This window comes from Catharus ustulatus, chromosome 5, assembly GCF_009819885.2.
Source record: "Catharus ustulatus isolate bCatUst1 chromosome 5, bCatUst1.pri.v2, whole genome shotgun sequence".
NCBI lineage: Eukaryota > Metazoa > Chordata > Aves > Passeriformes > Turdidae > Catharus > Catharus ustulatus.
The window spans coordinates 24,546,983-24,655,889 of NC_046225.1; the positions used below are offsets into that span (position 1 = coordinate 24,546,983).

Genomic DNA, 108,907 nt, shown 5'->3' on the forward strand with positions numbered 1-108,907 from the left:
GTGTGACACAACTTTTCTTCTTTGCTACACTTATAAGAAAGGTTTTTGGTTTATTATGGAAAACTTGAGTAGAATCCACTGAAGTCGTATAGCTTGGCTGTTAAGGATTTGAGGAAAGCTAAAAGAAAACATTTGGCTTAAACACTGGATTGCAGTGGTGTGTTCTTGGAACAAGAACAAAAATATTTTGCTATTAAATGAAAATATTTTTAATTACAGAAGAAACCACACTGAGTTTGTGATGCCTGTTTGAAGCCTTGTGTCTACAGAAATGCACTAACAGTAAATTTGAAATGTTTCCATCAGAATGTTACTATGGGTTGAAAGGAAATCTTAGTGCAAATAATTCTACGGTATTATATTAATTCTTCCTAATTTTAGTAGAAGATATGTTGCTGCATTTCAAGCAGTTCTCACAATTACTCTCTTGTCTCTGCAGGTAAAATTGGTACTATGAATTGAAAAATTACTAAAATCTTAGTGCAATATGCATAGGTATGTGGCAGCATTGATAGACATGTCTTGCAGACATATCATGGAATTTTTTGAAAAGGAGGTATTTATAGGCAAGCTAACCAGAAATTTAGTGTTTCTGCAATGGAAAGTTGCAGCTAGCAAAGAGCACAAATTGTCTCTTCTGCAATTTTAGAAAAGAAGGGAGTAATACTAAACCAGTTTAAACCACTAAACCAACTGCAATTACTCAAATAATTTACTGAGATTATTCAGGAGCATAAGTATAGATGCTTGTGAATGTGCCCTAGGATGTATCATACCCATCAGGAGTTCTCAGCTCTCAGTTGCCAAGGAAGAGAGTAGAATTTTCCAATAGTATAGCTCTCCCTATACCATGTGTATATTAAACTCAACGCTGAATTAATGGAATTATGGCATGCTACTAGTACTGCATATCAGATCATCATCTAAAATCATTGAGAATATTTGAACTTTAATAAATGTACCTATGAAGATGAAACAAAGATGACCTTCCATGGAGCTCAGAGAATGATTTCAGGAACAATACTGTCTTTATGTCTTTCAATGTTCCTTATTAGATGCCTAAAGAAGGTGTTTTTTGGAAAGTGATACTCCTCCAAATACTGATCTCGCCTAAAAATTTCTCAACTTGGTAATTGGTGCAGCCAAAACATTATTTATTTGCACACTGAACCACTTTAAAAACAGTCAAGAGAAATGTTTTAAACAACACCATTGTCAGCAATCCAGATTGTAAGAGTCCCCTCTCAATACCAAAAATCAAGTGCATGCTACAGGCTGTGAGGAAAAAGTAAGACTGAATTCAAAGTGAGAGACTGTTTGCTACTGTTAACAAATTTCAGTGCCAGATTATTTTAATTTGAAGCTGGTCCTCATTGCCTCTTTCAGGACAAGGAAAATAAGCTACTTTTGACATGTTCTTCAGAAAATCTACATCTGTCTGATAGGGTAAGTGTAATTTCATTTGATTTTGATTGGGAATATATCAGAACTAAACTAGTTGCCTGGTCTTCTGCTACAGTTATAAGAATGAGAAAGCAAATTATTTATCTGAGCTGCCTTTGAATGGCATTTGTTAATTTCAGTCTTTTTACATTGGGTAGAGAAAGCCTTACAGTAAATACCAAAGTTTTCGAAAGCCAGACCAGACTAGATGAATTTCATAGTCTGCAACTTGGCTGTATCCTTTTCATATGGAGAGCAATAATTTTGGAACACATCCTTCAAGAGTTAACTACATGAATGTCTGTCTATATATATGTAAATATTTAACAATAAATAACAAATATTTAATATATAGATATTTAGGAATTTATAGTGAAGAGTATGTAGAACCAGGCAATCCAAGGGAAGTTTGCAATAGGGCATTTAAGTCAAATAATAAACCATAACAATTTGAACAAAGTTGATCTATTTTTATCTTTATAAATGTGATCTGTCTAAAGGCAAATTACATAGGAGTTTGTGAAGTAACTGAAAAATAGAGGGCTTTGTATTATATATAGTAATTAACATAAATTTTATTGGTCTCTTCCCTCCTTGCGGGTCTTTCCAGACATGCTTCACTAAAATGGAGGGTAAGTAAAAGCAGCTGGGTTTGGTACATAGTAGTGAACGGAAATCAAGCACTCTACATCCAGCATAAAATCCATTCACCAGTTCAACAGTGCAGCTTTAATTATAGTAAATGAATTGTATTATGTTAAAGCAGTAGAGAGGGTTATGTTAGATGTGGAGTAATACATGACAGGAAAGTGAAAAAAACAAAAACCAAACCACCAACAAAATGGAACAGTACAGAGTATGCTCGCAAATTCCAAACACTAAAAGACTCTCCGTAGCACAAATTGAAATCCTGAGAAGTTAATGGTGCTAAGACATCTTGAGAAACACCTTTAAATTCAGCTGGTTTTACAGCTTTATCATGTAATTCCTTTTCCAATGTCACAGAGTAAGACTGTTTTATATGTAAGATTTTGTGATATATTTAACTTAATCCTAATCTAATGTTTTACATTCTGTAGAAAGTGAACATAAAAAAATTGCATATAGGTAACTACAGTCACTAAACCTTGTGGAGAGAGATCTGGAGAGATACCTGCAGAGTTTTAAAGAGAAACTCAAACTAGATTCAAATGAACTAGCTCAGCTACTGGAAACAGTGTAGCCATGGCAGCAAGCAGTTCATGTCAGCTGTAAAAGCTGCCTGTAAAGGTAGGTAAATATTTGGACGACTTACTGGCACAGAGTTCTTGTGCTACAACAGCTGCACTACTTCAGCTATTTTATGTGCCACTCAGGATGACCTCAGCCTAAGGAGATGGCATAGTTAGACCTGCTGGCAGATCAATGCCTTGCACAATAGTCTTGGAAGCATTCATTAAAAGAAAAACAAATTTTAAACTCTACCAATTCTTTATGAGTATCTGTGTAGCAATCTCTTGGTCAAGAGAGACTAACAGATGCTTATTAGTCTTGAGCTGTCAGTACCTTTTCCCTCCCAAGTACTCAAGTATACGCCATTATAGAGTAAGTGATAACAATTATCAGTGTATTCAAATAATATTACCAGTTCTTGTATGTACAGTAATTTCACAATTACAAGCCGCACCTGATTATAAGCCGCATGTCCGGGTGTCGGCAATGTTTAGGTCTTTGTCCATGTATAAGCCGCACCGGAATATAACCGCATTTTCATTCGCAGGGAGGACCCGCGTGCAACAAAGTAACAAATTAGTAATGGAATCAAGGGATCGCTCGCCCTGGCCCGGCGCTGCCCCGTGGTGCCGGCAGGAGGGAGGCACGGAGCCCGCTTGCACCCACGGCGGCAGTGGGAGGGGGAGGCACGGAGCCCCTGCCTCCCCCCTGGGCCGCGGGGCCGGCAGGAGGGAGCCCCCCCGCCTCCTCCCCCCCCATGCTGCCAGCACAGAGCCCACCTCCACCCACCGCGCAACAGAGTAACCCATTTGTAACAATCATGCAATCCCGGGTTTTACTGGCAGGTGCTCAGCTCGGCACCTCGGCTTCCACTTCTGGGTTTGGAAATTTCCAAACTTTTTTCATATATTAGCTGCTCTTGAGTGTAAGCCGCATTTCCGGGTTGGGAGCAAAATTTTAGTCAAAATGGTGCAGTTTATAATCGTGTAATTACTGTATATGTTTCCTAGAAACAATTCATTTTACATATTCATTTCATCATTCAGATGAGCACTTCATAAACTTGTATTTGTTCCTGCACTGTTAAACTGAGGAGCTCGAGAAGCCTGTTGACTTTGGCCAGTACTGTTTCAGAGTGCCCATTGAAAACCTGATTCCATTTCTTCAAAAAATTGCAAACCTGAATAATTTCATTAAGTTGCTTTATAATGCAGCCCCTATTCAGGGGAATAGACATATGTTAAGACACCCTTCAATGTGTTAAAGTGTGTTAATCTCAAGGCTCTAGGACTGATCTTTTATTATCCACAGGGTTTTGTTTCCTGCCCTGAAAGAACATAACAGGCTAGTACTTCTGAGACAAAGGGATAGACCATTAGGGTGCCTTCTGAAGCCTGTCACCTAAACTTAATTTGCACCATTGTTTTTTCCTTCAGTGTCTGAGGGTGGTTTTTACATGGTGACAACCAAATGGTTGTCAGAAGTCACTATAGCTAAGCCAGCCGACATCACAATTCTACTGTCCTTAAAATAGATTTCACTAAAGGCATTTTTTTAGAATCTAATTTGATTTAGACATTAATAATTTAAAGAGCTTTTTTGCAAGACAGCACAAAAGATCAATATAGATATAAACATTCCCACTGCTGTATATGCCAGCTACTGCAAAATGCCATCGTGTTCCTTTTGCAGAACAAATTCCAAACATATGCACCAATTCAATATAGATTATTTTCTTTAAATCATACAAGCTATCCATTAATTAAATAGTTAATAGTAATTTTTTTTTCTTTTATTTTTCTTCTAATTCCAAATTAGATACAAGAAGAAAAGAAAAACTTGCTTTTTCTCTGCTTAGGGAACAATAATGGCTATTCATTTTTATCGGTTTAATTCTATTTTAACTCTCTGTAAATATGCTAATAGTTAAAGCTTGTATTTTCATAATGAGGATAGCAAGATGTTTGATACATACTTTGTCATATTTATGCTTTTATGTACTTACACAGAAAAGAAAATGGGACATAAGAAAACGCGGTTATTTAGATTGCCTACATTTATTTAGCTCAAATTGCTTATTTGGTTACAAACAGGCAGCAAAATGCATAGAAAGGCCTTTGTCTGTGGATATTCAAGTTCTACAAAGTACATAGATTAGTCTTTGTACTGTTAGGATTAGACTTCAAAAATTAATATTGATATGAAAGATGATAGATGGCTCTGTCTAGAATTGTTTGGATCTGAATTTCTACATATGAGATTTAAGTTTTGTAACTGAAGCAATTCCCCCAACCAGAATCCAGGAGAATCTAGAATACAGTGATGCCCTAGTATTTAATGTGAAAATTTAATAGATATTAATATCTAACTGGACTCTAACTGATTGATCTTAAAAAGTGGGCAGAGACCAGTGGTTAGTTGCTGGTAACAGCAACATCTTAAGATAGATTACATTTACCACCCACATTCATGTTTTTTAACCTCACAACCTTTTTCTAGAACTTGTATATGCAGTTTACCACCCATCACTACAAAATAATTTCATAGTAAATATTTGCCTTGTTCAAAAAATAGCATGAAATATATATATATATTTTAAATGCCTTAAAGTTCAGAGAAAATAAATATTTGACTAGGCCAGCTTTGACAATGGGTTGGATTGCAACCAGAGATGCCTTCTAACCTCTGCTACAATTTAAAGAGAACTCTGTGGCCTAAATTACCTTATGTTTCAATCACAGGAAAGATAGAAACAACTTAGACCGGAAAATTTATAAGAGAAAATGGATACTCCATACAAAATTATGAGGTTTTTTTCCATGTGTACTATTTAAAAACCTGGTTTCCAGACTGACTTGTTTAAAATATATTCTCTGATGTGTCTATAGCTCAGCTTCTCTGTATTAATTCTAAAAAAAGCATTTCTCATGGAAAGTTTGACCCAGGGTTAATTTTAGAGGTGCTAGCAAATGCTGCTGCTATAAAGCCTCTTTTCCTGTTTATGGTTAGAATCATCTCCTTTTTCTGTTACTTACTATCTTGCCAAAACCAGAGGTCATTAGCAAGGTGAATCTCTGTTTTTTCAGTGCTGCTGTCAATGTAATTTTAGGAAATATCCACAACTGCTTTTCAACACCAGTTTTCAGATGGAAAGAAGCATTATTTTAATCCATGTTTTTCCCATTGCTGTTATTGATGTTTGTACTTCATATAAAGGATGTCAAGGTGCTTTTTAAATTCTTATTTATTTATTTATAAACCATCCAGGAGATACTGTTGAAACATACAGGTCCCTGTAGTTTCCCTTATATAGTTATAGTATTTCTGTAAACTGAGAAGGGGTTTTCTAAAAGCAGTAATGATTGTGACTAATACAAGTGTCTATCCATTAGGTCTTTGGATGCTATGGCCCATGTCTTAGCTGAGCTAATATTAGCAGTACTTACAATACAAGCAATATGCTTGTATATTAAAAAAACAACCAACCTCTTTAGTATATACTTACGAAATAGTCTTGGAAGTAAAAAAAAAATGTATATAAACTTTATCCTCATAGTCAGAAATACAAGTACAGACATACAGTCAGTTTTCCAGATCTTCACTTTTAGGTGACCATCTCAAAAGTGTTTCAAAAAATGGACAGATTAATGGGAATCAAAATTGAGGGGCAGGTCCCCCCGAGAAAAATATATATACTTATTTGAGAGTTTCAAAATACAGTCACGACCCATCAAAATCTTTGATAGAGGAGGCTGGTCACAGGTCCCTGGTAACTGGGCTGTCAAAAACCAGTGAAAATATATATTAACTATAATTAGAAGCAATTTGCCAGGTATTGCAAAGCAGACCTAGAAAGAGAATTCCAGTCTTATATTTAAAAATCCTAAGACAAATACTAGATTTGCAGTGTTCCCTATCTTCTGTGAAGTTTGGGATTTTATTTTTTTGGCAGGCTAAAAAAGTTTAGTGTAACACTGTGGACTTATGTGGCCTTCTTACGCTCTGTAATATTCTTGGAATAATATTATAATATAGTCATGTTAAAAGGATTACTCCAACACTTTGTGATTCTGAAGTTTCTTCTCTTACTCCAAATACCAGAGGCATGATCTGTCTCACATCTGTGCAAGCACACACACAGACTCTCCCCCTACCCCAATATGTTTTCTTTCTGAGCTTATTTCAAATTTCCAATATTTATTTGTTTTAGATGGACTAGATTTCCCACTGATAAAAAATAGTGTGGTGTTTGCTTGTGGTATATAGATGAATGAGCTGAAGTCAGAAAACTTTGTCCTCTTTCCAATATGCAGCTGTATGCTGGAGAATTCAATACTGTACAATCCCATTTTTATATATAGTAACTGGGGAAATCGTATATACTTTCTACAAAAGCCTGGATGCCTAAAGATAAAAAACCTGAATATTATATTGCTAATAAAAATAATTAGAAAAATCAACTGAATATCCATATCAATACTTGAAGAAAGATTGAAAACATTGAAATTATGTGAAACTTAGGTTAACACTTAAAGAAGATACCCTTATGATGTGGAAAAAGTAACCATATCTTCATTTTCTTACTGACTCAAATGTAAGCTATTCGATAATATCTTAACTTTTTGTCACTTCGAGAGTTGTATAAAGAAAAGAAGGCAGGTCATAAAAACCTTGAATGAAAGGAAGAATATACACAGAGCACCTCAGCCATTCAAAGATCTGCAGAGCACAGGGAAGCAGTAGCAGAGGAGGATGATGAAATAATAATGAACAGGGAAAGTTATAGTAAATTTAGGCAGAGGAGAAGCAGTCACAATGTATATCCCTCAAGACTTTGAGCTTGCACATTAATGACTGCCTTGGATTCTTCCATCAGTAAGAATTAAATTTTTTTATAACTGAATAGTCAGTGTGAAAATGAAGCTTTTGTAACTATTATTCTCATACTACACCTTCTGTTCTTGATGAATTTAAGTAGTATTTGAAATCCTGCAGAAGAGAGATATGGGGCTTTCTCCATTTTATTTTGGAAACTCCTCCTAGATCAACAAAGAGCTGGAAATCATGACCACCTACTTGGTTGCTAAGGACTCAAATAAAATATGATTCTGTATTTCTCTTTAAAATGTTGGATTTCTCCTAAAATTTTAAGTCCGCAAACATATTTCTGAATATAATACAGAGATTTTGTAGGATTTCGAGTGTATTACCAGTGACCTGAAGAACTTTATGGATTTGCATGGATTTTTAAATCCAGTACCTCTTTAGACACTTTAAAGATTTAGCAGACATTCAGTTAAAGTAGACAGTAAGTTTGTCAGAAGAGAAGCCCTAGTGAAGGCCTAGGGCAGCCTTCCAGTGTCACCTCAGGGGAGTTTTTCTCTTAGCGACAACCTCACCATCTTGACCAGGTCAGAGCATGGCTGTATAATAATGATAAATGGGACGGGTATGATGGTGTGCCTGAGAAATCTTTTATCCATCCATGACCACTGCAGTCTGAGAGGCAGCATCCAAAGACCAGGGGGAGGTGTCAGGTTAACAATGCATCGGGATACCTGAGGGCAAAGGTCCAGTCACAAATGAGATCTAGGAACGTCTCTGGGAATGCCCTTACATGTCCCCACAAGTCCCACGGTTTTAGGCTAATACCTCTGCATCTGCAGGGCAGGGGCCTGACCTCATGTCTAAGGCCTTGCCTTTTAATAGCCTGCCTACCAGGGTCTTAGATTTATGCCCTTCGTATAGGAAACCTGGGCTAAGTCCTGGTCCATCTTAACCAATTCCACCACCACATTCCAGCGCTCAGGAGAAAGTTATCAACCAAAAGTCTGATGCCAGGCTCTACAGAGGGACAAGAAAAGAGAATGAGGAACATCAATCAGAAATTGAGGAAGGGAGCTCCAACTAGATAGAAAGAAAATATCTTGGAGCAGGTTTCCCAGAGAGTCTGCGAGGTCTCAGAGGTTTTCAAGACCCAGCTGGTAAAGCTCTGAGCAGTCTGGTCTGAACTGAGTGTTGATTTGACTTTGAGGAGGAGGTCAAAAGGACACAAAGTGAGATGTAACTCTGATAGTCTCGAGGAAAATTTAGCTAAGTAGAAAAAATGTATTTCCTTTAAGCTTCATTGGGCAGTCACAGTCAGCAGTATTTGCATTCATCGCATTTGTGCCCTAGCCAGCCTTGCATTTTTTAAAGGATAGACGGTAGCATAATACCTTCATTGTCTGAGAAAGTTATTGCCACAAATCCATTTTAAGACATAAAATGTAATTGTACAGATGACCAGTAAATAATGCAACTGCTGTAAGGCAGATATACAGGAAACAAAAATTATCCCAGGAACTGATGTCTGCATGAAGGACTGCATGGACATAAACCTGTTAGCATCAACATGTGGACTGTTGTGATGTATAGGAGAAGAGTGGAGTGGAAGTGATTGACAATGGCCACTGGTGGACTCTAGTTCCCAGGATGCCCAGTGTAAGTTAGATAATGACCTCTTAGCCAAGAGCTCTCTGGTTCAAAGGCTGTTATTCCCCAGATGATTACAGAGATAAAAGGAATATAAGACACTTCTATTTCACTTTACATCCCGGATTTAATATTTTTTGCTGCTGGAGGTGTCCTGTACCTGATCTAAAAATCTGATTTCCTTCTCTTTCTGTCTGCAACAGGAGTCAGAGTCACAAACATACACATATATATAAGGGACTGTTTCTAGTTTGTCCTTCTACTTGTCTCTCTATGACAGCAAAATAACTTTGTATCCTTAAGATACAAAGTAAGGCATTTCAAATTAAGTAGCACTAGGTTTTAAAAAGAGAATGAAAGAAAGATCTCAGTACCTCTAAGTACAGTGTATGATCAACTTGTATAATCACTTCAGCATGAAATCTTCAGGAATCATTACATAGACTCCACTTACAACTCTTGGGTGATGTGAAAATGCTTTTACAGCACTGTGGATTGTGCCATTCCCAGCTGACGTGTCCCAGGCTCCAGCAGAGAGGTAAAGAAAGAGATTCTAAAACTAACTGTGATCCCAGAGACCACACTACTATGTTTAGCCATGACTTCCTACTGTGGCACTGTTCTCTGTTGCAATATTTTTCTGGTATTCTCATTAGCCATTCCCTCAATGTTTTTGTTAAGAGATTCACAAAGTTATAAAGTAATATTTAGAAAATACAAGTGTTATGCAGAGTAGAAATAAGATATTTGAGTGAGGGTGCATACTGGATATTTGCAGAGGGATTTTTTTCTTGGTTTTGGTTTGTTGGGGTTTTTTTGCCTTAGAAGAGACCACAGGTACTGCAGGTTTTCCAGATGGGTTAGAAAAATGCTTGCCTGGAGTTATTTCTATGAGGTGATCGACAAAGGCTGCTTTTGGTTCAGGCAAACATGTTAAAAAGCTTATTCTTTTCATTGATTATGTTTGGTCAATAACTTACTAGGGATGTTATTGTCAGGGCAGTGGCTACCACCATTTTCTCACTGTTACTTGATCGGAAGGAAGTACTGCTCTCCAGTCAGAGTATAATTCATGCTTTGCTTTTCTTCATACTCCGAAAGGAAGCTAAGGATTCTCATATTTCTTCTTCAAAGCCTATTACACTGTGGGTTTTTCATGCTTTCATACTTTTTATGCCTATCCCTGAGCTGGCACAATGATAAATCATCTTGATGCATAATTAATCAGTATCAATTTTATTCATACTAGATAGATTACTGTCAACATCAGATTGCTGAATATACTTCTATTTCCATCTTGTTTTCTATTACCTTTCCTAGCATGTGCAGACTTGGAGATATCTATATTTACAAGTCCTTGTGATTTATTTGTAAGAGCAGAACAAGAATCTAGCAATGAAAACATCTCAGAGGTCTGCCTATGTATAAACTTGTAGCACCCAAAATCGAGACTGCCATTGTGTCTTCGTTGAGATATTTAATGGAAAACTATCAGCTTCATCTGTTCTGAGATCTGCCCCTCTTCTCAAGCTAGACACTTGAGAAGATGCTTCATCCTTTTTCTTATCAAATAGGAAGAACCCTTCTCCTTTTATTATAACTCACTCTTTTTATCCATCCTCCTTCAAATCAATTTAAAAACATGGATCAAAGGAAAAGACACTTTAGAACATGTTTTTATGACAGTAAATTTACATTGGGCAGGACATAGCAATACCTGGATCCCTTGGCTTCATGCCATCAAAAGCCATCTAATCATATCTATGTGATGATACATAGAAACTGGCAGAAAGAGTTACGCTTTTCAATCTAAAAAATCATCCATTAAACAATATTTTCTTGACTGTGGCCTTTGCACTAAATCTTGGCCATGACTTTAAAAAGTGACACCAGGCCATTTTGCTTCCAAGTAAGAATAAATACTAAATTACTTCTGAATACATTTCAAATACAGTGGAACAAAATTCTACATGTGTCTTTTTACCAAAGTCATTTATCTTTTGGGTCTTGTGAGAAAGAAGACCTGTTAAAGCCCTGCTAATACACAGCATATCAAAGAAGCATGTCATATTTGAAATTCAGAATTGATTTATGAGTCAGTTCTGTCTTTTGCTTCTTTATCTTTGAGGTTCATGTCTCATTCACTTACTTGAAGGATATCTGTCAGAATGTCTTTAGCCATTATTTCACAGTCAGACTTTATTCTACAGTATTGCACAAAATAATAGCAAAATTTCTTTTGAGACTATTTTGTACACCTTCTGGTATTTTTCCTCAAACTTTTTTAAACCCTTAGAGAAATAGTAATGGGATTGTATTAAGGTCTTACATAATTGAGGATAATCACAACTTATGCACAAGAAAAATGCACCAAAAGCAGGAATCTTTTTGTGTTAAGTGCATAATTTCATTAAGATTTACTTGTTGGTTCCTGGCCTTTTTATTTAAAAGGAAAAAAATGAATCTCCTGTTATGCTAGGCAGAAAGGAAACTAAAAGAAATTACCTCAAGTTGCACCAGAGGAGGTTTAGCTTAGATATTAGAAAAATAAATTCATGGAAAGGGTTGCAAACTATTGGAATAGACTTCCCAGGAAAGTGGTGGAGGCACCATCCCTGGAAATGTTCCAAAAATGTATGGATGTTGTGCTTGAGGACACGGTTTAACGGTGAACATTGTGGTGGTGCTAGGTGGAAGGTTGGACTTGATGATCTTAGAGGTATTTTCCAACTTTTATGATTCTATTCTTCTTCTTTGGAGGGGTAAGTAGATAAGCAGCTAGGATAGGAGGATGCTTTACCCCTTATTGTCCTTTTGCCAGCTTTTACTGATGTTGCTCCTATGCCTCTCTTGAAGCTTCTTGCATTGCATGCTATCAGAGCCAGGACAGAAGATTAGACAGGAGGTTATCCTAGTACATTAGAGCTTTCCATGTGTTTCACACTAAATTTACATTCAGATGATAACAGCAGCCACTTTTTTTTAAGTAGGCCACCTGTCCCTCATGCAATTATGTCAGCTGCTTAGGTTTAAAAATAATTTTTGCTAAAAACCAAAGTCCTTATACTAATAGAATCCTCAAATGTAAGATAATGATACAAAAATTATATTGCTCCTAAGATTCAGTGGGGAGGGGTAAGTCTTAGTTTTGTATTGTTCATTCGTTTTCCAGTCTTACTTCCTTTTCTCTCTATTTTTTTTCTCCTTTTCCTGCTGAATCAGATAAAATTCTCCCTCATAGAAAAAGCACGCACAGAGAGACAAATAGAGATCATCTATTGATCTGTTCAGCTACTGTTCAGTTTATATTAAAATTTATGGATTTCTGTTTTACATTACTGGGGAAAAGCCCTATGAACTTTTTGTTGAAGAGGATGTTGTCTAGTAGTCAGAGGTTTAGCCCAACTATTCTGTTTCAGAATATGAACCTGCTGCAAAAAAAATCCCAAGGACGAGAAATTAAAAGAAAGTTACATGGGAAAGATGGGATCAGAGGAGTTAGAGAGGAAGGCTATTCAGGAGCGTGAAAAGAAGATACAGTAGAAAAGGCTGAATAGCAAAGAAAATGGGCTAATTCACCTGTCAGTTGACTTTGTGGCAATTGTTACAGCGCAGCAGTCTTGTCTTATTTTTCATGCATTTAATATCATATCCAGAAATCCTTATGATGTTACAGAAAAGCTTTAATAAGCCTTTTTAGCTGCCTAGCATCATTCTGATCTTCTAGTTGTTTCCAAAAGTGTTACCACTTTTCCAAAGGAGACAGAATATTTCCCATACTTCTGCTTGATGCAGCTGCATAGAATCATAGAATGGTTTGGCTTGGAAGGGGATCTTGAAGATATCTGTGTGCAGGGACACTTTCAATTCGACCAGGTTGCTCAAAGCCCCATCCAACCTGCCCTTGAACACCTCCATGGATGGGGCATCCACAGCTTCCCTGGGCAGCCTGTTCTAGTGCCTCACCATGCTTACAATAAAGATTTTTTTTCCTAATATCTAAACGGAATGTATCCTGTTTCAGTTTAAACCCATTCACCCTCGTCCTTTCACTACATGCACTTGTGAGTAATCTCGCCTCATCTTTTCTGTAAGTTTCCTTCAGGTACCGAAAGGCAACAATTAGGTCACCCCAAAGCCTTGTCTTTTCCAGGCTCAAGAATACCAGCTCTCTCAGCCCTTCCTTACTGGAGATGTGCTCCATTTTTCTGATGACTTGGTGGACTTCTCTGGACTTGCTTCACCAGGTCTGTGACCTTCCTATGCTGGGAACTCCAGAACTGGATGCAGCCCTGCAGGTGGAGTCTCACCAGAGCAGAGCAGAGCAGAGCAGAGCAGAGCAGAGCAGAGCAGAGGAACAGAATCTCCTCCCTCACCCTGCTGCCCACACTGCTTTGGATGCAGCCTGGGACACAGTTGGCTCCCTGGGCTGTGAGTGCCCATGGCTGGGTCATGTCCAACCTCTTGCCCACCAGCACCCCCAAGTCCTTCTCTTGGTCTGTTCATCTCCAGCCTGTGTTGGTACCGGGGTTGTCCTTACCCAGGTGCAGCATCTTGCTCTTGGCCTTGTTAAACCTCATGAGGTTCCCATGGGCTCACTTCTAGAGCCTGTCTAGGTCCCTATGATTGGTATCCTGTCCTTCAGGTGTGTCAGCATTATCACTTAACTTGATGTCATCTGCATCTAGTTTCCTAGAATCATTTTGCGTGCATATAGAGATGATAAATTAGAATTTTTTTTCATTGTTCCCTAATCTCCCATTTCCTCCCTACAGCCTCTGTCAAGTAAGTACCTGCACTCTTCTTATTTCTGGCAAAGCCTTGCTTCATACAAGAAAAACATTTCTTGAAATGCCACTGTTGTGTATAGAAAGCTCTCTGAAGCTGGAGACAGTGATTTTGGATGCACGTATTTTTAGATAGAAAATCAATTTTTGGCTTCAGTTTTCAAGGAAACTGGTTGAAAGAAACAATCAGGAGCTCTTATTTACTGCTTCTAAAGCATGTCTGATTTCATATAGTTTGGATACTTGAAGAATTACCAAAATCAAACAAGAAAAACAGACATTCCCCCTTCCTCTACCACCCCCTTTCCCTGCTCTTTTCCATTGCTAATTATAATTGGAAAAAATTTCTTCCCTGTGAGAGTGGTAAAGCACTGGAACAGGTTGCCCAGGGAAGTTGTGGATGCCTCATCCCTGGATGGGGCTTTGAGCAACCTGCTCTAGTGGAAGGTGTCCCTGCCCCAGCAGGGATGTTGGACCTTGATTTTTAAGGTCCCCTTCCAACCCAAAAACATTCTAGGATTACATAATTCTATAATCCCACAATAAATCTAAAGGAAAAAAATAGGATGACTTTAAGGTATAGCCTTTTCTGCTTATGAAAGTGAAATAGTGAGGGAAAAGTTAAAAGTTTGGTTTAACTTACTGCTTTGTTTAAAAAAAAAAAAAAAAAAAAGGAAATCTATTGTCTAAATCTGGGGTTTTTTCCTCATGAGCTTTAGCAGGGAGTCTAATTCCACAAGGCTTCATTTTCCCCTCCCGAAACTACCCAGGGACATTCTCAATAACACATAAGCCCTTGAAAAAAATAGTTTAAAAGACTTAATATCTCTGCCCAGCTTTTGGTTATGAAAACAGCTAATATAGCAATTTTTGAGGAACGTAAAATGTGTAAAGCACCAAGGTTACGAAAAGGGGAGTCAATAATCACGGATTTGTAAGTCTCGGGGAGTCGAAAGAGAGTGGCTGGAGGAAGCATCTACTGTCTCCGGAGATGCCTCCAAGCTGGACCCCGCTGTGAGCGGAGCTGGACACGGCGGCGGCCGCTCCGTCCCGAGCCCGGCCGGGCACCTGCGGGGCGGGCAGGCTCCGCTGCCATTGGCCTGGCGCCGCTTCCCGCCTCCTTTGAAAGCTCGGGAAGGGCGGGCGGCAGCTGTGCCTCGGCAGTCGGGCCGGGTTGCCGCGGGAGAGCTGGGCCAGTGCAGGAGGCCGCAGGTAACCTCGGGCAGCCGGCGGAGAGCGCTTTCCCTGGCTTTTACCTCATGGGGAATGGGGCGGGCTCCACTGAGCTGAGTGAGCGCCGCTGGGGTTTCTTGGCTCGCGGGTTCTTCCTGCAAGGTGGTACTGCTAAAGCGATGCTTTATGTGCTCAGTATGGCAGTGCTTGGCTTGGCAGCTTAGTTCTCTGTAATAAATAGTAACCTACCTGTTAAGCAGCTGAACTTGTGCTTGATCCTGCTGTGAATGATCTATAAACGTGTTTCTTAAGGCCCCAGCCCCTCCAATAGTAGGGTGGGACTGTGTATGTTGGAACTGGTACTTATGAAGGAGTGATGGAAAAGCTTGTCTTATGATTTCTATTGTGGCTTATCTTTTCATCCACTTGTTCAGTTGCCAAAAATAGTGACATTAATAGTGAACTTACAAGGTAAGCTTTCTCCTTGTTCTAAAAAAAGCCCTTGATGATGAAAAAGAACTAGTGAATGGATCAAAAATAATAATCTGGAGACCTGGAATTCATGTCATTGCTCAAATTCATCTAATTCAAAAACTGTGGAACTTATTTCTCTTAGGGGGTGTTTAGGAATTTAGCAAGTGTGTACTCATGAAGAATCTCCTCATGGTATCATCTACTTACTTTAGGCTTTAGTGTGTTTTACTCTTTCGTAATTGCATAGGCATAATAAGTCATTCTAGAGTTGCTCCATCTGTTTTAAGGTAGAAGTATCAACTAGCACCTTCAGATAAAATAGGGCTGCCATGAGAACCAGGTACAGATGAAATGTTAGACCTGAATAGAAGCAGTTTGCAGGATTACCCTGATGTATATGCTACTTGAAAAAAAGGCAAGGAAGAATTATAAGTGACTATAGTTGTGGGAGTGTATGGCACACTTCAATATAAAATATCTAATTTTTCATCTGCCCTTAACACAGCTGCAATAAAGGCTGCAAATATATGTGAGCTCCTTAAAATATGTATACTTATACAGTTGAGTAGTTCTGAAACTACTTGGACTGAGTACAAGTATATAGTTTTTTTTTTTAGTTTTTGTCTATCAAGTTTCTGCACAGAATTCTCCTATGGCTTGCTCCATAAAAAAAGCTTTTTTTTTGCGGGGGGAAGGGGGTTTGTTTGGCTGGGTTTTTGGGTTTTTTTCTTTTTTTTTTTTTTTTTCTGGTAGTAGTAGTACTGTTTATTCTGCCTGTAAACTGTAGAGTTAGCTTGACCTAGAAATTTCTCTATGGTTCTTGGTTTCCCCTACTACAAACACAGTCTTGCAGTTTCAGTTTTCCCATGGTAGAACTAAGCAGGATTCTGGTGGTGCTGCTTCTGAAAACTGCCAGAGTGTCTCTTTGGAAATAGTCAGAATTTTAATGCACAAGCTGGCTGTGTTCATTTATAGAATTACTGTTTCCAATAATATCCCTGCTGATCTCATGAAAGGGGGAAAAAGTAAACAGTAATGAAAAAGATGCTGGGTTTGTTCCAAGTGAAAGAAACAGTAATTTTTGTTTCCCTCTCAAAACTCTGTTTCTGTACTCTCTCCCTCTCATCTGCCTCCCTGGGAGGTGAAGGGGAATGTGACTTGTGAGTCTCCCCGTAGAATTCTGTCTGTGTGTGCAAGGTTTCTTTTTCCTTAATATACGTTATCATTTTGTAAGTCATGTTATCTCTCACGCAATTCCTCTCTGAAAACAATCTTCTGAAGTTAATTTAGTTTAAAGTAAAGATCAAGAGATGTACTATTTCCTCTGGCAAGTTTTGTGACTTCACAAATTTTCTGCTTGCTTTTGAAGGTTTGCTGCTATGCAGGACTTGCAAACAGTTCTTACCAGATTAAAGACCTTCTCCTGCAACCTGCTCCTCACAGCTCCATTTCTGAGCTCTACACTTCAACCTCTCATCTGTGTGGATGGGCTTGTAGGGTTGGGTGTGAAGTGTAGCCTTGAATAGACTAAGAAAATGTACTACTATTTTTTACTTAAACGCAGTGCTTCAGAGAATATTATCTAAGAGTAATGCTAGTGTTTCATCTTACTGATCTATAAATAATTTGGAAAAATGACAGTAAAGTTTCCAGTCTTTGCTTTTAACCTTTCTTCAGTGGCTCGTTTTTGTTAAGGAAAACTTGGGGAGACCTCTGTTTAGCCTTTGCTGTACCTATATGTGTGTTTGCCTGTAGATACTTCTTTTTTCACTTGCATTGCTATTTCTACTCCTGATCTGTTACTCTGTCAGCTATTATCCTCTCTGTAACAGCTTGAAGTAAGATACAATTCTGCAAAGACATGCATGTGATTGTGTACGCAATAAAGCATATGTAGATATCTTTGTAATCAGTTAAAAACAAATGCCCAGCACGTGGTGCTTTTTTTTTTTTTTCTTCAGATTTTATTTTAAAGGAGGCATTACTCACTTAGGAGAACTGGAGGGGGTGGGGGAGGAGATCACGATGGCAGTAGAGAGGGCTGTGAGGTTCCAGCAGACATCTTTGGTTCAGCATTACAGGTGTGTATGTGCATTCACCTGGTAACAGGAACAGCAGTAGCCTTGCTGAATTGTTTATGTGGTTATAAGAGACTGTTTGCATTAAGCCTGCAGGAGATAAAACTTGGAAATCCTGGCATTCTGTCTGTAGCAGTGCCCTGGCTGTCACTGTTGAACCAGTGTAGTTTCCCTGTCCCACAGAAATCTGAGAGTGTGGAAAATTTTTCCACTCAGTGCTGGAATAAAGCAGATTCTCTCTTCCCTTCCCCCAAGCTTTTGTGGAAAAAAACAAAAGTGTAAGCAACCCAAGCAGAATAGCCAATAGCTGGGTGAAGGGGGCTTTCCAGCGGTGTGACGAACAGAGGGTCAGGTGCCTTCCTCGAAGCCAGGGTTGTGTGCCGGGCCGCCGCTGTCATGTGCCCGGTTGGCGCTGCAGCCGGGTGACTAAGGCAGGACAGGTGTGTATCGGCCGGAGCGAGTTTCGGTGAGGATGAGCTGACACCTTCCCCCTCCCTTCCTCCCCCGCCATTCACGTGTTACTTACTCTGGAAAACTCCCAACAAAATCTGGCTGCTACGTCATGATGGGGGAACGCTTTTGAAAATAAAAGGGGGGAGTGGGGGAAAATACCCCTCCACCCGCCGCAAAAACAAAAAGTCCAAAAAACCAAAACCCCAAGGAAAGGCAAGTCCAGAGGCGGGGTGAAACACTTGAGAAGCAGGGGGTTTCAGTGACAGTCATCCGTCATGTGAGTGGAGTTGGGGAAATCAAATCCCCCGGCAAAACCGGGAAGCCCGTGGCTGCGGAGGGCGGCTCGGTTGTGATCTGACTGCGGGAGCGGCCCCGGCACCTGCCCCCGGGCTGGCTGCGGGGACGGGCGGTGCCCTTGCCGTAGCAGGCGTTTCAGGGGCAGAGCAGATATCTGTGCCCCCTTCCGCGGGCTGACGTGGCCCTTGCCCGGCGGCAGCGGCGTTGAGCCGTCCCGCGGGAGGGGGCTCTGGCTCGGGAAGGAGCGGGCACGGTTCGGGGGGGCACGCGCCCGCCCGGGGATGCCGCGGCCCCGGCAGAGGCGCGCGCCGGGGCGGTGCGGGCGCGCGGCCCCACCAGAGGGGGCGGTGCGCGCGCGCAGAGGCGCGTGTCGGGGGTGGTCCGGGGGCCGCGCGGGCGGGGCCGGCACCTTTCGCGGCGGGCGGGGGGCTGCGAGAGGTCCGGCCGGTCCGGCAGGCCCTGCCCCGGACAGCGGCGGCGCCGGGGTGAGTCACTGCTTGGAAATGGAGTGGGCGGGCGTGCGCGTAGCAGAATGAATGATGTCAGGGAGCAGCGCGGCGAGCATGAGGCTCGCGGCAAACACGGCGGCGGCCGCAGCCCCGAACGAGCGCTGCCCCCGGCGTCCCCCGGCCCGGAGCCGCCTCCAGCGGGAGAGCCCTTCCAGCTGCGGCACTGCTGAGGCAGGAAACCTCTGCGAGAAGTGTCGCCTCTGCCGACGCCCTTAAAGCCGGTCCCTTTCGCCAGGAAGGAGAAGAGGCTGAGGCTGGGAGAGGAGCGAATTGCAGGGGAAGGTAGAGATTGTGGCAAACTTTCTAGCTGCTTCTGCGTGCTGCTACCTCACTGGTGGGAGTGTCTGCCCATAAGGAACTGCAAGAGCCCAAACCTAAGAGCCCTGGGGCTCCAAAAAAGACTTCCAGCCACCTTTGGAGGAGGAACTGCCAGCAGTGCAAGCTTTTGCATATACGGCTGAGTAGGTAAGTTGGGAACAGCATAGGTGAATTAAAAGCGTGGCGTACCTCAGGTAGCCACTTGGAGAACCTCTTTCACAGAAGACCTGCACGTGTCAACTGGATAGAGACTGGGAAGAGCAATCCCACGCTTGTGGTCTCTTGCATTTCTAGAGTTTGAAGCCCCTCTAGCTAGAGAGGGCACCTGCTGTTTTGTTTTCTCTTGCCAATATGTAAATTGCGGAACATACCTAGTTTGCAAGTAAAATTCTATGGTTTTGGTATGGGCAATGTATACGTGCCCCTTAGAGCAGTACCACATGCCTAGCTGCTCAGGAGAGGACTTCAAAATGTGGGATTTCAACTCGGGAAGATAACGTATTTGTTATAAGGCTCTTAAGGGTGTTGTAAAGGTATTTTGTTGTGGTTTTTTTCCATGTTGCATGTCTGTCCTGTTGAAGCCACTCTTAAACTTCCTGAAGTGCTGCTGAACTAAACTTCTTGACTTAGAAGCAGATTGCATTTCTTTTAATGTCCTGTGGTTTCTGGTGTAAATTTAGCTTGAAATCCTTGTGAAGAGCAATTAATGCATCATCTTCTGACAAGGTAATAAAACCAGGATATAATGTAGAATAGCTGTTGTTCAGTTTAGTCCATTTCTAAACATTTTATTTTGTTTCATTTGAACATCATAGAAAATCCAACATCCATCCTCAAACCACTTGACAACTATTAATTTATGCATAGTTAATTATACAAGTGAATGGTTCCATACAAGTATTAGCTAGCATAAGCTGAGCAGGTGCATGGTACTTCATCTGAGACAGCAGACCTTACAGGAATTTTGGCAGGCTTCACTTTAAACCACATTTATTAAATGGTTTGTCCAAAATCAATTTGCTTTTTTATTATATTTAATGTAGTTGCTTAGGTGTATTATTTGACAAGGCAGGTTTTTTGAGGCTCTCTACCCTTAAATACTTTCTTACTATGAAACCAGTAACTTTTATTCCTTATTTTGCCCTAACTAAAGTAATCTAGGGCTTAATTAAATAGAAAGGTCAATGTGCTTGCTTCCATATTTCTTTCCTTTTGGGTTTAGTTAAAAAATCAGACATGGATTATCACATTCTATTGAAAAGCATGCGCTTGCCTCTGTCCTTCAGAAAAATATTCCAGTGTACTTTGTAGTATGTTGGTCTTAGAGGGTGTTGGACAAATCAAGTGGTGATTGGGAGAAACTTTAGGTGAAAATCTAAGGGGACAACAATAGTAAGCTGATATAGGGCCCTAACGAGGTAGATTTCTGTGCTGTCCTTGAAGTGAACATACAATGGAGAAATGACAACTTCAAGAAAGCAAAGACATCTTTTTCTTCAGTTATGGGTTGGTAATCTCAATATAGAATGCCTCTACCCCCGAATTTTAAATATTGAGCCATGGATGGTATGTTGATAAGCGTCTATTTTTCTGCATTGTAAAAGTGTATTGTAGTCGTAAGATTGTAATTGACAGAAACCAATTCAGAACTTAATGTTTTAAATAGGCATGAGAAGTGTTGTATCAGGGATACAGTATAGTGAAAAACAGAACATTTCCTTATCAACACAAAAGATTCAGCTTACACGCATACTTCTCTGTCTCTGGAAGAGCTGAATAAGAGACTTAATCTGTAGGTATTTTTAATTCTAAAAAACTGGAGTTCTTTATTTACAGTGTATGAGTATAGCATATTAAAGGAATGAAGACTGAAAAGTAGTATATTGATTAAGGATTAACAAAATAATTATTGAAACAAGTGATTAATTTAAAAAATGAGTAGCCTTTTTTAACAAGCAGAAAATGTAGAAGGTTTTTGAAGAAGTGGCTCATTACACTTAAGTCTCTTGGAACAGAAGTGGACTTTGAAGATACAGATATTTGTAATTAAATTGCATGGATCTTCTGTTTGGATATTTTTTCCTAATTTTGGTGGGCTGTTGGCCTATGATGTTATTTGATACAGATTGTGGGGAGTGGAAAATACAGATGCTGTGACATATTATTTGGTGTGGCTGTGGTATTGCACTAGTCCGGACAGATGCTGTGAAGATTAATGTAACACTAGGTCCACTGTCTTCAGAGATGTCTCGCTGCTGGGAGAATTGTTTGTACCATGGGCACCACTGTCCCCAAAGATGCTGCGCACACAAAGAATGTCAGGCATCCAGGCACCACTGTCCCAACAGATGCTGAAGACCTTAAGAGCTGCTAATGGGAAAGTTTTATGTAATACCGATAGCTCTGTCTTATCTTTCAAACAGAAAGTCTGTTTGGGACACTTCTTAACTATCCTAAAACCCAGCTATTCTAGTGAGGCTTCAGAATGTTAATAACCACAAGCGTCTCCTGTATGAGGATGCTTGCTTAAATTAACACTAGCAGTTACCATATCACTGTTTCTCTTCCTCAGAACCAATCTTTTGGGGATACAGGTGATTCAGAGAATGAAGTACTTCTCAAAAATGTAATTGGTTTTGGAAGTTTGTGTGGCTATTGATAGCAATTTTAATAGCACCAAAATATATGGTAAAAGTGAATCAGCTTTAGGGAAACATAGTACTTACCGTCTAGCTAACATATATGCAGTATCTGTAAAATAAGGGGACTGCTGTGCCTTGAGGTCATGCTTGTAGTTGCTGAATAAAACTTGCTGCTTTGCTGTGTGTCAATGGGTCCTTCTTGCAATCTGATGGCATTTAAAAATGCTGGAGTACAGTCTGTTGTACAGATGAAGAAAGTTTTTCAGAGTATCTGAGGCTGTTGAGGTGATCATTGCAAATAGAATGGTTCTTACTGAAACAGTATTTGGGACTAGATCCTCAGAGAAAATAATGAGCATCGTTAATCAGGAGAGCTTCACTGCATTCATTCTGACAAGAGAATTTTATAGCAAAAAAGAAGGTGTTCAATATTTAGTTACTTATTTTTTTCAGAAAAATAGTTTCTCCAATATGTTACTCTAGAGTGGGAGAATGTCCCATTCAATTGAAGGTACCAGAACAAAAAATCAGGTGTCACTTACCCTTGTTGTCACTTACCCTTCCCAGTTGATAGAGGTTAACTTTCAACTGTTGTGTGTAAGTTTCGAGGACATCTTATTCTTGATAAAGTTTGTATACAAAAATGAAGTTGCTGATATTAGTAGATCTCTCAGGGTTTCAAAGTCTGAGCTTTGCAGTCACATATTGCAATGTCTTCCTGTTCCTGGCTTTCCTCCTGGCCTTTAGTGTTTGTCTCTTTCTGCTCTGTTCTATAGTCTTTTTTCTTTTTCTTTATATATAGAGATTTCCTCAGGCTAAATCTTACTTCCATTCTGTGCCATGCAATAAGCTTTGCACTAAACTTTGCACTGTTGTGGTTACTGCTGCAATTTAGGATCAGGGTTGTATGCCTGTTCTTCCTTGGGGAAATGCTGAGCCTCTTAGGCACAGCACTGAATATTTTCAAAAGTTGCATCAGCTTCATTTGGTTGATTTAAGCTGAACTGGTACGGAGTACTTAGGAATATGTTTGCTTAAGAATGGCTAAATTTAAAAAAAAAATCCCTCTGGATTACTTTTGATTTAGCAGTAATCCAAAATCTTAAATGGAACATAGAGAGTTGGATTCAGTTTTTCAGATAAGATGTAAGCATATCATGGCTGAAATCAGGAAATAAATTTGAAGTACAAATAATGATTAACTGTATTTTCAATTACAGCAAAGTTACTTTGATGGCAGAAGAGATGGATATCACAAAAGAAATCAACGGAAGTGAGCAAAAAACACCAGGAAGCTATTTATATTTGTGTTTTTTCTAATGCCCCATCTGAGAATTTACAAACTGCTTGCAGCAGTTTATGATCAGTGTTATTAAAGGGTCTCCAGGCAATTGATCATGTTCTTAGTGAAATGTTTGAGGCAGGTTTACCTGTTAGTTGTCATAAACCAGTATGGCCCATGTAAAGTTCTATAACCTCTTCACATTTGGGAAAGAGGGTCTTTTGCCTAGACTGCCTCTTGATATCTTAGGCCTGTGTCAGTCTTGCTGCTTCTGTAAGCTTAAATATTCATATAGTGAAGTTTTAAGTGCTAATATGGACTAAATCCATATAAATAAAAAAGCCTGGTATTAGTACAGTTTTTATTTAATTGTATATTATATCTGTCCTTATGCAAGTTCTGATAGCAAAGTGTCACTATGAGCTATCAAAACTTACTGTAGTTTGCATTTGTAGTGTCTAACTTAGAGAAGGATGGGGTTTTTTTGTTTGGCTTGATCATACATCTAGCTTGATCATACATCTATGGTCATAGTTCATGTCTCTAATATTAGGACTTAAATATGATTGGGGTTTTTTTGATTGGTTGGTTTTGGTCGTGGCTTTGGGGTTTTTTGGGGTTTTTTGGGTTTTTTTTTTTGTCTGAGTTAACGATAAAATAAATGGAGTCTTTAGACTCAGTGTAACTGAATGTAACTGTAGACTTCAGAGTGCAGAAATCTGTTCCAGTCTCAAAGAACTGTGAGACCTAGCTTAAAGCCTTAAGCAAAAGGTAATGTTTTTTATTTCTTGAGATATTATTGCAAGTATTTTGGCATATGTTATCTCCCCAGAAAATCTTTAGTAGACCACTTATGACTGTAAAAGTCCTTTATTAAGAAGTCACCTGCTCTTACTACTTTTTTTTTTATGTTGAAATGTTTGTATTTTCTAATTTTTCTGGTTTTAGAGTGTGTATTCTGCTTAGCCTCCTAAGATCTTAAGCTGTTGTGTGATGAATGCTGAATGACTTCTCATGGTTCCTTTCAGCCATGTGAAATGTACATAACAGTGACAAAATGTTTACTTATGCACACACCCAAGTTCCTGCTTATGTTCACTTTAGTGCTGGACGGTTGGTTAGTGGAGCAGAGCTAAATAAGGAGACACAGTCTCGGGACTTTTTTTCCCCAGTTTCAGCTCTGTTATGCTTATGTTCTATCCAAGGAACTGAATTCAACTCTATATGCTCCATTTAATATTCCAGACTACTGCTAAATCAGAAATAATAAGATAGTCTCCTTTAGGTGACATAATTTTCTGAAGAGAAGCAGCAGTAGAGAAGGTCATGCCTCATAGTCATTACAGTAATTTCACGACTGTAAGGCGCACCCATTTGACTAAAATTTTCCCTGGAACCCGGAAGTGCGCCTTATAGTCCGGTGCTCCTTATCTGATGGACAAAGTTCAAAAAAATTGCCTACCCGGAAGTGCGAGCTGCGAGCCACAGGGGGAGCCGGCAGGGCCGTGGCTGCCAGGTGGAGGCGGGGTGGAGCAGCGGCGGGCACGCCCCGGCCCTGTGGAGGCGGAGCCGCCCCTCCAGAGGCACGCCCGGGCCCCGTGCAGGCAGCACGGCCCCTACACAGGCACCCCCATGGCCCCATGCATGTGGCACGGAGGGGCGGCGGCCATAGCCCCGCCCCAGAGAGGCAGCACGGAGGGGTGGTGGCCATGCCCCGGCCCCGCTGGATGCAGGCGGGCCTGGGGCCCTGTGGCACCGCCCCTGCCGGGTACAGGCGGGCCCCGGGGCCAATGGCTGCCGGGTTGAGGCAGGGCCTCGGCCAGCAACCGCGTGGAGGGAGCTGGGGGCGGAGCCTCACTGCAAAAAAAAAGTGCGCCCTGTAGTCCGGTGCGCCTTATCTGATCTACAGAGTTGTGAATTTTGCCGACTCCTGGTGGGTGCGCCTTATAGTCCGGTGCGCCTTATGGTCGTGAAATTACTGTAATTCTGTCTTTCATCTGGAGGGCATGATATAATCCTGTTGCTTGTTAATAGTTCTAGCGTGCTTCTACAGTAATTATAGTTTATTATTTTTTAAGTTTCTTTATTTACTTCCTCACGTCAGCCTTCTAAATGGGAAACTACATTTGCTGTCTGTAGATGCTTTGTGCCAAATGCCCCTTCCCATGTCTTGTTTGAGATTGAACACAAACTGTATTGGAGCAAAGTGTTCCCATCACTGCAGCTCCTTAAAAAGGACATCTTAAAAACTGTTGATGCTGTGTTGCTGTCTTGACAGTGCTGAAACAACACTTAACGTAGAATTCTGTTTCATCTTCTGACAGTTATTCTAGTTCAAATTTATGTACTACGATTTCAGTAAAAAAACAAAAGCATTTTTAAACTGAAGTTCTGAATGCCTTGTTTTGTTTTGGTGAGATTTTTTGGTGTAATTATGAGAGATATTAATTCTTATGACTCTAATTTGGATTAGTTCATAGGTGGTGGTTTTTTTCTGGTAACTTTTTCAGGAGTGTGCAGAAACTATTGATACGTTGTAGCTTAAAAAGTTAGCTCGTATTACTTTTAGGTCTATGTGTTAGGAACCTGACAAAAGTCCTACCAAAGCTTGTGGTTTTTCCTGTTTTCATAATACTGAGCTAATCTGTAAGGATGCAAGGTAAGAGTTCCTTACAATGCCAGTCTCAGAACCACAAACTTGTCTTCATTTGATTTTACACAGATTTTGTGTGTTAGAGTGTCACTGGACAAGAGTTCCTTCTTGCCTTCTGGCATACCATCTTGGTCTTTTAGAGGCCAGAACTTGGCTCTAATTTATAAGGAAAAATTAATACACTTGTTTAAGCTTCTACTGAAATGCATATGCAGTTTTTCACAGAATTGTTTGCAAATTGCTTTGAAAGCATGTTTATACTTTGCATGCAGTTATGGGGAATGATGTTGAAATTTTTTTGGGGAAAAAAATCAACTCTGCTTGATGTGGAAAAGGTGCCAGAAAGCTAAAAGTAGTCCTCCAAAGTGAAACACTATTTATTTCCATTCTGAGAGACAGCACATTGACTGAAATGGTTTGAATCCTATTATTGACTATTGAAAGTGCTTGTCCACTGACATAGAAAAACAACACTACAGTGTTTTTGTTTTCCTAGAAACTTTTTAACTTTCATGGTGGATTTCAGTCTTGACGGAAAGGGCTGTGGCATCCTGTTTGGCAGTGAAGCAAGAAGTGTTAAAGACATTGTTCCTTCCAAGGTGCCATAGTGAACTTAGATGTTAATTTAGAAGTTAATATTAAGACAACTTATTGAAGATTTTGTAGTTATGGGTTTAAACTTCTGTCCACTGCAGTGATAGTGTCCTGAATTTTCAGATTATTCAAATTCATATTTTTGGTGATAACTGTGACTTGGAAACTGACTACTACACATGCTGCACAGCTGAATGGCAAGTGCTTTCCAAAGAGAATAATTTTCTTGTTGGCTTTTGTTTTGTGTTCTGCTGTAACCATGGTCATTAACTTCCTCCATGCAGGTTCTTAAAAAAATGACTCAGCTATTTCCATATGTACAAACAGGTGTAAGTGTTAAGATAAGTGACATTTCTTCATTCTTCTGTTTGAAACGAACTATGTAAAGTAGGGTGGAAAAATGTGTATCTCTTTGGTAAGTCAGTAACTTGTATTGACTTTAAAAAGTTAAGACTGATGAAATATATCTCAGCTGACCAACAATATCACAAGGCACAATACCTCAAATAGCAAAACTCAAGTAGTTGGGCTTAATAATTGTACTTCTTGCTCTAAAAGTATTTTTCTTTTATATGAAGTGTTTGGGGTTTTTAAAAGCATAATTCTACAGATTGCAGGCAGTCTATGCGTTCTTGTGTACGTTATTTCCTAGTTGCTAGACAATATGAACAAGCTAAGGTGCATGGCTTTGTTTTACTATGCAGAATGAATGTTCCTGTAAAAAGTTTCTTATTTGGAGTTTTTTTCCTTAATTTGTAGTATGGTAAACTTTTTATTAAAGTCTTTAACATAGAGTTTGACTAAACTCTTTACCCCTCTTAAATTTGAGGAGCTCAGAACTGAGTGACTGAATTTAAAATGGGGTATTATTCCTCTTCAAAGGCCTGCAGGGCAGAGAAGAGTGGCAGGAAAGCAGTCTTTGTTCTGTTATGCTGCTGTAAGGGCAAACACTAGAACCATGTTCTTTTACCTTACCTGTAACTCTTTTTGAGTATGCATGCCTATGTGCTTTCTTCCTATTCTCCCCCTGCATCCCATGATAATAGAACCAGGAACAAAGCTTTTAGCGCTGCAAGCTTTACTAGAACATGTGACAGAGGCAACACAGTTCAGTCAGAATTTTACTGTGATGTGCGTAACATGCAGATCAAGGTGGTTGTCAAAGTCTCTATTGCAGTTACAAGGATGGCTACAGGAGGAATATTGTACTTAGGCTTCCATAATTTGCTTGAAGAACTTTTATCTTGATTAATCTTCCATGCCATTATAATGAAGATACTTCTGATTTTAATGGTGTGTATTGCTCTCAAGGTTTTTAGAATGATATTACATAGCTTATGATTTGGTCATGCATTGATGAGAATGTAGCATGAAAAATGTCCTGACACATGCTTTTATATTGCTATTCTATGGTGTTTCCAATTAGAATCAGAGAAAAAGACTTTCTGCTTTTATCAAAAAAGGCTTATAAACTGTAGGACAGTATTTTTAGTGTTGTGTGTTTGTCATAGTGTGATGGAGTAAAAGACAATCTTATTGGACAGAAAATGTATTGTTATTTAGCATTATGTTGACTGGTTTACAACACTGTTTCCACACCTCTCATCTCTTTTTGCGAGTAGGATGGTTCAGAGGCCTGAGAGGACCTTTGTGTCAGTTTACCTCCTAGCCAGGCAGCACCTACAGAGTGATAGCCTGTGAGATATGTTGGCAGATAACAAAGCTGTATGTCAAACAGATTTTCATGCTGGTACATATCAAAGAATATGTAGCTTTTTATCTAACAGTTACAGCTCTAAGAGTCTGAGTGTGTGTGAGCCTCTCTGTCTTGTGTTTTTCTGTTCCTTACATATGTTAAGAAAATGGTTTGTGTAGTTAGACTGAATAGTACCTGTTCCAGTGAGGTTTTTAATTTGGTGTTTATTGGAAATTGTTTGTTTGTTGTTTTGTGTTTGTTTTTTCAATTACCTGCTGTGAAACCTGCACATTAGCTCAAGTGTTGAAGGTTAGTGGCAATTCAAGTTCCTCCTGGAAAGTGTCTCAGTATGTGTCTATGAATATTCAGTGTTCTGGTGTCTGAATATGCTTAAGGAATTCTACTGTTTTTATCCTGGACACTTCAGGTGATTGCCCTGTCTCCTTGCAGAATAAGATGACAGTTTGTTCCCTTGCTGCATAGAAGCAGAATTAAACAAGTGTCAGTTCTGTCTAAATCTGTTTTTATAAATCTTACAGTCAGACAAGAGAACTTTGGGAAGTCAAGAACTTTCTCTGAACAACCCTTTTTAGGTTAGGGAAGTTACTCATGCTGTTGGAATTAAACTATTGAACTTCAATGCTTAACTTGTTTGAGTGTATTTGGTAAAGCTGTCCCAGGAATATAGGAAAATGTAGGCTTTGGCAGATTGCTTCATTCTAAAGATGTAGCACTTTTTCTGCATAAGGCCCACAGATATGCGTATTCAATATTTAAGGCAACTCACAATGTGCATTATCTGAAAAGGCAATCAGATTTGTTCAGAGATTGTGCTTATTTTTTGGGCTGATTCACAGTCTCTGCTGGACTGTAACTGTGTAAAATTTGTTCCTTCTTTGTTCCTTGTCTTGCATGAGATAGGGAGCTCATCTGGAAAGTTTCAGGGAGGAATAACATACCTGCTGTAGGGCATAGATTCTCTTCTGAAGGTCTCAAACTGTGAAATTCTAAATCAATTTGTGTCTTATGCTAGAACAGCGTTTTGTGTTCCTCGAGTTTCATTTGCAAACAGTTTTTACTTTTTTGAAGTTAAAATATTAGGAAGGAGGGAAAACAGATCTACTTTGGGATTTCATAAAAATTCCTTCTATTCTTTACCAACAAAACTTAGCAATGCATGGGTAACTTGTGATCCGCTATCTCTGTTTATACAGATGTACAATATAGGTAACTGCACTTCATGTGGTGCAATAAAATGAACACTGACCTGTCATATAAGTTAAACATGCATGGCCTAAACTGTTTGCATGAACTTAACTACAGTAATTTCATGTGTGTGAGGCGCACATTTTTGAGTGAAATTTTGATCCAAACCTGGAAGTGTGCCTTATACGCCGGTGCGCCTTACGTATGGACAAAGTTTGGAAATTTGCCAACCCAGAAGTGTGAGCTGCAAGAGCCGCAGGGGAAGCCGGCGGCGGATCCTCGCTGCAAAAAAATGAAGTGTGCCTCATACCCCGGTTTGCCTTATATATGGAAAAGTACGGAAAATTGCTGACACCCGGAAGTGAACTTTATACTCCGGTGTGCCTTATACTCGTGAAATTACTGTAATCAATGCTTCTGCACTGGGAGTGGAACAGCTTAACATGGTCTGGAATATGCTTGTATCCCAGCCTGGCTTCTGCTTCCAGATAAAATATGCCTTTCTGGGAGGCAGCTTTTATGATCAGTCCTGAACCACCCCCATGTTTGTATGTTGTCTTGATAAAGCAGTGTTAAGAGATTCCATGAGCTGGGATTGGTATGGAATGTTTCAGGCCATTCTGGTCTGCCCCAGATGTCATTAACATCTTAGCACACTTCATACGTTATGGTTGTAGCCTACTGTAATGTGGATTTTTTGATTTCTTCCTAATTGGCTTGCATCATTCTAGAAGGCTGCTGCCTCTCTCCTCTGCAGATCTGTAATTGCTCCTGTGGGGGTGTTTCTTGTTATACAGTATCTGTCATGGAAGGTGTGGCATTCACATGTTTAATATTGTCCTTGTGGTGTGTTTTGTGCTTCAGTTGTGCGCCTTTGAAATGGTGAAATTATCTTTTAAAGTAGTGCTCAAGTTCAACTGATGTGAGGACCTTCTCGGATAAATTGCTGTGAGACTTCTCACTTCTCTTCATTCCCTTTGCTGTATCTCTAGAATAGATTTGAATTTAGGGTATTCTTGGTGCCACTGATACTTGGATGTGCCATCCTACTCCTGGCAAGATGATATTCACCCAGAGAAGAGAAGTTGAGAGCAAAGAGACCTGCAGTGGCTCTTTGCTACAGCTGCAAAATGGCCATGCAGGAGCAGTTCCTGCAACAGAGGCTGTGTTGTGCAAGCCCTTGTCCTGGCCTGCGTTTAGCTAGGTAAGTACCTTAAAGAGGCCTGGGTTACTGTAGTGCTATGTTAATGAAAGCTTTTGAAATTGAAGCTACTATTGTAGCTCGATTTCAAACTATGTTCTGGACAATTTTTTCAGATTATGTCCATTTGTCCTAAATTTAGAAGGTTACTTATAAAGCCAGACTGTGATCTGTGCTTGCTGATAGACACAGATCTCTTGACATATTTGGTATTTTGGAGGAAAACTTATGCAGGAACACAGCAGAAATAGCAGTGTGTAATAAGATAGTGCCCTCCTTCATGGAAAAAGACAGTTGGTAGACTAGAATAATTGTTTTTAGTTTGCCCTAGTTTTGCCAAGTTCTTCATTCTCTTCTTTTAAAATTGATTGACACTATTTCCAGTTGAACACTTAGTTCTGTCATCAGACTTTTGTAGCCAATCACATGAAATTAGTTGATTCACCACTTTTTACTATACACCATGACTACTTAGCACACATTCACAACATTACTGGTCTCAGGGAGTCTAAAGATGAGACTGACTTTGTCCTGAACAGCTTTGTCAGCTGCAGTTCTGACTGGGGAACAGTTAATAGAATCTGTTTTGCCTTCCATGTTCCGGCTAGTCTCTGGCCTCCCTTCTTCCCAAATCAATGTGGATATAGATGTCTGCTGGACATTGGAATAAGAATGCCATAAAATGCTTTTTGGATAATTTTTATGAAATACTTTCTATTTTAAAGTAAGCTTTGGAACTCTAGGACATCACATGAAAATGTGACCAAGAATTACAATGTATGTTTGTAAATCACTTTTTCCGAATGTCCTTCTGGAAACCTCTCTTTTGATCACATGTTCTTTACTACTTCTCCCCCAAATTTTTTCATGGATGGTAAGACAAAGGTCAGAAGTAGTCCTGGTTTCCAGCCTGTGGGATTTTTCTCTGTGGAAATAGTCTCTTGATTCAAAATTTAAAGTGACAGTAATGTTACTTAAATAAAGAAATGGAAAATAAATGATGTTCAGTGCAACACACTGTGGCACTGGTATGAATGCCATTTAGCTGGCAGTTTTGATTTGCCAGCTTGTATTTCCACTTGACATTCAGGCTTGATTGGTTTGAGTGATCACTTGCTTGCCATATCATCATATGCTTCTAAAGATAACAGATTCAGTGATGACCAGAAACCTTCCTTGAGTACAACACACAGCTTAAGGTGTGGAAGTTACTGCTTGGGGTATGTGATGGTACAGTGTAATATAAATCATTCGGTGTAGATTGAGAGTCACCTCAGTACTTTCACACCAGTTTCACCAACTGATAGGATAAGATCAATTTAATTTGAGTCATTAATTTCATATGTACCTTTTTAGTTATGCTGTATGTGCATGGGCAAGAAGATGTAGGTGTTACAAAACAGTTGTGTGATGTTAAAATGAGAGACTCTAGTGATGACTTTTTAGGAGCAATGCTGAAGATGCTATTCAGCTGTTTTCTTGCAGAAATAGTTTTATCTTACTTTTAGTAAGTGGGAATTTGAACATCACCAACTTCTTTGTTTAAATTCTGACTAAGTTGGTCTTTAAATCCTTTTAAAAACTTTTTAAAAAGCAATAGAATTCTCAAACTGTTAGTCGAGAAGGGGAAGAGAAATAAATGAAAGTACTGATGTGAGGGGTGAAACCCTCTATGCTGTGTCTTATGAGCAGCTTGGCATAAAGGAATTTTGTTACTGCCCTGGTGTTCAATGCAGGGTTGTTCTTACCAAAGGCTACAGTTCAGCAGGGAGTAATGATGAGAGGTTTGAATTGTTTTGGAGGTGTTTAGTTATGTTCTTAAATAGTAGCTCTATGAGAGGCAGTAAAAAATGCATTAATAGGATTCTTGGGCTCTTTTTCTGACCTCTAGGGTGAGGCTGAAATGGAAATAGCAAAATATCTGGGAAAGGTATAACAGAAATATTTTAGATTATAATTATTTTCCACTGCTACCCCACTGTTAACAACCTCTCAGAAAATTTATTCGACAATGATACCCTGTGTTGTGTGGAGATAGCTTGACAGGCAGGAGAAGTGATTATCCTAAGGAAACGTGTGTTCTGTTCGTCAGTCTGTGGCAGAAACAAAAATGAAGAAGGAAGTGTTGAAGTACATTGTACTTAAGTGTTTAGTATTTGAAGTTAAACAGTGTCTATTCTGAATTAAATAATATTAAAAAGAAATGTTTTTTCTTGCCAACATAATGTGGAAAGTATTTTCTTCTATTAATAGAAAGCTTTGAGCTAATGGAATACTTGAACAAGTTTAAAGAAAACTATGGGACTGCACTGGAAGCTTAGGTTGTCGTTCCTTTTTTTAACTGTATAGTTTTTCAAGTTGGTGCATAGAACTTCAGTGAGAAACCAGTTAGAGAAAACTTGATATCATTTTGGTTATTGCAAACTGGAAGCTTGAAGAGGTTCTGAAAAGGTTCTCTGCTACCTTTCTAATCTCCTAAGTAAACATATCTTGATTGTGGTAATTGCTGAAATTGCTTGGTACTCTTCTTGGTGTTAGAATTAGATTTACCAAGTTTTAGTTCTGAAAACGTGTCACCAAAAGCTGGGGAGAGAAGTGGGAAGGAAACATCTAGCATATGAGCTGGATGTAGATTTGGGTGTCTGAGCCTGTAAACAAATGGGTTGAATGAGGGATCTATGTATTCCCATTTCTGTTTGACTGGAGGTGCTGAATGTGATAGTGCAAGCCTTAGGCTCTTGCTGTTTGGTGGTAGATGTGGCAAGAAGGCGGAGGGGAAGACCAAACTAGGACTGCACCAGGTTTCTTGGTGAGTTTTAGTCTCTCTCTTTACTGTGAGAGATAGATAGTGTATTATGTCAGCATTATCCTTCTTAACTAATATTCATAAAGCTTTCCAGGCAACTGTGGAGTTGAGCAAGCTGAAAACTGTTCTTAGGAAGAAGAGAGAAGTGAGTCATTGATTCTCTCCTGACCAGCTTTAATAATGTGTAGTGTGCTAGACTTCTATTGTTGGCATAGAGGGTAAAACATTGGTCTGAATACCATCAGACAAGGGTGTGTGTGGGTTTGTAGATATTGGTGTTTCTGAAAGGGGATGTTTTCACTGCTTAAGCTCTGAACACAGCAAGTGGTGCTGCTATGTACAGAGTCACAATTTGTATTGTGCCACATGAACTGAGGGATATATGAAACCAGCTTATAGTATGATACTAATTAGTTTTAAATATGCCTTGGCCTAAGAACTCATGTGGGGTGAGGATTACAGTCCTATGCTTTGCAAGGACTATTGTCTGTTTCAGGCCTTTTAAAAATGTGGATTATGAGGTAGGACCCCTGCATACACCTCAGTGCTAAGATAGCTTTTCTCTGGGTTGTGCAACTTTTATGTGTATTACTGCTGATATTGTAAAATGCTCTGCAGATTTAAGCAGTTACTGTCCTCTCACTTTAAGCTTTTAGGAGGAGAGTTCTTGTTGCAGAAAATGCGCTAGAATGTTCTCATAAATGTGACCTCTTATTTGGATGTGGGAAAGGCTATGGATGTTGTATTGTTTGGACTTCAGCAAGGCCTTTGACACTGGCTCCCACAGCATACTCCTGGCAGACCACTGTTTGGACAGTTAAGAACTGTCTGGATGGCTGGGCCCAGAGAGTGGTGGTGAATGGTGCTGCATCCAGCTGGGTATCAGTCACCAGTGGTGCCTCTCAGGGGTCTGTGCTAGGGCCAGTTCTGTTCAATATTTTTACTGATTATATGATTGAGGGTATTGAGTCTTTTCAGTAGTAATTTTGCAGATGACCCTTAGCTGGGAGTGTGTGCTGATCTGTTGGAAGGCAGGAGGGCTCTGCAGAGAGACCTGGAACAGGATGGGCAGAGTCCGGTGGGATGAAGTTTAGTAAGTCCAAGTGCTGATCCTGCATTTTGGCCTCAATAACCCTCTGCAGTGTTATAGGCTGGGGATGGTGTGGCTGGACAGTGCCCAGGCAGAAAGGGACCTGAGGGTGCTGGTCAGCAGCTGGCTACATGAGCCAGCAGTGTGCCCAGGTGACCAAGAAGGCCAATGGCTCCTGGCCTGGATCAGGAATAGTGTGGCCAGCAGGAGCAGGGAGGTCATTCTTCCCCTGTACTTCACCCTGTACTGATGGGGCTGCACCTTGAGTGCTGTGTCCAGTTCTGGGCCCCCCAAATTAGAACAAACCCTGTGAGGAGTAGCTGAGGGAGCTGGGGTTGTTTAGCCTGGAGAAAGGGAGACTCAGAGGTGACCTTATCACTCTCTACAACTTCCTGAGAGGTGTTTATAGTCAGGTGGGGTCAAGTCTCTTTCTCCAGGCAGCAGCTGACAGAACAAGGGGACACAATCTCGAGCTATGTCAAGGGAAATATAGGTTGGATATTAGGAAAAAGATTTTTATGGAAAGAGTGATAAAGTACTGGAATGGTCTGCCTGGTGAGGTAGTGGAGTCACCATCCCTGACTGTGTTTAAAAAAAGACTGGATGTAGCACTTGGTGCCATGGTTTAGTTGAGGTGTTAGGGCATGGGCTGGACTCAATGATCTTGAAGGTCTCTCCCAACCTTGTGATTCTGTGATTTTTGAGTTGACACAGCTACATTTTGGAAGTAAAAGGGGAAAAATTTGACAGGCATTATCATCTTAATAATTACTCAAATATTTTTAGGGTATATCACTGATAAATTTACTGAGTATGTAACTTCCTCTTCTAGCTGCCTGATGGCTGATAAGCTGTAGCACAGTCACTTTAAAGCACACATTAGTCACTGTGACTCCTCACTGCTCTGTACTGAAAGTGGTGACTAATCTCTGAGTCTGACTTCCATTACAAACCTTTACCCTCAGTAACTAGGTGGAGGAGTTTACAAAATAGTCCAAAACATTCCTGCCTCCTGTGCTGGGTCCCCCTTACCTCCCAGCCAGTGTCTGCAATGCAACGTCTGTGTGTCAGCTAGGAAAGATTTGAGGTATCAGATGTGCTGCTAGGCTCTTAACAAATCTTTAGACTTTGCTGTCTCTTTGAGAAGAATCTTGCTTTGGATAGTAGCTCTTCAGCAGTGTCTGTGAAGCTCTAGCCGAATGAAAAGAGTTAGCAATGAGAAGCCAGCCTGCACATAAAAGCCTGATCCAGAGGCTTATTTTGGCACTCATTTTTGTCAGTGTCCGATGCGACTGAGTACGGTGACTTCCACACTTTGTACCGTGTTTATAATAGTCTTTTCTAATGAATAGAAGGTTATGAATGAAACTTTTTTTGCAGTGTTACAAAATATGCAGTGATAGAGAACTTTTTTTGCCTTTCTTTAAAAGCAGCTGATTCAGAGCTTAAATACCACTTCAGGTTAGCAGACCTTTCTGTGCAGATCTGAAATACTGAAACAGTCTCTTTTTGGAGAGGATGGGTTAAGCAGGAAGAGAACTTAATTTTTTTTTTTCTGGTATAAAGAAATTGTGAGGGAGGCTTTAGACTTTAACATTGGAGTAGCATTAATACTACATTCTGGCTCTGTTGAAAAGGAATTTAGCAGTGTGCATTGACAGTGAAGGCAGCCAACGCTGTCCTGAGCTGTATTTAATAGAAGCATAGTCATTATTTGTAGGGAAGTGATTATTCCTCTCTGCTCAATACTACTTAACTGTGTCTAGAATACTATATCTGGTTTTTGGTCCTTGATCCAGGCAAAACATGAACTGGCAACAAGCCCATCGGGGCGGTCAGGAGCCTGGAGCATAGGCCTGGGAGATGAGGCTGGGGGAACCAGGGTTGCTTTGGCCTGAAGAAGAGTAGTGTCAGAGGTACCCGACTGCAGCCCCTTCATATCTGCAAGGATGCCATAAGGAACATCAGGACCCCAGGCTCTTCATAGCAGTGGGAAGATGAGATACAGAAAGGCTGTAACTTCTAATAAGAAGTAATGCAAAACCAGTAGATTTAACAATAAACGACAAACAAAACACTGTAACAAAAATAGCAGTCCAGTTTTCGCTATGAGAGCAACCATGCAGTGAAACAGGCTGCATGGGGCAGTTGTGCATCTTTGTAGGCTTTAAAAGTATGGCTGGATTGAAACCCTGAGTCATTGCTGATCCTGGCCAGAGGCCCAGATACCTCCTGAGATTTCTTTTAACCTGAATGATTCTGTTTGTTCTGCTGGTTCTACAGAGACTGACCATTCTCAAAACACTTCTTTTGGGAAAGATTGTTAACCTGCAAATAAAATCAACTTTGTCATATAGGTGTGGGTTTTTTTCTGGAATGAGTTACAGTGGCACTAAAAGATAAATACTTGACAGCTGTTGTGATCTTGTTCCTTGAAAGATAAGGGTAATAATTATAAGGAAAATCTAGCCGTGTCATGGTGTCACCTTTAAAGGACATCAGACTCTTAGTTACCAAATATAGTTCTTTGGCATCTGGGAACCAAACAGTTCAAGAGTTTGAAGATTTCTTCATGCAGTTAAGGCAAACCTACTCAGCAATGTTTAAAATTATAAAAGAGCTTAAAGAGACCTTTTTTCCCTGCTTGCTTAGTTACTGGGGACAGGTTGGATGGGACTTTGAGGGCGTGGTCCAGTGGAAGGCATCCCTGATCATGGCAGGAGGATTGGAACTAGATGATCTTTAAGGTCATTTTTAACCCAAGCCATTCTGTGATGCTATGAATGGGGTTTTTTGTTCATTTTTGGGACATACTGTTTCGGAAACCCAGCACTGCTGTAGGCACACTGGATAATGAATTACTAGGAAAATGAAGCCTCTCATACTTGTTACTATTAAGAGATATGAAGAAGAAGAATTCCACAGGACTGGGAAATGGTTTGTACAAATGGATAATCTGTAACTTTGAAGCTTTACTCCTGTATTTAGTGTAGGGATTTAGTCCTTAAAGATGTCTTCTGTTGGTACATTAGTAATCCTAAATGAGGGACTTGCAAAATCCCTCTGTCAAGGTAGAGGAAGTAACTGCTCTATTTCTACTGCTGAAAAGAATTTTGAGACATAAGTAGTTAATGCTTTTTATAAAAAAGTTAACATTTATTGCAAGTGATAATGTGATGACAATGAATGGTACTTCTGAAATCCAGCTTTGTTTTACTTGCAGTTCTTTAGCATCACAGCAGTTGTCTTTTGGAGGTTTTGGATGGTGATGGGTTTCTTTTTGCTTCCTTCCAGCAGTCTGCATGCTGTGAGATGTCCATATATCCTGGAAGAAGGGATACTATAAAAATTAGCTGAGACCTGGAATGCTTTCAAAAATAAAAATTAAGGAGAAACCCCTGAAAGCAAGTTTTTATTCTTTGCTGTCTAGAAAACAGTGGTAACCTGGCTTCTTTTTTAGTTCTGGTTCCATTGGTAGTCTTAAAAATTTAACTGACTAAAATACAAGCTAGCTAACAATTGTTTCCCAGTAACTGTGATAAAGATAAAATATACTGAAGTATTCTCTCATGTTACTTTAAGCTGTACTTTGTTTACAGACCCTTTTTCTGCAGCTACCAAATACAAGAATGCGACTGTATCAAAAGTTTGAGCTAGCCTTACCAGAAGTGAATGATGCTTCAAAATGGTACTGTCAGAAATCTTTTCCATCTTGGATATGAAAGTATAGCTTCTCTTAATGGCAGAATAGATTGGTCTCCCTGTTCTGGATGCTCTTGTTCAAATAGTATTGAAAGAGCAGGTTAAGAACCGCTTATTTGAAAACTGTGCAAATTGTGACTATTCAACCCTTCATGAATTATAGAAATTAAAATATTTTGAGAAATGTTGAAGCTCCAATACTGGATGAGAAATACCACTTGGGAGCTAACTTTATGTGAAAATGACCTTTCTGTGAAAATGGGATGACTAACACGCTAAATAAAACTCCATGTTATTCTTAAGTTCTAGCAGAAAGAGCCAAATGCAGACATGCTTTCTGATGTTTGTCTCAAAGCTGTGCCCCTATCAGCTGTTTTCTTTCAAATGACAGTCAAGTAGGGATGCAGAAAACTAAGGAAACTGTTTGCATGGGAGCAGGTAGGAGCTCAGGATAAAATATTATGACCCTTCCTCTTTTAATTCTTAAGATTTTCTTTGAAATATGTTGTTCCTTGAGGCAGTTATGATTTCTGCTGTCAAGCTGCTGGTTAAGAAGCTCTACTTCTTGATGAGGTAACATTTATTTTTATAAGGTATAGAAGTGGTTCCAAAAAGAAAACTTGTTCCTAAAACTTGGAGGTATCCCTTATGGGAATTTTATTTATCCTTTTGGGTTACTTGGCTGTTTTTTTGTGAGTTTGAGACTTCCCAGTAGTTGCTCTCTGTGTTGGAGCAATTTGGTATGGTTTTCAGACCTAGGTATTGGCAAGATGGCCAGATCTAAGCGTTGCTGCCTGGTTGCTGAAGAATTCCAAGGCCTTCTACTAGGCAGTTTGTGGGCATCTTCTGGTTTTGATATGGAGTTGTTTTGGATTTGGCAAAAAAAAAATCAAATGTATGTTTTATCTAAAGGATCATGAGGACAACATGAAGTTAAAAGGGACCATACTCCTTATAGGTATGTGAATGGATATTTGAATTGGAGACAGGAACTTGGAAGAAGAACCTGTGTACTTCTAGGTAGTTCCTTTTACAGCCAGTAGCAGAGGATGGTTAGGCTGTTGGTGCTCTGTATCTGTCACTTCTCTGGCCAGTCAGAGTGGCAGCAAGGGATTGAGAGCTTCAAGAGCAACTTTTATCTTTTTCATCAATAGAATTGCTAATTTCTTTTAGAATATGGGAGAATGAGGTTGAAAACGTTCCTATAAAGGGAAGCACTTACCTTCTTACAGATCACTCATCAGATGATATGTAGCACCTTTAATTATCAATGTAAACAAACTTTTGGCCTCAGTATGCACTCTGCTTGAAATAATCTTGATGCACCATCAGAAGTGGTAGATCAATATGCCTTACAAGCCATTTGAAAGTACCAGGAAGGAACACAAGTGTCTCCTGCAAGCTATAGCTATAATTGTTTTGCTTTAATAAGTTAATATGAGAAGATGAACACCACTCTACTTTATAGGTTCTTAGATTATTATTCATCTGTACTTCAGACACTTTGATCTGTAAGGCTTACTTGAATGTCATTAAGGCACACTAGGTTAGGTATTTGTGGAGAAGAGAAGGAAATAACTAAGGTAGTTAACTCTCAGTAAATGCATAATTCTAATAATGTTTCAACTACATAGAATGTAAAATTTACCAGGTTGTGCTGATTGCTACCTCAGTGGCTGCTATATGTGACATAATGCTGAGAAGTGGGGTCTTGACTTAGTAGATGAATGTTAGGTACATGCATTCCAAAACATAAGCAATTAGATTCAGATTTTTTTCTCTACTGTCACTAAAGTGTTCTGTCATATGCTTAGCTTTAGTAGACAGAAGGAATAGAAGACTGTGTTAAGAAAGACTTGTGAAAGCTAAAGTGTTATTCTGTGTTACAGTTTTTGAGTAAGGCTGTTGCTTTTGCAGATGCTCTAAAAGGCTATTTTTAGTTGTAGGCAGCATCAGAGAAGTTGTTGCCTAGTTGATGGGTTAAACATCCCCTTTTCTTAAAGATGCAGAGATCACAGTATCATTGGTAAGAGGGAGAAAAAGCATAAAAAATCACCACGTTTTCTTGGATGTTTGTGTTGTATGTGGATAGTTATCATACACTTGTTGATCAGGAATGTAGAGAAGGTCAACCAATGACAGTGGATTTCAGAAACACTGCTGGGGGATAAATTTAGAAATGCTTCTCAGCTATTTCAGTATTAATTGTGTGAATCTCATATTTGGGATCTGAACTTTTACTTCTTCTCTTTTTCACTGGTTGGAGTAGTACCCATAAAATCAGTGGGATTTATGTGCTGATCACATTAGTCTTCTGTTTGGATGGGATCAGGCTGGAGGGACCAAAACACAATCCCTTGCCTTTCCAGGCTCTTTTTGGTTTAGATTGTCCTCTCAGCGGGTTGCATGTTCTTAAGTCCTGTGTATGGTTAGGGAGACTGGTAGCTCTAGCTGCTATCATGATAGCTTAATTGTATGCAAAGCATGGCAAACTGGCAGCCTGTGTTGGCATACAGAGACTTAAGGGGGTGTAGCAGTGCTGAACTTTTCTTGCAGGAAACACTAAAATGAGAGAGAATCACAATTTACTGGTAGATGGGGAGCAATTTGTATATGGTAATACTATTTTTGTCGTAGGAGCTGAACAGAGTAAGAAAAATAGGTAGATCGCAACTATGGTAAGTAGTTTCACAGAATTTTAAAGATGGGGAAATGGCCTTTATTTTTACTAGAGAGATGTCTGTTTGCTGGAGATGAACTTCATTCTGTTCTCCTTGTAGAAAATCTTGTTATGAAACGTACACACTTACCTGTTTTTTAGCTTACAAAACTTTTATGAATTAGCAAATGCAGCCTGAAATACTGAGTAATAATGACTCTTTCTACTTGTTCTTGTTTGAAAACGATCTAAATAGATTTTTTTAAGTAGCTGAAGGACAAACACAGATTCATTTATCATCTGTCCTGTGTATAGGGTACCGTAACTAAGAATTGAATCCAGGGGCATATTTCTCAGTTATGAGATTTCAGACATTTAGTGGGTATTACAGTGGCTATATAAATGCTTTTTTGTCTTGATGGAATACTAATTTAGATCTAATGAAATTTAATGGAGCTATCTATTGAGTAGATTTTCTAGATGAATCTAAATTAATTTTTGCCCTACAAAATCAAATTTTGTAGTACCCTTCTGTTTTTTGTCCTACCACCTGAACTAACAAGATTTGTCTGATCTATATGGACTACCCATATTAATATCTGTATCAACCCTATGGTCAAAACCAGGATATTTTGCATGGAATATCTCTAAGCAGTAAAATTCAATCCTGCTATAAATATGGATTAGCTTTAAGTCTGATAACTGATAAAGCAAATGATGTCATGATGTGGATCTTGTCCAAAAATACCCAAGCCTAAGTTGGTACTTGTTCTTAAACTGATATGAGATTTCTCAAGTAGGAGTTGGCTTGAATTATTTCACACTAAGTTGACTTTTGACTGTGTTTGAAAGTAGGCTTGGATGGAATTTAAATACTTTAAAATGCCTGTTCAGAGAATATCTTGTTCACTGTTGCATTACTAGTTAAGAAGGTCCTCAGTATCTGTTTTGGGGTTTTTTTCCAGATAATTCAGCTCTAGAAGAAAGATTTGTCTTCACAAATTCCTTTGAAAGCACAATGGATGCATGTTAGAGTTCTACAGAAGTCATCTAGGAACAAGAACATTGGACTTTGAGGAATAACAGAGTTCAGAGAGCCCAGAAATTAGTCACTAATAAAGCCTCTTTGATCATACAGCTTGGAAATGAATACCATTGAGACAGCAAAGCTTGAAGAGCATATGGAGGGTCAGCCAAATGAGACTTCTAATGGCTACTCACGACCTACACTCTCAGTCAGTGAAGAGAACAAAAATGGCACTAGCAAACCAAAGGGCTTGTCTAATGGCTTGCGAAAAACAACAAAGAAATATCCCGATTACATCCAGATTGCTATGCCTGCTGAATCTAGGAACAAATTTCCTCTGGAATGGTGGAAAACAGGCATTGCCTTTGTCTATGCTCTCTTCAACTTGATTTTAACAACTGTCATGATCACTGTGGTCCATGAGAGAGTACCTCCAAAGGAGCTAAGCCCTCCCTTGCCTGACAAATTTTTTGATTACATTGATCGTGTAAAATGGGCTTTTTCTGTATCAGAAATAAATGGAATGATACTACTTGGATTATGGATATTCCAGTGGTTGTTTCTTAGATACAAGTAAGTTAGCAATATGGGTTTTTTCTCTGCTTTATGTTTATATTGCTCATTTTAGGTAGAAGAAATTGTACAGTAAAATCTGTAACAATCTTGTAGAATAGGGCTGGCAGGAAAATACAAAGGGATGGCTTGTTTACAAAATGTCCTAGAGTCCATGCCAGATATGGAAATACAGGTTTTCTGATTATTGGACAATATTTTTAAACTCTGAATTTCTAACACTTATACACTAGTCAAATTTATTCTAAGATTGGGCTTTTCAAAGTGTGTTTACTGACCTGGGAAAATCTTGATGATATAAGAAAATCTTATCAAAATTTGAGGAAGAGCCCACTGTCCTCTACAGCAAAATAGAACCTTTTCTCTTGTGTCTTTGTTTGCTTAAACTATATATATTTAAGTCGAGAATGTGGTTATGGTATGGGACTAAAAAGAAAAGCTCACCGAGTTGAGGAAAAAATGCCTGTAAGTTACACTGTAAGGAGCTAACGAGACTAAAAGATGAAGAGGGATGTTTTAGTATTTCATTCAGAGAGGTGTATGGTGAACAGAGCTGGGGTGAGGCTGCTCTTTTGTTCTGAGGAGTTAGCTATCTCATGAAGCTGGAGCTCCATAACTGTTGAATATCCTGCATGTAAACATTGTACTCAATCTGTTTCTCCCTCCTTTCCTTGCTTTCAGATCAATAGTGGGACGCAGGTTCTTTTTTATAATAGGAACTTTGTATCTGTATCGCTGTATTACCATGTATGTTACCACCTTACCTGTGCCTGGAATGCATTTTCAGTGTGCGCCAAAGGTAAGAGTCTTTGTCTCTTGCTTCTTGCCTTAGTCTCTGCATTAGTCCTGATGGCTCCTTAGAATAAATAGAAGATAATGTTTCAGATATTACTAAATAACACAAGTTACTTTCAGTTGATGTCTTCAGAAACATAGGTAGTGATAAACCAAAACTTGTGTGATAACAGATCCTCAAGTTGTTGATGCAGTTGAGTGTTCCTTTTCAGAACATCTTTGGTTGAAATAAATGCTGCTAAGTCAACTTGTTTCTGAGGCTAAAGCTAATCACTCTTAATACTGTAGCAATGTTTCTTCTTATATGGTAGGATACCCAAGGTGAATACTGTAATTCATGCGCTGGTGTGCGATCTTGTGTTGCAGTATCCCTTTGAAAACCCCCACTGTTATGTGCTTTGCCTAGTTTCTCACACTATTTGGTCAAGAGCTATTACAATACCTGGAGTCAACTTCCTGTCTCCACTTCCAACCTACAAAATATATAGGAATGTGACTTAAGTTCAACTGCGTAAATATAGAAACATGGATGTGCTAATAGTTTTACAAAATATATTTTTTAAATTTAATAACATTGGAGTTAAGTGGTGGCATAAGGGAGTTGCTACTCCCACTTTAGGTTACTAATAAAAAGTTGTAGACTTAAAATTCCTTGGTACAAACTATTGTGTTGGCTGTACTGAAAAAAACTATTACCAGTTTAGTGGGGGGATAAATTTGTCACCTCTTGGATAATAGGATTTCCAGTCTTGAGTTACAACATCATGGTCATTGTCTTCTACATTGAGATAACTTAGGGATATAGTGGATTAAATTACTTTCTTATGAATCAGTGTCTGAAAATGCTTGGGGAATGACTGTGTAGTATACTGTGTATTGAGGAGTGCGAAGAGGTAATCAAAGGAAGATGCAAATGTCTGCTGAAAGTGCATTCTGCTAGCATGAAACCAGGATTAGTTACTTGAACTCTGGAAAAATGCTTGATAATTCTTTTGGACTTTTTTGTCATATATGAATATTTTTCTGATTATGAAAAAGTTATCCATTTTTCTTGGTTTTTTTTTTCCTAGAGTTAATTTAACACAGCTTGATAAAACTGCCTAGTATCTATGAGAAGTCAAAAGCAGGTCCTAATACATACTTTGAAATGTACATCCTCCCAAAAGGAGTTAAGTCCTGACTGAATTTGTAACTAAATCTAAAATGAAATGAGTTTGGACTTTTTACTCAGTAGAAACACTGGTCAGCTCTGAACGGAATAAGAATTGGTATGCAAGGTTGTACCAGTTTTTAATGGATTTCATTCATTCTGTCAATTGCTGTCATGAGATATCTGACCTTACAAATTTTTAAGGTTTACCTTTTCAGTATATTCTGCATCTCATTCTCATCCAATGCATATTTTAAAACAGCCTAGGAAAGCATAGATAGAATGCTAGTGTTACCAAACTGATCTTTATCACCTGTCAACTTTGAAATGCATGCTTATTTGTTTAAGAATATGTGAAAGAAACTGAAGAAAATGAAAATAATTTGTCCTTTTATCTGTCTCCCTGACTCTATGTGTGTTTGGGCAAGAAATGTCACAGTGTATCTTAATTTATTTTATACTTCTGGTGTTTTAGTTGAACGGAGATGCTCAGGCAAAGATTCAGAGAATCCTGCGACTGATTTCTGGTGGTGGTCTATCCATAACTGGATCACACATCCTGTGTGGAGACTTCCTGTTTAGTGGACACACTGTAGTATTAACGCTGGTCTATCTGTTCATCAAAGAGTGTAAGTGATTGTATTTCAATGCACTTTCTTGTTCATATTTGTTGCACTGGGAAAACAAATGACAAAAGTATGTGTAAAACTACTGCCCTAGTACTGTCAGTTGTATGCAGACTGTATTTATATGGGCTTGAAACACAAATTGAGTGGAAATGGAACTGTGGCTGTAGTAAAGTCAAAATGGTTGAGGCTGGAAGGGACCATTGTAGATTATCTAGCCCAACCTTTCTGCTCAGGCAGAGTTCTGTAGAGTACATTGCATAGGGTTATGTCCAGACAGTTCTTGAACCTTTCCAGTGAGGGAGACTTAACAGCCTCTCTGGACAGTCTGTTCCAGTGCATGACCACCTGAACAAGTTCTTACCACATTTAGGTAGAACTTCCTGTGCATCATTTCCTGCATGATGCCTCTAGTCCTATTGCTTGGCACCAGTAAGAAGGGTCTGGTTCTGTCCTCTTGACTTCTTCCATTCAATGTTTAGACACATTGAAGTTTCCTCTCACACTTCTCTAGTCTAAGCAGGCATATTTTCCTCTGTCATTCCTCATAAGGGAGATGTTCCAGTTTCCTAATTGTTCTCCTAGCCCTCCAGTGGACCTGCTTCACCAGGCTGAGTAGAGGGTCAGGACTATCTCTGTCCACCTGCTGACAGTGGTCTTGCCAATACACCCCAGGCTACTCTGCCCTTCTTGGCCGTGAGGGCACTGCTCATGGACAGCTTGGCCACCAGAACCCCCAGGTACTCTTTAGCAGAACTGCTTTCCAGCAGGTTGGGCCCCACCCTGTATTGGTGCACCAGGTTCTTCCTTCCCAAGTATAGGACCCTGAACTTGCCCTTGCTGAGTTTCAAAAGGTTCTGCTCTGCCCATTCCTTCAATGTGTGAGATCTGAAGGGCAGAAGCACCGCTCCTCTAAACTTTGTATTTGCAGCAGACTTGCTGACGATGAACTCTATCCCTTCATCTAAGTTGTTGATGAGTAATTTAAACAATACTGGGCCCAGTATGAACCTTTGGGTTGAACCTAGACTGTGCCAATGATTCAAAACCCTCTAAGCCCTGCCGTTCAGACAGTTCTCAGTCTGGCCTCACTAATTGTCCAGCCTTGCCTGTGAGGATATCATGGGAGACAGTGTCAGAAGTCTTGCTTGAAGTTCCCATTGACAGTTATCTCCCATTACCTATCCAGCCAGTTGTCCACATTTTCAAGGTAATCAAACTGGTTAAGCATGACTTCCCTATGGTGAATCCATGCTAACTACTGTTGATCACCTTCTTGTCTTCCACATGCTTAATGATGGCCTCAAGGATGAGCTGTTCCATCACCGTCCTAGGGATTGTGGTAAGGCTGACTAAAAGTGTTGTGGGCTTTAATGAAGAGCTAAATGTGGCTAAACATGTCAGCTCTATCTTTATGTAAGTGTTTATTGCTTGATTAAAACAAGATAGTTTTTCATCATTTGCTGACAGGTTATTTAAAATTTGTATAAAACGTGCTGTAGTAATTATGCACACTAGCTCTGTGCAGGTTAGCTGCAGGGGGTTGTAGGGAATTTTGTAGCTTGACCACAGCATCATTGCACACTTTACTGCATCCAGAAGCAAAGTTAGGTTTCTCAGGTGTGCTATATATTAGTTACTGCAAGCAATGAAAAGTTAATTCATGCTTTTTGGATGTCTTGTGCTCGTCTCCTACTTAATGCTTCTTGTAGTTGATAAGAGTTTGGCAAGCATGCAGAACATGCAGTTATGGTTTCCCACTTTGCTTTATATTGCTCTGGGGCATGGGAGGAAAAATCTTATATGCTGTACCCAGCGCATCTTATTGAAGTGTTAGAATTAGCATTGACTTCTAAATCTAATATGTGGTAAGAAGAGCTCTCTCCTGGGAACTTGGCCACTCATGAATGTGTAGTGGGGAGTTCCCTTCTTGGTTCATGTGTTTGGTGTTGGAATCTTCCCTCCTGTTGTTGTATCCCAAACTATGCAAATGCTAGCTTGGCTCATAGGAATATGTAGTTCTCACTGAAGTAAAAAAAAGACTAACCAGCATTAATTTGATGCCTTCCTTTTATTAAAATGTTGAGGGAACAAGGTGCTGCAGTGCTGCATTCTGCCTTAAACAAAAAACATAATAAAAAAGGGCCTCTTGAATGTGATAGACTCCAAATTGCAGATTTGAGATGTTCTTCTTTGAATAGTGATTTAGGATGCTGATTAGTCTGATGATTCTTAGACCTAGGTCTTTCCTGTGATGTGAATATTGGTGTGGGAATGGCATTTATAACTCACCACAAATATCAGAGCAATATTAGGAAAATAGTCTAATAAGAGTTATTGTTTGCCTTGTTTTGCCTGTTATGTTGTATTTTAATGCTATTCGTGTATTCAGTTGTACCAGGAAAGATGAAGACAACCCAATATTTTCTGGGCTAGTTTCTCTTTATGCTATATGGGATTGGAGCAATATTATGACACAAATTTTTGTAATAAGGTCTTTGCTGCCTAATTTTAGGCATATCTTTCCCTTAGATCAAGCTCTGTAAGTTAGAAATGCATAGTTTTCCTTTTTTTACCTTCCATATAATGATCAAAATGTTGTCTGAACCAGGGTATAAGCCCTATAATTGCTCTGAATTAGAGGCTGCTTATGGTGGTCTTCTTTGCTCTTTTGGTAACATGTATAAGATACATTCTGAGGTTTTTGTTTGGCTTAGTTCAGTGTTTGCTCTGCTCTTCTCTTCCTTTCATACTCTGCCATTTTTTCACTTATTCTCTGTACCACATTCTTCACCAGAATAGTTATTTGTACTTCTAGTATTTTCAACCTTTGTCTTGCTCAATGCTGTTTTTATCAACTTCTTGAGATTGCTTGGCTTCTTATCTCCACCTACTGATTTTTTTTTTTTTAAGATCTGTCTGTAGTGTTATGGGGGGAGTTAAAAGAATTTATTGTCTTGATATTTACACAAAAAAGTGGCCCTATAGTTATTATTTTGCACAGGCCTCTGAGAACCTGTTGGGTCGGCTTGTTGAGATCAGTAACTTTTATGCTGATATTGTGTGAAAGTAAAGGCTGACCATTGCCCCACAATGCAAGAGGTGCCAAAACCTCCTGCTGTGAGTGAAATGAAACCAGTTAGCCTGTCAGAAGTTATGAATGGTCATTGTGACACTGAGGGCATTTTTTCAATGGGGAAAGAAGTTCAGGAGAACTTTTCCACTGAAGTGGCTGAAATGCATTTTAAATAGTTTTGCTCCCATTTGTAAATCCTGCAAATTCATATACTGTCCTTTGTTTCACAGAACTGAGGCTTCATGCAAATTAATTAAAACTTTAGAATTAAAATGAGTGTCCTTTTCTGTTTATTTTGTGATTTCTGCTCAAGTTGTATCAATTCTAGAGATTTGAGTTTACTTGAATATCAACAGTGAAAAGAAAAGATTAAATACACCCAAGTTAAATAACCCAAGTGTATGTTTTACCTCAATTTTGTCTCTTCCTCTGCACCCCAAATCCTAGAAGTGATTTAACGGGAAAACTTAATTTGACTTGAAAATGAGTGGGTGTTGTGTAACTAACCTGTCTTGTGCTCACTTTAAGAAGTAAGAGCACCTCAGTAAGTTTACGTAATTCACCATGTAGATTCATACCAATCAAAGCAGGGAGTCTGTACCAGTGTGATATATGTTTTCAAATTCAGTCGCCTTTAATTAATTTTATCTTTTCCCCTTCCTTTTGTGGATTGTTAGAATAACAGATGGCTTTTTGCTGTGTTTTTTCCCTGTCACCTCCCTGTCTCACAGATTCACCACGTCATTTCTGGTGGTATCACTTAATCTGCTGGCTGATGAGTGCTGCTGGCATCATTTGTATCCTGGTTGCTCATGAACACTATACTGTAGATGTCATCATTGCCTACTATATCACCACACGGCTCTTCTGGTGGTACCACTCAATGGCTAATGAAAAGGTGAGTGGCAAATACCTTCACAATCAATGTATAGCCTGTATTTCTTAAAATGGCCTAAACGTTAAAGTTAGTTCTTAATTTCAGAATAAAAATAGATGTTCCATATTTTAAACACAAGTTTAAACAGAATGGCCAAGGAATTTCATTGTTATTTAGGTAAATAATTAGTCTTAAAAAAATTTTCTGAGTTTTTGAGGTTTTAATGCTGTAGTTGATGTATAGAATAGCCCTTCTTTGTCTCAGCTTATTTATAAGTAGTTGAGTAGTAAAACTTCTGGCCAACTGAAATTACCCAGACAATCCTATAATTCTAGTGACAATTCTTTTATAAATGTCATTAAAGGTACACTGTACAGAAAGTTGCTGCTGTTGTTGTTTCAATAACACTTTCAAGTAAAAACATAGCTCTGAAGCCCATTTAATGTAATTCTCAACTACTGCTCATCAATGGAAACAAGACATGCCTGAAAGCACTTGAAAAGGGCTTGAGTGCTTTGTTGCCCCACATTTTGCGCAGCAGCAAAGCATCCCTTTGTAGTAAAGATGCTCAGTTTGTAGTATGCATTTGGTTGACAGTGTCTATCTCAGTTCTGTGTTTTCTAGGCTAAATACTCAGTCTTTGCAGAAATGCATGCAAATACATTGCATTTTTACTGTTGTCTTGACTCAATGTAACTGATTATAAGCCTTTAAACTGACAGTTGCCTTTTCCTCTTTACATGCTTGTGCCAATACAGACTTTAAAGGTGTCTTCACAGACGAATTTTCTCTCTCGAGCATGGTGGTATCCAATATTTTATTTCTTTGAGAAGAATGTGCAAGGCTCTGTTCCTTGCAGTTTTTCTTGGCCAATATCTTGGCCCCCCAGCTGCTTCAAATCTTCATGCAAAAAGTATTCACGTGTTCAGAAGACTGGAGAGGACAATGAAAAATCTACCTGAAGAAAAGAAGGAAAGCATCTACTCTGGCTTTTTGATTTTTGATTTTTTTTTTACCAAAATATTAATGCTGTAACCAAAGTTTTTGAGAAGACTGTAACTGAAGAAGTGGACCAAACTTCTGTGCAATTGATGGAAAGACAATTGTAAACATGTATTGCATTTCAGATGTTTTCCTCTCATCAGGCTGTATAGACCTGTTCTACTCTTCAGTGCTAACCAAATGCACCACTGATGGGATTTTTTTATTAAAGAAAAATTGGAGCAGGACTTTGCTTTATTAATGAGATAGAGGTGCCAAAGACCACAGTAACACTTCCATTACTATCACTCATCCACAGAAGCACCCAAAAGTCTCATCCTCAGAGTTCTGGAGTGCGTAAGGGCAAAAACATTCTAAAATGTAAAGGCACGATATTTGCATATTGAGGTGTATAAAAAAAAACACGATTGTGGGAAGTGGTTTGTTGCATTATTCTTGCTAATGAAGGTAAGGCCTTCGTGTGACTGATACAGCTGGAAGCAAGTCTGACTTTTATATGCTGTGGGTATGAATATCTTATGACCATAAAATACTACTTACCACCATTAACTTCCATGTATTGTACTATATACCAATTTTTACATTTTTATTAGTAATTTTATATTTAAACAGTTGTGCTACCTGATGAATTTGCAAATTAGAAATAGCTACTAACATCAGAGCTCAAGGAGCCTAAAGTTTTACTTTTAATAAGGGACACAGTTTCAACATTTAAACCTTGAATTGCAGCTGGCCTTGTGTATTATAGCTATACAGTGCCTGTGAGTGTATATAGATGCATATATACACAAAAGCACACACCTTAAAACAAAATTTAGTGAGAAGAGTGAGCATAGAGTTCTTGATGCAGGCAAAAATTGTAAAGCTCTCCCTGTGTGAGGAATGCAAGGCTAGGTCCAAAATGGGACTGCATTTAAAATGTTTTAATTTTAGTAGCAATCTCTTGCTGAAACTATGTAGCAGGTTTGCTTGGGAGCCATAGTTCTCCATGGAATTTCTTTTTGTCTTTTACCTCTTGACACATGTTTGTGACTTATTTAAAAAAAAAAAAACAGACAAAAAAGTGCTGAGGTGAAATATCTACAACAGCAGCATTTCTTCAATTACAACCTAAAATAATTTAGTACTAAATGACACTGTCATAGAACTCAAATGTTTACCTCAGGGTTTCAGTCCAGCTAAAATGGCTATTTAAACAAGTTGGCTGAGAATGGGGGAATTACCATGGGGTGAACATGTGACAAAACTACAGATTAACAGCTACCTGTTTCTTGTTGGTTTATGTTGTTTCGTATTGTTATGGAAGCAGAGTAGAAAATTAGCACACCATGTTTAGCCATTTATATTCCGTATTTATTTCTGCAGTTAACTCAATATTTTTTTCAGATCTTCGCTAAAACCTAATGAAAAGATAGAACTGCTTTAAGTGTTGAGGTAATACTAGTATAAATGAAATGCTGCATATTTTAAGAATGTCTTGAACTGAGGGTAAAGTGTGAATACAATTTAAATGATGACTTTTTTTAAAAAAAAAGTAGAGTTAAAGTTATAAAATTAAATAGAGTATTCAAATATAATCATACTTAGTTATGGGGATCTGAGTTGTATATGAGGTTATTTTTGATGTGCATTATCAAAATAATACAATAAAAAGTGTTCCTTTCAATACATTCTTCAAAAAAACCTAGTTAAGAAAGATAAATTCTGCTGTTGTTTGGTTTTGTTATTTAAAATGAGCTTAGTAGACTCTGACAATGTACCCCTGAAGTTGTGTGTGTATGGGCATATCTGTGCTTTTATTTGCTTGCTTCTAGCAGACTTTGAATGGCTAAAAAGCCAGTATCAAAATACTTTTGAATCCTTGTTCTCTATCATATAAATGATTCTATTCAATACTAGTCAATAGATCTCCCAAGTTACATGTTATATCAGTACTACTTCACAGATCATAATTTAAGCTAAAATCTAAGCTTTGTGATACCTTAAATACAGTCAAGTTAATCCACTTGTAGTAATGCTATCTTTTAGGAGTTATGAATGGATTTTGTTAGTGGTCACTGTGCCTTGAAAATAGCATGATGAAAAGCACTATCTAAGGAGCTTAAGCAGTGGTTTTCATCTGGTGGCTGAAAAATAAACACTTTGATAGTCTACGTATCTAATTGTCTGCATAACCACCACCATGCCTTGGTGGGATTTCTGTAATAGAACTGCAAAGCAGGCTTTCTTCATGCAGGAGGAGATGTTTGGGGTTTTTTTTTACTCTTATTCCTTTTCTGAAGAAAAAAAAAGTGGAAGTGATGAAATAGAACCAAGTAAAGACTTTGCTTTTGTTGGGCTGTGTGAGCTTTCATTCCACTGCTGAATTTGATAGAGACTTGTATTGTAACACAAAAGGAAAGTTTAGATAGCAACTCTAGCTCAAAATACTTAGTTCCTGTTCTGGCTCAGTCCTCCCTTAAGTGCTTAATATTTATCCATTGTATGAAAACTCACAAAGGAGTGTGTGTGTGTGTGTTTAATTAGCATAAAGCGCCAGTTGTCTGCCCTCTCAATAGCTTTTGATTGCTTTTGCAACTTGGATGGTATAGCTGTATTTGACGACTCTTTAGACCTATATGCAAGGTGATAAAATGGGGTAAGTAGTGGTATACTCTAGTTCTTACTGCTATAGTAGTTTATCCAATACAAACTACAACTGCTACATAAGAATTACTAATTTTAACATCTTAGTGATCATTGAATACAAATACCCTGAAGCTTAAAGTATAGTTTCATCCTGAGCAGCAAGACATTGCAATAGGTTAGAAGGACAAACTTGGACTTTGTTAGTCCTACAATCAACTGGTCAGTATATTATTTTGTCTGTATATGCCCAGTACTTTCTAGTGTGTCACTAATAATTTTTTGCTAGTTACAATAATATTTCTCAGAGATATCACGTCCCTTTACTGTGATTATAACATGCTCCTCTTGACTAAAGAGCATTTACATGTTGAACTTTACAGGCACTTAATAAAAAAAAACCCACTACATTTGTACACCTGACCTATCAGTATGAATACTGATGGACTTTCTTAAAATGCCAAACAAACATAAATTTAAATCTGGATTTAAAATGTTAACTTGAGCATTTAAAAAAATGTGCTGCTAAGTGGTCATGCTACAGATGCTTACTTCTATATGCAAGAAGTTGTTAATGTCTACTCGAAAGCACTGTAAATGGACACCTTTTTCGGTACGTGCTTAGCACTCCCATGTGGACATAAATGGTACTGTTTGTTATCCTTCACTACTGTTTTCTTGGGAAGATCGCCACAGGTGGTGTAACAACAAAAATAGCTGTGCTAAACATTGCAATGAATCCTAGTACTGGATTTGCTGCCCTCCTTAAAAAAGCATTCGGGAGAGAAGGAAACTAAGACAAAGCTTGTTAAAATACACTATATTCATGTAATAGAGAAATAAAGCTCAGCAACAGAGACAGAACTGGGAAGTCTTAAAAGAGATGAGAACATTCTCCCAATTGGATTATTGCAAATCCACTTACTAGGGTCTTAAATCAGAATTGGTTCAATCTCTGGCTTTCTCCTATCAGTAGTATCTGGCTAGACAGTTTATCCTAAGTTGCTTGGTACTAACACAAATTCTTTTTCTCATGTTGTTGGATGGGATTTACTGTTCTAGAGACAGATCTATTAACTTCAGTGGAAGGTGGTCTTTCCATTAACTTTAAATGAACTTTCATATAGCTCTTTTTTTTTTGTTTGTGGGGATTTTTTTTCCTTTGTTAGTAGGATTTTTGGGAGTTTTTTGTGGTGTTTTTTTAAATGCATAAACCTTGAATCTTAAAGATTGATGGGGTAATTTTGGAAATGGGTCCAAGTTGCCAGATGGACTGGAACCATTTTGCCTTACTGGCAGATCTAATAGTTTTAAAGCTCCATTGTCATCTTGATATTTTTACAATATACATGTTTTGAACTTATCTAGGACTCTTATGTAGGCACACAAAATTAGAATAATGCTAAAAGATTGAACAGTTCTGTATAGAAGTATTCTATTCCAGACATTGTAAAATTAATGTCTTAAATTCAGTTATTAAGCATAGGTATCTTAAAAGTAAATACTTGTATTAGGTATCATTCAAATGAGTGTTGCTGCTGAAGTGCACATGAGAAAAATACCCTAGCAGACCATCAGAGTAGCTTTGCTTATAAGTAAGCCTTCATGTGCCACTTTATGTTGCTGCTTGGAATCTAGAAGGAAGTGCTGTGAAACAGAATAGAGACAAAGGCATTTGTAGTATTTATAAGGAAAAGGAAGGAAGATGAAAACACTGAAATAGATGGTAGTCATATATTGCTTCTTGCATGAAATTGAGCTAAAACTACACCTAACTTCTCAGAAGCATAGATTTAAGTTGTGTAACGGTTATTAAAAAAAGAAAACAACAAACCCAAACCTATAAGGAAGCAGCAGTATTAAACACATTATTCTATGGTACAGCTGTGTATTCTGTGCTGGCTCTCATCCATAAGTTAAAATATAAAAACAAAACCCAACTCAGAGGTGCTTGGAGATTAAAGTACTTAAATATTATTAGCAGTTTTTCTTATAAGTTGTTCCTACAAGCTGTCACTAATAGTTTCTAAAACAAGAACAAAATGCTGCGATGCTAAAAGCAAATGGAAGCTTTTTTCCTAGTTGACTTCAGTTACCATGGATTTAACCATATGATTAAATGTTATTAACCTAGAAATCAGGACATAACAATGTCAGGCTAGATAGAGGTAGCTCATGTACTGCAGGGAAACAGTTCCGAACTCATCTTTCCTAACTAAACTCTCAATACCTGTATGATGTTTAAAGATGAAGTAACAATACTGTGCAGTCTTTCATGTGTATATGAAATACTGGTGTTTAAGATTCCCTCTTTCTACTGTAAATCAGTTATTAAAAGCCCACAAAGGTTTGACTTGTTTTCAGTAAAAAAATTTTAATTGCAAAGGACTTGGAGTTGAGCAAATGGCTAGATGTTTATTTTCTGTACCTCTTAGCTGTGTACTAACCTTTAAGATGCAAACTAGTTTTCAGTCCTAGGAAGAGAGGGCAAACCACTTCTTTCTGGGAGAAGAGCAGTGTGTGACTTTTTGGAATTGAAATTATGTTGCCTGCATGTTCCATGCAGACTTACCTGTATTACTGTTGAAAAAAGATGCTGTATAGTTAGTGTTTTCACTTTTTCAAATGATTCTGTAGTGGTTGACCCCAATCCTTTAACTGGATGAGGAGTGAGTGTGTCCTTTACTTGCTGTCTGTATGGTTGAGCATAACTGGTTTTAGTTCTGGTAAATGTCAGTGGAAAAATTGCAGATCGCTTGGATGCAGTACCTAAGATGTTTCAAGGTGTCTGTGCATGGGTTTCTTCTAGGAGAAATACTCCTTTTTCAAGCTGTGCCTAAATAGTAATAATGTCAGCTCTTGCATTTTCTCACAGCATAATATGGTCTTTAGGAGGTTAGCATTTGTGACACTGCAAAGAATTACACAGAATAATCTCCTTTATGCCAACTGAGATCAATTTTCACGAAGTGTCTTTGCTGAAATATGCTTGAAGATTACTTTCTGGGGTGTATTTAATTTTTTAAATAAGAGAAAAAGTGATCAGAAATGAGTCTGAAATAAGAGCATCTTAAGCAGTTTGGGCCAGGCACCATGTAGACACATGGGTGTGGAAAGGGGATTCTCTGGCATAAATAACATTGGATTCAGTACACAATGGCTTCCGTAGGAAGACAAACCAGGTTGTACATGTACAATACAGATGGCTGTGAGCTATCTTTGCCTGTCCTTTTAAGCTGCTTTCAGACTGACAGTGCAGTACTAAGAAGTGAAGGGCACTTACAAATCAAAACTATAAATGGGCCTGAAAAGGCAAATCTCTGTAAAACCAGTCATCAGAGAGCTGTATTCCAATTCAACTGAACATACAATTGGGTGTTACTACAGGTGTGTGAGTCACATTTAAGATGAGTGGAACTGTTTGCTTTCTAAATTATTTTCATTAAAGATGGCAGGTGTGCTGAGAATATCAAGAGGAAATTGATCTCCCTGATTACTTTTACCTCTACCATTGAAGTGTTTGTGCATGAACCTTAAACAATATTACAGAACTCCAACCCCTCTTACATTTTGAGTTACTTAGCAGTGCTTTGTTACTTATGTAAAAACTGGGTTTGCATTCCACTTTTTTCAGTTTGTTACCACTCAGAATGCTGCTTATGCTGAAGCCTGTGCTGCTTTAGCCTCCTGTCTAACTACATCTGCTTCTACTAATTATTTTTTTTAAGTGACTCAATACAGAAGAGTAGGATTTACATTTGAGAGTGCCTTGTAATTAACACTAAAGCCAAAATGCATTCTTGTCAGACACATCTTTGCACAATTAGTACTTGAAAATAATTTCAGGTTTCAAAACCTGACATGCTAGGATGTACTTTTTTTCTCTCAGGAACCAATTCTTGCTTCTTAAACGTTAAGCATGTTTGTTTGTGTTTATTTTTGTGATTCAGAAGAGCATGTGTGAGATGTAAAAAAGGTTCTGCTAGCTTTTGAGGTCAGGTTTATACCAAGGAACCTGAAAGTAAAAGCGGAAATAATGGTTTTATGGCTGTGGTTCTCATGCTTTCCATGTGACTTTGAAAACTCTCAAGACTTCCCTAAGGTGCAGGACCTCACTTTGGCTGTAACATGTTTCATCCTTGTCAACTGACAGCTTTTCTTGCAGGACTTTTATGTATCCATAGCTCTGTATGTGAATTTGAGCTGTTTATCCAACTGTGGAAAAACTAGGCAAGAAAAGAGGTTGACTGCTGAGGAACCCTACATGGTAGTGTAAGAATGCTGTAATGCATGTGTGATAAGAAGCTGGTAAGATGGTGGTGTTCTGTTACTTTAGTTCTGCAAACGCCATGCAGCAGACTACTACAGTAACAAATTGAGAAACCTTTGGTGCTGTAGTTTCTACTGATCTTTGCAAACTGGGTGTTTTTTTCATATAAATTCTTCACAATTAGCAAGAGTTGGCTTTTAAGTGTTAAAACTTTCAGGATGACACTTTATAGCTGATACTTTGTTAGGTAACTGAGTGTTATGGTTTGCTGTATATATGCAAGAGGTGCTAGAGCTAGAGTTGTGATTTGTGCTGCAATCTATTCACTGTGTTAAAAAAACCCAAACCAAAACCAACTATTGCACTAGCTGTACTTTAGAAGAAGCAATAATGGGAGCATCTTGTAGCTTTTCTCTCCAAAGGTGCGTCTGTCATGAACACTTTACTGTCAACTGTGAACTTGGTAAAAACATGTTAAAGAAATTGTCCTATGTGGTTTACTGGGCACATGTAAGTTGAAATTTTTTATGGCCAGCCTGCGTACTAATGAATACAGCTGGATTACTTACATAACCACCTACATCTTTAAAAATAAAAACGCTTATATCCATTTATGGTGCTAATAATTTCAAATATTATAAAGAGCTGGCCTTCTCTTATTATATGTGAGCACTAAGGAAAGTTGTTCTGACACCATCTCAATAAAACAAAATTTCTCTACATTTTAAGCCTGTTCCAAATGCTTTTTATATAGATACATTTTCCTAATTTTTTTGTATAAAAACTGCAAAAAATAGTATTTTAATGCAGGAAAACATTAGGAATGTATATTATTCTAAACTACATGTCCATTTCTAAATTTTCATACATTTTAGGATAGCTGATCTTTGGGAACTCAGTCTAAAATGTAAGAATTGTACTAGGTAGGATTAAATGCCAGGCTTGTAGTTCAAAGAAAATAACTCTCTGGCTTCATCATCACTGCTGAAGCCTGGAAGACAGAGGGAGAGGATGTAAAGTGGACAAAGGTGTATTAGAAAGACACTGATTATACAGTGTAGATGTACTTTTTGCTGAAACTTAAAAACCCAAACAACTTGTGATGGACATGACCATGTAACTATCTAAAGAACAGAAGTGAAACAACTTAATTGCCAAGACAGTTCACAGTAGGAGATTATAAAAACATGTGAAAGAACTTTAAACTAGATTTTTTAGATTGTGAAATGGCAAAGTAATTTTCCAACTTTGTTTGAAAGCTTCACAAGCAACTTTTTCTTAAAGTGAAAAATTATCTTGTGCCTTCTCTTGCAGAAGCTATCATTGCTTTCCCCCTTGCTTTTGGTTGTGATTTTATTGTATGTAGTGGACATCACACTTCCAGATCTTTCAAAGAGGCATTTTTGGGCAGCAGTGCCTACACTTTCCATCCCCAGAGAATACTGAGACTTTAGTTTTTGTAAAAGGCCCCTTACTCATGAGCTTGCTGTTGTGAAAATGTCTGCCTGTGGCAGGTATGGCAGTCCTGCTATGGTCAGCTCTTAAATGAGCATACTGCTCCTAATTCAGCCAGACACATGAATGTGCAAGAGTGGGTGCTATGTCCATGTGCACTGGTGCCACTGCAGCACACGCCTGTGCTCTGAAATGGTTGTACCCTAAGTTGCTATTCTTCATTTACTAGAATAAATTCTCTTAAATCACTTCCACCTAGTATTTCAAGAAGTAAAAGGGCTTCTCTAAGATCTATTTGATGGAACTTCTGTGTCAGTGGAAGGAATATTCCATGTTTGGTGTAACTTAAAGCAGAAACAAAACAAGCCCATCATCTAGGATAAAACCAGGACTAGTTGGGGTTTTTGTTTGTGTGAAGGTGGATACTCCAGTAACAATAGTCTGGATTGTCTTCCTGTTTCTCTCAGTGCACCAAAGATTGAATGGTTACCCATCGTAGTCCTAAGCCACATTGAAATATAACCCTCCTATCTTAATTACTAGATGCTTCAGAGAAAATGACTGCATTTTTTTAATTTACAAAAAAGTGCAATATTTATGAAAATATTAAGAGGCAAATGGCTGCATGCTTCAATGTCCTGCAAAAACAACACCTTTGCAAGCATGTGACATGCACTTGACGAAAAGTCGATTTTTTTAGCTTTAGTTGCTGTGTTACAGCAACTGTGTTTCAGTGCACTAGTGTAACTCAGAACTTTCAAATATTTTCAATGTGCTTTTGACAAGGAGTGTGTTTTTTATGAATAAAGTGCCTGTGGAAATAAAAATCTAAAAGTTGCCTGCGATCTCAAATAAAGCATATAAAACCACAGCCCATACTTGAGAATGGGTGCTAAGTGAGCAGCTGCAGAGAACAGCTGTTCAACAGTCCTAAGCATTGATTCAAAGATTAAGTTTGAGAGAAGAATATTATGTTGCTTTTGAGAGTTTACTGTGTTAATTAAACTTCCAATGCTTCTGCTTGGGCCTTAACTCTGTAACTTGGTTATCTTTAGGGAAAAATTACTTCCTTTGAACTATTCTATTTTTAATGCTTGTTTTCATGATAGTCTTTATTCTGGTGGGGATTTTTGTTTGCTTGTTATGTGGAGCTATTTTTTGACCTGTTATAAGTGGAGTCACCAAAAGCTTTCATTCCTCAGGGGTAAAGGAGTTTGAAGAATGGTTTTTCCTTAAGTGCAGAAATAAAGAGGGTGCGGTTTTTATTACACTGATGCTAGGACTGAAGAAGAAGGATTTCCATGGAAAGAACTATAGTGCTAAAACTTGTATACGTAGTTATTTGGGGTATGCAGAACATTAGTAAAGTACTTGGATACGTTTTGCTGTTAATTTAATGCTTTAAAAAGATGCTATTTAGTTCCAATTTAAGTTGGAGAAACAGATTTTAATGTTGCAACAGCTATTATTTTAACTTGAAACATCCACTTAGGTACTGGTATGTTAGAGCTAAAGTTGCATTTTATCACTTAAAATTTTGAAATTAATCTCATTTTTATCAAAATTAATGTGAAATTTAATCTCTGGACACCCTAGAATTGGCCATATGCCACTGAAACCAATATTTCAAGTGCATACATAGGAATGGAAGGCATTTTTAAAATCTAGTTCAGCTTCTTGACTAGACTAGAGAAGGAAGTGAGGCTAAATTACTCTTGTACAAAGAAAACTGGCAAAAACAAATGTGTTTCAGCTGTGCTGAATACTTTAGTTTCTTATTTTCCTACTACAGAACTTAAACTTTTCTGAAGACTCAGATTTAAAATATCTTTAGTTCAGCTGAATTTTCACCTGTTTTTATGTATTTTTTTTCCTAGCAGATGCATTTTATTGGTACACATTGTAATTAGCTGCAGAATTTCTGCCAAATATGGACAAAATAAAAGCCACATTCTGTTCTACCATTTAACTCTGTTCTTAGTTTCTTCTCTTTTGCTTTGTCCATGGCTGGTAAAATGTCCACTTGCTATTTAGGTTAAAGAGACAGTTGCCTTAATTGCTCAGAGGAAATCTGACCTTGACCATTTAAAGCTTTATGTATTTCTGAAATTGCTGTAACTTCTGTATAATTGCAATAAAACATTTTTCATACAATTCAGCCGCTATTTTATGAGCAACTTGTCACTATCTTTACTGAATGTTCAAGTGTTTAAAAAAATAGTTTAAAAACACCTGTTGTAATGGATAAGTGCCCTTTATTCTGTGCATTTTTTTTATTTTTGGGGGATCACTTTAAAGAAGCACTGTGGGCAAAACACAAATACTTTTCTCTGTTAGTGAGGGGATAGCAAGAGTGCTTGCTAAACCCACTGATGCTGCAGCAAATTATTGTGAAGACCAGACAGAGGCATTTTTCAAAGTCTAATTGACTCTAGGGTTTTATGCTGATCAACTGGAAGAAAGCGGGCTAAGGTGTGCACTGGAGGGAGAGGGAGGTTACCCTCAAAACCAATTCTGGGTGGGTTTGGGGTTTTTGTGTGTGTGTTTGGGGTTTTTTATCATTATTTTTGTTTGAGGGAAGGGAGGAGAGCTACACGTCTTTGTCCTCTAAAATTTAAATGTCCTTCTTCCAAGCCTCTCTGTGCTGTTCTGTATTTGCCAAGCAGGGAACCTAGAGCTGGGACATGGTTCTAGGTTCGTCCTTGGCTCTGGAAACAAAGTTTCGGTGTATTACCTCGAACTGCCGGGAACGGGGGGAAAAGGGTCATCTGCATTGCCTTCCCTTCTAAACCACTAAAAAAAGAGGTATTTGCGGAAGGAGCATTTGAAAGCAAGTCCTGTGGGGGGTGGAGAGGAGTGCTCACTTTTTTGTCGGTGGTGTTTGTTTTTCTACACGAGCAGGACTCGCGTGCTTATGTTTAATTGTTTGTAAACTTGGGCTCTGTCGCGTTTTGCCGAGCGCGGGGGCGGTGTCGGGCCCGGCCCCGCTCCCGCCCACAGGCCCGGCGGGACGGGGTCAGAGCTCCGCCGGCCTCGCCTCCCGCCCGCCCCCGCCATCTTAAACCGCTACGCGCCGGCAGCGAAGCGAGCCCCGTGGTCGCACTGCCGGCGACCATGGCGGGGCCGAGCACGGAAGCTTGGACATGGCTGCTGCGGCCACCCACGGTCACCGAGCTGCTGCTGGTGGCCCTGTGCTGGCTCGGCTGCTACTGGCTGCTGCGGCGACGGCCGCGGGCGCTGTCGGGGCTGCCGCCGGGCCCCGCACCCTGGCCGCTCGTGGGCAACTTCGCCTTCGCCCTTCTGCCGCCTCCGCTGCTGCGCAGGTGGGCGGTGGATGTGAAGGGCGACCGGCTCTCCCCTGCATTCTCGCCTCATGTCTTCCTCACTGGCCTCACCAAGATGTACGGCAGCGTCTTCCGGCTCTTCGTGGGCAGCCGCCCATTCATCGTCCTCAACACTTTCGAGGCGGTGCGGGAGGCGCTGGTGCAGAAGGCGGAGGTGTTCAGCGACCGGCCCTCCGTGCCCATCGTCCTCATGATCACCCATCACAAGGGTAAGCGCCTGGGGCCACCCTCGTCCCGCTCGGGAGCTGCCTCACGCCCGGTCAGGGCCAGCGTGATGTTTAGGAGCTGCTCGGGATCGTGGCTGCTCTACTGAAATTCATAAATAACTCCCACGAATGGTGGACTGAATTTGCTTGCTTTTTGTCCCTCGCCCTGCTTCGCACTCAGAGAGAAACTCGCCCTGCCTTCAGAGGTACAGCATCCCCGCGAAGTTGGCAGTGCTGTGCCGTGCACCGCAGAGCATCTCTGGGAGACTGAAGTGCCTGATCCCTTTGGGTCTGTGAGCAGTAAAGGCAGTCAGGAGCTGCTGAGGTAGCTTTAGACTGGAGAAGAGGAGCCTCGCGGGAGACCTTTTCTCTTTCTCCCCAACTTCCTGAAAAGGGCTTGTAGCCGGGGTGGGGGTGGGGGGAGGGGGTCGATCTCCTGGGTAGATAAGGGATAGGACTAGAGGAAATAGTGGTGGTTTGGCAGTGGAATGGACTGCACGGGGAGATGGTGGAATCACCGTCCGTGGAGGTAATTTATGGAAAGGCTGGATGTGACACTCAGCGCCATGGTCCCATTGACAAGGTGGTGCTCGGTCATGGGCTGGAATCAATCTCGGAGGTCTTTTCCAACCATATTGTTTCTGTTTCTGGCATTTGTGCAGCGGTTTAAGGCACAACTGGTTTGTCACCTGGGGGCTTTCTGATTTTGGCTGTGTGAGGGGAAGAAATTTGGAGTGGTAGCGGCAGCGGAGATCAGGCTTCTGTGGAGTCGTGTGGCTCTGCAGTCCGCGCTGCCTGCGTGCAAGCTGCTGTTGCTGAGATATTTGCAAATGTGTTATTCTGCTTGTCAAAACTTCCTGAGCACATTTGGATTGGGTTGTCTTTTTTTTTTTTTTTAAGAGTCCCAAGAAGATTTACTAGCTTTTGCAGGAAAAAGGCATGAAGAGTTTAAACACGTGCTGGCAATACTGTGGGCAGAATTTCTTCATGTTTAGGTTTTAGATCATTACTGATTTCAGTGTTTATGGAGATATACTTACCCTTTTCCAGTTTAGGAGGTGTGCCCCAGAAGGCTTGTTAATGTGCTAGCTTGTTGTGAAACTTAGCTTTTTTCTTTTTTTTTCCAAGGCTAGGGGAATTTGGTTTGTAAGTGCATGAAACTTTTTTTTTTTTTTTTTGTCTTTACCAGAATAGCCCTAGCAAAGAGAAGAAGAAAGGGACCAGATCATATTTATTAAAGTACTATCAGGTACTATTGCTGAAATCAGTTTAAAGAATAAAAAAAAAAGTTATATATTGCATTGATTTAATAATATTGTTCCAAGACAGATCTTACTGGCACCTTGTTGTCATGCATGAGTATTTTTAGGTACAGTACTTCAGTAAGAACTGGAGGAGGAAGTGGGTAGAGGAGTTAGATAATTTTAGCAGTGCTGTAAATGCCTCGTGTTCAGGCTCATGGTAGATTTCTTTTTCCTTGAATGCCGTGAATTTCAAATATTTCTTGTTTTCTGTCAGATTTTTTTGAATATGGTGAATGAAAGAGTAGCCTGGGCATTTGGCAGCTTCCACCAGTGGTGCTCCAGGAGAGTTGGAGGTACCAGGAGCCTGTTGTCCATAGCCAGAGCAGGCTGCAACCAAGCTCAGGGATGGTGCCTGTCTATGTTGCACTATGGCAGGGACATCGTGTTGCTCTAGGTTTGGTTTAATCTGGGGCAGGGACATTGTGTTGCTTTAGGTTTGGTTTTATCTGGAAGGATACCATAGCTGTGCTCAGGCATGAGGGCTGCAGTATCAGGGCTGCCCAGTGTCCATAAAACATCCTCAACTACTCCATAGTGCTCATGTTAGCAGCATGCTGGATTGCCACAGATGTAGGAGTATTGTAGAGTGAACCGCAGGGATGATGTGTTCTGAGTGCACAAAGGAAGAAGTTGGCAAATATGGACAGTGGAGTCACTGCCCCGCGCAAGCTGGTTCTTAAAATGCCAGTGGAAATTACAGATGCTGTCCCTGTGCTGGCTTGGGTTTAGTGGTGGCATGAGGAGATGACTGAGCATCTGTGATGCTGTGTTTTTGCTAACAGGTGTAATTTTCTCCATATGTGGTTCTTGGGGGACGTAGATGGGTTACAGCTCTCAAACCGGAGGCCTCGAGATTGGTTTGGGAGATAACTTCAGGACTTTGTGGGTAAAATGTTGCTGCAGGTCAGGACAGTGGCAGTTGTGCTAGTAGGTACTAGGAAAGGAAACAAAGGCAGGATGATGGGTAACTTCAGATCTACCACTCACAGTTTGGGTACTACAGCTCTGGAAGGTTTGGTGTCCATTTTGGGTTCCTGCATGTCCTTGGATTCTTTGGGTTCCTTTGTTCTGTAAGTGAGCTATTGTGGTATGAACTTCCAGAGCTATTTTCTTGTAAGCTACATTTCTCTTTACCTTGAGCTGCCCTGCCAGTTATGGTATGGAAGAAAGGGGCTTATCTCAGCTGTGTGGCTCTGTTACATGTAAGATGCAAATAAAATAATTGTGCCTGGGGAAGAGCAGATAGAAGTATCAGAAATGCCAAGTACTGCATTTCAGCAACTTGATTAACAAGTGAGGGAGGCCTTCTTGACTGGATCGAAAGTGCCATAAGAGCTTAAGGGAGAAGGTAGTAGTTAATTCTTAATTGATCACGTATGTTTGCAGAAAGGGAAGTAGTAGAGTGGAGAGACAAGACATTTCTGTGGTCTAATTTTAGTATTTTAGTTTTTTGTATTGTATACTTATGAAGGGTAGCAAAGACTGAATCTGCAGAGTACATGGTGTCTGGGTGGTTGTCTGCATTTATAGCCCTGCTCTGTACATATCCACAATACAGGACAATACAGAAGTTTAATGTTATGGAATTTCATGACTGCTCTGTTTGTCAATGTTCCCAGTATTGTAGCAGCACTAGAGCTAGCAGTAAAAAATGGGAGGATGGAGGAGAGTAAGTAAGCTTTTGCCAGAACTTGCTTCTTGTGAGGATTTAAAATTTTTTTGTGTGTAAAAAAGGGGGAATAAAACGTACTCTGTGGTTTTGTGGGTTTGCTGGTTGTATTGAAAGAGTTTCATTATCAGCTCATAGAAATTAGGCCTCTATAGTGAGCATGAAGTCCTGGTTATTGCTTCAGAATGTATTACTGTATGCCCTTCAGGCTTTTGTTGTTGTTGTTGTTTGTTTTGCTGTAATTTGTTTGCAGGGGATGTTGTTTTTGTTGGTTGGGTTTTTTTTTAAGTATAGAGATGTCTATGCTGAGTAACTTGGCTTTTTAGAGCAGGCAGATTTTCTTTGAAATCCATTATTGTAACTTGGTAGGGATGCAGTTGAGAGTTTGCTATCTTCTCTTACCTTTGTTGTTCTGTCTTTATGCTCTTCTTCCTTGATCTGTCTCTCATGTCATTCTTTCCCAATTTACAAATCAGTTATTAGTATTCTGCAGCAGTTTGGGTTTTGGGGACACCCATGGTCTCTGCAGGACTGCTAGAGAGGCTCACTGGGTGTGAGGAGGTGTGTTGTTGCTGTTAGCTTTTCTGTGGGCCTAGGAGTCTCTTTTATATTCAAGACAATAGTTCTGCTTTCTTTTATGAAAATATTTGGATCCTAAAACTAATTTTCCTAACAACAAAAAAGGGAAGAGATTGTGGATGCATAACCTGTTTTGAAGATGTTTGTTGTGGGATAGAAATAGTAATAACTTTGTTTTGTTCCAAGAAATTCATGTTTCTTTCACAACCCAGCCACAAGCCCTGGAAACCCAAGTTGGTTCTTGGCCAAATTCAGCCCCAAATATACTCCTGTTTTTTCACTTAACCTGCTTGAGGACACCAGTGCTAACAGGAAACAGTTGAGAGAGGAAATCTGGAAAGTTTTTGGTTCTGTTTTTGAAGGGCCAGGAAGTAGGCATTTGAATAGATTGCCTGAGGAATGTCTTCATGCAGAGAAGATGAAATTCAGCTGATTCTGAGCTTGTCCTGACTCTTCCTAATGGTTTTGTTTAGGACGTTTGAAGCTAGGTCATGTGTTTGTATTCTTTTAGCATCAAGGACTAGGAACATTAACTTGTAATAGAAATGTAAGTAATGTTAATTATTGAAATATTGTGCATCCTCTAGCACTTATGTACTACTTCTATTTTCTTATGGCCATTTTTCCTTTTAAATTCCATGTTACGGTTTGCAGTTGACAGAAGAATTGATTTTCCTTTTACAAAGTAATTTTTTATTTCCAGGAAAAAAAAGTGGTATCATTTTACTAGAACAAATCCAGATCTAGGTCATGTTTGATGACTAAACTTTCCCAGGTTAACCAAAGAGTACATTGGAAATCACAGGTTGTGTATTTGTTACCCTGTGGTGTCTTTGGTGTGGTCTTTTAATTCAGCCTAAGAGATGTTTCTGTTTGAAAGTGAGTAATAGGGATTTAATTTAAATAATGTTTCATAATGACACAATCATGCAGAACAAGTGCCTAGGGGCGTCAAAACTGTTGAGATGCAAATCAAGCAGGGTTTTGCCAAGTGTCTCTGAACCTGTTTTTGCCTTCCCAGTTTTCTTGCAGTGTGAGTATCCTGTATTTTTATTATGACTTAAAGATAAAGCTCGTTTGTAATAGACACACTTGCAAAAACTATTGAGAAGTTTGTATAATACGAAGGGGAAAAAATGCGGATCAGTTTATGTTTTAATGTCTTCTGTTATGCTTGCTTAAGAAATTCATGTCTCAGGACATTGGGAAGAAAAGGCTATATTTAACATATGTCCCAGACTAACTGTTGCCTCTTCTCCATCTATTTGTGTCTTGCAAAATCTAATAAAACTAGTGATGTAACTTGAACATTCATTTCAGTGATGAGGAGAAGGAGGGACAGGATTTCTAAAAGCTATAAGAATCATGTGTTTTTCCTTTAGCTCTTAGATAGGTGCTTGGGAGAGATTTTGCTGTGTGTCATTTCCTTCTCTTGGGGCTCTTGGGTTGCAGGCATGTCTAACTATTTCTAATTGAAAACTGGGCATTTTGGTTTCAGTCTCTCCCTTTTTCTTCCAGGTGTAATTTTTGCACCTTATGGCCCTGTCTGGAAGCAACAGAGGAAATTCTCTCTGTCAACACTGCGTCATTTTGGAGTAGGGAGACTCAGCTTAGAGCCTAAAATCATTGAGGAGCTGAACTTTATAAAGGAGGAAATGCTGAAGCATGGGAAGGATTCATTTAATCCCTTCCCAATCATTCGCAATGCAGTGTCCAACGTTATTTGTTCCATGGCCTTTGGCAAGCGTTTTAACTATGAGGATAATGAGTTCAAGACAATGCTGAAGAACATGGCCCGCGCCCTGGAGCTGAGCGTGAACAGCTACCTGATCCTGGTCAACATCTGCCCTTGGCTCTACTACCTTCCCTTTGGGCCTTTCCGGGAGCTTCGGCAAACAGAATTAGACATTACTGCTTTTCTCAAGAGAATAATTGCCCAGCACAGGGATACACTGGATACAACAAATCCCAGGGACTTCATTGACATGTACTTCATCCATGCGGAAGAAGAGAAGAACAACAAGGAGAGCAGTTTTAATGATGATTACCTGTTTTTTATCATTGGTGATCTCTTCATTGCGGGCACAGATACTACTTCCAACACATTGCTGTGGTGCCTACTCTACATGTCTCTTTACCCTGAAGTCCAAGGTGAGATTACTTTTATTCTAGGTGATTTATTCCAGCAATAAAGCTCCAGATGGATGTTCAGAAACAGAAGCAAAAAGCAACAGTGAAGAAATCGTTTGGAGTGCCAATGGTTCGTGTTGTATGTATGATTTGAAAGGCTGGTATGTGATCAGGCATCTTCTATCCTGCTGTTCTATGATGATTTCTGAGTTAGTGCTATGTGTTAAGTGTGAAATGGCCCTTTAATCTGTGAATTTCTTCTGTTTTGGGACAACTTTATCTTTCCCAAGCAATTCCAGGGAGCTCTAGCATGTTTGAAAAACTTTGGCAATTGTGACATTCCAGGCTTATAGAAATGACGTAAGATTGACATAAGGTGTGTGAAGACCATAGCACTAAAGTCTACTTTTATGGCTCCCTGAGCAGGGAGGTTCTTGAGCCTGGCAGAAGAGTCTGAGGAAGTGGAACACTACCTGCTGTAGAGGAAGATCAAATCAGAGATAGCTTAAGCAAACTGGACTTGCAGAAATTCGCAGCACCAGCTGCCAGTGTCATTAGAGGCCCTCTCCCCATCAGTCTTGGGTGCTCAGAGCAGTCAGGTGAATTGCTGATGATGAGGTGTAGGGGCAGGACACATGGAACATGAGACCACAAAAGAGAGGCAGAACAGATTAGTCTTGTTCAGTGTTAGGGAAGGATGAATGAGGGGAAACCTTATGCTATCTACAACTGATATCTGATCAAAAGATGCTAAGAAGATGGAGGCAGTCTCCCTTGAGGTGTGTAGTGAAGGGAAGCAGTGGAAACAACCTACAAGAAAATTCTGATCAGATACTAGGAAAAGAAATTGCCCTGTAAACATGGCAAAGGAGTGACACAGATTGACCTGAGAATTAACAGAATCTCTGGTTATAGAATTTTTCAGAACTAAGTGGGTCATGACTGGTAGTCGTCTCATCTACCCTGAGTTGTATCTGTTTGGAAAAATCTCTTTAAATAGGTCAAGGTCACAGTTTATTGCACAAAGTCAACCAAACTGTTGACCAAAGATTGCAAAATAGGGCATCAGTTTAGTATATGGGAGAGAGAGTTCACTGGGGACAAATGTAAAGTAAACTTTTGTTGTGATTTATTCTTCTGTTTTTAATGTTGTGTTTTATCACACAACATCACACTTGGCTTGATATGCAGTTACAGTAATTTCATGATTACAAGCCGCACCTGATTATAAGCCGCAGCTCCGGGTGTCAGCAACCTTTAGGTCTTTGTCCATATATAAGCCACACCTGATTATAAGCCACACTGTTGTTCGCAGCGAGAACTCGCATGCAACAAAGTTGCCAATTAGTAACAGAATTGCGGGATCACAGGGTTTACTGGCTCGGCTCGGGGCTGAGCGGGCTCGGCTTGCTTGGGGCTGCTGACGGGGCCAGGTGGCCCAGCTCGGCGCTGCCGCTCGGCGGGGCTGCTTGGGGCCGGCCGCCACTGCCACTGGGCTTGCTCGCCCTGACCCAGCACTGCTCCACGGTGGCAGGCAGGGACGGAGCCCCCCCCCGCTCCCGTGGCGGCAAGGGGGGGCGGAGCCCCCGTGGGGCCGGCAGGAGGGAGCCTTCCGCCTCCCCTTCCGCGCTGCTGGCACAGAGTAACCCGCCGCGCAACAGAGTAACCAATTTGTAACAGTCACGCAAGCCCGGGTTTTACTGGCAGGTGCTCGGCTCGGCACCCTAGCTGGCACTTCCGGGGTTGGAAATTTCTGAACTTTTTTCATATATTAGCCGCCCTTGGGTGTAAGCCGCATTTCCGGGGTGGAAGCAAAATTTTAGTCAAAATGGTGCGGCTTATAATCGTGAAATTACTGTACGTGAATTAGATATATTCTAAATTACACAAATGGAATCCAGAAGAGTTCATTTTTTTAACCTTTTTTCCTTCTGCCTGGTGCTGTATGTGTATGTGATGGTCAATTTTCACTTTTCTGCTGATCTCTAACAGTTTTATTACCTCTCTCTGATTTCTCCTTACGCTGTGGCTCTTGTCAAGTAATCTAAATATGCTCAGTAGTCCAGACTGTATCAGTTTTAGTATCCCATTCCTTATATCCTGATTGCCTTGGAGTTATGAGTAGGCCCATTCTTTTTTTTCCTGGTAATACATTTCTCTTAAATGTATTTCCTCCCTAGAGAAAATACCTGAATTGTGAATCTTTTAGAAGTAACAAAAGTTGCTTTCAGATATGGAAAGGCAAACTAAGGGCTGTCAGAGAGGAAAAAAAGTAACTTCACGACTATAAGACGCACCCTTTTGACTAAAATTTTGATCGAAACTCGGAAGTGCGCTTTATAATCCGGTGTGCCTTACATATGGACAAAGTTCGGAAATTTGCCAACCTGGAAGTGCGAGCTCCACGCCGCGAGCACCACGCCGCAAGCCACGAGCACCGAGCCACGTGCCGCACCAGCTGTGAGAGCCGCGTGCTGCACCAGCCGGCGCCAGGGGCGGGCGGGAGTGCCAGGGCCCACGGCACAGAGAGCCTGTGACTGCGTTTAAAGGCTGTGCCGATCTGTGAAAAATGTTTCCAAATTGAGCACCTGCCAGTAAACCCTGTGATTGCGTGATTCCCTTACTATTTGGTTACTTTATTACGTGTGGATCCTTGCTGCAAAAAAAAGTGTGCCTTCTACATGGTGCTCCTTCTACATGGACAAAGTTCGGAAACACTGCGCCGCACCTTTCCCAAGCAAAAAGTTGAGTCGCTTGCATTGTTTAGACTACGGGATTGTTTGGATGTGGTGATTTAGACGAATCCCGCATTTCTGACCACGATAAATCAATCAGACAAAAACTTCTTGCCTACCCATGGATGAAGGTGTTACTGAGGGAGGGTGTTAACAGGGAGAGTGACTTCGAAATGGCTCCACAGACGAGACTTGCTTACGATGCAGATTTTAAATTGAAAGTAATCAACCATGCAAAAGAACATAGAAATAGATCTGCAGCTAGAGAATACAACATTAATGAGTCCATGGTGCGCAAGTGAAGAAAGCAAGAAGACCTACGTCTTGCAAAGAAGACAAAGAAAAGTTTCCACAGAAATAAAGCAAGATGACCGCAACTAGAAGACAGACTGGACCGATGGATTTCCAAACAAAGAGCAGCTGGCAGAAGCTTCTCAACTGTTGCCATTCGGATAAAAGCCAAAGCGCTGGCAAATGAAATGGGTATAAATGACTTTAAAGCAGGCAGCTCTCTCTTTAAAGCAGGCAGCTCTCTATCTGTACCAGAATGAAGGTTTCTCAGCAGCTACCAGCGGATTACGAGGAAAAGTTAGCCAGCTTCCGCAGTCACTGCAAAAGCAAGATCGCTGAAAAAAATATACAAGCCGACCACATCATCAATATGGACAAAATCCCCCCTCACCTTTGATATGCTGCTGACCCGAACTGTAGAGAGAACTGGAATACCCACGGTACCAGTTTGCACCACAGGAAACCAAAAGACATAATTTACTGTAGTTCTCAGTGTTTTGTCAAATGGGCAGAAATTACCCCCAATGGTAATGTTTAAAAGAAAAACGTTGCCTAAAGAAACATTTCCAGCTGGAATATTTGTTGAAGTGAATCTGAAAGGCTGGATGGATGAAGAGATAATGAGGAATTGGCTATCAGTAGTTTACGTTTGCAGACTGGATGGATTTTTTCATGCATCGCTGGCATTGTTGCTTTACGACTCCACGCATGCCCACAAAACAGAAAGTGTGAAAGCCCTGGTGAAAAAGACTAACTCGGAGCTTGCTGTAATACTGGGTGGTTTCACCAAAGAAGTGCAACCACTGGTCATAAGTGTCATTTGTTCCTTCAAGTCAAAACTGCGAATTATGTGGGAAAACTGGATGGTGGAAGGAGAGCACTCCTTCACAAAGACCAGGAGGCAACACCGGGCAAGTTATGCCACTGTGTGCCAGTGGATAGCGGATGCCTGGGGTAAAGTAACCGCCACAACTATCATCCGAGGGTTTGCCAGGGTCGACATCATTCCTGGACTGACCAGTGACAGCATCGAGAGTACCAAAACTGATGACTCTGAGGATGAAGATACGGGCAATACGGGTTCGGGTTTGCTGGATGCCACCGTCACCCAATTGATGATTTCTGATATGGAGGATGAAGAGTTTGAAGGTTTCATGGAAGATGAATAGAGCTGACTGAAAAATAAAGCTGTTTAAAAATAAAGCTGTTTAAAAGTTTCATAGAAGTGAGTGATTTTTCTCTGTGTTTTTTTAGTGATTGGATTCTTTTAGGCTGCATTTAAAGGCTACTCCGATATGTTGCAAAGGTTTGCAAATTGAGCACCTGCCTGTAAACCCACATTCACGCAATTCTTTCTGTATACTTTTTCCTTTGCAAAGGTTTGGAAGTTCAGCACCTGCCCATAAACCTGCATGTTGGGTGTTGGGGGAGTCTTTTACTCTTTCCCTCAGTGGAGAAATTTTTCACATTATCATGCTAAGAAAGCTGGCCAGGTGGATCCCTTAGCTTTTAATTGCTCAAGACAAAAGGGAGGGGTGGGGGTGGATGGTCGTGGGTTGCTTTGTGCTTCTGGGGGGACTATCCCGCCTGCCCGAACGCAGAGGAGAGAGGTTTTTTCTCCGTGGTGGGATCTGCCCTGTACTCCGTCACTGCTAAAGCTTCCTGCTTCTGAGAACAGTGCTGAGAACTGGGATGCAAATGGTGAGCGGAGAGCCTTCCTTCACCCTTCTCCCACCTGGGGCAGCCCTGCTACTGCCGCCTCGCTTCCCTGCTCCTGCAGCTGTTACACCTGAGGAGGCTGCCCCGCCCCGCTCTCCACCGGGACGATGCAGAAAAGAGTGTCTGTGACTGGAAAAGGAACTGAGACCGAGTTTCGTTCTGTTTTGTCACTGATTTTTCATAGCTGATGTTGTTCTTGTTTGTGTTGTAGATATATCAGTAGAGAACTGCTTTTCTTAAACCTATACTTTTTGCCTGAGAGCCCCTTAATTTCCAAGTTACAGTAAACTGGGAGGGAGGGGATTTTCACTCTCCATTTTAGGAAAAGTTCCTGCCTTTTTCCTTACAATACTGTCCCCTAAACCAGGACACTGCGTTCGCACGATTGTTTCTGTATCCTTTTTCCTTTGCAATGGTTTGCAAATTCAGCACCTGCCTGTAAACCCCGTGATTGCGCGATTCCGTTACTAATTTGTTACTTTGTTGTGCGCAGATCCTCACTGCAAAAAAAAGTGCACCTTATAGTCCAGTGTGCCTTATATATGGACAAAGTTTGTAAATTTGCCAACTCCCGGAGGTGCACCTTATAGTCATGAAATTACTGTATTTTTCTCTTTGAAAAACAGTTTTGCTTTTAACACGGAAATAGAAAATGATGTGGATGGACAATATGGTGAAGCCATGGGGAGTATTTAGTTTGTTCTGTTTCCTGACTTTGTTTTGGTCCTTGACTTCTGAAGATCTGTGACATTCTTAAATATATGAAAAGCGGTGGAGCAGTTCAAATAAAATGCTGTTGCAGAGACTGCTGGAGTTTACATTTTGCAGCTGGTAATGTGAGCAGCAGTTTGGCTTCTCTCTGTATAGTTCCTCATATTTTTAGAAACTGAACAAATGAGATGTTCAGGATAAAGCACTGACATTTGATATGAGACAGTTTCCTTAATTTATAAATTTCTTTCATATATTGCAAACTTTATTCATTTGTTTAGATTACTGTGGACATGCATGCCTGAATATAGGGCTATGATAGGTCCCTAAAAAAAGTAGCAAACCCCCTCAAAGAAAGTCCTGGGGAGCTGCCCCATCAGCATGTCTCTTGCTGTGTTTTTTGTGTTTTTTAATGTTCCTCGTGCATGATCTTTTCTTCTGGGGCAAGCCCAGTAGATGGCAGCAGCGGCTCGTTAGATACAGTTCAGGCAGCACTTGGTGATGCTACTCGGGAAACTGGGACGGTTTTTTCGCATTGAGCTTTTGTTTGATCTTGTATCAGTACTAAGCAGAAAAAAGAGCAAAAACGCAGTGAATCAGCAGCCTGGTAGGAAAAGGCAAGTATAACAACCACAAAGTATACAGGATATAAAGGGTAAAAAATGAAAACTGACTTTCATTATTTTTGATTAAAGGTTAGTTTTGAGGTCTCCTCTTTCGAGACTGGCTTTTGTGGTGTAGCCAGGTTGCAAGTTACCTGTAAGAAGAGGCACATCATCCTGTATGTACTTAGGTGAAGCAAATCCTGAATCTTGGAAACTTCTATGAAGCGAATTCTTGTATGATAAAGCTTCAGTGAAATGAAAGGGGCAAGCAAATAATTTGATATTTTTTGCCTCCCATGAATGAGAAAGTAGATAAGTTCATGTTCATGACTTTTTTCTTTTTTTTTTTTTTTTTTTTTTTTTTTTTTTTTTTTTTTTTTTTTTTTGACTTTGCAGAAGGGTTGTGTGGGAAAGGAGCATCTGCTGCTGCCTCTGGGGGAAATGGGAAATACCTGAGTTTAAATTCTGTGAATAGGAAGTAGGAAATGGCAAGAACAAGTTAAATGGCTTCAATGCTTGCAGAAACAGCACCAGAATTCCTGCTCCAGAATGAAGTATCTGAAGCTGCATGAAAAATTTTGCCATCTCTTCATACTCAGGCACGCACTGCACGCAGTTCTCTTACCATTCAAATTTTTAGTTGCAGAGCAGAAGCTTGATGTTTTCATCATTCAGGTTACTGTATGATTAAACTCCTAAAGTAAGATTATGAATACGTTTGGAATAGCAACAGGACTTTTCCTGTACTTTTCCAATACTGAAGTGCTAGCAATGTCTGTCATCTCAGTAGCTTTACTCGTGACTGTTGACAAGATTGTGCCTAGGTCATTTTCTTCTTAGCTGAGTCTGTTCCTAAGGCTAATTTTGGCATAGCTGTTTCAGCTGGGAATCACATCTGGAAGTAATTTTTGAGAAATCTATGTAAACAGTGAAGCATATGAAATTAAGATGATGTCTTGTCATATATGTCTTTTGACTTCTTTATTTTGCTTGCTCCTTTTGAATAGAAAAAGTTCATGCAGAAATCGAAGCAGTTCTAGGACGTGACAAAGTTCCCTCTCTTGCTCACAAGGCTCAAATGCCCTTCACAGAGGCGACCATTATGGAAGTGCAGAGGATGACTGCAGTTGTTCCCCTTTCTATTCCTCGAATGGCCTCAGAAACTGCTGGTAAGCATTTCTAGAGACTTGTTGCTGCAGCATTTCCTCTGGGGATGAAGATCTAATGGGACATCCAGTGATAATTTACAAAGACCTAATTTACATATTAGACCTGTAGAACAAATATGTAAAGTGGCCTTTCTGGGAAACAGGATGCCTTGACATAGTTCTGTACATAAGCAGCATGTCGGACCTGACATCCAACAGTTTTTCTAATCTCCAGTTACTTCTTCTCTGTGGGTCAGCTTGTATTCATTAATATACTTAGTCATAGTTGTCAGCTGAGACTTCGCCTTTGTACCTGAAACAGCAAAGCTGTTTTTGGCATTCTGAGACAGAGGTCTGAAAACATCAGTTTAGAGTGGTTGGTTTGCTAAAGGCTTATACCATTGACCTCCATATATGCAGAAAATGTTAAGAAAACATCAGTTTAGAGTAGTTGGTTTCCTAAAGGCTTATACCATTGACCTCCATATAGGCAGAAAATGTTAAGAAATATCCTCTTCCAACTCATCTATATGTTTTCATAAACATAAGTTAGCACTGGCCAAAGTCAGTGTAAAAGAGCAATGCTTGGCTTTTAAACCTATTACTGAATTGATCTGCTTTTTTAAATGTTTGGATTTGCAGGACAGTGAGGTGCAACAAGCTGAAATGAAACCAGTTATTTCAAAACCCTTGTGTCACAACAGTTCAAAATCTATCCTTTGACAGTGGTGGGACTCTGTGACAGCAGAGAAGCAGGAGAAAACTGGGTCACAGCATTGGGGTGCTGCAGGGTGCATTTCTGACAATTGCTGCTTCCTTCTCTCTGCAGAAGCTGTTGTAGTTTGGTGTCTTTCCAGCTGCTCAGGCTTGTGTGATTCTGACTCAATTAGGGTAGCAGAGATCATCTTTGCCTTCAGCTTTTGCTACATTTGCAGCCCACAGCTACGGATCCATACAAATTTTTGTGACATCCTCTTGTCTTTTTACTGGCATTTTCCCCATGTTTCCTTCTAGCAACTTGTCACATCTCTGTCTCTGCTTTTATCAAAGTGCTCCAGGGATATACTATTCCTAAGGGTAGTGTGATTGTGCCCAACCTGTGGTCAGTACATAGAGATCCTAACATTTGGGAGAAACCAGATGAATTTCAACCATCAAGATTTCTGGATGAAAATGGCCATCTAATAAAGAAAGAGTCATTCATTCCTTTTGGAATGGGTAAGATAATCCACATGGTGTCATTAGCTGGGTGGGTGGGTGGTTGGTGTTTCAAGTGTCAGGCCTTGGGGGTAAGAGATGTAAAAGTTGCACATAGTACCAATTATAGAAGAAGATTTATTATCACAGTTGGTAGCTTGCAAAATGGTTTGGGTTTCTAAATAGCCAGTTGCCAGACAGAAATTGTGAATTGTCCTTTGATAATACTTTTGCTGTGGATGTAAATATTGTTAATATGAACTAGTACAGATGAGCAAGGCTTAGACTCAAATACAGGAGGTCAGAGTTCATAGCTTAATGGTAACTTGAGCCTTTTTTGGACTATGGTAGCACAGGAATTAGATATGTTTTAACAAATAGATCTACTGTATAAAGCCAGTAATGCCTCTCTTTTAACTGTTCTTTAGGTAAACGTGTGTGCATGGGAGAGCAGTTGGCAAAAATGGAACTCTTCTTGATTTTTTCAAGTCTTATGCAAAGTTTTACCTTTATCTACCCTGAAAATGCTGCAAAACCATCCATGGAGGGAAGGTTTGGTCTGACTTTAGCTCCATGTCCATTCAACATAATAGCTTTGAAGAAATGATACAGCGTGAAAAAAAGATTAAACAAAGAAATGCTGCACTTTTAAAATTCAGCTCTTTCTTTTTTATTATTTCCAGCTTATTTTGTTAAATTTTTTCTGGAAAGAGCAGCCTAATTGTGTAGGCTTTCCTGGTCAGGGAGAATGATCCATTTAGACTTCTGGAAAGAGATTTTTTTTTTTGTCCGTTGTTGCATTCCACAAATGAACTGACAGCATAGTTTTAAATTTGATACTAAAACTTGGTGGGCTTAGTCTCTGTCTATTACTGTCAATTTGTCAAATGTTGATTATGGGAGAATGGTTCAAAACATTTGTTACTGTTCTGACAAATGGTAATTGTGAAAGATTGTGAAAGTAGCGCATAAACATTTCATTTACCAAAGGAGTGAAGCTCATAATGTAATATTGAAAGTATTAATAAATGAGCGATTGTTAGCATTTTCTGTGAAAAGAAAGATTGTAACTGAGCTTAAATAATTATGTATACTTTTTGGAAATTACCAAATGACATTACTTTTAATCTTGGAGGATTCTTTTTTGCAAGTAACTTACAGGTGTAGTAGATTGGATCCAAATATCCTTGAGATTCAGGGCTCACTATACAAAAGCAGGTACCAAGTCTGAAAAGCCAGGATTTGAGGCCAAATGAATCTTTGAATATGCCCTATTCTCCACGTGAAGTGAGGGTGCAACATCTACATGCAGATGTTTTTACGAATGAGAGCGGAATTCTCTAACAAGAAACAGCAGAACTCTCTTCTCTCTGGTGCCAAACATATTCAAGACATCTGTGCTGCCTCTTGACATTCATTGTTTCCCTCGTGGCAGCAGTGGCTGCAGGCTGGACAGGACCAGCAGCTGCTCACTAGGGAAAACACCACATGTGTAGTCCTGAAGTTGAAACTGGCACTCAGGTTTTTCATCCACAGGCACTGTGGACAGTACCGCCACAACCTCTGGCTTTGGGAACTGGAGTCTTCAAATATGGCATCACTACAGCAGTACAGGTGAAGGCCTTTTACATTTACCATGGAACAGGAGGAAGCTGACAAACTTGAGATTTGAATATAATGACTCTCTCTTTGTTATCTTCCATATAGAGTAAAAATATCTGTAGTTCATATAGTTTTAGTGTGTCAGTACCTTACTCTTTTCACGTGCACAATCTTTGTGCTGTTAACCACTGTCAGAGCAGCTGCCAAGGAAACCTCGTGTTGATTGTTTCAGAACAGGGAACTCTGTCTTGCCTTGTATATTGAACATGGAAAGTGATCTTTTGGGGGAATATGTAACAACTAACCTTTAAATTGTTGTTCTTAATAATTGTTAAATCTCTCTATGCTCCTTTTGATCTATCAGAATTTCATATCACATGAATTAAGTTCTTATATACTCTTCTAAAGATTTTTTTTCTCCTCACTGGACATCTAGAGAATACCCAGAGCTCTCCTAATGTCAAGTTTACAAGACTGGAATGTGAATTTGAATGTAATTTAGAATTGGGTATTCCACAGCAGAAACGAAACCTAAATTGTAAAAGAAGAGACAACTTTTCAGGTTTAAATTGATGTCTGGTTTTGTCACTTTTAACCTGGAAGTTTTAAAAGCAAGGTAGTGCCTAAAAAAGACTGTAAGATAGATATTTTGCATTTAAATTAAAGTTTTCTGTTACTTGTTTTGAATAACAGGGTGCCTTAATTTCTTATTTGGTTGGTCAGGTATCCCACTGTTTGTGTGAAAACTTTCAGTTCTTAGTTAGGTTAACTTTGGGCTACGTAGGCCTGTGGATTTGGGTTTTTTTGGTATGAAGTTTTTGAAAACTTAGTACAATAAAAATTTGAGTTTGGTACCAGTGAACTTGCTGTAAAACCTGACAGTACTGAAGAATTAAGCACTTTATTTAATTTTTTATTTTCCAATGAATATATAGATTTTGTGGAGTTGGGATTTTTGTCTGGAAATCCTAAAAGTATGCTTAATTGAGAAGCTAAAATTAAGTGCTGATAATATTTATCTTTCTGCTAAAATACCTGTTTCAACGACATAATGATGTTGGTGTGCAACTGATCACTTGTACATATACCTGTCCTTTTAATCAATGAGGACACATTTGAAAAGCACTTTAGTATTTTTTACAGATTTCTAAGAAGATGCAATTCACATAATCCCCTGCTATGTGAAACTGTACATACTTGTGGTTGTTTTGCCTGCTGAGTTTTGTTTAAAATGTCACCTTTGAAAACTGTCCTTTGAAAATTAACCTTCTGCAAATACTGCTTGGAGAATGTGTTTTTTGGTGGTACCAGTAATCAAAAGCTAAAATTACTGGTGAGAATTTCCAACCACTTCAAGGTGGGCTAGAATATAGGATGCTGTTGGAAATGACAATAAAAACCTGCCTTTTATACCTTCCAGGTGCACTGAAATTTTCACAGAATACCATAAGAGTAGCTAAACAATAACATAAAAGCAGCAAAATCTGTGGTTTTCAAAGTGTGTTGCCATCTTTGGTAAACTGTAAAGAGTGGTAGCAGATTTGGTTTGTTTTTGTAACATTCTCTTTTTAACAGAGGATGCATCTCAAACACCTTGTTGAAAAATGTATGTTCAGATAAGTGGGTCACTGTTTCTGAATGCTGAAAATACCTTTATTTCTAAAATTACTTAGCTTCAATGTATTTTTATTTTGAATAAAGTAATTCCCACGTAAGTGTTTCACAACTTTGCATAGTCATTTCAATAAGTTCCACTTACTGACTAAACTTGTGGTGTTTGGTATCTTACATCTTGCAGAAAAAGCTTCTGAGTGAGAAAATGTTAAACATGCTTTGGATGAGGAGTGAAGGGGGTAGGGAAACAAAGTGAAGTTGAGAAAATTCAGGCATGTTAGGATCAATTTTTTTAAAAACACTGTTATCCAGAATAAAAAAAAGAGGGAAAGGTGAAGATAAAAGAGCAAATGAATTGTCAGCAGGAGCAGATGTGCAGTCTGCAGGAAAGAAAACCTGGGCAGAAGTTGAGGTGTAGTTTCTTTGGACTCCTGGCATCGAGGGAGGCAGAGGGCAGAGAGGGAAAGGGGTGCCGAGGGGGAGTGTGGGGGAGAGGGCAAAGAGCGCCCAAGGGGTCTCAGGGGAAAGCGGGAGATCCTTCCATATGGAAAGTGGGGGGGGGGCTGAGCAGGAGTCAACTGAAGTGTTTGTGGGGAAGGGGTGGGTATCAGCACTGCTTTTTTGCAGGTTACTTGGCATACTGTTTTTTGGGTTTTTTTGGGAGGGGTTATTTTGTTTGTTTGTTTATTTATTGGTTTTGTTTTGGTTTTTTAAGAGAGATTCATTAATTGCCACTCAGGTGTCATTGATATACACAAAGATCATCAAGGATGTGTCTCTGGGTAAAACTGTTTCCACAGCCACTTCCTGCTTCTGCCTAATCCAGGTGATTTGTTTGTAGTAGGTTTGTGGTACAAAGTGCAGATATGAGGCTACAAGACTTTATTTGAATAAAACAAGCTGCTTAATGTTTACCCCAATGCTGACTCAAGTAGTAATTGCTGTGTTGTCAGCTGCTGCTGTTGCTGACTTGAAGTAGAGGTCTTTCTGGTGATAAGTGAATTAGATGGAAAATTAGGGCAGTCTGCACCTGATACGATTCATCTGTTAGTGTTTATAATGGAAGAACTTTTTTGTTGTTTCATTATATTTGTTGTTATATGTCTTGTGCTAGCCTGGAAATAAACTCCCCTTCTAGTCAGGAAACATTTGTTGTGGAGAAAGAGTTTCCAGTTCTGTGAACAGGAAGAATATTGAAGTGCTAGAGCGTGTCCAGAGAAGGACAGTGGGGCTGGGGAAGGGTCTGGAGCACGAGTCCTGCTAGGAGCAGCTGAGGAGCTGGGGATGTTTAGCCTGGAGAAAAGGAGATTTAGATGAGACCTTATGGCTCTCTACAGCTGCCTCACAGGAGGGTGTAGCCGGTGGGGCTCGGCCTCTTCTCTCACGCAACCAGTGACAGGATGAGAGAACACAGTCTTAAGCTGTATCGGGAGAGGTTTAGGTTGAACCCTTCACGGAGGGTGATTTGACATTGGAATGGCTGCCCAAGGAGGTGATGGAGTCACCGTCCCTGAAGGTGTTTAAGTAAAGACTGGATGATGTGGCCACTTGGTGCCATGGTTGACGTGATGGTGTTTGGTCATGAGTTGGACTCAGTGGTCTCGGAGGTCTTTCCAACCTCATTGATTCTGCGACCCTGTGGGCATGAGCAGCGGCAGCGGGAGGGTGAGCGCTGAGGACAGCGCGGTGACCTCTGCACAAAGGGCGGGCATCAGCGCAGCCTCCGCCGCCGGCCCAGCGCCAGCAAGTGCTGACCTTGGCCTTGCTGCTTGACTCTTGGGGAATCGGAGGTAGCGGAGGTGACAGACTCAACGCGCTTCTCCCGTCGGCGGGCAGCCGGAACCTGCCGCCTTGCCCCGGGGCGGAGTGCGGCCCGGCCCCGCCTGTCCCGGCCCCGCCGCTCGCTCCGTGCCTTCGCCATGGCTTTCGCCACCCGCCACTTCGTTCGCGCCGCCTCCTCCGACGCCGCCACGGCGGCCGCCAAGAAGCTGCTCATAAAACATGTCACGATTATCGGCGGCGGCCTCATGGGGGCCGGCATCGCCCAGGTGAGCGCGGCGCGGCCGCGGGGCCGGGGAGCGGAGGCGCCATGGCGGCCGCGGGGCGGCCGGGGCCCGGCGAGTGCTCGTGACCGCGGGGCGAGCCCTGCGGCCAGCGCGGGCCCTTCCCGGGCTGCTGCTCCCGCGGGCCCTGCGCTCGGAGCTGAGCCCTGCCGTGGTGCTGCGCTCCGCGCTGTCCCCGGGCGGGAAGGGGCGAGCAGCATTAATAAAACCCGGAACAAAACAGAACAACCCTCCTAGCGCACTGTGTTATACTCCGTGGTCAAACTCCTTCGTGCTTGCCTTTCCGGGCTGTGTTAGTGTGGGGAGCAATGGCTGCGCAGGCTGTGCTGGGTCGCGGGTTCGTGTTCGACTGCTGTCGAGGCAGGGTACAAAGTATTGCTGCTCTCTGCTTGCCCAACTTCCACTCTTCTGCTGATCAGCACATCTTCAGGTCAGACGGTTGGCGAGAAGAACCACTAAAGGCTGATGGTTTAAATTGTTTAAGGTGATTCTTAAGACAATGCGTGGACTAATTGTAAACAGACAGTGGGCAATGATATGTGGAAAATGTTGGTTGGAAAAAAGATTCTTTTAAGTTGGCAAGGGAGCAGATCAAGTGACATTTTAGACATTTTACCAGTAGAATGCAGCAGCTAAAATGAGCATTTAGATGTCAGTCATCTTCGGAATTATGAAGTGGTTAATATTTAAATACTACTTATTTTCCCAGAGTTTAATCTCAAGGATTTGGCTTTTAAGTTCACCTTTAACTTGACAGCTTTGGGACATGAAATTGAAGAGTCCTTTCAGTGATTGAAAGTTTCTGCACTTAGTAAATTCCAAGAAAGAACCTGTTGCCCGGGATATCAGGGTAGTTCACAAACTTCACAAAAAATAAAGGGAGTAGGCAAACATCCCAGCAGAAGCTGACAGCGAGGCTGGAGTTCATGAATAGCAGTTCTCTATTTCAATGAGGTTGGCTACTGAGAACGAAAAATTTGACATTCTTGGCAAATCTCTAGCAGAAGGAGTACAGAGGCTTTTTTTTTTTTTTTGGCTAAGAAAATAGTTGTTTATTCACTTTTCTGATAAAAACACTCTGTATCATGACAATAGAGCTTGAGATTTCCACTGAAGAAGCATCAAAGAACAACTTAGAAGTTTTTCTTGTGTTTGAGGAAGATGTACTCTATGCAATGCTTATTATTTTCCAGGTAAGTGAGCTGTTCTGCTGGGCTGCACATTTTCAGAGAGCAGCTTGTCAAGAGAAACATGTCTGGTATTTGACAGTAACGGGGGTTGCAGGCCTCTACCACTCTAAAGGACCCAGGATTGTTTTGCTGACCATCTGCCTCCAATTTATCAATCCAAAATTATCTCAAAGCAGAGGTCATTGTAGCATTGGGTGGTGTCTCCCCTGTACCCTCTTAATAAAGCTGCTTTTCATCCCTTTTTGAACACTTAAGAAATTGTTTTTCCTCTTCTCTTGCTTTTTCAAGCTAAAATATATGGCTGAAAGCCATAATTTTTTATTCTACCCTGTGAAAAGCATTCTTAAGATCATTGGATAGTAGAGTTTAGGCAAGTGTGTGTTTGAGTTGCAAGGAGATGGTATGATCTTGTCTCATTGTCTTCCTCCCGTCCATGTAAATATGGTGGGAAATGGGAGATGTTTATTTTCTAGGATTTTTCACCAGCTGTGACACCAGTGATGGTGTCATAAATGGATCCTCAGTGACGCACCTCTTAAAAATGTGCTTGGTAATGATCTTTTCTCTGAAGATTACAGTCTTGCTTCTCTATTACAAATGATCAACAACAGATGTAGTGTTAAAGTACAAGCTTGGTTTAAGGGGTTTTTATGGAATGGCCATAGTGAAAATAAAAAACCAAGTTGAATAAAGAAATGTCTATCTGCAGATTGACCCCTTGTTAAAGCTCTACTGCTGCTGTTCAGAGACAATCTGGCATTTCTTTATTTGCTGCATTAGTGAGGCAAATTGGATGACAATATCACCATGCTTTTCTTCCTGAGATATCTGTACTTTCGTTTCAGCTAGCTTTGTTGGAGTAGACCTTGTGGGTGCATAAGTCTTTAGTCATCAGATACAAGGTTAAATGCAAGGTAAAAGATTGCAGAAGGAGAGCTCTGAAGTTGAGTGACTTTAAAACCATAAGTAGAACCATGTTTTAATATCTATTTTACACAGCTACTAAATCACAACTCAGTTCAAGGATTCTGAAACCGAAGATAGACTGTTGCTAACTAACAAGAGGAACGGAAATAAAGAAACAGTGATGTAACAGACAATGAGTAGCTGATCTTTAATATGGTGATGCGGTGGGAGACAGTGACATTACGTGTTTGGAAGTAATTTAAATATTAACCAAAAAAGCAAACCAGTACTGCTGTGTGCATCTGAGCCAGTGTTTGCACCAAGTGCATAGTAAGGAGACTTTGCAGGCATTCCTGTCTGTGTGGAATCCTGGAGTGGCAAATGTTCACTGCTGCTCCCAGCTCCACTGTCACCTTCCTGTTGTTGCAGGGACATGTTCATGGCCTGACAGCAGAGCTGTGTTCTGGGGACACAGGGTTGGCCATCACTTGTGCCACCTGCTCACCCTGCCAGCGTTCCAGTTTTGGTCTCCACAGCCCTTTTTTCTTACAAGATCCAAGGCTCTCAGCTAAAACACTTGTTCCTTTCAAGATGGCTGTTTGTTCTGTAGCCACAGCCACAGGATTTAGATACCTTCAGACACAAGATTCTTCAGATAGTGCAAGAGAAAGAGATTTCTTTTTCCTTCAAGTTATTTGAGACCTTTATCCTTTCAGCATCACCCTAACTATATACAGACTTTTGTGATTTTTCTAGTCAAATGCGTTTAATTCAATGTGTTTTAGCTCACTTTTGCCTGGCATATTGTCTGTCTATACAAATCAATATGGTTGACTGTTTTGTGACATTGATGTTGAATTTTAATTTTTTTTTTTTTACCTTTCAGGTTGCAGCAGCCAGTGGTCACACTGTGGTGTTAGTTGACCAGTCCGATGAAATCCTTAAAAAATCTACAAAAGGAATTGAAGAGAGTTTGCAGAGAGTGACAAAGAAGAAGTTTGCAGATAAGCCTGAGGTTGACGCCTTATTCTTTATTCTTCTAGGAAAATTTGGAAGAATAAAAACTGCCATTGCAGTTATGCATTATAGAACATGTTGTTATACTTGATTAAAAAGAAAACCTTTTTCCCAGTGTGCTCAAGAACCTAGACTTTCAGTTTGTTTGTTTTTTTAGTTTAGGGAGATTGAAAGATGTCTTACCTCATTTTCTTTCCATAATAAACTTCAGCTTTAAGATAATGATTTAAACCAACTTGGGGATCTTTTAAAACAGGTGCTAAGTGTGAAATGGAGTCAAATTATTCATCATAACTTAAAAGCAAGCACTCTTTGATTGCTTACCTGGCAATGCACACGTTTTGTCCAAAAGCAAATAGTAACAAAAATGTCTTAATACCTGAGTAAGGAGTCTTTTATTGTTGTTCTTTCTCTCCTAACACTTTGGCACAGCATTACTGCAAAGGGAATGGAAGTGCAAGTGACATGTTAGATGTATAACTCTGCACTTGGAGCAAGCCACTATGGAGCAGCTGATGAGTCTAACTTTGTATCCTAAGAGTTATTTGTTGCTGTGCTTGTTTCTCTAAATTCCACAGCAGCTTTATTTCTTCTTTTGATACATATTATCATATGCAATGTCTACTGATATTGATGACTGCCCGAAAATGATGCAGCGGACAAAGGAAATGAAAAGGGCTTGTTTGCAGGAGTATGGATGTGCCAGAATGAGTAGAGAATACATAATTATTATGGGGAGTCTTTTAATCAAAAAGAAAACTGTCTGCATAATATCATAATACTTGCACTTTTTGTACGACATTATTTTCTACCATATAGGGTTTTTTAAGTTTGTACTATGTCTCCTTTTACCTTTGGTGAAAAGTCTTGCATTTCTATTTGATTTCTGCCCTCACAAACTATGTCAACAGATTTACTAGTGAGAAAATATTTCCCCTCCCTTTTTCACTGAAACTGTAGCTACTGATTGACAAACCCGGTGATCACTCAGACTCTGGTGCTGAAGGTGGGACTATAGCAAATGGTCTTCCTAAAAGAATGAGTTTAAAGGTCTCTGCTTCGAAACAGATTTGATTGGCTAAGAAAATTTTGTCAGTGGAAAGCATTGTAACTCTACACACTTAGAACTTTCTTACTGATTTGGAAATTTGGCAGACTGCCTGCATTTTGGGGCGGTCAAAAACACTGGCACACATAAGGAGATTCTCATGTAAAAGTAAATTAAATCACTGTAAATAGACATTACAGCTGTTTGAAAATGTTTTAGGCTGGTGCTGAGTTCATTAAGAAGACCTTGAAGAACCTCACAACAAGCACAGATGCAGCATCAGTGGTCCACAGCACGGATTTGGTGATAGAAGCCATTGTGGAGAACCTGGAAGTTAAAAATAAACTCTTCAAAACGCTGGATAAGTTTGCTCCAGAGTATGTGTATTTTTCCTGATACATTTTGGAACTTAGAGTGTTTTATTGTCTGTTTTTACACTTACAGTTAGTTCTCTGTTTTCTTAGCAGCTTTATTTATAAATGAGTTTTGCTGTCTTAGACTAGCTACCGAATGTCATGTTGGTGTGGATTAGTTGTTTGCCAGGTGCGTATGTTACAGCCATCCTCAGGTGTGTTGCATTGCTTCATTTGTTGTTCCAGGTGTGTTTAGTCATTAAATTGCCCATCTACTTCGGCAAGTTCAAATCTAAATTTAACTACAAATGCAGAACAGTAGAATTAACTTGTTCCAGTACGCATGGGTTACTGTTAATTTTGTGTTCCCATACTTTAATAGGGAATTGGGATGCTAAAGTATTTGTTTTCAGCACTCCTGACAGAAACAAGTTGTAAGAAGTCTCAGTCAGCTCAATAATGCCTTAAGTGAACTAATGTTACTTTGCATTGCTACAAGAGTTATGAAACAGCCATAGCTGGTTATTGTGTGTGGTGTAAAAGGGTAAATAGTATTTTAGTAGGCACTCATTCAGTTACTGAAAGTCCCTGGAAATGTCTGAACTGTATTTGGTAACTGTTAGAAGTTACTGTTGAATTGTATCGAAACCCAAAAATGCTGTTAAGGTGTGCATACAGTCTCATAAATTTGAGCCTTATAACTGATGAGACAGGATCACAGGACCTTGACTGCTTGCAGGTTGAGATTTTAACTGCTTGCAAGTAAATCGGGGTATTGGCTAAGACTGTCTAACCTGTCAGCTGGGCAAGCTGTGCTTTAAATATCATGTCAAGGCAGAAAAGATGTTATCCTTAGTTGACTTCAGTCTGGGGAAATTTTCAGGCTTTATCATACTGTCAGTAATTAAAATTACGTGGTAATTTTGAAAACGGTAAATGATCACAAGCAGCCATGTACTGAGCAGAGGGTAACTTGCTGTTACACTGACACCCAAAACTAAGTAGCTGCCTTCTGCATTTATGAGAGTACATTGTTATGATTGGATTGTGCCTATTTTGTGCCATTGATTGCCTGAGTATTTAATGGGCAAATTGGAGTGTACTAGATGGTAAACGGTCTAAAACCAGTCAGCAAGGAGATGTGGGCATGGGGACTTGGAGCCTCACTTAAAAATATGTATGTTTGGAACACCTGAGGCTATTTTTTGCAAGACTGAGCTGTTTGTCAGCATAGCTGCTGTAAGATTTCAAATTTTACATTACAGTGTTAAAAGCTACTGAGAGTTGTTCAAATATGCTCCTCCCCATTGCAAAAGGGATGACTTTGTACAGTTGGGAAAAATGGCTGAGACAAGAAGCCTTCCTGTTTAACAGGATATTTGGAAATTATTGTAAACATACTCATATCTTATGTGTAAGAATAAAGGAAAGACAATGGGCTGCAGTGTAGAAAGTCTAGATGAAAAACCCATCAAATAGTGAAACTTAGTAGTCAAATGTTTAAAATATTAGCTTTGGATACAAAAGATAATTTATAACTGTGAGAGAGTATAGAGTTGCAGATAGTGTGCCTAGTGTGGGGAAAGACAGAAACCTGTAGTGAGTGTTTTTCCATATGTTAGAAAGAAGCAGTAGGCTTTACTCATCCCACATAGCACTGCTGGATGGAAAACTCTCTCTGTCAGTGCAAGCATTCTACAGCCTTTTCTAAGGCTGAACAGTTCAAAATTTAAAAACTTATTGTATGGACTGTTGTGTCAGCTCAGTAGAGGTGGCAGACTTGTGGTTAATTGGTAACAAAGACAGGATTTGTTTAAAGACAGCTTTGTGTCTCAGGAGGAGCTTTACTTCTGGGGGGGGCTCTGGGCATTGATGGCCCTCTGAAGTGTGGGTTACAAGGAGAGGCCAGGAAGGACCTGGATGCTGTGGAGGGAGAACTTGGCTTCATTCAAATCTGAGGACTTAGCACAGGGGTGGATGGTAGCAGGTAGAAATGTGAGGGGCTCTGTATTACAGTTGTTCTGACAAGATGATGAATTCTGCCTGTGAAATGCAAGGTGTGTGAAACCCTGCATTTTTCTTCTTCTGTGCTGTATTTCATGTCTTATGCATTTCCTCAGCTGCAACATGTACTTGTTCATCTCCCCTTTTTGCATTATGAAAGCATCTCCAAGGAAAATAGATGTCTGGGATCTGCAAAAAACTAAAATATTACATTGAAAAAGTATAACACAATTAACTTAATTCCTCTTCCTTTTCTTATAAAATAACTGTGATTCCTCTGAAAGTGGATCTATACAAATAGGGGATGGCAAAGCTGTTCTTTTATTGAGAGAAGTTGTATTTGTGACTGGGGAGTGAATTTCTCTTAAGTGTTCAGATCAAATGTAATAAGCCAGGAGTGTTTGGCAACCCCAGAGAACCTTGGAAACTCAGGGTGTTCCTCAGCGGGGTAACTGTCCAGGTGAAACAGTGGATGCTGTTTCTTGGGTGCCATTATCCTGAGAACATACTGGTTTATGATCTTGGAGCTTTGCAAAAATTTATGTTCATGGAACTTTGCAAAATGCAGGAGGCAGAATTGTATGTTCTATTCCTCTCAGTTTTATAGTCACCATATTTGGTATTTATTACTATGTTACATGGTCATCATTTTTGGAGCAGAGCAAAGCATTCCTACCCACTCTTCAGTTTTGTTTTCCTTTTCTTGGATGGAGTCAGTCCTGCATTTCCATTTTGAAAAAGGTCGGGCTAGGATTATTGTAGACACTGCAGCACTTTTCCAAACAGGGTTGTAATGAATATGACAAAAAAACTTTTGGGTATTCACTTTAAGAACTTTTCTGTACTTGCTTTCTGCTTTTTTTCTGGGATGTAGGAAATGCCCATCAGTATTCCTTGGTCTAGGATTTACCTCTAGATGTAGAAACTCAGCTTGGACCTGGTCAGTGTTTTTCAGCAGCTCACTCTGTTAGAATGAATGTGTTATTAAACTGTTTAAAAAAAAGAGATGTTGTTCAGTGTTTGCTATGGTAAGGCAGCTGGACTGTAAAAGTCTGATTTATTGCAAATATTTCTTAATGTTTCTCTTGTGTTGGGCTCTGCTTTTGACGTCTTTCCCTGAGCCGCTAGATGGCACCAAGAGAAAGCACTCTGGTGCTGGAAAAGCCACCTCTATGGCTTCACTAGTACTGGCTTCCCAAAGCCTCCCAACTCTGCTGTCACCTGAAACATGGATTGTGTAATTGCAAGTAACTCATGAAAATTCATGAGTTGAGTTTTAAACTCAACTGAAATCAATAGATTGGTCCGAGAAGAAAGTGTAACTAAAATGCACTTGTTCACAGTGGAAATTCAATGCTTTTCTTTTTTCCAAGGCTTTCTATTGTGTGAGTCTACTGAAGAGGTACTGATGTAAAATCTCTTAAGTGAACTCAGATATAAACCTAGTAATTATTACATTTCACAAATCAATATGCTTCTATTTTATATGGATATTTTAATTTTTATATACAGTGGCGAGTTTTTGGTGAGAGTTTGGCTTTTGTATGCACTGACCTTGCAAAGTCAAAACTGAAATGCAGAATGCTACTTTTAGTACCTCACCTCAGAACAGTGTAAGACCATTTTATGGTGGGGAGATAATTAAAGAATATTTGTAAGAAGAGCAAACAGGAATTTTTAGGATTTTTTATTTCCTTAAACAAAAAAGAAAACGTAATAAAAAATGGGGAACAAAGTGGTGGTTTTGTCTTGAAATGCTTTTTTTAATGCCACTGTAAGATGTCCCCATGCCTTGGGCTTAACTTTTCTAAAAGTTCTGTTGTATCATCTTAGTGCAATGTAAGCAAAATATCAATGTAGATAAACATTTTGTGAGTCCAGTAGGATGACTTTTTGAAGGGATGGTAGGATGCAGCCCAAAATGAAAGGTAGGTTTTAATCTCTAATTTAGTTTCTGATTTTCATGATTCGAATAAAAAGCCATTTCTGTATGTTTTTTGTGTGGTAGCAGGGCTGTTGATGTTTTGAAATATTTCTGGGAAGAAAAATCCAAACAAACAAAAAACTCAAACCATTATAAATTGCAGTTTGTAAATCTGGTTTATGTCTGGAAAAGGAGTTCATATGTCTTGGGATTTTTTTATATCCTTTGCAGTGTCCTGTGTATCGCATGTCATAAATTTTCCTCTGTTTTATTCCTGTATCAAATCTTTGCTTTGGTGGTAGATTTGCTCATCATGTCTGTCGTTGATAATTTTAAAACAAAGTAGATTGCAAATTTTGTGTAAGACTCCAAAGTGCATTTTTGACATTGTATATGACTGGGTTTCAATAAATGTGTGAATGTGTTCAACAACAAATAAAAATACGCTTAGGTTTCCAGGATTGCTGAAGGAATTGCCTAGAATGGATTTGGGGAGTTAAATAAAAATTTCTACTTGCACAGTCCTTTTTTCCAACCTAATAAAAATATTCAATATAATCCCTCAAGAATCAGAAAGTCACATGGTCTTTGCGGTGGTCATTTACTCATTGCTGTGCTTAGACCTCAGAAAAAGGACTGTGATAAACTGCAGGGATATTTCTGAGAATTCTTGGGTGTCCATTTATGTTTAGTGCCTCAGTCTCCTACTGTCCTTTATGCAGTCTATATATTTCTATTTCCAGGCACACGATATTTGCAAGCAACACTTCATCCTTGCAAATCACAAAGATGGCAAACGCGACCACCAGGCAGGACCGATTTGGTGGTCTCCATTTCTTCAATCCTGTGCCTATGATGAAGCTCGTGGAGGTGAGTCTTATGAGCACACCTTACAGGGGCTGTTGTCGTCATGTTCCATCGTAGCAGTGACTGCACCCCAGCAGTGCAATTGTCAGCAGTGGGCTTTCAGTTGCATTGACAGAGCAGATCTCAGCTTGCAGCTGTTCTGATTTAGAATTTGCTATCTCTAGTGAATAGAGGGTGCTGCAATCTCTGTTGAGGGGTGGATTTAGGAGACAGAGGTAACGCCTTCAATCTCAAGGCTCCTGAATTCTCCACTGAACTGTCAACAGTGGAGATGGCTGTTTTTAGCCATCATTTCAAGCAAGGAGGCTTCTTCATAAGAAATGCTGATAGCAGTGTAGAAATAAATAGAAAATGTCAGGAGATAAGTCTTCTTGCCTTGTCACTTTTGTAACAAAGTCAGTCAGTTTCAATGTTTCTAGTGCTACAGGCTGAGAAAGACAGGTTTGAAATCTGACCAGAGGAAAAGGTTTTGGGAGTGCTGGGTGATAGCTACTGAACGTGAGCCCGCTGTGCCCAGGTGACTGAGGAGGCCAGTGGCATCTTGTCAGGAATAGTGTGTCCACCAGGACCAGGGCAGTGATTGTCTCCTTGTACTCTGCACTGATGAGGCCACACCTCAAATGCTGTGTCTAGTTTTGGGCCTTTCACTACAAGAAAGACATTGAGGTGCTGGAGCAGGTTCAGACAAAGGAAACAGAGCTGGTGTTGAGTCCAGAGAGTAATTCACCTGAGAAGCAGCTGAGGGAGCTGGGATTGTTTAGCTTGAGAAAAGGAGAAACTTTGTCACTTCCTAAAATTACCTAAGAGAAGGTTCTAGTGAAGTGGAGTGGCTGTAAGTACCTGTTATATCAGGAACTGTGGCTGTTTGGTGGTACTCTAGAGTGATGTCTTTGTGTTTACCAAGACAACAGAGACTACGTAGCTTTTAAAGTTGTTTGGTTATGCTATAATCTCTTAAGTGTGCTTTCAAAGAATGGTTCCTTTTACCATCCATCCATAGTGGCTGAGTGGGAAAGTGCCTTCAAGAAACACAATACTGCAAAATGCTGTATCTATGTATAAAATTGTATTCTGTGTCTGTTACGTATCTATCCATTGAAGCTGTTTTTTTGCGAAACATTTTGTGAATTTCTGGAAGAGTGTTCTGGATTACATTACTGTTATTGGGGAATGAGAGAGATTCTGCTCATAAATATGCTTATCCCCTCTCTGCCTTCTCTGTACCCAGGTCATCAAGACTCCAATGACCAGCCAAAAGACTTTTGAATCACTTATGGATTTCAGTAAAGCAGTAGGAAAGAGTCCTGTCAGTTGTAAGGTGAGTATGTTTTGACGGTATAGTGTTCAGAGGGTCTGTCTTTGTAGACTGTTAAGGTGGTAGGTTTTAGTAGATGTGTGAGCACTTCACGAATTTCCAGACTGCTTTCTGTCCAGTTCGTCTTTGCAATTAAAAGCAATTTGGCAAAGAAAACACCTAAATTTACCACAAATTCTTCAAGGTCCAGTGACTCTAGACATCTTGTGTAGAGCAGCAAAACTCACAGGTATTAGGGCTTACTGTTAAGGAGTCTTTTTTTCAAGTCCTGCAGAAGCATAGACTGGAGAGCTTAAGCAGGAGCTCATCTTTAGCCATGCCAGAGACAAAACTGCTGCCTCTTGTACTATGAGGCAGTTGGCTGAATCCTCCATAGAAAGTGCTCATTGCAAGTTTTTCTGAAGACTGCAGTGACTAGACACATATTAATTTCTTCTCAGCTTTGGGTTCTTTTCTCTAGAGAAACACCCTGCTTCGAAAGCACACTTTTTCTGAATCCATGAAGCTGTGGTCTGGATAGCTTTATGCAAGCTACTGCTTTGAGTTTCACAGCCCCCAGGAGACAGTTGATCATAAAAAGAAGGGCCTGCAATCCAGTAGTTACCGGATTAATTAATTCAGCTTCTGGATGCTGGACTCTAATTCTGGCTATGTTCCCTAAATTTTGACTAAATTGTTCTGTGGCCTCAGTTGAGGCTATTTTTGCTATTTCTGTCACAGTTTAATACTATGCAATGTGTAGAATATAGGATGAATTGTTATAAATTAACCTGCATAGAGAATAATGCATTATTCATGCCTGAACTTTTTTTTTTTTTCAATTCTTGCTTATAGAAGAAACATTGCTTAGGATTCTCTGTATTAAATATTGATATAAAGTGGAATGAATAATACACATCTGAAACAGTAGTAATATACAAAATAATCATATATTTGCAAAACTCGATTGATTGCGCTTTTGATTGATACTTGTGCAGAAGAAGCTTTGTATTCATTTGTTACCTTCTGTGTCTTATCTTTTCATTATTAGTGTTGATGTTTGCTACTAAAATGATCTTAACTTTCAAAAGTGTGGATCACCAGTGAGCAGTGGGGGAGAAGCAGACTATTTAGTTAGGAGTGCTTTTGGTAGTGGAAACACAAGCAAAAACTTGCTGGGGAAGAACTGCTTTTCTCCTAACCTTCAGGAAAGCATATAATTAGATTCTTGATAAAGAAAATACTAGCCATGTTAAACTGTTCTAAGATTAATTGCTTTGGGTTTATAGTTGTCTTACCATTCTCAGTCATGATGACTGTTTATGTGCCATTCCTTGTTTGAATTTCGCAATGTTTTATGCTTCAACACTGAGCAGATAAATGAAAAAGAGATGGAAAATACAGTTCAGAGAGTATCTTAAGTAATGATATGGTAAGTGTCTACATCCACTTGTTTTATTTGTCATGTAGAGTTTGAATGTAGTTCTGGTAAAGAGTGTTTATTTAGAATCCCTTTTTTATTTTTCCTAGGATACACCAGGGTTTATTGTAAACCGTCTCTTGGTGCCATATATGATGGAAGCTGTTCGACTTTTTGAGAGAGGTACTTGGTGGGGTATTGACTTCAAGGGATGTTGACATATAGCACTGCTAAATGTTACATTGCTTCAGAAAAGCCTTGGAATTCCCTCAAAATTTTCAGACATTAAAGGCTGGAAGTTAATAGGAAATGTTAAATATGAGCCAAGATGTGTAGCTGAAAAGGTCTTGCCTTCACTTTGAAATGTCAAGTTATGCAGAGTCGGAAGGTCCTTGTGTGTGAAAATCCTGGTGGTGGAAAATGTTTCTGGCTTGGAGGTGGCGAGATGAGTGCAGTGCCATTATAAAAATATCCTCTGCCAACTGTTTAGGAACTTTTCTCTCTCTATCCCAGGAGACACTGATAAAGTGATTGAAAGTCCCATAATGGGACCATTAATAATGTTCTCTTGAGTTCACTTACATGGGGCTTGTGAAATAAATCACCAGTTTCATGGTAAGTGCTGTAATATTGTCACACTATGGAACTGGCCCAGAAGTGATTCGAGCTCAGCTACTGCCGCATAAAACTTCCTGTTCCCCTTCTGTGCTGATTTTTAACATAGGTTCTTCAGGAATTCAAGTCTCACTGCTGTTCCCTTTTACATTAATATGTAGGTAAAAATAATCTGAATCCCCAAAGAACCACTGAATTTTTCAAAGCATAGAAGTTTGTTTTGAAAAGAAACCAATAATGAATGTAGTGGATAACAATGAAATTACAGACTAAAATTGCTTTTATTTCAAGTGCTCTGCTTGTAGCTCCATGCTACTAAGAATGTCATTTGAAACATTTTGTTTTTGAAATCACTGCGTTTTTACATATGAAAGCACTCCATTTTCAGAATTCTACCAAATATGCTTTAAATATTAAAAATCTCTTTTAAAACACATGGAAAGAATGGTTTAATTAAAAAAAAAAAGAAAAGGAACAACACTACTTGTTTATCCATCAACAGATCTACCTAATTACATCTTAAAGGGAGAAAAGAGCAAATTTACTGACTTGAAAGGCAAAGAAAGGCAAAGGCATGAATGCGAGGGGGCATTATTCTTTTAGAAAAGTCAGTTTTAAATAAAGTGTCGGGGTGTTTCAGTGTGTTTAAAAGAGGTGCCTTTGTTTAGTGATATGTATCATTGTGCATATTTCAGGAGACAACAGAACTTTTAATTAAATGCAGAAGAAAACAGTCACTGAATTTGTATGTTAAAGCTGACTGCTTTTGCCTAAACAAAAACATTTTGATTTAATCTTTATTCTTTTTGTGTGTTCTCCCACCTTATATTTCTAAACTTGCTAAAGTTAATTTGTGACTTTTTACCTCTAATGAAATCTATTTTAAAAGCTAGTTGATGTCTTGGGAAGGCTAATGGCTGTCTTTTAATTCATATGTTCCAGTGAATCAGGTTAAATTTTATCATATCCTTTGTGATTATTCTCAGAGTAGACGCTTGAGCCAGATTGTCATCTACATTAAATGAAATTGTGTCTCTTTCCTAGTAACCCCAAACACTGAAATGCCATTTTATTGGCCTAGTCCTTAAGTTGTTATTTATACAAAAAAACCCCCATTCTGTTAAATGTGTACTTTTGCATAAGTAACATACCTTTAGTATATTAACAATGACTTAGACAGGACATATTGTAAATTTTAATGTATGGTGGTCTGTACTGCTCTGTCCTTAGTGGAAATGCTAAAAAGCAGTCAGCTAAGTTTCTATGAAAGTCTGCTTTATACTAGGAGAGACTAGAATGAACTAGTGATATAGCCCTTGCTTGCCCTTTTACTATTTTTTATTGCATTGTATTGAAACAGTCAGGTGGCCAAGTCCCACGTTTGACAAAGTGGGACAAATCTGTTGAGACAATAAGTCTGCATACCTGCATCAGCTACAAATGAGCTAGGATTTAGCTGTGTTTGAATTTGGGGAACTGAAACGATGTTAGAATTAGGTAAGGCTACCCTCCACAGCTTCTCAGATATAAAATGTGGCTTAAAAAAAACATTGTCAGCTTTAAAGAGTAAAATGATGTATATATAAATTATTAGTTCATACAGAGCTGTCACTGAAGTTGTTACTTTTACAAGAGATTTTGTAAATTTATTTCTAGGGTTCTCTGATCTTAGGCATATAAATTGTACAGGCTGTGTCTGCCAAGCTGCTGGACACCGTGAATGCCTGTATGCATTGAGCATGTAGGTTACTTAACAAGTACCTCTGGGGTTTGTTTAACTTCATCCTTTTTATAGGATCTGCAGAGAAGGTGCACTGCCTTTCTCAAAATATGAGTTAGAGATGTGCAGTAGAGGTGCATCTGCTTTGATGACAGTCTAAAATACTTATTCCCAACTGAAGAATGAGGTTAAAGTTAAGTGTGACAATGTGGCAGTGCAGGATTTGTATTTTTATAGGTGCAGACGGAAGTAAAAGTAACAAGTTTTGGATCATTTTGATTATTTCTTTTTAAATAATTTTGGAATTCATGAATTCCAAAATTCATGAAACTGTACCTCCACAGTCATTTCAGGTCTCTCCTATCTGCCATCTCTGATCCCAACAGACATCCTCTGGTGATAGGTGCTGTAGTTAAGCATGTTACTCAGCTGCTCCTGCTCCGCTTTCCATGCCCACCTTACCCATCAGCTGGATATCACTTGTGTTCTGGCAGTTGTAGTGTAAGGGTAGCTCTGTCCTGTGCATCATTCAAAAGCTGCTGCTGATCTCGTGAAGCTGAAATGGAGCTGTTTCCTTACTTACCCTGTTCTGCTGCCCCTAAAAGCAGCTCTTGTTTCTTCATAGTGACCAGTTCTTCCTTTCATTGTTCTGATAGGGTCAGCATTGTAGCTGTCACTCCATCAGTAGTGCAGTGCTCTGTATTAAAATGCAAGAGAAAACCAGGAAAATGGAAAGCAAGCCTGCAGGGCTTGCTTTTCTTTTTTTGTGAGAGGTTCAGCTTTATGCTCCAGCATGTGTATGCTGACTCCAGTTTTTGTGGCTGTGAAACATGCAGAGATTTCTGTGAAGAGCTGCACTAGGGTGAAATAACACCATGTTAATTATTTATAAGTGGTGCCAAGGAGACGTGAAATCTTCTCTGTTCATCAAACTGTCAATCTTTTCTCTAGGAGATGCATCAAAGGAAGATATTGATGTTGCTATGAAGCTTGGGGCTGGCTATCCCATGGGTCCATTTGAACTGCTGGACTATGTTGGGTTGGATACCAGTAAATACATTATAGATGGTACTGCATGCTTCTTTTCTTCTGCTTTCCACTTCTTTGCTAAATTGTAAATGTTCTAATGCAAATGTGACTCCTAATTATTTAAACTGAATGTTTATAGTAATAGCCTTGAACTGTTGAGGAGAAAGGAGTTAGAATTCAGCTCAGAAGGTTGTGTGAGTACAGCATTTGTACTGCATGCCTGTACCCCTTTGTACATGGGGACAGAACAGTGGTGGTTTTGCTGACTTCATCAAGTGCTATTGGAAAATAATAGTATTATTAACATTAATGGTACTTTATACAACTAAAAAGAATCAGTGGGGAGGGTGACATGTACTGGAGGTGAGGAATTCTATAAAAAACAACAAAAATTGAGGCTCGCTATCGTTTTTCTACCAATCATATTTTCATTCTTATGAAATCCAGTAAATACCTCAAAAGATGTAAGTGAACCACCTCCCTGTCACTTCAGTTAATAAGTGGGTGAATGTCAATACAGTAACAAAAATATACGTAATTGGTCACGGCTTGTTGATGGTTGTTGAGTTCTTTTGAATGAGCAACTTAAACATTCTCTGAGGCAGAATGTCATTTTGATGATGGCATTTTCAGTGGAACCTCTCTTGCTTTTGGTCAGTACTGTGGAGTAGTTTTATATTGTTCTAAGTAAGCATGTGTTTTGCAGGTAGAAATTCAACTTTGAGTTTCTTTGCACTTGAATCTCTTTTCAGTAGAGCCTTTATTTTATTTCCTTGTACTTAACTATGTTTCAAAAATTCTCCTTAATTATTTAAAAAAATCCTCAGTGGTGGAGATTATAAGGTGTTTGGAGTACACTGAGCCTCAAGACTAATTGTTAGATTTGTACATATTTATCAATACTGGTCTGGGCTTTATGAAGGTGTACTTCAGAGTCTCAGGGAGCCTAGAATAAGTTCTGGTCCTTTTTAGGTTTTCTGACCTTCGAATATTTTTCTTAGGAGATGCAGATCTGTATTATCTTTGCATAAAAACAGAACTGTTACTAATTCATCCACTTCCCTTCCTTTCCAGGATGGCATTCGTTAGAGCCCAACAATCCTCTTTTTGCACCCAGCCCACTCCTGAATAAACTGGTAGAAGAAAAGAAACTGGGTAAAAAGACTGGAGAAGGATTTTACAAATACAAATGAACTCCAGACTTCAGGAGGTGTTAAACTATCTGTATATGCTATTCAGCATTGCCATAATACAGGTGTTTAAACCTTCCCAAGGGTGGCACAAGTTGCATTTAGAACATAACTCACTTGTGAACTGAGTGATTGCACTAGTTAACTATGGTCAAAGCTTGATTAGGTAGATTGGTTTTTTTCTTGTAATTCCAAAAAGCTTTCTATGTACAATGCCTTCATGAACTGTTGATTTTTCTCAGGTACAGTACAGAATGACAAGTGAATTTATGTATTTGAAACATTATTATATTGATGGGGAAAATCCTAAAAATAATCTCACTTTCGTAAAAATAAAATTTCCAACCATTCTATATTGAGTGTGAGGGCTTGCTGTTATGTCTCAAATGGAGCCCACAGGGTGGCAGTCTCTTCCCATGCTGGCCAATGCAGCCTGGAAAGGCAGTGGGTTGTTTTGTTAGGATTTTCTGAAGTGCATCGCTAACCTGTAGATGTAAATTACAGTGCTTTAACAATAATGTTTGGAAGGACATATTTAAAAATAAATAAATAAAAAATCACACAATGGGAGATTGCTGCCCAAACAGAAGATTCCCAATAAAGCATTTAAAAGCAGAGCTCATGATTTGGATTGGGGTTTTCTAGCTTTTTCAATTAGTGGTTGAGGGCCTACTTTTGCTAGGTGCTATAGAAACATAATGAAGATTTCTAGGTGATTTCTGTTCTCAGGGACATAAGCTAGGATGCTGGTGAAAGCTTCTGAGTCCTGTAAATTTGCTGTAAAGTGTCATTTCTACACAATACACTACTACTACTACTGTGGTTGAGCACCTTCAGGATTGCAGTTGGGAGTTTGTGCTGTGTAAACAAGTGTGTCTGGCTGTGTAAGGCTCCTTCTGTTCTGCAGCTTCATTTCCTTGGGGCTTAGCAGAGTTGAACTTGTCCATGGTGGGAGTGCATCAAATCCCGTCTTTTCTCCAAGTATCACAGAGGAAGTGGGCATGAGGATTGGTGTTCCAGTTCAACTCAGTAGTAGTGTTCTTTTCTTTCTGTACTTGGTACTTCTATATATATATTTAGTCACAGAAATTATGATTTATTATTTAATACCAAGTTGCCTCTTCCTCCCTCCTCCGTCATCTAATTCAGATTGCATATAAAGAAACTTAGTGGTGACAGAGATTAGTTTCCTGGCACATGGTCACGTAAGAAATCTCTGAGTAGAGAGTAAAATTTTTGGTTTATTGGATCCTGGTCCTTAATTACATATCATCTAATTTTGAGCGACTTGTCTTGAAAAAAAGGGGTTAAAGGAAAGAAACAGTACTATAAACAGTCTTTCTCTTTTACTAATAAATTGTTAATCTGATTTGGTTTTACTGAAATACTTCTTACATAGGAAGTCTGTTTAACTGAAGTTCTTAATGCTTGTAGCTCAGTTTAGTGACTTTTAAATTTTTAAATACTTCAGGGTGAAGTTAGCTTCAGTACTACTGTTTTCAGTAGTAATTAAAAATTGGAATGTGTATGTCCCTTGTGTCTAAAAAAAACCTTTTTTTTTTTTTTAAACAAAGAACATTTAGGTAGAAGTAATTTGCTACTGCTCCCTTTACTTGGATGATGATCTTAGATTTGGAGAGGGGGAAGTTTACAACAAGCCATAGGGTATTAAATGTGCAAAATATTTTTCACTAGTAAATGTGATATTTTTAAAAAATATACTTTCTGTAAAGTTGCATTTTCCTTTCAGGAACTCTAGCAGGTACAGTATGTGTATAGGTAATTAATAGAAGAAACCTGGAAAAGAGGGATTTGTGAGTTGGACTTGGTATTCGAGAAGAGACTTCTATATTTTTTTTTTAGCAGAATAGGCCCTGTGGAAGTACTTTAATGGTGGGTGGGGATAGTTTATTTTGTCAGCATATGGAGTGATGTGCCAGGATGAGTAGAGATGAGGTAAAGGGTGAAACACGCAACAAAGTAACTAATTAGTAACAGAATCTAACAGAATCCCGATCGGAGTTTACTGGCATGTGCTCAAATTGGAAACATTTTAACAGATTGGTGAAGCCTTTAAACGCAGTCGCAAGCGCCCTCCTCGTGCACGGGGCCTGGCACTCCCGCCTGCCCCAGGCGCCGGCTGCCAAGGCGGGGCTTCGGGCAGTGGTGGTTCGGGGCGGCTCGGAGCAGCCGGGGCTCACGGCGGCATGGAGCAGGCGCGGCGTGCGGCGGCACAGAGAGGTCGGGGCTCGCCGCGGCACGGAGCGGTCAGGGCTTGCCGTGGTTTGGAGCAGGCGTGGCGTGCCATGGCACGGAGCAGGCGCGCCACGGCACGGCGCGACCGGGGCTCGCGACGGCATGGAGCGGCAGCGGCTCGGAGCGGGCGTGGCTCGGAGCGACTGGGGCTTGCGGCTTCTGCGGCAGCCCGCTTCCTCCCTCCCCGTGCCGCTCCGGCAGCCCCGTGCAGCTCCAGGTGCCCCGCGCACCCCCGGGCTTTTCCCCCACGTGGGCACAGCCCTAATGCCACCGCCGGGTGGGCTCTGCTTGGCTCGGGGCTGTTGCGGGCTCACACTTCCGGGTTGGCAAATTTCGCAACTTTCTATATTATATAAGGCGCACTTCCGGGTTCGGGGGAAAATTTTAGTCAAAAAGGTGCGCCTTATAGTCATGAAATTACTGTAATTGAATGACTGTAGTCATTGAATCAAGGTAACCCTTCTCCTTTGCTCCTCAGTGGGGAGGTATGGAGAATTCAGAAGTCCTCTTTTGAGGGAGGAAAATTAGAAAATTTGCCAGAAGTAGGATATTAAGTAGTCACTCCTGAATTTTACAAAAATTTCTACAGCTTTGATGGTTTAAAGATTTCTAGAGAGCTTAAAGAATATGTAGTGAAATAAAGGAATTGTCTGTTGCCACCTTTTCCTCAGTAAAGATTATTTCCCATCCCTTGCTGTGGATTTAACTTGAAGCAAAGGTTAATGGTCCACCTTCCACTGCACACAGTGTTGATGAAGGGGATGTCCTGCTGGTCAGTACCTCAGAGTAGCATGTGGTACATTTGACCTGTTCTCACCATTCAGCTCTCCTTGAACTTTTATTAATAGTGGAAAAGAGATTATGGAAAAAAATGAGGGATGGAAGAGAAAGGAGAGAAGGGTGTTTGGTTTCTCTCACAGCCTGCTTTTAAAACCTTTAGTCTATTATCATTTCTGTCAGCAGGCCTCACAGATTTAGAGCATGTGTCCCACTTTGGTCAAAGCTTTGGGATGTACGTTTGGCACAGCTCGAGGGCAGCTTGACAGCCAACAACTGAGGAGTCAGACATGAGCCCAGCGATTGCAACTGGGAAGAGGGTTCCAGATCCAGCATCTGGGTCATTTCAGCTGCCAAATGTGCTCCATCTGTGGTCAACCTAGCTGCTGACACAGCGGGGGAGAAAACAGGAGCATAGTAAATTTGAAACAGGGACATGAAAGGAGGGTGCTCTGCAGGAGTGGCCTATGGAGAATAAAGTGCAAGAGGTGGCAGTAAAGTTTGATCTGAAGAGGAATTAAATGTGTAGAATTAATTGACTCAGCAACTGCATAAAATAACTTAGAAAGGTATCTTTTTTTCCTTTCATAGATGAGTTGTATTTGTCCCCCAAGCCGTCTCACCCAAGGGTTTTGAGGTGACAATGCAAATACCCTTCAAAAACCAATTAATAGGAGTTAACTCCAGCATCTAGCGTGGGCTCTTCAGTGGTGGCTTGTTCTGTGGATGGGGCTCATACATACCTCCAGGTATCTACAAAACTTCTGAGGTTCATCAATCAATCTGTTCTGGAGACCCACTTACTATAAATTAGTGAATGTTTATCAGGGTGAAGATGCAAAAAATAAGAAATTTGCTGTGTGAAGTGAGATATGATTGTCGAGTTAAATCTCTATCTGTTATTAGAATGAGAAGGGCACCTGGAAAAGTGGTGTTTTGTTTGCCTCCCCAAAAGGTGATTTTGGTGTGAAAAGGTCTTGTATGTTCCTGACTTTGTGCCAGGCTTTGGTCGGTAAAGTCTGCAAGTGAGTTAGGCGTAAGATAATGCAATGCAGTGTATGCCTGTGGCCAGGTGTGGTGCTAGGAGGTGGGCGGTAGAGGATGGAGCTACCAGCAGACATTCTCTGTTGTTTAATGCGTGCTTGTTATTCTTGCATCTAGAGAAAGCCCCTTTATAGTGTGACTTTAAAGATGTGGGCAAGCTACACACAGCTTCTGTAGTTTGTAAAGGCCAACTTTTCCTAAAAAGTTACTGCTGAGAGTTTTGGACTTAATTTTTTCAAGAGAGCACCTGTAGCTGTGGTGCTACATTCTTCCTTTTCTAACTAGTACCACAGCAGTGACACACATCTCAGTATTTTTGTTCACTACAGTTTGTAACCATGTGAACAGTTATAAAACTGACCTGAATAGTGCCTTTTCCTTGTGCTTTTTGGAATAGCTGAGACCAGGGAAAAGCAGATGCTGTGATTCTTTTGAGAGCTAGATCTTTTCATGTTATATGCTCCTTCAGTAGCTTTTCCTGTTGTTCACAGCCAGATGGATGTGCTTCTACTGAATTATGTTAGAGAAGGGTTAAGTAGAGTCACAATCTGGTAACTGTAAAGATGATTTGTAGAATGATCTGCCTTAAGCTTTATGATCTTCTCAAAAGTTCACATCAAAATTGAAATCACTCTTTATACACCATTTACTATTCAGTATACTTGTTCCTTTATAAAAGCAATGCTATGCAGAGTCTTAAATGAAATGTATGAGATCACAGAAAAGTCTGTGATGATGTCAGGTGTTACTGATAATATACTAGATTTAGGCTTGTATGCCCATGGAGCAACTTTGCACTTGTTCAATTTACTCTTCTCTTTTATTCCCCTAGAGGTTTTCTATTTTGTTTTCCATAAATTGCAAATAACTCACAGCAGTGCATTCTTTGCAGACAAATGAGCACCATAAAGCTCTAATGCTGGCTGGAAGTTTTGGTTGTTTCTGGGGCAGGAATAATACAAAGCATCAAACCTAGTTATTAAAGGAGCCATTTCTTTTGTCATGTGGTGGCATGAGGCATCACAGTGAGGCATAAGGCCAAGCTTTGTTTCCAGCCTGGGGTCAGAGGCTGCAAGTTGGCCCCGGCATAGGAGGATATTTTAGCACAAGGCTTTTGCTTGGCGGGCAATAAGGAACTTGTCGCTTACTTTGGCTGTCCCATGCTGCCAGATAACAGGATTTTTTTTTCCTAGCCTGTTGTTTGCTGCTGCCTTGCTATGTGCATCTCTGTCCTGCCTGGTAACAGCTTCTTCTATTCTGGTTCATTTTTTCTGCCAGCAGCCACTTCTAGGGTGGTTTTCTGTAAATGGAGAAACCCTTACAGTATTCACTAGTTAAAGAATGCAAGTTTTTTGTCATTAGTAACTTAAACCCCTCATTTGGAGTCTTGGCTTCAGCAACAAAAATGTTGTGGATTAACCACTTTCACCAGCAAGAGGCTTTCTGATGAGCTGTGGGAAGAAGTGTATGCTTGGTGGTAGGTCTACAGTAAACAGCTGGAATTTGCAATGTGGTGAATTAGCACCAAATAAAACCCCCCTTTTATTCTTAATTATCCTTGCATACTCAAATGGATGTATTAAACATTTGTGCAATAGAAATTGGTAAAACCACACATTTAAAGTAAGTGGATCTTGGTTGGGCACAGGCTGACATTTCTCTGCTCTGTTGGTGGCAGGACCTATGTAGGTAACACATAATCCAATGGAGGAACCGCTCTGTTCCCTGACTCCTTGGCATGCAGTGGTGCTCTGGCTTGGATTGGAGCACTGCAGTCATTCACTGGAAGGAAGTCCTTGCTTCAACTCAGAATCTTCACCTACTTTACATTAACTTTGAGATCTGCTGCTTTGACTCCTACACAGCCACAAGCATAAGCAGGTGTAAGATACACCACATTTGTATTTTGCAGGCTTTTTAGTTGTTGGTTTTCTCTAAAGAGATTGTAAAAGGTAAACTGTTTCTGACAACTGTAACAACTCCTTTATTTCTCTGAATATGTCAAAAGGGCTAATGGGTTCCTTACAGCTGATGTTGCAATTCTTCCTTCATTGCAATTTAGGGTGAAATTTCTAAAAGCCTTTTATTTCAGTTGGAAGCCTAGTGATGTTTTCCAGAATGTCTAAACAGATGAGGCATCTAGCTTCCTATGATTTCTTTTTAGTACTGAAATCCCTCTCAGAACTTGAAAAAAGTATTTCTTGAAGAGCCTGATTTGGGGGATACTAGTTTATTTTTAAATCCTGAACATAATTTCCAAAATAATGGGAATATTACAAAAGAACTGGCATGTTCTTTAATGGCAAGTTCTCCTACCTCCCTTCAGTTCTTGAGACAATGTGAAAGAAAACAGCACTTTCATACTTTTCTTCCTCTGTTTCCTCTTTGTCTACTTTCTTGAACACAATTACTTGCAGGAACAAAATTCTGCTCTTGCTTATTAGTAACTTCAGATAGTAGCAATGAGACTGATTCTAATGGAAAATTGGAAAAAAGTTGGAAAAAAGTACTGCCTCCTGATTTCTTCACCTTCTCCTTTCACTTCCTTTTGAGTCAAGGGGTTATCCTATCTGCTTATGGATGGATTTCTGAGTGCTTCTGTGACATCAGTGTCAGAGAGTGAGCAGTGGACACCCAAATAATGTTTGAAGTGCCTTAAAAGACTTCTGTGAGTCCTTTGAGGAGGAGCGTGGGTGAAATAGACTGCAGGGAAATAGTTCATTGAGAGGGAGCTGCTTTGAAAGAGGCTGTGGATTCTGAAACCAGTCAGGGTGCTTTTAGGAAAATGACAGTGTGTGTGAAGTATGAGATTGAGGATGGGCATTTAAATAGAGTAAGAGACATAAGATATTGGAGAATCTAATTTATTCTAGACAGATGAGGATAGATAAGGGTAATTTTTTCTTGTAGTAGGAGAGAATATGGCGGGACAGAGAGAAGACGCTGTGAATTTCACATACGTGGTTTTCCTGATAATTTGTTTTATTGCTTTAAACAAAAGCATTACTTAAAACTAAGGAAGAAGACTCTCTTTCTTAGCATTTTATTTTTGGCTAAGACTGAAAACCATTGTTGCCTAAGCTGACGCTTAACTAGTAAATCTATGAACTGAAGCCAGTATTGTTACTTGGATCTAAATTTGTAAGGACATTTGGTTGTCATAGATTAAAAGAGGAACATATAGTTTACCTCAAAGACAGAGTTATATTCTAAAGGCTATTTGCACATGTTTACAGCTGAAGTAATTGCTTAGCCCATTGACATGTGATATTTGAAGTAACAGTCGAAGGGGAGAATAATGGCAAACAATGATGAGTATGTCAAACGGTCACACAATAGGCACTATCTTCACCCACAGGCTCATTGCTTTCTAGCAAAGGCCAGAGCTTTTCCAAAGTGATAGACATTTCTAACATTACAAGGAGGAAAGTTTCTAGTGAAAATTACGACTTTGAAAAATCACTTTTATTGTGTTTTTAGGGAATGAATGGTTTCAGTGACATACAAGACTGGACTTAGCTACTGCTGGTATCAGTTTGACTTAGAAGTTCATGTAATTCATATTATGAGAGTAGTGCTACTACACAGGTACATAGATCAACCTGCAATGGATTTATATTGAAATAGGGAAATAAAATCTAAAAATCAATCTAAAATCAGTGCCATACCTTCTGTGGGCAAGGAAGTGGTTTCGGAGAACTTGCTGAATCTGCTGGGAAATGGAGAGAGAAGTAACCAAGTTTAATATTTGGCAGCTGGAAATCCAGCTTGTGTTAAGGATTTTAGATACCGTTGACTATAAGTGATTTCAAGATGTGAATTAGCAAGGGTATCCTTCAACTCACACTACCATATGCTGCAAAGAATGTGGCAAGCTTCTCTGTCTTGGTTAGGAGTTGTCTTCTGCTTAAGTATTGGCCACAATGTCTGAAAGAAACTGTTTGAAATCTGATAAAGGGACAGGTGAGGAAGTCTTCATTGTTCAGCTGAGCGGTTGGAACTGGTGTTCACACTTTTCCATTTCATCTTTTCTGTGAGCTGTTACTTTTGCTTGGTTTCACCCTCAGCCTAAGTGTGGGTCTTTCCACACTTCCCTGGGGTCATGGCAGGACAAATTCTACAATAGCAGTAGTCCCCCATAGAAAATAGTTCAGATGAAAGTCTTAAATCCACACCCAGCAGTTTTCTCTGTGCTTCATTCTCTCTGTTCTGTCTGGGTTCCCTTGCCTCTGAAAGTGAGCTAACTCCTGCCCAAAAATGGCACAGGGTTAAGCTAGTGAGACAATGGCTGGAATAAGGTGATCTGAAGAATTCTTTGAATTTTGGTTGATAAATACAGTATATTCCATGTTTATATAATCGTGTAGTAGCTGTTATGGTAACTGTACCTGTAGTATAGCTGTGTGCATCTCATTTAAAATATCCTTTAATTCTTCTGTCTGTGGTTTACATGAGTTACATATAATTTATCTGATCCTCACAATATACCTGGGAGCTAAGGAAGTACCATCCTTCAAATGTGCTTGGGGAGCAGATATGGAGGGAAATTCTTCCTTCACTTGTCTAGCAAATAGTCTTTCTCCCCTTTCCTCCTTCAAATTGTATTTATTTCCAAACTGAACAGAATAAAAATATAGCAGATATATATATAAATGTGCTAGATTGAAATCCATTTTTTTTTAGGTTAATAGGAAATCTGGGATTATGTAATTGGAAAGGGGGGACTGCTTCTGAGTGGGCGAGAGCAGTTAGCAAAGCTGTTCCATCAGCAGGGAACTCTTTCTGCCAGAAGGGACAGGCCAAGAGCAGAGGAGTCAGTCAAATTAAATCAAATGGACTAGAGGAAGAAGAGAATAAACCACTTAAATATTGGGAAACAGCTAGCAATTCAGTTTCAGTATGTAATTTCAGTAAGTTCACACTTACTAAACAATTAAATATGGGTAGTCAGTGCTTTAGAGTACCAGTATAGGCAGAATTAGACTGCTCAGTGATTAACTAAGTGCTGTGAGTGGTTTGATTTCTGTGTCATGCAGTTACAGCAGTCCCACTCAAAGGGAAACTTTGACCATATGTGAAATCTGCCTTATAAAATCTGAATTTTCAAACAATGGCTAAAACCATTCATAGTTAAATTTGTTGAGGGTTATTAGATTAGGGTGTTTTGATTGTGAATTCTTTCAGGTTATTGTCATAAAAACTTGAGTACAGTTTGAAGCTATCAGGTCTTTACAGGAAAAAAAGCAGTGGCTGTTCTGTCACTGTCTGTGATTTGTTTGCAAATATGATTACTGTCTATTAATTTAGGATTAATAGAGTGTAGAATGAAAGAAGTTGTTGCTGCTGATGTTAATAATGACAAAATTAAACATTTCACAGAGAAGAGTAAAAAGGCAACATTTCAGGGTAGCAAAAGCAGCAACTAGAATGTAAGAATCTGGTCCATCTTGGGCTTTTTTCAGTCAAGGGATGTAGTCACTGCCATGTTGTGCTGTGGTGCTGTCTTCTCTTTTGTTACCCAGCACTTTGCTTTCAGAGGCAGGTGCCAAGGAATATTAATCCTTCTTTAGCATTTTGCTTTGTCAAGATCTGAGTCCTTATTTCTGTGGCTTTTTTTCTCTCTGTGTTAAAAGACAGAGATGTCCTAACTCAGCTGAATAGATATCCTGTAGGACTTTTTTAGCCATTTTTCTTAGCTGTAGGAAATTCAAAGAATGGCCTCTGCAAATAACTCTCCTGACCATCATTAATTTTTGGAGTATGTTATTTTTCTTATTCTCCTGAAGATTTTATTATGTCACTTACCTTTTCTCAGCACAGTGAACAGTACGGACCACTTCTTGGGTGAGTTGCTTTTCTATTATGAAGCAGAAATTTTTGTCCTAGCTCTGCTGGTTTATGCTGATTTTCCTTAGGTTAATGAATCTGTTGCTTATTTGTGTGTGTTTGGTTTCTGGAAGGTGGGATGGGTGAGTTCATCAAAATGTGATTTGTAGAACATCATTCTCAAGAAGAAAACCTTAGTTTCTAAGGTTCTTAGACCAGGTATGCAGTGACTATTATCTTGGCCAAGCAGACAGCTGTGATTCAGTGAAGACATGGTTGTTACAGGAGGAGTGTCCCAGCCAAAGAGAAAACATCATTTAAAATCCAAGTTCTGAAGGCATGACTGTTTATCTGGAAGGATGGGGAGCAGTATTTCAATCCTTGTTTTGACCCAACCATAAACTGGTGAATTAGAAGTTAATTTCCCCTATTTCTGGCACATATGTTCCTTTTCCTGGGCAGATGCCCACTTGTTTGCTTGGCTTTCTAAAACTGAGCTTCATATCTATGAGGAGACTCAAAGGTTAATACATTAATCCAGAGTTTCTCTTCTTGATGTGTTGTGGAGAAATGAATGTGTTTGAGCATACTTTCTAGGTTTTTGATTTCATCTCGGGATGTGTTTATAGCCAAACATTTTCCAGTTACAGCTTCTCCTTTTTAGCCCAGTAGTTTTTCACTGACATGACTTCGGAGAAATGCATTCATAGCTGACAGACTTCTGGCTCTTTGTGGACTTCTTTCCCCTTTAATTTTCTACTCTGTGTTAACTCCTTATTCTGGAGGAGAGCCTTCCTTGTATGTTAGTCCCCTTGCAAATTAAGGGAAAAAACTGCAGCTGCCTTTTGGGAGAGGTTACAGGGCATTTCTTTAGTCTCAGTAGTGTCCTTCATTTTCTGCCAGTCTTGCTTTAACCTAATTAGCTGCGATGTAGATCAGAGCAGGAGGCCACCAGGAAACAGAATGGTTGCTTCAAAGCCTTGTGTACTGTAGTGGTTTCAAAGGAGTGCAGACAACTGATGCTGTGGATTCTACTGTTCTAGAGCCTGGAGCAAGGATTGGGTCGTTAAGGTCCTACATTTGCTGCAAATTGACCCAACCACCAAGATATCCCTCGTACAACTAAGTTACTGCCTTTTCTGTTGCCTAATCCAAAGTGGAAACTACAACAGAAGATAATTCAGTAGAGCTGGTGAGTCCCTATAATCACAACTAGTGAATCTGTCATCACTTGCTGTGTAAGAAGCCAAAGTTAGCTGAAGCATTGTTCTTTTATGTAACACAG

General features: G+C 39.8%; 3 protein-coding genes across 3 annotated transcripts; all 3 read left to right on the forward strand.

Moving 5' to 3' along the window:
- Nucleotides 1-18,838: 18,838 nt before the first annotated feature.
- Nucleotides 18,839-60,379, forward strand: SGMS2 (sphingomyelin synthase 2). The gene is made up of 6 exons (XM_033061060.1): nt 18,839-19,365; nt 41,715-42,349; nt 43,031-43,148; nt 44,770-44,923; nt 48,728-48,894; nt 49,632-60,379. Exons 2-6 carry the CDS (start codon nt 41,895-41,897, stop codon nt 49,833-49,835), a joined length of 1,098 nt encoding a protein of 365 aa, XP_032916951.1. The 5' UTR covers nt 18,839-19,365; nt 41,715-41,894; the 3' UTR covers nt 49,836-60,379.
- Nucleotides 60,380-61,256: 877 nt separating this feature from the next.
- Nucleotides 61,257-79,192, forward strand: LOC116996710 (cytochrome P450 2U1). The gene is made up of 5 exons (XM_033060651.1): nt 61,257-61,778; nt 66,846-67,478; nt 74,526-74,687; nt 75,717-75,884; nt 76,292-79,192. Exons 1-5 carry the CDS (start codon nt 61,340-61,342, stop codon nt 76,468-76,470), a joined length of 1,581 nt encoding a protein of 526 aa, XP_032916542.1. The 5' UTR covers nt 61,257-61,339; the 3' UTR covers nt 76,471-79,192.
- Nucleotides 79,193-80,940: 1,748 nt separating this feature from the next.
- On the forward strand, nt 80,941-98,344 carry HADH (hydroxyacyl-CoA dehydrogenase). Its single transcript, XM_033060978.2, has 8 exons — nt 80,941-81,127; nt 84,125-84,253; nt 85,523-85,680; nt 90,328-90,454; nt 91,680-91,769; nt 93,276-93,348; nt 96,452-96,568; nt 97,604-98,344. The coding sequence occupies exons 1-8, from the start codon at nt 80,999-81,001 to the stop codon at nt 97,720-97,722; spliced, it is 942 nt and encodes a 313-aa protein (XP_032916869.1). The 5' UTR covers nt 80,941-80,998; the 3' UTR covers nt 97,723-98,344.
- The last annotated feature ends 10,563 nt before the right edge of the window (nt 98,345-108,907 follow it).

What these genes read in the sequence shown, in the direction of transcription:
- SGMS2 (XM_033061060.1), top strand. Translation starts at nt 41,895, where the DNA reads ATGAATACCATTGAGACAGCAAAGCTTGAAGAGCATATGGAGGGTCAG. An exon ending in TGGTTGTTTCTTAGATACAA is followed by an intron (nt 42,350 to 43,030) that starts GTAAGTTAGCAA and finishes CCTTGCTTTCAG; the next exon opens with ATCAATAGTGGGACGCAGGT. An exon ending in ATTTTCAGTGTGCGCCAAAG is followed by an intron (nt 43,149 to 44,769) that starts GTAAGAGTCTTT and finishes CTGGTGTTTTAG; the next exon opens with TTGAACGGAGATGCTCAGGC.
- LOC116996710 (XM_033060651.1), top strand. Translation starts at nt 61,340, where the DNA reads ATGGCGGGGCCGAGCACGGAAGCTTGGACATGGCTGCTGCGGCCACCC. An exon ending in CATGATCACCCATCACAAGG is followed by an intron (nt 61,779 to 66,845) that starts GTAAGCGCCTGG and finishes TTTTTCTTCCAG; the next exon opens with GTGTAATTTTTGCACCTTAT. An exon ending in ATTCATTCCTTTTGGAATGG is followed by an intron (nt 75,885 to 76,291) that starts GTAAGATAATCC and finishes ACTGTTCTTTAG; the next exon opens with GTAAACGTGTGTGCATGGGA.
- HADH (XM_033060978.2), top strand. Translation starts at nt 80,999, where the DNA reads ATGGCTTTCGCCACCCGCCACTTCGTTCGCGCCGCCTCCTCCGACGCC. An exon ending in CTATGATGAAGCTCGTGGAG is followed by an intron (nt 90,455 to 91,679) that starts GTGAGTCTTATG and finishes CTCTGTACCCAG; the next exon opens with GTCATCAAGACTCCAATGAC. An exon ending in TGTTCGACTTTTTGAGAGAG is followed by an intron (nt 93,349 to 96,451) that starts GTACTTGGTGGG and finishes TCTTTTCTCTAG; the next exon opens with GAGATGCATCAAAGGAAGAT.